General features: G+C 44.5%; 3 protein-coding genes and 1 long non-coding RNA gene across 8 annotated transcripts; 1 reads left to right on the top strand and 3 right to left on the bottom strand.

Moving 5' to 3' along the window:
* Positions 1-1067: 1067 nt before the first annotated feature.
* LOC143843626 (serine/threonine-protein kinase LATS1-like) lies at positions 1068-15115 on the bottom strand. Of its 3 annotated transcripts, none has more exons than XM_077350026.1 (8): positions 14927-15115; positions 13342-13809; positions 12604-12754; positions 10273-11780; positions 6864-7446; positions 4265-4447; positions 3026-3132; positions 1068-2334 (listed from the first exon to the last, which is right to left on the bottom strand). In XM_077350026.1, exons 2-8 carry the CDS (start codon positions 13690-13692, stop codon positions 1828-1830), a joined length of 3390 nt encoding a protein of 1129 aa, XP_077206141.1. In that variant the 5' UTR covers positions 13693-13809; positions 14927-15115; the 3' UTR covers positions 1068-1827. The 3 variants fall into 3 exon arrangements, with proteins under 3 accessions (XP_077206141.1, XP_077206149.1, XP_077206160.1); XM_077350034.1 differs by having other exon boundaries at positions 10273-11777; XM_077350045.1 differs by having other exon boundaries at positions 11551-11780; positions 14927-15114.
* A 2318-nt stretch (positions 15116-17433) lies between these two features.
* Positions 17434-32082, bottom strand: LOC143843654 (uncharacterized). The gene is made up of 3 exons (XR_013233633.1): positions 31944-32082; positions 24188-24310; positions 17434-18284 (listed from the first exon to the last, which is right to left on the bottom strand). It is a non-coding gene; the product is annotated as an uncharacterized LOC143843654 (long non-coding RNA).
* Positions 31752-59134, top strand: PCMT1 (protein-L-isoaspartate (D-aspartate) O-methyltransferase). Of its 3 annotated transcripts, XM_077350090.1 has the most exons (9): positions 31752-32022; positions 37208-37312; positions 42128-42159; positions 46802-46906; positions 48616-48736; positions 50657-50742; positions 51901-52070; positions 55390-55448; positions 58348-59134. In XM_077350090.1, exons 1-8 carry the CDS (start codon positions 31767-31769, stop codon positions 55397-55399), a joined length of 885 nt encoding a protein of 294 aa, XP_077206205.1. In that variant the 5' UTR covers positions 31752-31766; the 3' UTR covers positions 55400-55448; positions 58348-59134. The 3 variants fall into 3 exon arrangements, with proteins under 3 accessions (XP_077206205.1, XP_077206186.1, XP_077206195.1); XM_077350071.1 differs by lacking the exon at positions 55390-55448; XM_077350080.1 differs by lacking the exon at positions 55390-55448 and having other exon boundaries at positions 51901-52123.
* Positions 59135-64442: 5308 nt separating this feature from the next.
* On the bottom strand, positions 64443-89648 carry LRP11 (LDL receptor related protein 11). Its single transcript, XM_077350057.1, has 7 exons — positions 88884-89648; positions 87489-87646; positions 76429-76570; positions 75801-75926; positions 75269-75490; positions 68385-68486; positions 64443-67064 (listed from the first exon to the last, which is right to left on the bottom strand). The coding sequence occupies exons 1-7, from the start codon at positions 89419-89421 to the stop codon at positions 66910-66912; spliced, it is 1443 nt and encodes a 480-aa protein (XP_077206172.1). The 5' UTR covers positions 89422-89648; the 3' UTR covers positions 64443-66909.
* Between the last annotated feature and the right edge of the window lie 32248 nt (positions 89649-121896).

Genomic DNA, 121896 nt, shown 5'->3' with positions numbered 1-121896 from the left:
GAGTGCTTTCTGGTCGCCTTGGTCAGAAGCAGCCCTCGGCTCAACACAAGGCAGCTCCATTTATAGCAACAGGAGCGGATTTCGACAGGAAGTGGGAGAGAAGTTAGGGGGTTGCGTCCTCGCTTGCTATTCTTCTGCCACACTTAGGTTTGCGCTTTTGACCTCTTCTTAATTTCTCCAAAAGGCAAAGCCTCACCCCTTTCCCCTGCGCCCCCACCCCAGTGGATGCAAGTCGGCCTCCAGCCCCAGTTGGTCTCGAAACCACGGCCATGCCCATGTTCCCCTCCTTGCTCCCCGTGCCAAAGCAGCCGATCGCCCGCTGGGGCGCCAGCGCCCCCCACCCCACGGCCTGGTACCGAGGGCTTCAAGGCCCGGTACCGGTCCGTATACCAGGAGTTGAGGAACACTGCTCTAGAGTCTAGAAACTCTTCTGTATAGACTTCTACAATAGTAGGCCTGCTCGTGGCCCCCTCATGTGGACTGTGCAGAAGATCAATTATGAAATATGTAAACATAGCCTTAAATACTGGTACAAGAGTCAGCTCATATGGCTGATTCTTCAGAAGCAGGAGAAGAAGCTAGTTAATGTAAAGACATGGAAAAGCAAACCAATGAAAATTGGGCCTGATAGGGCAACTTATAGAAAGTCATAACTACTGACAAATGCACAAACTGTTAAGATAATACAAAATACATTATATGGAAACTGCATTTAAAAGCAAGTATCTGAATACTATCGAAAACACTAGCATCTACACTAACACTGGCTATATCTGAAGTGCAGCAAGTTATCATGCAACCAGCCTACAAGTAGGTATCATTAGGTATCAGTTTGTTTCAATCACTAATTGATTCAGAAGAAAGGGGTCAGAAGCACTCATTTTAAAACAAGTCGATCGGTCAGATGGTTACAGCATATGGGAAGCAACAGCAGAAATACAGACATCCTGGAGACGGCTAATCTTGAGACAGGTTAAGAGTCTTCTTATTAACCAAGGGTCTTCAGAACCCAGAGCACTTTTAAACCTTATTTAAAAAAACAAACCTTGAGAATAAGAGCAAACACGAAATTTTTAAAAAACTTTATTTAGGCTGAAAAATTAAGATAGGCCAATATAGTTTTTGAAACAACCCCCAAATCAGCCTGTTTTGCATTATTGCATAGCACCATAAATCCAGTTACACTTTGCAAATTGTCAGGCAACATTAAAAGGAATAATTAAGTGTGTATGTTTTCATCATCATTTCTAGGCAGAAGAAAAAGAGACCCGGTTTCAGAGTCACAAACCTGGCAGTTACAATTGACTCTGAATTTGAGGAGCATTTACTCTCTCTGGTCTCATCCATAGTTGGACCTTAAGCACTGTGAGTAGCAAAGAAAAGTGCCTGGCAACTTTGTCAGTATAGACAATATACAGAATTTGGTCACAGCAAAAAATGTGAGTGTAAAATTCTAAAAAACATTAACATACATATTCTATGTACAGACACAGATGCACCTTTTGCTTCACACACTCAGACACACACACAAAACACACACACTCTCCTATTCTAAATACTTTACAAAAAGCCTTTTCATAATTTATTTTCCTAACATCATTGTTTTTTATAGTTTTTTATAGTTATCATTAAGAATGCTGGAATAAATTAATGCTCGAAAAAGAGATTTAACTGCTCATAAAGGAGAGAAAAGGTGCAGGTAAACCAATGATAGTCCTTTCTCTTCTCCCCGTCCCATGCCTGTAAAAACCAGCCCGCTGATAACACCTCTTGCCGCGTAGTTCTGTGAAATCCCAAACAGGGGTTCAGCTGTGTTTACTTTTTCTCCTAAATATAAACTAGATCACGGTTTTGGGTCTCTTTGCTGGTCCTCTCATCATCTTCATCTGACTGAAATTCCACTTTGTTAGGATTACCATAGTCATATTCAATAGGCTTCGGATAGCTGTAAGGGTAGCCGTTGTCATCAAAAAACCTTCGAAATGTAAACTCATAAAAAGCATGTTCGGGATGTTTACCATTTTTATACCACCCATTAAGTGTGTCATTGACATTCCCTTCCTTGTCCTCACACCACAATTTATCGGGGTCAACCGGATCAAAATTGGACGTGTCTGTGGGATGAGTAATTTTAGGAATGTAACAAGCTGGCTGCTGCCGCAGATCACTTGAAAAATCAATGGACTTAAAAAAAGGATGTGCTTTTATTTCATCCGCCCCATTCTTGCCTAAGCGATCTTCTGGCCCTCGGCAAAGCTTAATGATCAGGTCAGATGCTTCTGGAGTTAGTTTTGCTTGTGGCGGGATGTGCAGCGAAGTTTTCCAATTGATGACCTTTATGCAAAAAAGAGGCACACAACACACACACACATTAGAAGACACGTTTAAGCCATAAGAAGACAACCAACACCGGCTCAATGTCTTTGTTAAATGAGTTCCTCAAGACATATTGGTACCACGCAGCCAAAAGTAAATGCATCCTCTTTGCTCATATTGCTTGACATCGTGTGTGCCTAGAGGTTCTGTGTCTATATTCTGCAGCATTCTTCCTAGCCAACATTCTAGGAAATGTCCAAGACAAATGAATCCATCTGGTCTCCCTTCCCACCCTGGCCAACACATCCGTTCCGTACTGCCAGAAAGTGACTCTCAGCCTGTAGCCAAGGTGAAAGATCACAGCACTATAACTTGTGATTGTATTAATGTTCTTCTCTATCAAGGGGCTTGCGCGGCACATCACCCCCTTGTGAAGAGCGAATCAACTGGGATGAGCCCCAGTCATCTAAAACAATGAGGGGCGGGGTGGGGAAGCCCAGCAACTAGACGAGGCAATTCCAACCTAGTAGCTCATTACGGATCATAACCGGAATGCAAGTAAGCTCTGTTGCAGACAGCATCCTGGAGGGTTTTATCCTATTAAGTGCAACGTAATGCCTGCCGGGTTGGTGCAATTTCATCTGTTTATAGCAGTTATCTTTCAGACTTTTAGTGGAACGTGTCTGAGAGAGGTATGACACCAGGTTACCTTCATCTGTGTTTCCAGCGGCGTGTGAGCCAGGAAGGGAGGCTGTCCCACTAACATTTCAAAGAGAATCACCCCGACACTCCACCAGTCGCACAGCTGCGTGTATCCTAAAGCAAAGCACACTCAAGTAGTCAGCATGCAGCATCATCACTTGTCGCTTTATTCTGTGAAGGCACCAGCTGTTGTGCTCCTCTACATGTAGCATGGCGTATCCTTTCAGCTCTCACCCATCCACCGCTCAAGGCCTCTTCTTCAAATACTAGCCCAAATAACAGGCAACTGCCACTATTCATGAACCCCAATACAAGAGCAGTGCTGCACACTGCACCAATTTCCACGTATCCGTAACACAACACATGGCAAATGATTCAGTTGTGATAAGCCCTTCAGAGATACAAAAACATTAACAGACTAGCTTCAAAGCCTGTTCTTAAGAACGGGCCTTGAAAGGGTACCCTACCCTGGCCCCCAGCCAGGCAGCTTAAGGTGGCTTTGGGCGGGCGGGGGCTGGCCAGCTCGGAACAGAGCTCCTTAGCAGGCAGTCAGCAGGCCAAGATGCCCTCGTTAGCAGGCCCAGCCTAGAAGGCTAAGAGGCCCTCGTTAGCAGGCCCAGCTTAGCAGGCCAAGAGGCCTCGTTAGCAGGCCGTCCATCAAGACCCTTTGCCCAGGGCCCTCTACCCTTACCTGCTGCTGGCTCCAGGCACTGAGGCTCGTCTGAGAGCTAAGTGGCTAGAGTCCAGGGACGGAGGGCGGGAGCTGCAGGGGCAGGGCCAGATGGCTGCACCCGGATTGGCCCTATTCCAACTTGGGCAGCCAGACACATTCCACCCCCCCCCCAGGATGTTTCACAAATATATAGAGGAACCATGGATAAGGATGTTCAACATGCCCATGTGGCTGAACAGGCTGGTGTGATGGTCCCCCGGCTGAAGTTTATGGATGTTCTTGGATGAGCAAGAGCCAGGATTTTCGTTCCAGGTGGCAGCCCTCTTCTGTTAGAATTCTAGAATAACCCGAATTCTACCCCCCACCCCCCAAGATCGCTTTATTAATACGCATTATTTGGCATGACTGTGCCACATACAGAGATGGCCGTTTCAACACTCCTGCACCTGGTTCATGGACATTAGCAGCGCCTCTGTAGTATTACACATTTGAGAACCTGTGCCCTTCCCTTTTCCTTTGGCCTGTTATTTTCAGAAACTAGCAGCCCAGAACCAGAACAAGTGAAAGTGTTACCTGTTCGTAATAATACTTCGGGTGCAATGTAATTGGGTGTCCCAACAAGCGAGTGTGCCAGACAGCGCTGGTGCTGGCGTGCTGCTCTGCGTTCAAGTGGCTTAAGCCTGTCTCCGCACCTACAGTTTGCTGGATCTCCCCATTCGTTACTGAAATCCATGCTGTCCTGACGCGGGTGGTCACCTATAATGCAGAAGCGCTCATTTGAAGCTGCATTTCTTCCTCCAGTCGATCTGCCCTAACAAGCCCCCTCCCCCACTAAAACTGTCTTCGGATATTCACAACCTCTATCTTACGTTTTAGGGAGAAAGCTCTTGGAAATCAATCCACAGACGTGACAACATCAGCTGCCGTATCTGTAACTGGTCATTTCTCGCAAACTGATTCCCTGTCAGCCTTGCAAAAATGAGTTTCTTAGGACTATGCCTTTGAAAACCAGTTATCTGAACACAACATTTCTTATCTGATCTGATTTCTGAATGAACACACACACACACACAGAGGTACTTGGAAACAAAAAGGGGAGGGGGATTTCTGTAATCACTTTAACTTGCTACAACTTCAAAAGAACATACAGCTGCCTAGGAGCTTTTCATTATTTAAGCTTCTTGACAGATTCTTAACTGGCCAAAGGCAAAATAAAATTTTCCTGACCAAGCTGGCACCTGCTCATAGACAAACCTGTGCATGGTTTTGTAGACGACCTTACACATCTCCCCCTCCCACACCTGAGCCTGAACTCCCTTGAAGACAGGCTGAAACTTGGTTTTTATGCTTAACGTCCTAGCGCAAGAACCGGCATTACAGCAACCCTGCAATAGCCATCCAACTTCATATAAAAGCACTTTCCTCTAAAGGCAGCTGCAGGTTCGCACTGCAGATTCGACCAATTCAAAAATGCTTATTACAGTTTGGCCTAAACTTCTCCTGGCATTTAGCCGCAGGGCACGAAAAAGGTAAGAAAAAAGAAAACAAAAGGAGGCAACTGACAAAGCCAGGGCAAGTTCCAGAGGAAGGCTAAAATGCTCAAAACAGTCTCCTGGGACTACACACCATCAAATAAAATGGCACTTGCTTCTGAGTATGCCTACCTCAGTGGCTCCACGCATCTTTATGTTAATTTATTAGGTCTTGACTGAAAAGGATACAGATTTCTGAGGCGTCTCTACAAAGGGGGTTGCGGGAGACTTCTGGTGCTGGAAGTGCCGGTTTGGCAACTGCCAAGAGAGCAATCGATAGTGAAGGGACCCTGATCAAGGCTGCCTTTGGTAAAACTTTTCTAAAAAGCCAGTCATGTGCTGTTGTGCACAGCGGGGCACCCTAGGAGGCAAGTTCTAGCCAGCACCGGTGAGCATGTTCCTAAGAATGACAAGACTGCCCTCTGCTTCTCCAGCACGTGTTCTTATTTCAGAATTATGTGATGATGCCCCACAGGCACAGATCCTGGCAATCCCTCTACTCCCCTTCTTTCCAGATGTCCTCCCGTTTGACATAATATTCCTTTGCTCAACTCCACCTCCTTTCCTGGATGTCCCCCATGCCACCCGGAGGGATTACCTGTTCTTCTTTCTGTCACAAGGACTACCCTTGCCCATCCCAGCACTCCGCCTTCATCATGTTGTCAAAATCTCAAATGATAAGCACATCCAACAACCCATTATGCAAACCAGATAACCAAGTGCCATCAATAGTTTTGGAAAGTGTCAGCCCTTCTTTGGTGTTTCTATGCAAGGAACACTGGTTCCTTAAGCCATCTCTAGGGATCTGCCAGGGAAACTTTCATGAATCGGAAGAGACTTCCTTTCCCCTCTTTCAGCCCGTCAGTGTGCCACAATCGTAGGTCTGTGCACAGTTGACTACAAGACTATGCTCCAGTAATGTTTAAGTAACTGCAGTCAACAGGTTTAGAAAGTGAAAAGGTGTCAGCCCTTCGTCTGTGACTGTATGTAAGGAATCAAGCCACACTTTTTTGTGCTGGAGGTGCAGATCAGTCCTAAAAGAGCTGACATTGAAAGTGGGCATACACATGGAAGAGGTTTCTGGATGAATTTGGTTTTTCTTTAAATAAATGCATTTCTTTTGCGAGCTGCGCTACACCAGCTGGGTCTGCTGTTTTTCTTCCAGGAAGATGAAGGCCATCTCCAACGTATCAGTCGCACAAAAATTGACTGCACTGGCTGGAGAAAATCATCCACAAAAAGCAATCTTTACAAGCTTTTGCACTAAATGCCACAATCTTTCTACCTGTTATTTCCAAACAAATCTTGCCGAGCCAAATGTGCAGGAAACATCCTCTTGTTGAAGGTAATGTCAGCAGTCTACTGTAGTTTGGAAACAACAGAACCGCTTTCAGGGGAAAGCACTGTCTTACGGCAAGAGATGGGAGTTCCAAGAAGTCTTGTGGTTTGGACCCATGCATTAAAAAGGGGACCTAATTGCAAAGCCTGTGTTAGGCACCGGCACCGCGGCAACTATGCCACAGAATGTGCCAAGAAAATGCAGCTTTTGGCCAGTACACCCTAAAAGACAAATCATGACACAATTAAAGGATTTAAACAAAAAAACCTAAAGCTGTTTTTGGACAAAAGTCTTCTCTTACCGCTCTGGTAGTATTTGGAGTCATGCGTCCATCGAAAGCCAGTACAAAGGCCAAAGTCAGTTAACTTGATGTGGCCGTCACGGTCAATCAGAATGTTATCAGGTTTTATGTCTCTGTGAATGAAGCCCATCTTGTGCACACTTTCAACAGCACAGGTCAGTTCTGCTATGTAGAACCGGGCCATGTTCTCTGGGAAAACACCCATCCGAATTAACAGGCTCATCATATCTCCCCCCGGAATGTAGTCCATCACGAAGTACAAATTGTCCTTATCTTGGAATGAATAGTATAAACGAACTACCCACTCATTGTCGGCCTCTGCAAGGATATCCCGTTCAGCTTTAACGTGAGCAACCTGGTTCCGAAGAAGCACGTCCTTTTTGCGCAGTGTTTTTGTTGCATATAAGGCATTTGTGTCCACCTTCCTTGCTAAGCAGACTTCTCCAAATGCCCCGATTCCAAGGGTCTTAATCTTAACAAACATTGATTTGTCCATTTTAGCTCTTTTGAGACGGATGTAGTTGGACTCCTTCTGGCACAGCATCTTCCTCATTTGATCCTGGGCTTCTGGGGACAGGCCAACCTGTGTCACAAAGGTGAAATTCAACAAGTGAACAAATTATCTTCTGTTTGAAGCAACATCTAGAGACAGGTTTCAGATCAGTTGGGGCCTTAGGTATTAAATAAGCAACAATGCTGCCAAACCGTTAAAAACAAAACAGCAATGTGTTAGGAGTCAAGGTTAAAAACAAACCTTCAGAACGACAAAACGACAATGACAAGACACAAAGCGTGACGTCCTTAGGCATAGTTAAAGGAGGATTCTTCCAAAAGCATACATTAAGAGCCATGCACCGAGAGACCCAGGACTGATGAAAAACTGTGTCGACAGGGTGGGTGACAGCAGACAATCTGGAGGCAAGGCCTTCCTGCCCCTCCCTTAAGGCCACCCGCATCTGGGGGAAAGGAAGAGCGTAATTGCTCTCCGTTACGGAAACTCTCCCGTAAGGCCAGCAAAACTAGATCTTCTCATCACTCCTAAGGCAATCTGATTTAATGTGCATGTGATAAACTGAACTGAAACTTCCAACAACGCAAGACTTGACATGAAAAGGAATCTGGCCAGAGAAAGGACATGAGCTTTAAATAACTGGACCGCTTTCAGTATGCAGGATTAAGGGGGGCGGCGGGGAGAAAACAGCACAGTGTAAATGTATCAATGAACCCTTATGCATAGCACAAGCCACGAAGTGCTACAAAATAGGGAAAGGAACGTGACATTAGTGAATTAGTAATCTGATAACAAAACAATGTCCAAGTACGGTAAAAGAAACCATGCTGAACTTGAAATGCAGAGTAAGCATGCAGAGTCTGTAAGAAGGGGTCCATGCTATTTTTTAAATACAATTACTAGGTCTCCAAAATATTACTTGCCTACTCAGTAACGAAGGCTACAGATGTCAGGAAAGCTTCCAACACCTTAATAGTTTAAATCAGCTGTTAGTGAAAGTGAAAAGGAAAGAGACTAAGCGTGAACATTTCAAAAGAGCAAGAATTCTAACCTGCCAGACAGCACGCTTACAGGTTCATGTAAAGACACAGTTTCACGGGAAGAACTTTTGAGAAGGACAACTAGCGGGGAATACAAAACCACTGAAAAGGGTACACTCAAGGGTTCAGCGAGGGTACACTGCAAGCCAGAAATCCGTGAAGAAGAGCAGTTGGTTTGTATACCCCGCTTTTCACGACCCGTTGAAACCCAGAGCGGCCTACCATCGCCTTCCCTTCCTCTCCCCACAACTGACAACCTGTGAGGTAGGTGGGGCTGCCTTGACAGGACTGCTCTGTGAGAACAGCTCTTTGACTAGCCCAAGGACACCCAGCACGTGAGGAGCGGGGAATCAAACCCGGCTCGCCAGATTAGAGGCTGCCGTCCTTAACCACTACACCACGTGGAGCTGAAATACTTCTGTTGGTGCTGGCACTGGAGAAATTAATCAGTCAATTTCACTACTCTGAAAACTCGTGTCTGGATTTGGACGATGCCTAACTGCTCGTGTCGGAGCATCCAAGTTTTACTCTGACAGCGCCCTACCACAGGACAGCAGAACAAAAAATAAGCCAAACAGCACAGCAAACCCAATTGCCTTTCCACCTCTGATGTACCAGATGGCAGCAGGTTCTCCCCTGAGCTTTGTCCATTAGAAGCAAGTTCAGACTTGGAGAGACCAGTTCGGGGGAAATTGAGGCTTAACGACCCTGGCAGAGTACTGCGCACTTTGTCTTCACCTCCTTGTGCTTCTGGACACTTGAGTGCTCTTCCATTCAATGGCCCCCTTCCCACCCCCCTGGCCCGCTTTCCTTTTCTGCATCTTTTTAGCCACAGACTCTTTTTCCAAAGTGCAAGAGACACCTCTAGGAAGAATGGCATGAGAACTCCACCCAGGCGCCATCATTAGGGCACTGTTAACCTTGACTGGAAGGTCTGGAGAACAGCTTTACAATTCTCTTACTACTGACAGGGTAGGATTCCTTTCCCTGGCCCCAGTCCCTCCCTTGGATTCCAACTGCATGTCCGCAGGAGCTGTCAAGAATAAAAACAGCCCACAGAGCAGGTCTCATTATGCCTGCCTGTACTTGGAGAGGATCACAGAGTTTATTTCTTAATAATTTGGGGAGACTGAAAACTCCTCCACCTCAACAGAAAAGCTAATATCAGAATGCATGTTCTCCATCAGAAATTTTCTGATGGCATTTTAAAGAAACACACCTCTGTGGCTTGAGGCCCAGGACGTACCAAACACACTGGAAGGAGTGGGAGAAAGAGGAAAAGAAATAAAGCGCACAACAAAAATCTATATGAAGATTTGTGGTTCTGTCTGTCACCTAACAGACATCAACCATCTACAAACGGAAGCAGAGACTGCACGAGCATTGCCTGGATTAACACTGTAAGACAGTAGCTGATCATAGGAAGCAACTACCATGAAGCCTGGACAAATACATGAAACCGTTCTTTCCTACTGAACCAGACCACCGTTCACACAAGTAAGCCACGCACATGGCAGACACACGTTAGCATCCTACCGTAACTAAGGCAAGGTAGATTAAACAAAGTTAGTTTAATTTGCCACATACGGATGGAGCCCTCTCGATTTTCCTTCAGATGGGCCGATACAAGCCATGGCACCTTCCATACCAAAGGAACGGAAAGCTTGTACATTCGTTTATTTAAGGCCCGAGGGCTGCAGTGACCTGGACACAGACAGGCCCGACTACCCATGCTCAGACACACAGCTACACCTGGCTAAATCACTGCCTGTCAGTTCAACGCGCCTCGCAGAATTGTTGCAAAAACACACTATGCACACTGTGAAGCACAACAGGAAAAATCACTAAAAGGCGTTACCCGCATCATTTCATTTTCCAGCTGTTTCTTACGATGCAGTCGCTGCTGATGAGACTTCAGTATGTTTTCCACATGCTGCTCCATAAAGAATTTAAAAGCCTGAGGAGAGTAACTTTGAATGCGGGACTCCCTCCTTTCTTCGTCTCTCTTGTGTTTCCTGACAGGGACAGGCGAGGTGGTGATTAGCTTCTTCTCTCTGTCTGTTCCTTCGCTGCTCTCATTCCTTTCGCTCTCTTCATCCTTCGGTAAACTAAGCTGATCCTCTTTGCTAGGTTTTCCCACAGATTCGTGGGGAGCGGCGGACGGACTGGGGTGTAGTAGATGTTTTGGGTACGGTGGGGGTGGCCCCTGATAATTTGGAGCCTCTGCTGCAGGTGACATGACAGTCATACTGGTACACGGCCCCTCAGGAAGGGGGACGGGCTGGGCCGCTTGCATGGGTTGTGCCATCCAAGACGGGTGAGTAGGAGCCAGGGCAGTCTGCAGTTCCGGCTTCAACACACGCATGCTTTTTACCGGCTGTTGGATAGGAGCAGGAGTGACAGCAGTTACTGTGGTGGCTGAGGGCTGCGAGCTGGTAGCATGACTCTGTCTGTTTCCAAGGGGATTATTGAAGGAATTCGATCTCACTGGAATATTGGGTTGCCATGCTGGGATGTCATGTCCGTTGCCAGAGGAGGACTGGGGCCAAGGCGTTGGAATGCCGGGCATATTGATGTTGTACAGCTCCATATTGTGGCTGTTTCTATTTGGTACTATGACAGACTGTGGAATGTTCCCATTAGGATAAACTGAAGGGACCACAGACCCTCCTGCTTGCATTTGCAAGGCTGTAGGGCTCTGCCGGTTAGTCGAGGAAACTGGGTAAGGAGGCGGTGCTTGACGATTTGCACTGCTCCCAGGCACAATGTTCGGATGAACAATATAATCGGCCTGACAGTTGCCGTTTTGTAGTCCAGCCCTGCCAGAGGAAAAACTAAGTTTGCTGCTCACTGAATTCTGCATGATTATTGGCTGCCTGCCAACAGGAACAGAACTTATGCCTCTTTGTCCCTGTGCAGAAGGATTCACAGGTGAAGGGTTCACGGGTGGGGGAGGATAGCCATCTTGCCACGCTCCCGGCGGAACTGGAGAAATGCGAGAGATCATATATTCCATGCTACCAGAATAACGTTTGGTTTGAGAATTTGTTTCCCAGGAAGCAGGGGGAGGAGTTGTTCCTCTGGGGGGAGGTGTCTGCCCCCTAGGGGGGGGAGGAGGAGGGGTAACGCTCCTTACTTGAGGTGGAGGCGGCGGATTCACTCTTTGCCCATTGCCAGGATGAGCCTGGCCAAACGCTGCTATTCCAGAACCCGACACGGGTCTTCCTGCGTCAGCCTGAGGCACCGGATTTTCTGAGTGGAAAGTCAGGCCATCTCCCAGTGCAGGACCGTGCCTCTGGGGCACCAAGGATTCCTTGGAACCTTTCCAGCTCTGTCTGCGGCTAACTGATTGCTGAACACCCCCTGCTTTTTTGAAAGAAAGGAGGAAACAGTCACATTACTATGTCATGTGGTATCGGTCCAGCCATTTAAAATAATTAATGGCCCTCACAGGTGGGACAGAAAAAGAGGCGAACTTCAAAACATGTCAGAATACCTGATGCCAAGGATTAACTCCCAAGTTACAAAACTGTAGTCTGAAAGAACTGTATTTCTCGGGAGGCCACCCATCTACCTATGCCCAGAAGATGACAGCATGCTGGGCTCCCAGGAGTTGGCTCTCTTATGAAAGCAAGCCGCCTTTTTGCCTGCGCTTCGGGACATTCGGTAAGACAAACGTGGTTTGGAAACCCATCGGGATTCCATCAAAGAAATGGCGGGTGGGGAAAGGAGTACGTTTTATGTCCTCTTGCCCTGCTCTAGGCACCCCCCCCCAGCTCCCGTCCACTTTTCACTAAATAAAAGATGATGCGTTCTGCTCTCCAGAACTCTGCGTAACATGTATGCTCGACAGAAACAAACAGGACTGAGTTCTGACTATGAATTGGGCTGGAAAAGAGTTCTTTGAACACGTTGAAAAGATCAAATCTTGAGTCCAATGGCACATTTATGGCCAACCAAGCCTTATTCGAGTTGTAAGCTGATGTGCACATAGCACACTTCCTCAGACAATGAAATGCAACACGGCTTCCTGCTTGTATCTAGCTAGAATAGGTGGGCAGCACATACCACTAGACGTCTCCAGTTTCCTCAACATCTCCTTGCCCCTACAAGCTTTTGACTCATACATGTGCAAGCAATACCAAAATTTCTTTTTTCTCTGCTGAGACCAGTCATAGAACAGGCATACCTGGTTGTTTTGAGCCTGCATTAATTGGTCTAGCTGCGGCAGCTGCCATTTGTTCCCGCCGAGGGTCTTGGTAGCTTAGTTTACTGATGAATTCGATTGCTGCTTCTATGCTACGGCTTTTGGTGTGCATTAGAGCTTGTACAACCATATCCTATTTGGGGGGGGAAGCAGAAGACAGGTTTCAGAAGTCAGACAATTCACAACAAAAGAAGAGCCATCAAATCATATTGGGACTGTAAAACCAACAGAAGGAGATCCACAAGCTAACTTTTCTTCAACGTTCAAGCCATACCAGTCACTAAGCTCTTTATGATGATTTTTAAAATATAACTCTGCGAGTACCGTGAAAGGCAGTGCTGATGCGGAGGCTGGAATCTAACATTATTCCTCAAATAGCAGTCAGGTTTTTCTAAATTAGCTTCAGAGGGGCCTGTGGGGGAGGCATTTAAAGACCCCCGCCGGACGGATCAGCTGCTTCCTGGGGTCTTTCTCAGTAAGCCGAATCACAAATCAGCTGAATCAAGCCGGCTGGTTTAAACTGATGGGATATGTGATTCGGCTCGGGTAAGTACTCCGAAAAGTACTCATCAGCCTTGATTTGAGTATTTTCGGGCGTATCCGAGCCGAATCACCCATCCCTAGTCACCGCGTCCACTCCAAACAAAGGGACGTTCCTCGATTACTAAGAGCGGGCCTCTTCCCCACATCACACAGTGAAGAACGGCATCAGGTTCTCACCTCATCGAAGCCAGCAGCCTGTAGATCCTGCAGCATCTGCCGATTAACTTCCGACACTCCTCTTACCGAAGAACTCGTTTCGTTTGCAAAGGGAAGGAGAGAATTTCGGATTTCCTGCAAGGCTTTATGGTAGGTGACAAATTTAGGGGGAGTTCGACCTTGCCGGGCATCTTCACTTGATGTTTTACCCACTCTTTGCTCGGCTTTTGCAGCCTCTGATGGCTTAGGCAAATTCCTAAGGCTCTCTCTTATTTCTTGCAACATTTGCCGGCTGCTGCCAGTATAATTACTGGCAGGAAAAGTTTTCGGCCTCATTTGTCGATATCCTTCTGGCTTCTCACTTCTCTTCATGAAAACACGTAACTGTAGAACCTCTAAGAAACAACCGCCTTCAACACGCCTGTCGGGCGGTTAACCCCACAAATTCACCGTGGATCTCGCTTCTAGCCGTGCAACGCTGATTCCAACCTAAATACAGATTGGGGTGGGAGGGGAGAAACTTTGTTAGGTGATTGGAGCCGGCATGTTCCCTTTTACATTGATCTTTGCTTCCAATATAACCTGAACGGTTTTCTTCGGTACAACCTCACCCTAGGATGAGGGACTGAGGCACAGAGATAAATTCCAAAGCAGTGCTTGCTGACTGATGAAACATATCTGTGCTTCTTTCCCCTGACGTGGAAGGCGCATTCTCGCTGGAAAAAAACCAAGATGATTGTTGCAGATTCCGCAAACAAGCTAGCCCACCAGGCTCTTTTAAGCAAGGGTTCTCGGCCTGTGGATTGAGACCCCCAAATGGGTTGTGGCACTCCCGAAGACCGGCTGTGAGGCCAGAAATGAGACAGGAAGTTTTGGGAAGCTCAGCCGTAAGTTTAGGTCTACCACCGAGTAAGGTTTAAAGTGGTCCTGACACACACGAGAAACCTACTATGTTCAGTGCTGCCTCACTTCCAAACATTTTTACTTTCAAGCATAGTTATTAGTCAACTGCTGTAAGGACTCTCTTGCGGAGACTCAAGCCCGCTGGGGGGCAGTTTTTCATCTCTAGTCCTTTAGGGACGTAGTGAAATGAGAGTGCCAGCAGGCGGCTTGGCGCATGGTTGCACAGACGTAAACCTCAGAGAGCGAAACTGTTCCTGTTTGTTTCCCTGGAAAGTGACACCCTGCGCCCCTCACAGGCAGGGCTTCTGCTAGTGACACCAAGCAGAAAGCGGGAGAATCCCCTTGTGCCCTTCCCAGGCTTAAAGTAACTATTCCCAGGAGCGCTGCCTCCTGTGAAGGGTGGACAGCGCCCCCTCCCCTCCCCTGCCCCGCCTCGGGCTGCTCAGGCGCGGCCTCTGCAAGATGCCCGGACCCCACGGGGGCGGGGGGCGAGGCGGGGGCCCCCGGGAGCGGGGCCGGGGGGACGGAGGCTGCTTTGCCAGCAGCAGCAGCAGCAGCAGCAGCAGCAGCAGCAGGGCGGCCCGTTATCCCGGCCGGAGCCAGGCGTGCCCGGAGCAGGGCCTTGGCCGGGGCGAGCCCCGCGCTTCCTTCCCTCCCTCCCTCCCTCCCTGAGGCGGGGCGGGGGCCCAGCTGTCCGACCCACCTGCCGGAGGGAGGGCGCGGGGAGGGGCGGCAGCGGCGCGGGCACTGCGGCTGGCCCCGGAGAGAACGGCGCAAACGGGCCGGGCGGCGGCGCTCGTTCCTCTCCCCCGCAGACTCTTCCTCCCCCCGTTTAGTTCCGGGCCGCCATTTTGTCCGTGGGCTTGTCGCCCATGATTCCCGGATGTGATCCTGTTTCCCGGCCTCCTGTGCGCTGCCCGCCCGTGGGCTCTCTCCGCGGGCCTCTCTATGGTTCGCTCGCCGGGCGGGGAAGGAGCCCCGGGCGGCCCTTTCCTCTCGGGGCGGGGGCGGGGAAGGAGGGGCGCTTCTGAACGCCTCTGGGGGTCCCGGCCCTGCCAGCCTGAAGCGGCGGCGGCACCCAGTGCGAGCCCAGCGGTTCGTTTCGGACCGACAGAGGGCTGTTCCTCAGGTGCAATGCCAGGGGAGTTAGGCCAATTCACGCGCTAAGCTGGTGGTCTCCGCCTGGTTCTGGAACCGGCGGGACATTTCCATTCGGCTGTGCACACCAGCCCTTGCACCTGGCTGGAACTTACCCGTCTCAAACTTTGCTCTGCTGCTTGCGACCAACACGCCTCCCCTCAGGAGTCGACCTGCGGAATGAAGTGTGAGGCACTTGCCCCGGGCGTGGAAGGATTGTCCCCAGAGCGCAGTGGAGGCTACTGGGACTGGTTTTACTGGAGCGTTAGCTCCCACAAGGGAATGATGGCTCCCGACGTAGACTGGGTGTGCTGGGTCCGGGATGGGGCATTTGAGTGTGAAACGAGTGGCCCAGATCTGGACCGGTGCACCTTGGAGCAAAAGTAGCGTTCTGCATCTGGATTGACCGTTCTTGGGAGTGGAAGAACAGCTCCTTGAGGCAGATGGAGTGCCGTGACTATTCTGGGAGCAGAATTATTTTGTGTATACTTCATTTATATCCTGCTTTTCTCCCCAACGGGGACCCAAATTGAATCACATCATTGTCCCGTCCTCAATGTTATCCTTGCAACAACTCTCTAGGCTAGCGTAGGGTGAGTGTGCGACTGGCCTAAGGTCATCAAGCAAGCTTTCATGGCGGGCTGAGGATTTGAACCTGGGTCTCCCAGGGCCAAGTCTGAACCACTCTATTACCATAAGTGGTCTTGGTCCTTGAGAACAGAACAGTCTGCTGCACTGCCAAGCACCACAGCTTGAGATACAGACCCACAGACAGACTAAAATCTGTTTCCTTCCATTCCAGACCTAGATCCATCAGTGTTGTCCCAGGGGGCTGTTGTTCTAGAACCAGAGTACCGCAGTTAGGATGCCTGACTGTGTCCATGATCTCTTTCCTTGTTTTAGTAGCACTTTGGCAGCATTTCAGTGTGTCTCGTTAGAGCCCAGCCGAGGCACTTGGAATCCCTCCCTCCCAGGGCATCAGAAGGCATATCAGATCCCCATATGCCTTTGGTTTAGTACGTTCCCAAGCTGCAACAAGAGCCTGCACAGCACGAGGCATACCATAAGAGGCAAGTGTCAGGTTTGGCCTTTTCTTCCTTAAAGTTGGGGCCTTTGTGGAGAGCACACCAGGATTCAAGTATTGCAGAAACAGCTATGAGCCACACAGTTCAGTTGACAAATATGAAAAAGCAACACAGTGTGCCTTCACTAGGAAAGCAAAAACACAGAAATTACTGCAAGGAAGATCAGTTGTGTTGGCAGTCTGGTATGCTCCCTCTCACAAATTCTGAAGTAGCTAACATGGGATACCCCTGAAGTACACAGGAAGGAACTAAGGGAATACAGACTTTGTATTTTCTACCTTTCAATTTCTAGGCAAAGCAATTGACAATACTGGGTTAGAATCCTTTGTAGAGGAAGAAATGTTTACTGAAGAAATAGAAACAGGCATCCTAATTGCTTTAGCAGTACACTACAGGGAGTGCAGACTGAGAGGGCAGTCTTATGGCTCTTGGGGTGCGCCCAGTGAGCCCATACAGTATTGTGTTACACAGGCACTGAATCCAAGCTGAACTACTGTTCCAGAAATAGCACTGCTCCACTAGACTAGCAATTGCAGGGACAGCGAGTGGGTAGCATGTAGACCCTTGTGTTTCTGGACACAAGTCTTCAATCACTTGGGCTAATATAATGTATTAAAATAAAATAAACCACTTTAGTTTATTATCAGAATTATATTCTGTCCTTTGAAGGTTCTGGGCTGATCATATCATTTAAAACATACAATTTAATTTGTAAGCATTAGAAATTTTAAAATTTCTAGTTTTCTAAAGAATTAAAATACAGAACAACTCCATTTTGCAAGGCCTGTGAAACTGCTGAAGGTCCCACAGAGCCCTGATCTCTTTGGGCACAGTGTTCTACATGACTGGGGCCAAAGCTACAAAAGCCTGCCCTCATTGCGGTCAGTGAAATTTCTACCCACTTGCTGTCCCTGTTTGTGGACCCTTATGTGTCTGCACAAAATTCTTCAAGCACTTGGGCTAATATAATTTAACAAGATAAAACAACTAATTTTTAATGATACTTTAATAAAAACAATTTGTAAAAATCCTGAAACTCACTTTACAAAATATTTTACCTTCGGCAAACTTAAGCATAAAGAAGGTCAAGGAAATGGTGTCTAATGGTGCCAGTGCAAATGGGATCCATCGTACATTAGCAGTCTTATGAAGCTGCTCTTAAATAAATTTCACAATTTGTTCTTAACAAATAATAACTTTAGACAGTAGATTATTGCTCTTCTTCCTAATAATACTTATAATTTTTTTGAATAATATAGGGTATGGTGAAAACAGGCTATATTACTGTATACCAAAAAAATTTTCAGGAAATTTCCAGGCACAGAAATGTGAAAGGTATAAGTTTTCCCACGCTTTCATTTCGTTCTCCAGTGACTGAAGGATTGTTAATGTGGTTGATCGGTTTTGTATTTGTGACCATTATATAAGTTGCTGGAAACACAGCAACCTCTTTTGCACAATAATGAAATTTCTTTATGACAGTTGACATGTGTGCACACTTCAAGATTGAATTGTATTTCATCTCATTCCAAGTCACGTTTCTACAATTAATAATGGCTGTGGCTAAAGTACTGTAGAGCTCAGATCTAAATCACTAACCAAATTCTGTTTAGTGAAATAAAAATCATGCAAAGAGGTTTTTTTTCACATAAATAGATTCTGCATCAGTTCCATATACAAGACATGATCTTAAAACATCTAAACTATTAATAGATAGTGTTGGACTTGAAATTAAGTTGGTAGTCTCTATGCGGTCTTTAGCAGGATCATTGCTTAGCCATGGGGTCATTATTGACTGGTTCACTGGATTGTGAGACAGAAATGTACTGCTTCTCCCTCCTGTAATCAAAGCAAATCAAGGAAAGTCAAGTTTGATCTTTAGAATCAAGAAATTGCATATTGTTCTGCATATTAAATCAGTAAGGTTGCAAAACGTTTGACATCATCATCCCCCACATTATATGCTATACATACAGAAGGTTTTACTTTCTTACCTCGTGGTTCAAAACTAAATGGGCACAGCAGCACTGTGGAGAAAGTTGTCGTGCTTGGGGCACTAAATGTTCTACGTTTGGCGGTTCTGCGCATGCGGTAGAAGGAAGAGGTCGCCTTTTTCCCCGCTCCGACAACAGAAGAGATTATAACCCAACAAATTAACAAAACAGCTTTTTGGGAAATAAATTTGTTATCTTCGGAAGCCTCATCTGGACGGCTGCCAAGGAAAACTTCAGAATCTGTAAGTGAAGACTAAAAAGCCTGCTAATTAGCTTCTCTTGCTCTCAAGGCTGCTGGTAACAAGCGTGGAAATGGCCACACCTGCACAATTCAATCCACCGAAAAACCTAAAGGAAGTGGGAGAAATGCTGTTTAAAATGGAACAGAATATAAGAGGGGACCTTAGTAACCTGCAGGCTGAAGTGAATTCTGTCGGTGCAGAGATGGCAGAGGCAAAAAAGGTGGCGGCGGAAGCAAAGAGGAAAGCAGATAACAATGACCGAAGGATAAATCAACTTACTGCCCAGATGGGGCGACTGAGTGATAGAACAAGAAGATCAAACTTGAGATTTACGGGCTTCTCAGAAGATATCCCACGGCAAGAGGTGGAGAAAGAGCTGTTAAAATGGCTGCAAAACCAAGGTTTGGAACTGCAGGAGAACGATATAGAAAGAGCCTATCGGGCGAGAGAAAGGAGAGCTTCTGGGACTCCAAGGGAAATTATAGTGAGGTTTGCACGGGAGAAGCAAGCAGCATCAATTTTCAAGGAACTTAAAAAGAAAAAGGAGCCTCAGTATAAAGACCGGAAAGTGATTGTACGTCAAGATTTCTCTCCAGAGACACTCCAGGAAAGGAAGAGGCTACAGCCATGGACTCAAAAACTTTTGGAAAAAGGCATTCTCTTTTCCTGGGGATATCCGGCTACTATGATAGTGTTCAGAGACGGACAAAGATACATGGCAAGAAACGAGAAGGAAGCGTCAAAAATGTTAGCTGATTTGGGGGTTCAGCCCCCTGACGAAGAAGAAGAGGAAGAAGAGGAGGGAATGATAGAAGAAGAGAGCAGCAGCTCTCCCATTTCAGGAGGGAGGGGTAAAAAACGTCGAGTGCAAACTAGTCCAAAGCTGTAATACTAATTTTGGGGGAGAAAGTGTTGGGTTTCAATAGTAAAAATAAATAAAAATAGATAAGTAGGGATGGGGGAGAGGGAAAGGACCAGTGGAACCTAGAAGAGTGGAAAGGGAACAGGAAGGTTCTTTCTGTGTGTACGAACTCTTTGCACAGGGTGGGGATTACTGCTGTTACTTTGTTCAACTATAAAAGGCACAGTTCGGGTCATGGTCAAACTTTTGTCTCTGAATGTGAACGGTCTGACCTCAAACGTGAAAAGATATAGACTCATAGCTCTGGCTAGGAAACTAAAGGTAGGATTAATATACCTTCAAGAGACTCATAAGGCCAGAAAAGATACTAAACCAATTCTGTCCTCTCCACTTTGGGAAGTAGTGGCAGAGGCAAGGGGAACGGCAAAGGCAAGGGGGGTAGCCATCTTGGCAAAAAGGGATATGAATCTGGAGGTACTGGAGCGTAAAGTGGATAAGGAAGGCAGATATATTTTCTTGAAGTGCAAGATAGATAAAAAAATATTTACTTTGGTTAATGTGTATGCACCAAATGTGGGATCAAAGAGTTTCATGCGGGGAATCCTGCAAAGAATACAGGCTTATAGCGAAGGAGAAATAGTCATGGCAGGGGACTTTAATATGGATCTCTCGGCATTGAAGGTCAGGAAATGGGGCCTAATCGAAGTGTTTGAAGCAATGGGCAAAAAATCGGGACCAACCTTTTTTTCCGCGAGACATAAAAAATATACTTGCATTGATTATGTCTTGATCTCAGATTCACAGGAACTGAAGATTAATGACGCAGGAGTACAGCCAATATTGATCTCGGATCATGCTCCAATTATTGTGGACTTGACGATACAAAAGGAAAAATCGGAAGGGAGGTGGAGATACAAAAACATAGTTCTAAGTAAAAAAGAAAACAGGGAAAATATAGTGAAACAGCTAAAATATTATTTTAAAGAAAATATAGGATCGGCGGAGCCCCATATTGTGTGGGACGCAGCGAAGGCCGTTATGAGGGGACACCTAATCTGGACGGAAAAGTTATTAAAACGTCAGAGAGATGAAGAAATTGAAAGTAAATTGGGGCAGATAAAAATTCTGCAAGCACACCAGCAAAATAAATTTGACACACAACGGCAAAGACAAATCCAGATCTTAAAAAATGATCTAGACTCCCAAGATTTAGTATTAGTGTGGAAAAGGGAAACCCTAATTAAAAGCGAATGGCATAGAACAAATATAAACTCACAAAAGAAATTAGCCAAATATTTAAAGAGGAAAAAAGACAAACAGAGAATAAAAAGCATAAGACAGGGCCAGAAGGAGCTGGTGGATTCGCACCTAATAAGAGAAGCATTTGTCAAATATTACCAAAGTTTATATGAGTCCTCAGGAAAAGGGCAACTCAAGGAGAAGTGGTACACAAAAATAACTAAAGAAGATCAGGAATCCCTTAATAAGGATATAAGTGCATCCGAAATAGAAGGGGTAATTAGACAATTAAAAATAGGAAAATCCCCGGGGACAGATGGATATACGGCCGAATATTATAAAGAAATGAGTGGAATATTAATATCAGAAATGGCATATTTGTTTAACGATATAATGACAGGCGGAAACATCCCCAATACATGGAAACAGGTAGAGATGGTGGTGATACTAAAGCAGTCTAAGGATCCCAAAGATGTTGGCTCATATAGGCCTATTAGTTTGATGAATCAAGATTACAAAATATTCGCCAAGGTCTTAGCTAACAGATTAGAAAAAATATTACCAAAAATAATAGGGGAGGACCAGTATGGATTTATTAAAAACAGACAAATTTTTCACCCAATAAGGAATATTTTAAATGTACTAGCACATAAACAGCAACATAAAGAAAAGAAATTGGCACTATTGAAACTAGATATATTCAAAGCCTTCGATACCGTCGAACATAATTTTCTCTGGGAAACACTAAGGGATAGTGGAATAGAAGGGAGCTTCTTGGAAGCTGTAAAAGAGCTTTATAAACAAGGAATCGCAACACTATGGATAAATGGAGGCAGATCAAAAGAATTTCCAATCTCAAGGGGGGTAAAGCAGGGTTGCCCATTGTCACCCCTATTATTTGTAATGGCTATAGAAATCTTGGCAGATAGAATAAGGAACTCCCCTAGAATAGAAGGATATAAGGTGGGTCAGGAAGAGGTCAAACTTAATCTTTTTGCAGACGATATTCTTCTGGTACTTAAAGATCCACTAACAGCAGCCAAGGAAATTAAGATAATATTAAAGGACTTTGAACAATATTCAGGGTTAGGAGTCAATATGGGGAAATCCGAAATTATATATTTTAACATACCTAAGGGGGATCAGATATTAGTGGAGAAAGAAACAGATATACCAAAGGGATGTAAAATGTTAAAATACTTAGGCATAAAAATTTTTAAAAGAATAAACAAAATAGGAAAAAATAACTACCAGGAAATATGGAAGAAGATACGCAGAAACATGAAGGCTTGGAAGTCTAAAACAATGAATATATTAACTAAAATTAGAGCAATTAAAATGTTTTTAATTCCAAAGCTTAGCTATTTATACCAGGTACTCCCATCAGAAATACCAAGAATACAAGCTAAGGAATGGAATAGACAGCTGAGGGATTGGACTTTTGGAAGCAAAATAGCTAGGTTTAAACAAAAATTAATTTATATTCCACAAGAGGAGTTGGGATGGGGCCTAATAAATTTAGAGAGATACTTTGAGGCATTTCAAATTAAACATTTATTGGATGCGGAGATAAACAGAGAAAGAAAATGGGTAAGGATAGAAAACGAAGTAAATAAGGGGAAAGGAAAATGGGGGGTGTTTACAAAGAATTTAACATTAGAAACTAAAGAAACAACAGGGCCGAGGGCGATTGCCCTCAGAGCCTGGAAAAGATGGGAAGGAGTATGGTCAGCAGACTTCGTGAAATGGATACCAGTAGAATTATTACAAGAACTAGATGACCCTATATGGTGGGAAAATTTAAAAAAGAAAGGGTTGAATAGAGTAAAGGATTTATTAGACCAATCGGGAGTAATGATATCAAAAGAAAAATGTATGGAATTGTTGGGGGAAAGGAATTGGTTGAGGGTCCACGGACTATACGAGGCTATGAGTAAACTCTCACGCTTAGGGATATTATCTAAGGATAGTCGGATGAAGGGGATTATGCAAAGAATGGAAACTGCAAAAAAAGGAGTAGTGGGGGTGTTATATAAGCTAATGGTAAGCGATGAGGATTATATAGGACGTGTGATTCAAATAAAATGGCAGAGGGACATCCAATTGCCTGATCAAGTAGTACATAAAATTATAAAGGGAAATAAACAGATAAAATTAGACAAATATAAGGAAATGACTAGAAAGTTAATTTGGAAATGGTATAGAACGCCGGCCCAGTTGGCGTATATGATAAAAGGGCTGACCCCAAAATGTTGGCACTGTGGAAAGGATAAGGGATATTATATACATATGTGGTGGGAGTGTACCGAAGTTTCTGGATATTGGAGAAATATAATTCAGGAAATGGAAAATATTCTAGGAATTACAATAGTGAAAGAAGCAAATATGTTGTTTGCAGGTATTTTGGGATACGATTTAAAGGAAAAAAAGGATCTCAAATTATATAAAGCCATGGTACTTGCAATACAAGCCGCTGTTGCTAGGGGATGGAAAGATAAATCAAAGTGGACATGGGAAAGCTGGTTTCAGTATCTCTATGAGGATGTTAGCTCTGAAATTGTGATCTGTTTAAGAGGGGAGGCCTTATGGGAAGAGAAAAAGGAAAGGATAAATAGTAATTGGACAAAGTATTTCCATTGGTTGAGGTCGACTGGGAACAGGGAGAGTAAGAATAAAGCCTTGAGCGGGATCAAGAAGCTGTGTACATGGTTGAAAGAGTTATAAGGAAACGGCAGGTAGGGTGGAGGGTGGGGGTGGAGTGAGGGAGGGAGAAAATGAGAAATGTAATTATAACATGAACAACTATTGTCAATAATCAAAGATTGAATAAAAAAAATTTATTTTGTCAAAAAAAAAATGTTCTACGTTTAATTCTGGAGAAATGGTCATAAGAACTTGAAGATGGAATTCCCTTTTATTACTGAATTGCTGAATATGATCTGGTCTGTTGCTTTACTGATATAATGAATATATCACAAATTTTGGAGGAGCAGTGGCTGATACATATTATTTATCATATTTTGGCATGAAAAACTCTGACAAGATTTATCCATTGCTTTCTATTAAACTCTGGTGTTTTTCTATGTTATTTTAAAAAACAGAATGAGGATTTTCTTAGATGATGTCTAGAAAGGTGTACAGAAAAAGATGACCGTTTGAAGTGTAATGCCAATGTATCACGTTCTATAATTATTCTTGTTGTTACTATCTAGTATTTCAGAGTTGTTTCTGTGGTGATTTGCCAGAAGGAAGAAAAATATAATTGATAGATAATTAACAATGCAGTGTACATGATTAGAATATTTAAACAACAATTGCTTAATATGAAAAATAAGCTGCTTGGCATTAAGGAGCTGAAATACAGCATGTCTAGTCCTTCAGGATAGTACAAAACTTGAATTTTACCTGTATGCAGCAGAGATTTTTTCCCAGAAACAGTGATTGATGCATCCCAATGCCACAAAGAGCCATCTTCTGAACAAGTGAACAGATGGTCAGGACTGGAAGGATGGAAGTGTACTTCCCACACTGAATGAGCAAACATGAATATTTATTGCACAGAAAATAAGTCTACATATAAGCACATTGTACAGAATGCAAACACAGAACACTATTATAATTGGCTGTTATTAATACAACATGAGGTGGCCAAATATCTTGGCCAAATACTTTGGCCACCTCATGAGAAGGAAGGACTCCCTGGAGAAGAGCCTAATGCTGGGAGCGATTGAGGGCAAAAGAAGAAGGGGACGACAGAGAATGAGGTGGCTGGATGGAGTCACTGAAGCAGTCGGTGCAAACTTAAATGGACTTAGAGGAATGGTAGAGGACAGAAAGGCCTGGAGGATCATTGTCTATGGGGTCGCGATGGGTCGGACACGACTTCACAACTAACAACAATACAACATGCCAGGAGCTGAAGGTAAACCCAAAGAAAGAATAAAAGTTTGATTCTTTAAAAAATGTGATTATAGTTCTACATTATAAAAGGTTTTGTAACTCATGGAATACAGTGGATTTGAAAAAAGTTATTACTCATGGAATACAATGCATGGCAAAAAGTTACTTTATTATTTTGGTAACCATTGACTAATAAAAGATGTCTAATGGATAACCTTGAGAGAGCTTAAGAAGTTTTTTTAAGTGTAATTTCTTCTTCACAGTTGAAATTTTATTTGTTTTTATTCTCCCATTTGCCCAGTAATGTAGCCTGATGTTGGGCGGGGGGGGGGGGGGAAGTATGGTTGTTGTTTTGTCTCTGCTTGACGAAATCTAGCAAAAAAAGTACCAGGGGGGCGTGGGGAATTCATTCCACTTTTGAACTGCTCTTACCATTCCAAAATGTCTCTTAACAATTGAACTCTACCATCCAACTTATCTCTAACTTTAATTCATTACAGTCACTCTTGTGCTCTAGAACAGCAGAAAATAATCCTTTAATCTTGTACCACAAAAATGCAAAACACTTCAACAGATATTCAAACCCAATCCAGTTTTCAATGCATAAATGTAATTATTGCACAACAACAAGAAATGAAGAGTACACGGCAAACAAAACTCTTGTAATACAAGTATCACTTGTGGTACTTTGACAAGGGCAAGATTATGCCACATCCCCTTTGTTCTGGAGAGTTAAGGACATATGGCAGCTTGCAGCAAAGGGTGAACACAGCTAATCTGATGGAAAGACACAAGCCTACAGCCTCCTAATTTTTCCATCTATGAACTCTTAAGCAAGACTAGCCAGCAGCCTGTACCTTTTTCATACTTGTTGCTTATTCCAATTTGGACTAGGGGAACAGCCAAACTACAAAAGTGGCAACAACACCAACAACTATAATTCTTGAAAACATCAAATATCATTGGCCATCTATTTATGGTGTAGAAGAGCACCAAATAGTATGTACTCCACCACAGAAATGCAGTGAAATTTTATCTTAGCAGTTAACAAAGAATCCACTTTGTAAGGTTTGAAGGTGGCACCTATTCGTGGCAGCAAATTCTACCAATCAGATCTACTTTCTCTCTTTACATAGCTCACTTTAGGCCATCCATCCTTCAACATTGTTTTTGGAAGAAGGCAAGTTAGGAACCATTTAGAAGCCATTTATAGCAGAAAGAAATAAAATATGACAGTGAACAAATATAACTGGGGTGAAGAAATGTTAGCAGACTTAACTAAATTTAGCTGGAGTAACTTCATGTTCCAACACTCAGCATTGGTAACTGGAGAGAAAACGAAAGAAGAGGTGATATGCCAGCCATTAAGTACTTAAATGGATATCATATAGACCAGTGCTCCCCAACCACGGGGCCGTGGAGGTCGTGGTACCGGGCCGCAGCAGGGAGGGAGAGGCCAGTGCGCCAGCAGGCACACCTCCCTACCCCCAGTGGCGCGCGTGGCACTGGGAGCGATTGGCTGCCTCCCGGCGCGAGCGCTGTGCTGTGTGGGGGGAGGAGCGGGTGTCGGCGGACCACAAACATGCAGGTGCAGCAGGTCCATGCCCGCGCGTTTGCGCCCACCAGCATGCCGGCGCCCGCAAATACACAGGCGCGGATTTGCCGCGGCTGCACATTTGCGCCTCCCCCCTTTGCAACACGCTCCCAGTGCAGTGAGCATTTGGGAGAGGTACTCCTGCCTCAGGGGCCTCACGGGGAGGGACCCAATCTTCCTCAACCCAGGGCCCTCAGCTCTTCTGAGTACTCATTGTACCAGGTTGTAGCCAGGACCATGAAAGCCCTAGCCCTGGTTGAGGCCAGGTGCACCTCCCAGGGACCACCAACAGATTCAAGTATTGCAGAAACAGCTATGAGCCACACAGTTCAGTTGACAAATATGAAAAAGCAACACAGTGTGCATTCATTAGGAAAGCAAAAACACAGAAATTAGTGTAAGGAAGATCAGTTGTGTTGGCAGTCTGGTATGCTCCCTCTCACAAATTCTAAAGTAGCTAAATTGGGGTACCCCTGAAGTATACAGGAAGGAACTAAGGAATACAGACTTTATATTTTCTACATTTCAAATTTTAGGCATAAGCTACAATCTTAGCTTTCATAAACATGTATGTATGGTCTATGGTTGAGACCTCAGGTGTTTGAATCTTTACTCGCCTACCTCCACCTCCTCTTTCTATTTTTCCCCTACCTATTTATTAATTAGGCCATTTCCAGTATGGGTAGCTGGCAGAAGAAATTAAATGGGTGGGGGAATATGGTTTTTAATTGTATTTTAGCATTGTATTTTTATTATTGTATTTTATTGTGAATACATTTTTATTCTTGTGAGCTGCCTCAAGCCCCTTATGGGGAGGGGTGGTGCAGAAATTATTATAATAAGGTATGAATAAATGGTGGCAGTGTATGAATAAATCAGTGTTTAATCCCCAGCTCCAATAATTCTGTGCAATATCTGAGTGAATGGTGATTAATAAAAGGGTAGAGTTACCTTCTCTGATGATGCCTGTGAATGAGAAGACATGGGAGAAGACATGGGAAATGGTAATGGGCCTCTATATTGTTTCTTAAAAAGAGGCTAGACAGGTGGTAACATGTGACTGCTGTTTAACTCTAAAACTGTGAGAATAGAGATTGTGGAAGATAGTAGGGACTCTTAAGTGAGTGGGAATCACACCATTCCTCTCATTTTTGACATTTGAGGATATATAAGAAGCTTTGGCAGGTGTCTTCTGAAAAATAGTTTTTTTTCATAAACTATTCTGCCACCTAGTGCTAGGTGGGTTTTTCTTCTCATGTTGACTTTGGTATTGTACGAACTTATATGTACAAAGTCCAGAAAATCCTTGGAGGACAACTTGGTTAAGTTGTGGGGATCAAGGGGCCAGAGACTGCAGGCTTCACTCATCCCCAGCAGCGAATCTGTTACAACAGGCAACTGACCTTGCTGTAGACTCCTAAGTGGGTGCAGCTCTCTCTGCCTGCAGTGCTATCTGCTATAGTAGTTCCTTGAAAGTGGTGGAATCCATCCCAGCAAGAGGGAGTAGGGTAGCTGCCACATGATGGCCAGTAGCACATTCCACACTTCGCCCAAGTACTTCATAACTTTAGCTACTACAGGGGATCATTCCACAAGATTGTGGAAGCATAGTAGAGTTGCTTTACATACTATAGGAGGTGATCTGACTGGGGCCAGTGAGGCCAAGATTATGAATACTGAGCTACCTGAGTAAACAATTTTTTATATTTATTTATTTATAATTAAATTTATGGCGTAGCATTTCCTCGCCAGGTTGCCTGACTGGGTACCGATCATTGATGCCTGGAGTGGGTGTCCTTCACCTCAGTAGTCATAGGGGAGCTGCCTCATGTGGGAACTAAGTGAACCTGTCTTAAATTTTCTTCTCTGAATTGGATGGGCCCCCCGACCAACAGGGAATGGAGAGGCATGTTCACTGGCCCAGTCCCTTCCTTCTGCCAGAAAGTTCTCTCACAGGAAGGTGAGTGGGGTTGGGGAAGGGCTTTGTCTTTGGGGGGTATCGGGGGGGGGGAAGGGGAATGCAGCCAGTTGCAGGAGTCTGGGTCAGACTGCTGACAAACTGGACCCATGGCTACTTACCGGAAAGTTTCTTATAGAGAACTGAACATACCTAAACCTATTTAAATAACTAGATTTTACGCAGCGGCATATTGAAATCAGTGGTCTTAGGTATGCATCTAGGAATGGACAGAGTTGTCCTAGGTATGCATCCTCTATTTACCCAACATCACTTTGGAGTGTACGCTACTCCCCTATCCTTTCCTTTCCTCTTCACCTCTTAATAATTGGGGGAGGGATGGGATTTTTAGCCGCCATGTTAGTAGATTGATATTTTAATGGGAATTTAAATGGGATTAGTTGTTGTGACCCGCCTCGAACCTATCAGGAGAGGCGGGAAATAAATATAATAATAATGATAATGATGATGATGATGATGATGATGATGATGATGATGATGATGATTCTGTGGTGTTCAGTGAACCTTATTTCCAGGTAAGTGCGCAAACAACTGTCCCCCTAAAGTATACTGTATTAACGTAATGGTAGAATTGCTAATCTTGCAGGTGAACTATCAGACAACAGGAAGAAAAGACTAAATATGTACAGGTTAGCAAAGCTTTCCTTTAAAGTCCAGGGGTAGTCAACCTTTGGTCCTCCAGATGTTCATGGACTACAATTCCCATGAGCCCCTGCACACCTTCCTTTTTTCCTGTACATTTTGTTCTAGAACTTGGGTAATGTTTTGATTACAAGAAATCTTGTCATATAGGGAAAAAAGGATAGATAACCTCTCAATAGTAAAGAACTCTGTGATAAACCAAAGAGTGAAATCACAAATGTTCATGTTACCACAATGAAAGAGCTCACTAGTTTTAATTTGCATTCAAGTGACAAATTTCAGTTCTCAAGGCATATGTAAAAACAGGTTGGTATGGCAACAGATGTTACATTAGTGTTTTATTTTGCCTAAAACATTGTAACAAATTTGGGGTTTTAGGAGGTAAGACTCAACAAGATGAAAGTGATACATTATGTTCACCAATTATTTATGTAGCTATTGGAATCAGAAATAAAATATTACCAAGAGGAAGAGGATCATATCCATGTCCTCATATACAAAACTATTTTGGATGGCCGCCCCAAGCTTGGCTAGTTGATGACATCATAGAGAGTAACATTGTCTCAGATTAATGTCCAACTGCCAGGTAATCTTTCCCTTCAACTTGGTCCTCCATCTTCCGAAGTCTAGTATCTTAGCACAATCGTAATAAAACTGTTCAGTCTCCATACTCTGTTGCCCACAGCTACAACCTTGTAAGACATTTAGATCTGCTCATGCTTCCTGGGTGCTGATTCTACCTCTCCCAGTCCTACAGTTTAGTCTCTTTATCTTGTGGTTTGTGCACATTGATCCATGTTCCTTCATCTAGCAGCTGCTTCAATCAGACATCTCTGGAGATGCATATTGTTATCCCTATTATTTCCCCTTGGGCCTTTTGTGGGGCCTTTCTAGTTCTTTCACAATTGCTCATCTTGTCATTACTCTTCAGCTCTGACACAGAGTTACAAAGGTTAAACGTTCACGCCATAATTCATTTAGGGTGCTTCTAGGTTATATTGTTTGTATGTTGATCACAATATTGGCACATATTTTGACAGATCTATGTAAAAAGTTTGAAACGTTTTTTTTATTGGCTTGGTTAAAACACAAAGATCAAGGACTTTTAAATGTGATTTTTTGGCATTGCTAGTGCCAATTCAGCAGCAATCATATAACTGGCTGGTGATCCCTGGACCCAAAGAAGCATGTCTGACCTCAACCAGGGTCAGAGCCTTCTCTGTTCTGGCCCCCACCTAGTGGAATGAGCTCCCAGAAGAGATCAGGGCTCTGTTGTTGCTAGCACAGTTCTACAAGGCCTGCAAAATGTAGCTCTTCCGCCAAGCATTTGGTTGAGATTAACGGAACTGGGAACATTCACCCCCGGCCCCTAAACCCCTCCCCATGAACTGACCAACTGATGGGACAATAGTTAATCAGATTACATTTGGAATTTTGTTGAAACCACCATTGTTATTGTTTTACTTGATGTTACAGAAATGTACTAACATGTTCCCTCATGTTCTATGTAAGCTTATCTATTCTCATGTTCTATGTAAACCACCCTGAGCTGCAAGGGAGGACAGTATCCTTAACACGCCTGCGGTGCGGGCGCCGCGGGCTAAATAAAGCGCTAAGCTCTTTGGGGGAGGAGTTAGGGTGGGCTTTGTCCGTGATGAGGAAGGGGCCTGATTGGCTCCTTCCTCTGGACAGACCATTGGCCGGGGCAATCCCCGTCCTTCCACAAGGAAGCAACTGCGAGCCGCACAGAGCGCGGCTCGCAGTTCCTTCCTTGCTGGCGCCCTGACGCGTCGGGAGGCGCGAAGCACCTCCGATGCGTCAGGCCGCCGGCAAAGGGAGCCCCCGGCAGTCGCGCTCCGCGCAGCTGCCAGGGGCTCCCTGCCCGGCTGCCTGACGTGGCGAGAGGCGCTTTGCGCCTCTTGCCGCGTCAGGCTGCCGGCCGAGGCAGCCCCTGGCAGCCGCGCTCTGCACGACTGCCGGGGGCTGCATGCCCTAGCGCCCGCTGCATTAGTCGCAGCGGGCTTGATTACTAGTATATAAATATAACAATGAAAACAAATAAATAATAGCCTCCAGCCAGTGGAAGCAAGAGTGCTGTCTTCCAAAAATCAGAAACTTAGGCATTCCACCTCTGACAAACGTTAAGTAAATAGTGAGGCACTGCTGTAGCCAGGAGACATGGAAAGACTTTTCAGCTATCTTTAAAAAAAAATGAAGACTATATGAACTAGAGTTGCCAACTCCAGGTTGATAAATTATTGGGAGATTTGGGAGTGGATCCTGGGGAAGGCGTGGTTTTGAGGAGGGACCGCAGCCAAGAATAAAGCCATAATGTCTATCTTTAAGAGTGACAAAATAGCATATTCTGAGGCCAGCCGATGCTTACAGGACAACAGCACCCTTGCTGGGGGGCAGGAGAGAGAGCAAGGGTTTGCGGGGGGGGGGGGGAACCAGGAATGCTTCTGTGGTTTTGAGAAGGGACCGCAGCCAAGAATAAAGCCATAATGTCTATCTTTAAGAGTGACAAAATAGCATATTCTGAGGCCAGCCGATGCTTACAGGACAACAGCACCCTTGCTGGGGGACACGAGAGAGAGCAAGGGTTCGCGGGGGGGGGGGGAACCGGGAATGCTTCCTGGGGGATGGGTTGGGAGAAAGTGCTTGGTCTGTTGTCAGTGCTTGGCACCCACTTTTCAGCGTGCAAAAGAGCGAGGGACTCTCCCGCGCGCAGAGCTCCGTCCCGCTTTTCCCTCGGCCAGCCTCTCCTCCTCCGAGTATGACCCCCCCCCCTCGGCCTGTCCCCTTTGTTCGGTGGAGCGCGCCTGCGCACAGCGGCCACGGTTGCCCGGCGGCGGCGGCGGCGGTTGAGAATGTCGAGGGCGCAGGGGGGTGGCCGAGCAGTCCCTCCCTCCGGCGGACGCGCGTCGGCAGCGGCAGCTGCTGCGGGAGGGGGGGAGGAGGAGGCGGCGCCTGTGTCGGCGCTGGAGGTTGTGTCCTTCCTGGGGAAGCTCCTGTGCGCAGTCGCGGCGCTGAAGGCGGCTCTTTACCTGCTCCGCAGAGTCTGTCTAGCGATGGCCTGGAAGTCAGGAGGCGCCAGCCACTCCGAGCTCATCCACAACCTCCGCAGTGAGTGAGGGGAGGGCGGGAGGAAGGGACCAGGCGCGCGCAGCCCATTCACATGCTCCACTCTCCCTCTTTGGCGCGCGAGGCCCCCTGCCTGGGAGGGACCGTTGCCCGTCGCGCGCTGGGCAGCCGCCAACTGTCCCCGGCGGGCGGGCGGGCGGGCGGGCGGGCGGGCGGGGTGGGGATTTCTTCCCCGGGGAGGGGGGTGTGCCTCCCCATGCGCGAGCCGGGAACAGGGCGGGCCCCTCCGCCGTCGCTGCTGGAGGAGGCGCGGCCGCGGCACGGCAGGAGTTCCAGCGAGGGGCCCACCTGCCCTCCGGGGCCCCCTCCCTGCCTCCCCTCCCGCCCTCCCTCGGGCGAAGGCGCTGCCCGGCAGACGGGCCGGCGTCCTCCGGGGGCGGAGGCGGGGAGAGCCCTCTCTCGGCCTGGCTGTCCGCGCAGAGGCCCTTCGTCGGGCGGGCCCCGTTCCCGGTGGGCTGGAAAGAGCCGGGGGGGCGGCGGCGGCGGCGGCGCTGAGCATCCTGGAGCTGGTCGCGGCGGGAGGGAAACGCGCAGGGAGCGGGAAGGCCATGGTCGCCCCGGCTCTGCTCCGGATCGCCGCCTCAAAGGGGTGGCCCAGTCAGGCCGGCACCGGGGTGGGAGAGTTCAGTGTGCTGCGGTGCGGCCGATCCCGTGGGAGATGGTGTTGGGAAGACCGCTGTGTTTGCACAGCCTTCTGGAGGCATTTTAAGCACTTTTGTCGCTGAAATTTAGGCACACAGGATAGGAGGAGTGCAATGACATCATCCTTTGAAGTATCTCGAAGGCAGGGACACATATGTATATGGGCGCGCGCGCGCGCGTGTTTGTGAGTATAGATGGATAGATAGCATGTCATTTTACTTGACTTTTTTGATACAGACTTCTATGTCTTAGATTCGGGGATGCTTTAGGCTGATCCTGCATTGAGCAGGGAGTTCATGCCCCCTTCCAACTCTATGATTTTGTTTTGTTTAAAGATTTGAAGGAAAGGGGAAATGTTGGGCATATAAACAGGATAACAAAAATAAGAGTCCAATAGCACCTTTAAGACCAACAAAGATTTCTTCAAGGCATGAGCTTTTGAGTGCATGCACTCTTCCTCAAACTAAATGAACAACTATCATAACTGTGGAGATATAAAGCAAAAACAAATTATGGCAAATGAGTAAACTGTCACAATATCAAAATTAAGCCATATGGTAATTCTTTGCCAAAACAGGCAATCAGCCCTTTTGATTTCAGCTGCATTGGAGAAATAAAACTATCCATGTTAGTAATTAATGACAGACAGGTTCCCAGTTGTTGCTGGCCCCATGCATCTCCACCCAAGAGTGGAAGCATCCCCGCAAGTGACAAGCTGTGCTGGCAACTATCTTGTCCTGAGACCAGAGAGTTAAATTCAAAATTACATTACCTATTACTAACATCACCTTACAGTCACATTGTCCCAAATAAAATAAATTAAAAAGAAGAGAGGATTGTAAGGAATGTGAATATAAAAACTGCTCAAGGTTAGCATGCATAGTGAGATAAAGAAAACAATATCCTTATTGAGTCCAGGATATGTCATTGTTTTGAATGTTGTAATAACTTGCATTTCTGCAATCTCCCTTTCTAGTCTGTTCTTGAAGTTCCTTTGTAATAAAGCAGCCACTTATTGAATGTCCTGGAAGCTTGAAGTGTTCCCCTACAGATTTTTCAGTCCTGTGGTGTTTGATGTCAGACTTTTGTCCATTAATTCTTTGGCGGAACAAAACAAAAAAACCTGTTTGCCAGAGGAGCATTGTTAGAATATTCAGTGTTAGAAGATGAGCAAGTGAATAATGTTGTTAGGTCCAGTGATTGTGTCATTGGAGTGTATGTGGCAGCACAGTTGGCATCTGGGTTTGTTGTAAGCAGGTTGGTTGTGATTAAACCTTTGCCTAGTTCAGGTCCTTTAATAAGGCAGTGGCACCCTGACCTAGATGGTCCATGCTAGCTCGATTACTCAGATTTTGAAAGCTAATCAGGACCATCCCTGATTACTGCTTGGATGGGAGACCACCAAGGAAGTCCAGAGTTGCTACATAGAGGCAGGCAATGTCAAAATACTGCTCAACATCTCTTGCTTTAAAAGCCTTACAGGACACTTTCTGTCACCAGTCAAGTAGGACTATAGGGTGCTACCCAAAGAAGTAACAGCTTACAATCAACACTGTAGTGTGTTTTTGAACCATGGCATGATGTGCCTTGAATTTTGGTACTTTTATCATATTTTTAATTAATGGATGAATATGAATCTCAGTGTAAAAAATCAGAAAGTGTTACATAAATCCTAGTACTGCTTTGCTAGTTTTGAGTAACAGGTTCAACATATGGAATATATTTCTCATGGCCTACATGTAAGATAATGAGATGATAAATATCCCGAAATATGAATGCTCTTGATGGATTTATTAATGACATAAATCTTCAACTGAAGTAATTAGAGAATTCTTGAGGTGCCCTGTAGATATGTGGAGGAGCATTCTGAGAATTCATTCTAGGAAATAGGTTTCAAGCCCTCTCAAATTTTACACCTCAAAAGATATGGTTAGTGATAATAAGATTTATCTTTTAAATTAGGCAAAATAAATTCCAAAAAAAGGGAGACAAAAAGAAAACATTTATACTATCTTGAGTGTTTTGAGGCGATGACAAAAAGCAGTAGTGCTGCTTGTTTAGAGAGTTTTGATGCCATCTCCAGAAAAGCCCGGATGTAGCTATAATCACAATAGTACAACAGTCTCATTGCTCATGTGTCAGCATTAAAACTTACTATAGACCATGCTTGCTATTAGGCCATGTTAGATAACTTCTTAAATATTTTTATGTAGGCAAGCCTTCTTAACAGGTTGCTACAGTTTTTGTATTGATTTTATGAAAATACACTTTGTCTTGAGTATGGCCTGTGCACAGCTAATGCTATGCTTAGGCAGGAGGCTTGTCAGTTCAAAGGAGAAACAAAAGTTTGACTGATCATCATTAATTTCTGGATGAAAATACAACAAACCCTGATTGGACTAATTCCTTTATCTTGGCTGTGCCATATGTGCTGTTGTCTACAATGGCTGCTAACATTTGGCCAGATCTACCTCCACTTCTGGAGGTGGGATTGAGACAGGCCAAGTCCTTGGTCAATCAATGCTTCATTGATATTGAAATCTAGAGTGAGTTGGCAGTTCTACCAAAGCCATACTTTTCCTTAAAATCATGGACAGGAATTTCAGTGGCCCCTTATTTGTCTACCATCACTTTTGCTAAAGTGGACCATTTTCAGAGTTCGCTTTGATGCCTTCCAATCTGCTGTACTTTATGAACGATCCTATGGAACTACATGTAGTGCTATTGTTATTGGGACAATTTCCCACATATTGGGACAATTTCCCACATATTACTCCATTGTGAATTTTATACAGATGACAGGAGGAGTGTAATTACTGCCCTTCTAGCACGATTTAAGGATTTGAACAACTTGGAATGTACAAAGCTGTTCTTGACCAAATTCTTACTAGAAGACAAAAAGGCTACTATGCTGTGTTAAAATGTTAACTTACTTATAGGAAACAGAGTACCTTGAGTAAGGAAATAGGTTGATGAGTTACCCTTAAGTTTAAATGATCAAATTTTTACAGAAAGTGACATAAATAGCTGGTCAACAAAATTTGAGTCCTTTAAGCCCAACAAAGATTTATTCAAGGCGTGAACTTTCACTGCATGCATATACTTCCTCAGCTGGTGTTTATGATTAATGGCTTTCATTTTACCATTTGTTACTAGTAATCACTAACATAGACAGTTTGATTTCTCCTATGTTTTTGTGAACTACAACTGAATTTGAGGGGACTGATTGGCTGTTTTAGCAAAGAATGATCATATGGCTGTAATTGGATGTTGTGACACAGTTTACTAATTTATCAGAATTAACTTTTGCTTTATATTCCAATGGTAGTTCATAGTCTGTGGAAGAGTGCTTGCACTCGAAAGCTCACGCCTTGAATAAATCTTTGTTGGGCTTAAAGGTGCTACTGGACTCTGATTTTGTTGTGTTCTACTTCAGACCAAACACGGCTACCCATTTGAATCAATAACAAACAGGCTAGTCTTTAAGGTGCCTCAAAATATCTTTTGTCTGTAACAAACTAACAGTACCTCCTTTTGGGAATTCATATCTTGAAGTTGCCTTTTTAGAAGTGGACGGACAGCAGCATGATTTCGACTTGTTGGTTTCCTCTTTGTAGGAGATACTGGTACCTCATGTCAGCAGAAGCACCACTATGTTGTACATGTCAATTTCTGTTGTACAATGACTTGTGCATAACAAATATCAAAGAGGGAACCTCAGGCCAGTTCCACTTAGAATTCACCTATTTGTGTAAAAGGTCAAACTAGATCTGCTAAGAAGCCATAGTTGAGAGCAACTCTCTCCACAGCTACTTTACCAATGAGGCTGCTGAAGTCCATTGAATTGCTTGGTGATAAATATTACAAAGAATATTCTGTTGATATAGGGCATTGATGCATACTCCATAAAGCAGTTGCATGGATGAGTATGCTTACAAAGCAGCATTGTGTTGTCCAAGATGCAAAATTCTGTGCTTGTTATAAATTTTCAACGGAAGTTCATCTTTGTGGGAATTCATATGGATGTATACAATAGATTGATGGACAAAAAACTAGTCAAGTAAAATAGAATTAAGCCATGACTTGAATGACCCAAGCTATCCTGATCTCAGAAGCCAAGCACGGTTGGTCCTGATTAGTATTTATTTATATATTTATATTATTTAAAGTGTGCCTTTTTCACTGGGGCTGAACACAGAGACCAGAGGTCTTTTGATTGATCCTGACAGTGGGTTTTTTAATTAGATTGAAGTAATGTAGATTGAAATAAAGTAGATTGAAGTTCACATCTGTGTTCAATGAATGAACTTCTCTAAGAATTGTGACTATGGTTGCAACAGGCTATATTTTCTAACAGCTTGGTTACGCATGTTCTAAAAATGCCTTTTCCTTCTAATACTGAATTCAGGACAAATTCGTCAAATCAAAGATTATATTTAGCACCACTTTTTGTGTTATCTTTTGTCAGTTCTAAAGAATGGTACTGCACTAAAACACTGTTTAACATTTTGACTTCCCCTCCCAGAAAATGGAATAATCAAGTCAGATAAAGTATTTGAAGTAATGCTTGCCACAGATCGTTGCCATTATGCAAAATGCAACCCCTATATGGACTCTCCACAATCAATAGGTATGAGAGCATTTATCTAAAGACTTTATGTATATTCATAGCATTATGAATTAAAAACTTGTATGTACAAGCTTTATCTTGCTGAAGATTTGGAGTATGTTCATTATAATGCTGTGTCTTTGCCCAGGGTCCTCCTGGTAACCCTCATATCCTCTTCCCTTCTTGCTTCTCTCCTTCCCACATACCAACTGACCTTTGTTTTTTATTTGATTGCTACTTTCAGCTGCATTTATTATTTAGCTACTTCAATTAAAGTCCAACTTTCTTCATAATTAAAACCAAGAACATTTTACATCATTCTCCTTTCCTCTATTTTATCCCCACAAAAACTCTGTGAGGTAGAGTAGGCTGACAGAAGGTGAGTAGCCCAAGGTCACCCAACATGTTTCCATGCCAGAGTGGGAATTTGAACCTGAGTCTCCCACACTTTACTCTTATCACTACACTGCACAGGCTTTCACCTTTCCCTCCTTCCCTACGCCAGCAGTCTCTCCCTGGGAAATACCTGGCCCAGTTGCAAAAGTTACATGGAACCAAATCACTCAGGTGAGTTGTGCAACTTGCCAAGGAAGTAGCCACCACACAAGTTGTGTTGAGGCTGCCACTGAGCCTAGGTAAGTTGTATGGCCTCTAGACATCCAGTAATGAATGTCTGAATGGATGAATGGATGAATTCTGAAAACTGCATGATAACAAACTGCCCATTAGTTGCCGCTGGGCCTGGCCTCCTTCCAGGAGAAAGGGGAGCAGGGGTGGACTAAGATACCAAAATAATCATGGAAAAGATTTTCCATTTTATTAACAGTGTAATACCTTTATTTAGTTATTATTGGATTTCTTTCCCACTGCTATTGGCAAGCCATCTCATGGCAGGTTACAACAATAAAACCCCACCATAAAATAGTAAATAATTCCAAACCTACCCCACCCTACGCCCACCCACCCAGCACCTTGGGTATGGGGAATCCTACTGTTCTGGTCAAAAATACGGAGGAGCCCCTGATCTTCATTGCTCTGGCCTCAACCAAAGACCTGTTGGAAGAGTTCCATCTTGCAAGCCCTGCGGAACTGAGAAAATTCCTGCAGGGCCCTCAGCTATTCCAGGACCTCATTCCAACAGGTCGGGGCCTGGACCAAAAAGGTCCTGGCCCCGGCCGAGGCCAGGTGTACCTCTTGTGGGCTGGGAACCACCAGCAAATTTGTACTCACAGAGCACAAGGCCCTGTGGGGGGCATAAGGTGATAGCGGTCCCTCAGATATGTGGGCCTAGTGAAAGGCCTTAAAGGTTAAAGCCAAAACCTTAAATTTGATCCAGGCCACAAGTGGCAATGAATGCAGCTCCCTCAGCACAGGGCCCTCCAAGGTGTACCAGTGAGGACCTTAGCAGCTGCATTTTGTACCAGCTGCAATGTCCAGGTCAAGGGCAATGAAAGGCCTGCATAGAGTGAGTTACAGAAGTCAATCCTAGAGGTGACAGTTGCATGGATCACCATGGCTAGGTGCTCAGGGAGACCGGTAGGGCACCAGTAGCCTCGCCTGACATAAGTGGAAAACGCCAGGCAGGTTACTCTCATGGTCAGCACCTCCATTGAAAGGGAGACGTTGAGGATCACGCCCAGATTCCTGGCAGAGGGCAAGATGTTAAGCTGCACCCTGGCCAGGCTGGGCAAACACACTTCCTGTTATGCCACCTTCCTCCCCAGCCGAAAGGAGAATCGAAAGTGGCAGTCCAAATAAAGTATTGTTCAAAATAAACTTGATGTCTATTTCATTGTTTGTCTTGCACAGTGATCATGTGAATTATGCACCAAATAAGTATCTAGGTTCCATACCATATTTTTGGATATTTTTCTTTTTCAATGGTGCCCCTGTATAATAATACATATGTCAAAATTTCAAATATTTGTCATAATCTAGGTGGTATGATGTAATTTGTTGGATTATATTCATATTATTTTATATTTGTATGTTATATTTACTACAGGAAAAATGATTAATTACTCAGGTTTGGAACATATGATTTTCTAGTCATAGATTGAAATATTTGTTTTGTATCAACTTGCTATATATATATTATTATACAGGAGCACCATTGAAAAAGGAAAATATCCATAAGCGTGGTATTAAACCTAAGTACCCATCTTTAACCACTCCTGCGGAGCGGATTAAATAAAGCCCTAAGGGCTATTGGGGAGGAGTTAGGGCGGGCTTTGTCCGTGATAAAAACTCGAAGGGGCGAATCAGGAGCTGCAAAGCGGCTCCTGATTCGGCCCTACGAGTGTCACTCTTGGACCACGCTGCCAATGGGGAGCCGCGTGAAATGCGCCTTCCCATTGCCTGCTTTCCCCGGCCTTGCCCGCCATAGAACTCCTTTCCCGCCACCCACCAACAACACGCTGGCGGCTACGTCTGACTACCCCCCCATCCCCAGCTCCCTTCCTGCCCCGCGCTGCTGCCTCCGACACAAACAACCCCCCCACACACACACACACACCACCACCCACCTCCCGCCCGCTCACACCCCCAACCCTCCCCAGACCCCTTCCTGACACGCCACTTCTTCAAGCTACACGCAAACCCACCCAGCCACATGTTCCCCCAGCCACCCGCCGCCCGCTAACCCCCCACCCTCCCAAGACCCTTTCGCAACCCGCCACGGCGCCCCGACGCCCACCCGTCACCTCTCCCCCACCCCCTGTCCCCGCGCTTCCCACACACACACCAACTCACCCCCCGCCAGAGTCCCGCTCCCAGACCGCACTCACCTTCCGCCGGCCCTCCTGCTCCCTGTCCCTCTCTTCACTTTCGCCTCGCACACATGAACCAGGCATACGCGGACTCACGCGCATGCCTGGTTACTCATGCCGACGCCCCCCCAACACCCCGCTCCAGCACGCATGCCCAGACTCCCGAGCATGCGTCCTTCCCTTCCCCAACGCCCCCCCCTCCAAGCCGCGCGCCTTAACTGTCTGCCCCCAGCAGCTTCCCGCCAACCTCGCAGGTAGGATGCACTCGCCCTATGCCCCTTTTTAAGCCCATTTTTATAAATGGGCTTTTCTCCTAGTTTGATGCATAATTCACATGATCATTGTGCAAGACAGACTGCTTTATTTGGATAGCCACTTTCGATTATACTTTGGGCTTACATTCTCTTTGAATCGTCAGCCTCTCGCTATCTCTGCCTTCCTTTCCAGCTATAAGACCTTTGTCTTGGAGGGGTTGAGTTTTAGGCAACTCTATTCAAGCATTCCAGCTATGGCTTCCAAACATCTGGCAAATGTTTCCCAGGGTGAGCTGGAGTTCAGGCAGCCATCCATCAGGAGATAGAGCTGAGTGTCATCTTCATCTGCATACTGATGACAACTCATTCCAGACCAGCTTGGCCAGAGGACACGTAAAGATGTTAAAAAGCATGGGAGAGAGAACTGCCCCCTGCGGAACTCCACATGGGATTGGAAGGGGCGTGATAACACTTCCCCCACTGTGACCCTCTACATCCAGTTATGAAGGATGGAGATCAGCTATGGAAGGGCTGTCCCACATATCCTAGCCCTGGCGAGGCGATGGGCTAAGAGCTCGGAGTTTGCCAACAGGTCTAACATCATGAGAATAGCTGAACTACCCCATCCAGCTATGCCAGAGATCATCCGTTAGCACAATCAACACTATCTTCATTTTGTGGCCAGGATGAAAACCTGACTGGTATCGATCAAGCGCTGAAGCTTCCTCCAAGTAATGCCAGGAGCTGATCTGTGGTGACCCTTTCAACCATCTTGCCCAGAAATGCAAGATGCGAGACAGGTTGGTAGTTGGCTGGGTCCTGCAGATCAAGCGATTATTTCTTCAGCAAAGGACAAACCACTGCCCGCTTCAGTGCCTCTGAGAACTCCCCAGATGATTGGGAGAGGCTGATAATATCCCTGAGGGGGCCTCCTATCCACTGGTCGCTTGATTGGAGCAGCCAAAATGGACAGGGATCAAGGGGGCAAGTGGTCACCCTCATTGACCCTGGCAGTTTGTCCATTTCAGTTAACGAGAGCTGCCTGAAGCCATCAAACATCCCTCAAGATGGCCAAGGGTCCTTCAGGTCCTTTGCCTTATCAAGCCTGGCAGGTAGGTCCCAGTAGAGCGACAAGAGTTTTTCAGCGAAAATGCTCGCTGATGCCTCACAGCTAGGATATCAGTTGATATTCAGTGCTTAAAACCTTCTCTCCCTTTACTTCTGCCTCTAATTCTTTGATACCCAATTTTACCCTAAGATTTCTAGGTAGCATCAGTGGTTCAAGGTGCTTCATCATCTGTATTATATAGCTAATAACAGCTCTTTTTGTAGGAGTGGTACAGCTATTATCATGCATGCCTTTGTAATATTTAGGATTGACCTTTGCAGTTTACATGGAGCTGCACTTTGTCAGGTGTGTTTAATATTACATAGGTATGCTTTCATATAGGTGCAAGTCTTTTTTCAGATAATTGCACTGGTGGTTTGTCTGCTTCTGGATATCATTCTAAGTACTGCTGCTTATCGGTATATCATTAAATGTTCAGAGATATGAGCTAAGGAGTGCATCTCCCCATCTGATAATTCTGCAGCTGAAATTTGTAGGGGGAACCCCCAAAACAAGTTTCATAATTTTTCCTTAAATCAGTGACAGCATGAATTGAGTCTTTTATCTGAAGCCACAAGTGATTGTTTGGAAAATATTTCTTCAGACATAGCTGTATAGAAATTAGTTCCTGCTCATGTATGTGCCACAGCAAAGTTACAAATATTTCAGTGTTTGGTAACTCAGGTGTTTCTGTTGTGCCTTATAGGATTCCAAGCAACAATCAGTGCTCCACATATGGTAAGTTTTAAGCTTGGCTACTAGATGCCAGCCATTTTTTGGCAACTATTTTAATACTTTATTTAGTATTATTTACTTTGGGAGATGGGAGATGGAAATTTCCACAGTACAAGTATCAGTATTTCAGGAGACTTATGTAAACTCTGAATGTCATTGTAATGGAACCTACAGTGCACAGGGTGGTCTTGATAGTATTTGAATTTTAATACAGAATATAGAAACCTGGCATGTTGAAGTGGTAAGGTACTTTCATACTCAACTTTTTGTCTGCTGTTGAGAGTATTCATTCAGTGTTTATTCTAGAAAATCCAAACATTGTTTCTTGTAAGCCATAGCATTTTCATGTCCTCATGTTTTTTCAAGAACTGGTTTATCCATTTTTTAAAAAAAGCTTCAAGTGCAGGTGTAGCAAAAATATTCAGAACTTTAGTCCTAAATTTGGAAACCGTTTTATAAGCCATCTGTCCCAGCCCTTGTTTAATACTTGTAATAGAAACTCTTCTGATAGATGAAGACCTCCATTGGTTCCAGTGTCATACTGTTGTTACCATTATTTATTTTCTCTGGGATTCTGACTTGAAATCTACCCTCTTGTAATGCAAAATAATCACATGTGGTCTTATCTTGGAAGAGGAAAGAATTAATCTTTGTCCTCTTTCACATGCCCTATTTAACTCTTTCCCTTTGATGTTTGAAGCCTTATATCATTGTAGTGTGATACTGTTTTCTTACTTGGCTTCACGACAACGTTTTTTGACTTAGTTAGAGAAGTTGTGGAACCCCCTTCCTTCCTGCTACCTGCCTGTTTCACTACTTTTTCTTTCATAAATGAAAGTAACTAGGTACAAGGATAGCAGTTTCACCAATATCTTCTTACTTTCTTTATTGCATTAAAGTATTTCTGTGCAAAATTTATAGATTACTATATTGAACCTCCCTTTCAAGGATTGTTGCCTTATCATGGCAAAGGGGCTTGCGTAGCTCAGTGAAGCTATGAGCTATGCCGTGCAGGGCCACCCAAGACGGACAGGTCATAGCAGAGAGCTCTGACAAAAGTTGATCCACTGAAGAAGGAAATGGCAAACCACTCCAGTATCTTTGCCATGAAAACTCTATGGACAGTACCAAAAGGCAAAATGATATGATGCCGTAAGATGAGCCCAGGTCGGAAGTTGTCCAATATGCTACTGGGGCTAGTACGAGTAGCACCAGAAAGAATGAAGCGACTGGGCCAAAGCCGAAAGGACACTTAGTTGTGGAGGTAACTGGAGGTGAAAAGACTTTTATTCCATAGGAACCTGGAACGTCAGATCTATGAATCAAAGCAAGCTGGACGTGGTCAAACAAGAAATGACAAAACTGAACATCGACATTTTAGTAGTCAGTGAACTAAAATGGACAGGAATGGGTGAATTTAATTCAGATGACCATCAGGTATACTACTCTCTCAGTATACTAATCTCACAGAAGAAATGGAGTAGCCTTCATCATCATAATCAATAAAAGAGTAGGAAAGCAGTCTTGGCATACAATCCCCAAAATGACAGAATGATCTCAGTTCGAATCCAAGTCAAACCATTCAACATCACAGTAATCCAGGAATATGCCCCAACCATTGCTGCTGAAGAGGATGAAGTTGACCAGTTCTTTGAAGCCCTACAACACCTTCTAGAAGCAATGCCAAAAATGATGTGCTTATCATCATGGGGGATTGGAATACTAAAATAGGAAGCCAAAAGATTACCGGGATAACAGGCACGTTTGGCCTTGGAGTACAAAATGAGTGCCTGAAGAACTATGGACGGAGGTTTGCAACATTGTACAAGAGGTAGCAACTAAAACCATCCCAAAGAAAAAGAAATGCAAGAAAGCAAAATGGCTGTCTGAGGAAGCTTTACAAATAGCTGAGGAGAGAAGGGAAGTGAAAGGCAAGGGAGAAAGAGAAAGGTACACCCAATTGAATGCTGAATTCCAGAGAATAGCTAGAAGAGATAAGAATGCCTTCTTAAATGAACAGTGCAAATAAATATAAGAAAACAATAGAATAGGGAGGACCAGAGATCTCTTCAAGAAAATTGGAGATTTGAAGAGAACATTTCATGCAAAGATGGGTATGATAAAGGACCCAAATGGTAAGGACCGAACAGAAGCAGAAGAGATTTTAAAAAGGTGGAAATATTATACAGAGGAGCTATACAAGAGCGAGCTTAACATCCCTAATAACCACGATGGGGTAGTCACTGACCTGGAGCCAGACATCCTGGAATGTGAAGTCAAATGGGCCTTAGGAAGTCTGAGCAACAATAAAGCTAGTGGAGGTGACATCATTCCACTGAACTATTCAAAATCTTAAAAGACGATGCAGTAAAAGCACTACACAATATGCCAGCAAATTTGGAAAACTCAACAGTGGCCACAGGATTGGAAAAAGTCAGTTTACATTCCAATCCCAAAGAAAGGCAATGCCAAAGAATGTTCAAACTACCGCACCATTGCACTCATTTCTCATGCTAGCAAAGTTATGCTCAAAATCCTACAAGCTAGGCTCCAGCAATACGTGAACCGAGAACTTCCAGAAGTACAGGCAGGATTTGAAAGAGACAGAGGAACTAGGGATCAAATTGACAACATACGCTGGATCATGGAGAAAGCTAGGGAGTTCCAGAAGAACATCTACTGCTTCATTGACTATGCTTCATTGACTTTGATTGTGTGGAGCACAACAAATTGTGGCAAGTTCTTAAAGAGATGGGAATAGCAGAACATCTTATCTGTCTCTTGAGAAACCTTTATGCAGGTCAAGCAACAGTGAGAACCGGGCATGGAATCACTGATTGGTTCAAAATTGAGAAAGGAGTTCGGCAAGGCTGTATCCTGTCGCCTTGCCTATTTAACTTGTATGCACAGCACATCATGAGAAAGGCAGGGTTAGATGAGTCACAAATTGGGATTAAGATTGCAGGGAGAAATATCAACAACCTCAGATATGCAGATGATACCACTCTAATGGCAGAAAGCGAAGAGGAACTAAAGAGTCTCTTGATGTGGGTGAAGGAGGAGAGTGCAAAAGCTGGCTTGAAACTCAACATCAAGAAAACAAAGATCATGGCATCCAGCCCTCTCAATTCCTGGCAAATAGATGGGGAAGAAATGGAGGTAGTGACAGATTTTATTTTCCTGGGCTCCAAGATCACTGCAGATGGGGATTGCAACAAAGAAATTAAAACACACTTGCTCCTGGGGTGGAAAGCTATGGCAAATCTAGACAGCATCCTAAAAAGCAGAGACATCACCCTGCCAACAAAAGTGCGTCTACTCAAGGCTATGGTCTTCCCGGTTGCAATGTATGGCTGCGAAAGTTGGACCATAAGGAAGGCCAAGCACTCAGGCTTTTGAACTCTGGTGCTGGAGAAGACTCCTGCGAGTCCCTTGGACTGCAAGGCGAACAAACCGGTCAATCCTAGAGGAGATCAGCCCTGACTGCTCCTTAGAAGGCCAGATCCTGAAGATGAAACTCAAATACTTTGGCCATGTCATGAGAAGGAAGGACTCCCTGGAGAAGGGCCTAATGCTGGGAGAGGTTGAGGGCAAAAGATGAAGGGGACGACAGAGAATGAGGTGGCTGGATGGAGTAACTGAAGCAGTAGGTGCAAACTTAAATGGACTCCGGGGAATGGTAGAGGACAGGAAGGCCTGGAGGATCGTTGTCCATGGGGTCGCGATGGGCCGGACATGACTTCGCACCTAACAATAACAATATTGAACCTGAAAAGTTTTGTTGAGCAAATAAAAGAGTTGGGGCAAGAGACAGGGAGGAGGATGACAAACATGAGGATGAATAAAAGCATTATCAAAATTCAGGAAGGAGAAAAAACAAAGTCAAATGATGGTACTATTCAATCGAGGAAGAGGCTACCAGAGGACAACTGAGTGAAAAGACATCTTTGCATGGCAGCTGCCTCCTCCTCTTTAGTAAACAGTTTCTGCACTGTAGCAAGTTGCATGGAAAACGACCCTCTCACCTTTCTCCTGCTGTGGCTAGCCTCCCTGATATGTTGTTCTTAGGTGATTGGGGAGCCCCAGGAACAGTAACAGCAGGAGGTAAATAAAGAGAGTTGCACAGTTGATAGATATTCATTTACATAGTGAATCCTAGCCTAAGTCTTTTCCTTCATTTTTGATTTCCTTCTAGTTTCTAAGATTCTAAGGTTAGCAAAGAGTAACTATTCTCTTTAGTTTAGAAGGGGGGACTTCTTTTATTTCAGCACAAACTATTTTAAGACATTTTAATTATATTACTTGTTTCATTGTGTAGCAAGAATGAATTTCAAGGTATTTCACCAGCGAATTAACTGACACGAAGGGGGAGATCTTAATATTCTTAACAAGGGGAATGGAGACCCCTGAACTTAAATCTGGATGATAAGTAAGTGGGGCAGGTAGAATCTTGTGCCCAATCAAAATTATTTTCTAATTTTTAACTATCCTGTTTTGGAAATATAAAACATTACTGAAATTATTTGCTTTTGCACCAACATTTCTCTCTGGTTTGAATTATATATGGACGTCTTCATAGAAAAGCCCATATTGTGGGCAAAACAAGTGTACCTATTAAAAAAATTTTTTTATTTCTTTTGGATAGCATGCATATGCTCTAGAACTCCTGTATGACCAGTTATATGACGGTGCCAAAGCCCTTGATGTAGGTTCTGGAAGTGGAATTCTAACTGCCTGCTTTGCACGTATGGTGAGAATATTTGTTCTTCTTACTTTTGGGAAATTTTATAAAACTCATTGTGCTATTGATTTCTGCTTGGACGGTCCTCTGCTTTCATGTTATAGTGGTCAAACTTAGAATCATAGAGTTGGAAGGGGCCATATAGAGCCCATCTTGTCCAGCCTCCTGCTCAATGCAGGACCAGCCTAAAGCATCTGGGATAGTTATCTGTCCAGCTGCTGCTTGAAGATTGTCAGTGAGGGAGAGCTCACCAACTTCTTAGGCAGTCAATTCCACTGCTGAAATACTCTGTGAAAAAATCTCTGCCCCCCTCAAAGTAACAAAGTTCAAATACTTAAAAAGAGCAAACACGTTCCCTCTCAACTGCCTCTTTTCCAGGCTGAACATTCTCAGATTCCTCAGTTTGGGCCCCAGGCCCCCAGATCATTCTCATCACTCTCCTCTGCACTTGCTCAATTTTGTCCACGTCCTTTTTGAAGTGCAGCCCTCAGAACTGCATACAGTACTCAGTACTCCAGGTGCAGTCTGACCAATACAGCGGGACTATGACATCTTGCGATTTTGATGTGATGCCTCTGCTGATATAGCCCAAGACTCATGTATTGTAGTAAAGTCCCCTGAAAATCAGCAAACTCAGAACTTAAGCAAAAAAATCTGAAGCTTTATTTACAGGACAGGAACATGCAGCATACACAGCATCACAGTAATCAAAGATACTTTATGGAGATAAATCCCCTCCCCCCATAATAGAATATGCATGTCTTAGAGTTCACACAGGAAAAGTTTTATCTTCAAATAAAAATGCAAATCGCAGTTCTCACCTAGGAGTGAGAACATTAGCCCAAACATCATTTGATTTTGAGTCCTTCAGGCCTAGGAACACAGTAGCACAGGAAAGGCACAGGAATATTCCAGTGAAGGGGCTTATGAGACTTTGGTTAAGCAAAATGGAAAAATCATGGAAGGGAGCCATGTGGAGCCTGTCAAGGGAGCCTGTCAAGGACTGTATTTGCCATCTTTACTGCAGCATCACACTGTCTGCTCATATTTAGCTTACAGTTCACGAAATTTTGTTCATATACACTGCTATCAAGATCTGTATTTCCCATCCAGTATGCATGCTTCTCATTTTTGTGACCTAGATGTAGAACTCTGCACTTATCCTTGTTGAATTGCACCTTGTTATCATTTGCCCACTTTTCCAACACATTCAGATCTCATTAAACTCTATCTTCTGGGGTGCTTGCTACTCCTCCCAATTTTGTGTCTTCCTTCCATCCCCTCAACTACATCATTGATAAAAATGTTGAAAAGTACCAAACCCAGTACAGAGCTCTTCAGTTCAATGAAACACCATTGACAACTACTCCTTGAGTGCAGTTTTCTAACCAGTTGTCAACCCATCTTTAAATCCTGAACAGTTGAACAGTATTTTATATATTGTTTTAAATTTTGTGTGCTACACATCCATTATATTAGTAAAATTTATAATAAAGTTCTCTCTATATATGCACACATATATATTTTTTTGTCCTGGAGAGCCAGTTGTTATTTACCGGCAGATCATCACTGGGTATAATGCTCACACTAGTTACATATGGGAAACAGGCTAATAGATCCCCCACCTCTGCATTAAGTTAGGCCTCCTTGTAACTCTATCCTTATAAATAGCTACACAAAGTTTGGTAGCTCAGTACATCGATTGATTTTTATTATAGGTTGGTCCCAAAGGACAAGTTGTAGGAATTGATCATATCAAAGAGTTGGTAGATGACTCGGTAAATAATGTCAGAAAAGATGATCCTTCGTTGCAGTCTTCCGGAAGAGTGAAGCTGGTTGGTGAGTACTAAAGTATATTTAAAAGTTTAAAATTATGGTTGCTTGATGCAGACTTTTAATTATTTTGTGGTATGGACAACTTGAAGCCATAAGACTAAATGTCAAGTGTACAAATTCCAGAGGGGTAGCCATGTTGTTAATATAGTGTAGCAAAAATAATACAGAATGCACTCTCACCTTAAAAGACTGAGAGAACCAGCTGTGGTGTAATGGTTAGAGTGTGAGACTAGGATCCAGAAGACCCAGGTTCAGATCTTCACTGTACTGTGGAAACTTCCTAGGTGACCTTGAGCCATTGACTTTTGCTTGGCCTAATCCACCTCACAAGGAGGTTGTGAGGAAAAAATAGAAAAGGCAAGAATAATGTCGCCTTCCCACTGGAGAGAAAGCAGGATAGAAGTATTTAAATAAAAATTAAAAATGGTGTGAGCTTTTGTGAATCAGCGCCCACTTTCTCAGATGCACAAATATTGCATATATGCCAGTTGAACAAAGCACTTCATGGCTCATGAAAGCTTGTAGCACAGTTTTATTGCTTGGGGGACCGAAAATAGCTTACAACAATTTCCCTTTCTACATTTTATCCTTACAAGAACTCTGTGAGATAGGTTAGGATGAGAATATGCGAATAGCCTAAGGGCCACTCTGTAAGCTGCTATGGTTAGAATGGGGATTTAAATCTGGATCTTCCAGATCCTAGTTCAGATCTCACACTGCAACACTGTGAATGGCTCTCAATAACTGTATTAGTCTTTAACGTTTTGTTGTTTTGTTCAGTTTGCAGAAGAACATGCTTAGCCCCATTACAGCAGAATTTTCAGTTAAATTTGCTCAGGTTTGTAGCCTTATGTCCTGATTCTACAGTTCATTTCCCTCAGTAAGGAGTTCATTGGATTTGGTGGAAAGATATTGACAGGAGTAATATAATCCTCCCACATTTAGCCTTAGCCTTATTCACTGGTATGGGTCCTTTTCATTATGGCATCTGAATGGCAAAGTTTTTTCATATACAGTCTGTTGTATAACTCTGGCAACTACAAGGACACAGAAATTTAGAATCTGTCCACATGTATGACTGTGTAGTTGGGGTTGCAGAGCTGGGATAGCTGGCTTAAATGTGTACCAGTCAAAACTGATAGTATAGAAGCGCAGAGATTTTTGGTTGTGAAGAAGAAACAGTCAACCTTTTAGTCTCTTGCTTCCCCCTTCTATGTGAATTGACTTCATTTGTGTTGTAGTGGCATGAATCATGATTAGCACTGCAGTCGTTGAAATCAATGAGACTTTCATCCACATAAGTACTAGGATCTAGGATCTAATTGTTGGTTGCCTAGCAATAACGAGTTCTTAATTCAGATTCAGGATTAACAATATTTCCTGAAATATGAAAATTCTTGGAAAATAGTTTACATTGTACATTATATAAAGCTAATGCCCTCAGTGGCTAAAATTCCATTGTGACTTGACTGGCTGTGAAAATATTAGAAACTTGTCAGTTGCATACGTTGAAAGCAAGTGTAGCTTATTTCATATTGAACAACTGTAGAATATCTCATCATTTTTAATATTCCAAAAATATTGTGATAGTAGCATCCCAGTCTTTACAGGTGTGCAGTCCTGCATATTGGGTAAGGCAATACTGGAAGTACCTTTCCTTTTCTAAAACAGCACCCATTCATCTAACTTAGAAAGGTACTTCTGGCTATTCATTGACCATCCATGTCTTTGAATCCAGGTTACTCATTCCTGGTCAGAATCCCTGGTGAGGATATCATTACAATGTAGTTGGATAGTTGTGTCATTTCCAACAATGTGCAAAATGATACATTTAGAATTTCAGCTATGAATTCAGTCCTTAATCAAACTACCAATAATATTTTTAAGACAATTCATTCCTGTCTGTAATTGTTGTTCTTTCAGTGGGGGATGGAAGAATGGGATATCCAGAAGAAGCACCATATGATGCTATTCATGTAGGAGCTGCTGCACCAGTTGTACCCCAAGCAGTAAGTTACTTTTGTTTATATATGATGCATTTTTAATTGAAATACATTTTAAAATTATATTGGCAGGCAGGATAGCCTAAACCTGCTGTGAATGGTGGGTTCTCTAACTGGATTTATATTAATAGAATTTTATTTAATCCATTGAAGTACTTGATTTGGTAGGTATGCTACATTTATGCCAGTTTGAGCTCATGTTTCCAAGAATTGTAGGAATTAGAAATATAGAGCTTGCCTGCATACTGAATTAGGAAAGGTTGGATATCCGTGACTGAGAGATTATGTAGATGATGATCAACAAGAATCCCACATTGTCCATTGAGACCATATTGTATTTTTGTGGTAAGATGAAAAAATTATAAATATTAAACTGCTACTGAAACTGTCCCTTTCCTCCCTCACATTGTTACCTTGGCGATGAAAACAGGAACAGAATATGCTATGATCTGAACTTACTATATTAAATCAAGATCTGCAGATGTGTCTGTTGTAGTTTTATATAATGGGTTAGATACAAGCTCCCATGAATGGAGCTGACAGAAGGAGATTGTCCCCATCTTTTCTCATCATTTTCTGCTACCAATAAGGTGACCATCAGAAACAGTATAGTGTGTAGCACAGGAGGCTGAAGCAAGAAGGAGGAATTAGCAGAAGTTCATATTCCACATATCACAAGTTGAGGAAACTCCATGAACAGAACACAAATGCTAGATATGGGAAGGGCATGAATTTTGACCTATTTCATTTTTAGTGTCAACCCCCAATGTCATGTGGCATATGGTTCTTGAGAGTTCCCTGACCCTTAGCAGCAGCAGCTTTGTGGAGGTGATGGAAACAAAGGGCAGTTCAGGGAGTAAGAAGTTAATAACTGCAACTCTGCAGCCATGTTATTTGCATGTGCCCAAGTTTATTTCCACATGGGGATCTCCCTTGATGGATCAGAGCTTCTCCCTTTATTATGTTGTGTGGTTAAAAATAACTGAAAGCTTTCTGATTTTGCTCATAGCTGAGTGCTTGAACATTGGTATTTACTAATACTCAATTTGACTCATTGTTTATTATGACCAATAATAAAATGTTGTCAGAAGCGACACTGAACAAACCTCTCATGAAAATACATATACTGAATAATTCACTTTCTTTCTTTTTTTAAAATTACAGCTTATAGATCAGTTGAAGCCTGGTGGAAGACTAATATTACCCGTTGGACCTGCTGGAGGAAATCAGATGCTGGAACAGTACGATAAGCTAGAAGATGGCAGTGTCAAAATGAAGCCTCTGATGGGAGTGATATATGTGCCTTTAACAGATAAGGAGAAGCAGTGGTCAAGGTGGAAGTGATTTTCTGTTCGACTTTCTTCTTCCACACACTTACACATACAAGGTGAAAGGGTCTTGATTGTTACGAGGGCAGCATTTAAGGCTGCATTTGCTATTGCTGCTTTCTGCTTTGCTGTACCACCAAAAGCAACCTGTTACATTTCACCATAAGGAAGTTCTCAAGTAAATGCTTAAAATGCATGGATTGCACTTTAATTATTTATGGCTTCTTGAAGTTTTGTAGTAGTATTTAAAAATATTGCCTCCATTTAGAGGCTGTGGTGTATCCTTGATTTAAATCTCTATCACTATTTTTTGGTTAGATTTTGGTAGGTATGCAAGGTAGGTGAAATACTATGGAAGAGAACCTTGTTTCACCTCACTATTACTTTAATTAAAGTAATGCACTGCTGATAGGAGTTCAAGTCAGTAGAAAGTTAGAAACCATTATAGAACACAACATAATGGTTAAGAAAGCGACACAAGCCAAATGCTTGTTTGCATTTTTCAAAAGATTCTTCCTTTGTGTTCTACAGTGAATTTTTTTCAAGATGACTCTTTCCCTAGTTCAGTAATCCACCAATTCTCGGCTAAACTGAATAATTTACTGTGAGCGAAATCAAAGCTTGCAGGATGTTGATGATTTGCAGTTCAAAGCAAACGCAATGGTCAGCTCTAAAAATACACAGATCATTAGCAAGCAGATCTGTTAAGCCACCAGTCCCACTATGCTGTTTGAATAAAAGTATGTACTTGGCTTCATTGATGAGCGTGCACATGTACTCAGTGTACTCTTCTAATGCCATTTCACTTTAATATGTTATACAATTGTGTTCAACTTGAAGTTTTAACAGTTACAATTGTAGAGACATCTGTAAAAAAATAAACTGATTAATTGTGTTTGACAGCCTTCTGCTGTAGCCCCATTATATTCGGAGAGTGCTATTGAACTGCCATGTAGAATGCAAACGTCTTATGAATTAATTACCTCCTACCAAAGCTGTACAGAAAGCTTGCTTCTGTTCAGAGACCAAAGTCTACAGACCAAGTTGCTATGTAATTGCATAATAAATATATCAAATTCTCAGTGTTGACCCAATTGTGGATCCTTAAATCCAGAGACTAGAGCTGAGAACATATACAACAGATCTTTCTACAAATCTGTGAAAAGCCCCAGGTTTATGGGGAAAAAAATCTGAACTCCCTCCTAAATAATAATAGCAGGGCCAATAACTTTAAGCTATGAGATCTCAGTTGTTATTGTGGGAGTTGCTAAGCAACCACAATAGTATTGCCTCCTTCAAGCATTGATTCCTGTTCATAAAAAGCAGGAGGGGGAGGTTGGTTTTGGAGGGCAATTTTTTTAGGGCAGGGCCTGCCAGTAACCACTGGGCTTACTTGCCACAATCTGGTTTACATGTGACCTAGGCTTTGCTGCTTGCTACTGTTCAGCATCAGCCACCATATGAAAGCCAGTGTGGTGCAGTGATTATAGAGTTGCAGACTAGAATATAGAACATAATGGGTTCAAATCATCATTCTACCACAGTGCTTACTGGGTGAACTAGGACCAGTCACTCTCTCAGCCTAACCTATATCACAGGGTTCTTGTGAGGATAAAATGGAAGAGAGAAAAATTATGCAGGCTGCTTTGGGTCCATATTGTTGAGAAAGGCAGGTTATACTATAAATGAAGCACAAAATAAATGCAGCTGAAGATGAGGTGCAGCTAAAAGGTTGGTTTATGGGTGTGATGGAAAAAAGGATGTAGGGAAAGGTAAAGCTATGGGGGCTGCCAGGAGTAGTTAAAGAAATAGTTGGGGAGGGGTTACAGGGGAAAGTGAGGTACCCCCCCCCCCAAAAAAAAAACCTTGCAGGTTCTCCATTGCACAACTGTACCTTGCCCAGTAGCTGGAATCACACAGAACTTTCCCCAGGAGAGGCTGCCAGGGGAATGGAAGGTGGGAAAGCTTGAAGACAGGATACATAAAGGCAGGTCAGCTGGTGGATGCAAAGGAGAAGAGGAAGCAGGAAAATGAGAAGCTACAGAAAGATCAGTTAATGGGGGAAGGTTTAAATTCCCACTATGCCATTGAAACCTCTTGGGTGACTTTGGCTTCACAAACTAATTTACCTCACAAGGTTGTTGTGAGGATAACATGGAGGAAAGAATTACATAAGCTGCTTTGGGTGCCTTTGGTGAAGAGAAGTGGAATATAAATGAAAATAAAGCTGAAGACTGGGGGATGGGGCAGAGAAAAGAAAAGATAATGGCTCACTGTAAATGAGGAGGGAAAGGATATTGGGGGCTGCTGGGAGGAGATAAAGAGGAAATGGTGTGAAGAAGATGATGCAGCAGAAAATAAGTGACTTCTTACCATAATGATTTATAGTGCTGATAGTAGTCATATAGCTACATATAAAGCTGCCATAAATTTGGTCTGTTAGTGTTTAGAAATTATATGCAATGGACACATGGTGCTATCATCTCCTCTAGTCTTAGTGATACTTTGAAGCTAGAAGGGAGAATTTGATAGGCTTGTGTGAGGACTACAGCATTGCTGTATATCTGTACAGTGTAGTGTGGATGAAGCTGAACATGTGGTAGTATCCATATGGCTGGTCTTGGGAAGGAGCTGGCATCCTTGTACAGGAATGCAACTATTGGTTGTAATAATAGTAAGAAGGAAGAATTTACATGAAAGAAGATATGATACTCTTGGTTATTTGTGAGGCTGCTTTGGTATGTTTTTCTCTGCTTTCATTACAGATGAAAGAATTGCATCAGTTTAACTTATACAATCAAGGAAAGTGGTGTAATATAATAGAAGTCTTGTTTCCTTAAAAACCTAATTATTAAGCTAATTTTTTGTGTTTAGATTGCAGTCTTGTAATTAGCCTTGTGGTAGAATTTAAAACAGTCTTACTGAAAGACTTCAAATAGTAGTTCAGTCTAAAAAATGATTAATTAATGGATTTTCCTGAAGATGGCTAAATCATGCAATTTCTGTAAATTCAGTTACTGATGAAAAAATGTAGAATGATCAGAAGCCTGGGAGAGAGCTAGTTATGAAAATGTCAGCTAACACTTTTGGGGAAAACAAACTAATTCCTATTGTAGAGAAGAATATTTGATAGCTCTAATAAAGAATGATAGCATATAATACTGCTCATTAGTTTTCCTGTTTATGCTTCAGTTAATTGTATGTGGTCCTTCTCATGCTTGTAGGGATCAAACAATGTCTCCACAGACAGGCATCTTATCATGAGAGAAGTTGGATGTGGGCAAATTCACGACTGCTTTCTCTTAATACATTGTAATTTTTGCAGCACTTTATGATGGAGATAGATAATGGCTGTCACAAGAATGATTGCAAATATCAAGCCATGTAAGCATCAATAATCAGATGTCTAATATCAAAATGAACCCTTCAAAATAAAATGTAACTCTATTTACCATAATGTATGTGAAACTTAAACTGTTAGGAAGTAAGCAAAACAAGCCTACTGGTGATGAAACAAAGTCATATTATGTTAATGTTTCCTGGTTTCTGTAACATACTGGTTATGCAAAGCAGTGCTTTTGAAATATGTTACAAAAGGAACAGCAAAAGTTTTCTAAATGACAAACCCACAAGCCTACAGGACAATGATCATTATGTCTCAACTATCCATGCTGGTACTACTTTACCCTACATAGCATCCTGAGTTATGTTTCCTTCGTGTTTCTTCCTTCCTTTGCAGCAATTCTCTCTTATTTGGGGTGCAAATCCCCCAATTCATGACAGCTACCTCTTCTCTTTATGATCTCCATAGCAGTTCTGTATTGTCCTATAATCATCATATGTTTGGTAGGAATGTCTGTTCCACCATTAGTTGTTTAGGGGGCATAATGCTTGGTTCGCTGAACGTAAGCTGTGTAATAAACAGAATATTCCTATAGCATGCTGGGGCACTTGACAAGGCATCTTGCATTGTTTTGTGGCATATCTGCCCTATATATTGCAAAACTGTGATGTGTAGTTTTCCATACAAAGTCCCACGGACTTTAATGACAGTCATTCATTACATTTTGATGTGGAACACATCTTCTGGCTTGCTTGGTGAAACTAAGGTATTCATGGATGTCCCACCCACCCCAAGTGTGCCAGAAGACCCCAGGACATGGCCAGCAGTGGTGGCGGCTGCCAAGGAGGCCAGCCCAGCCCAGCCCTGGCAGCGTTGCCTGCCAAGTCCAGGGCAGCTGCGGGGGTGCCGCCCACTATATCTGGGGCAGCTGCAGCAACAGCACAGGCTGGGCCAGCTGCGGAGGTTGGGGCAGCTGCGGTAGCGCCACTTGTGAAGGACATTCCAGCCATGGCACTGCAAGAGCCCCAAAGGAGCCCCCACAGCAGCCAGCTGCTGGTCGCCCAGCTGGGCCAGCAGAGGACCAACAAATACTGTGGCCCTCCTGTAGCAAGAGGAAAGGAGTGGGGGGAGGTGTCTGGGTATATGTGTGTGTATGTGTGTCTGACGGGAGGAGGGACCTGGGACAAGGTCGGGGAAACAATAGGTAAGGGAGGAGAGGGCCGGGGAGAGTGGGGAGGGGGGGGGGGAGTCCGTGTCTCCATGTTTGTGCATGTGTCTGAGACATGGAGGGAGGAACCAGGAATGACGTCAAGGAAGTGAGAGGTAGGAGAAGAGAGGCAAGGGAGGAGTGGTGGGGAAATGTGTCTTTGCCAGCCCCCCCCCCTTATGTGGATGTGTTCCACATAAGGGGTGAGAATCCTTGTTGGTAGTTATTTTTTTGGTAGCTGCACTTAGAATTGTGAGCCTTCCAACAGCTTGCTTGAATTTTGCTGTTGTGTATGTGTGTGTGTGTTTGTATTGGGGGGGTCAAAATGCTAACTGCAGCATACCTACATGGAAGTCCTACTATGAACAGCGCATTGTTCTTTTATCAAATCACTGCAGGCATTTCTTTTCTTTTACTTATTGGCAGTGTTGTCAGCAGACCAGCTCAACAATTTCTCAAATATCAGATATCAGACATCCACATCTTAGAGTACATCTGCACAGGATTCAGGAAGGGGAAAACTGACATGTTTCAGTGTATTTGATTCCTGCAAACCATAAAACCTTGAAGCAGAGAATGAACTGATCATGTAGTCATGGACTTGAATACGAATCTAGGTAGTGCACAGCTCCTGCATAATATCTTCTTGGGTGGTCTTTCTCTGCATTCTGGCTTTCCCCTGAATTCCAAATGCAGAAAGTTTCTGTGTACGTATGCCTTTTAGAAGAGTTATGTTGTGTATGCTGCCATTCCATGCTGTAATGCTGTGAATGCAAGTGCTTTGGGTCTGGCTGTTTTGCATCTATTTCTACTGTGACTAACCATAACATATCTGACAAAACACAATATGAATTCTGTGTGGCTAATTGCTCTGGCTATAGAAGCAGGTACCTGCATCCAGTATATCAATCTTTGTCCTTGGCTTCAAACCTGATATAACTAATATATAGTCCTCCTGAGTTAATATCTGTTATGAAAGCTGAAGCAATCAGCAAATCTAGCAAGTATTTTTATAATTTACATAGTGCATCTATTGGGCCAAATGCTTTGGAGTCTGCCTAAGAGCAGACCATTTCCAATTTCTGGTTAGATGAAATATATTGCTTCAACCTGCTATGCAAATTTGATTTAACAGTGATTTCCTCTGCTCTGAGTTTACCTCTTTGTTCACCTTCTTAGTTGAACTGAATGTGTCCATCACCTTGATTAGCCCCTCCCCCATAGAAAGACAATAAGCAGCTACTGAGTCTGGTAGGCATTTAACCCTTCCCTGCCCACTTTCTCCTCTTCCTGTTGCTTTCAATACATTTAGTGTCTAGTAGTGTCACACAGATACTTGCACAAACAAAATCAATGGAAAAGGCAGAGCTATAGACTGGTACTACACATTAACTAAAATCAAATGTTGAAATTGACTTTTGCTATATGCATTGTTTTGTGGCAGCATTGAGAACTGGACAATAATAGTAAATGACCTACACAGACTACTCCTTTTTTCAAACAAAGCCATATATTTATTCAGTTAATAACTTTTTAACTGACACATCATTGCAACCAAATCTAATGTAGGGGTAGGACCCCCTGTTTCATAAAACCTATTTTGTTTTAATGTATATGATTCCTTTTAGCTTAATATCTTGAACAAACTGTTGTAATTTTGTTGGGCATCTGAAGATCAGTTTTAAGCAGTGGACTGGAAGACTGGGCTTTATAATTCTGTTTTCTTTTTGCAGGGATGAATTGTAAACGCTACGTCACCTGACCCAAACATAGTGTTAACAGTGGACTGCTCATCTCCAATTCTTAAAAAGCTTTTTCAAAACCAACAGCATTGCAGCTTGTTCTGGACTTTGTTACACTGTTATCCGCATGGAAAAGTGTGTTGTTTAATTTTATTTTGTAGTGGTTTAATGCAACTTTGGTAAACAACTGATGGAAAGTTAAATTGGGGTAATGTTTCATTTCAACATGCCCTTATTTTCACCTGTTTAAAGAAATGAAGGATATCTGCAAATAGACCTGCAATTGGCTACCTTTTATTTTTGATTGGGAAGCATTTTTGAACACTTGTTTCAGCTCCAGTGCGCCTCCATCCAACTGCTTATCTGCACTTTCTGGCACTACATGCACACTCAGAGATTCTTTGTGTTCAGCTGTCTCTTAGATGCTACTAAAGTGAGATGAACTTCCTCTCCAAAGCTTTCAATGTGGTGTCATAGAATAGCATGTAGTATACACAATCAGCTGCATTTCCCTTTAAGTACCGGACATGTATATAAACAGGCCAACAGAAGTGACAGCCCTTGATGTATAGTTTCCTGTTCAGGATGGACATAACTGACATAGTTCCCTCTCCCTTTACTTTTAGACTAATTTAGAGATTCAGAGTCCAGTATAGTTTTCTAGCTGACTTGCAGAATTGATGTACCTGATATAGCAAATACTGTGTAAGCTATGTCCTAATCATTGAACAGATTATGCAGTGCTGCTTTGCCAAATAAAATTACAAACAAAGAAAAAGGAGTTCCAAGTATTGCTTCACTGCGGAAATTCAGATGATTATCTTTCAGAGAAGTGGAAGCACTCACTGTCCACAGTGGTACAAAATTTTTTCCTTCTATTGTGTTTTTATAATGTCTTTAGAGGCACTAAAATCCAAAAACATCTACTGAATGAGTACTGTTTGTTTTATAGAGTCTTATTTATGTATAGACACCTTCCTTGCCCTCCTTGCCCTCCAGCTGCTTTACAGCCCTGTAACAATTTCTCAAGGGCTTGATGCATTATAGTTCAATAAATGTAAGTTCAATAAAAGGTGATTGCATAACAACTTCTACCATAGGAACAAGAGAATTCACGTAGCCTTTTAAAAAGAAACAAAAATAGTGTGAGACTATACCTTTATCACAACAATAATTACCTTTTTGAAACATTTCTTTAAACATGATTTGTCAAATCATGCCCACCAAAAGCATTGCTACTGTAGCACATTTTTCCAAGAATGAAAAAATTCAGTTCATGTGGCTCTGTTTTATCATTTTTAAACCTGTTTGAAAGTATCTGAATATAGAGATGAGCTGGTTTTGTGTACCCTGCTTTTTACTACCCAAAGGAGTCTTAAAGCGGCTTCCTTTCCCCACAACAGATAACCTGTGAGGTAGGTGAGCCTGAGAGCTCTGAGAAAACTGGGACTAGTCCAAGGTCACCCAGCTGGCTGCATGTGGAGGAATGGAGAATCAAACATGGTTCTCCTGATTAGAGGTTGCTGCTCTTAACCAGGTTTAAAATACAAATGCTGTTAGTTCAGATAAAAACTGCACTGATAGAATTTGTATGGTACTTTAAAATATTCAAAATTTTATTAATTCAGATTTTTGTTATACTTAACAAAATGCAATGTACATAAATGAATGAGGCTTATGAGCATGAGAGATGGCAGCTCCAGGAGCTTCTGGCTTCCTCCCAAGACCTACCCTGGCCATTTATTTAAGCTAGTAGTTTAATTTCTAACATCCTTTCTCCATTTCTTGGAGAAAGTAATCATAAAAGTTTAAATTAATAAATACTTTGTTCTTCCTTGCCACAAGAAGGTAATCTAAATAGAATTGTTATGCTGTTTCTGGAAGGCACATAAGTCATTTAGGGAAAGGCTCATGGTTTAAAGCAGGAGTCACCAGCCTTGTCAAGTCTGCAGACACTTTTGGAATTTTAAGAAATGGTGGTAGATGACAACTATCTGTAACTCGCTCTATGCAATAACTGCAACTTGCTGTATGCGGGCCTGACCCGGAAACTGCAACGGGTCCAGAATTCAGCTGCATGAGTCCACAGTAGAACACCTTGGAGAGGGCCCTTATTTGGCCAGTCCTTAAGCAAGTACAGTAGATTTTTGTATTAACCTTTAACGCCATTCACTGTTTGGGGCTGACCTATCTGAGGGACTGTCTGACTCTGCACACACATACACCCAGAGTGCGCTGTGTTGCCATTTCCAACATGCTGGTGAGCCCTGGCCCAAGAGGGGTACATCTGGCCTCAACCAGGGCCAGGGACATTTTTGTCCTAGCCCCTACCTGGTGGAATGAGCTCCCAGAAGGGCTGAGGGCCCTGTCAGAGTTAGCTCAGTTCCATAGGGCTTGCAAAATGGATGTGTTAACATTTTACAAAAGATAGAGCTCTTCTGCCAGGTATTTGGCTGGGACCTATGAGGATTTAACATCTTGGCTTCCCTCCATATAACCCCCCCCCCATGTGAGAATTGATTACTGGGCAGGAAGCCAGAAGCAACAACAGACGCTAACTGGATGATCACCATGTTTTTTTATATTGATGGTTTTATTAGTTTACTAGTAAAAAAGCCCATTGTATGAAGAATACAATGGGCGCTAGCAGGCGGGGGCCAGAGCGAGGGGCAGGCGAGGGACAGAGCGAGGGACAGGCTACCTGAAAGAGGAGGCGGGCGGCGGCTCCTCGGCGGGTTGTGTTTGTCAGCGGCCATTAGGCGTCAGGCTGCCGCCCAGGGAGCCTCTGCCAGACGTGGGGCGCTGGGCTGCGGCGGCTCCTCGGCGGCACCTCTGGGGCTCCTGACGGCTGCTCCTCGACGGCTTTTCTTTCTCCTGCGGCTTCTCGGCGGTTCCTCAGCGGTTCTTGTTCTGCGGCCATGAGGGTAGGGAGCCCCCGGCAGCCACATTGTGCGCAGCTGCCGGGGGCTCCCTTGCGGGCGGCCTGATGCATCAGAGGCGCTTCACGTCTCCGACGTGTCAGGCCACCTGCAAAGGAGCAACTGCGAACCGCGCTGCGCGCGGCTCGCAGTTGCGCGGGGCTGGGAATCGGAGGGACCAATCGGCAGGCGCAAAGCGCCTGCTGATTGGTCCCTCCGATTGTCTGTCCGGATTGTCTGTCCTTCCTCATCCCGGACACATCCCCGCCTCAGAACGCCTTACAGTTTTATTTAGTCCGTGCCGCCCGCGGCGCCACGGGCGGTGTTAATATTGTCATTTGCTTATTCTGAATTTGTATGTTTTTAAGTATGAACTGCCATGAGCTTGGGTATGCAGGGAGGGGTGGTCATATAAATCCAATAAATAAATAAATGATGTCCAGCAAAATATTGGAAGATTCTAAGACAATATCATATAATTGAAGCAGCTACTTCCAAATGGATGCTGTTAGTAAACATAAAAATGATGACTTCTGGATTCTTTTGAGAGAACTTCCAAGGAGACTGAACATATGAGATGCATGTTGGGGTCATGCATCCCAAGAATGGGGGGGGGGTTTGCTTCCTGTGTGGTCAGGGAAAGGTTGCCAAGATAGGAACTACAATTAGCGTTGTATGTGGTGGTGTCCAAATCGTCTATTCCAGGCTCCCCCCCCCCTGCATGGTGCGGCACTGGCTGCATTGGCCTGGAACGGCCTATTGGGATGCCATCGCATACAACCCTGGCCACAATCATGGCTTTAAATTATATTTAGAATGGTACTGGCTAGATATCAGGGGGGAAAATTCACAGAGTAGTTCAGCTGTGGAATCAACTGCCTAAGGAGGTGGTGAGCTCCCCTCCACTGAGAGTTTTCAAGCAGCGGCTGGACAGATAATTTATCAAGGATGCTTTAGGCTGATACTTGTGTCGGGCAGGGAGTTGGACTAGATGGCTTGTATGGTCCCTTCCAGCTCTATGATTCTAGGTTCAGAGATAAGAAAATCTGTATGTATGGCCAAGCTGAGGGTATTTAGCTGTGGCATACACAGCTATGATGAGCTCAATGTTTTGTTAGCTGGTATGAAGTGTCACAAAGCTTCTTACTTTTATCCCTGTATGCTTTCTTTGGTTCTTTGAGAGCCAGTTTGGTATGGTTAAGAGCAGCAGCCTCTTAAGCTGGAGAACCAGATTTGATTCCCCACTCCTCCACATGCAGCCAACTGGGTGACCTTGGACTAGTCACAGTTGTTAGAGCCACAACAGTTTTCCTCAGAACTCTCAACCTCACAGGGTGTCTGTTGTAGGGAGAGGAAGGGAAGGCAATTGTAAGTCGCTTTGAGACTCCTTTGTAGTAAAAAGCGGGGTACAAAAAACAGCTCTTCTATTCTCATGGCTCAAGCAGGAAGTAACTGCCAAGTATCATATTGGTGGGCACTCTCACAGCTGCAGGACTCATGTTAAAGAGCCTTAAAGTGATGATATGAATTGCTACTGTTTGTGTGGATTCTGATAGGAATCTCAGGGAAATACTTCTTTCCTGGGAAATAAAGCAACAAACCTCTGAAGATTGCAGGTTAAGTGGAGATTAGTTATCTTTATGGAGACAAATAGGTAGGATAGAGGTGAGCATTTGGCCACCTGCCAGGAAGGGGCAAGATAGATGGCTGTTTGGATATTCTGTTTTGGATCATAAAGATTTTTACACATGCACCTTGATTTGTTGGAGAAAAGGTACAGAGCGGTATACACTTGACCTCCTGGAAAAGACAATGTCTTGTGTACAAAGAAGAAAAGAAGATCCTGAAGGGGGCAGCAAGAAAATAAGTAGATTGGATAGTGAGGGCAGCACCTTCTCTCGCCTGTTAAGTGTCCCACCTAATCTGTCTCTAGCAATTTCCTGCTTCTTGGAAATTCTTCACCTTCCCTTCCTGTGTATCAGCTAAAGATTCAGTTAGGGATCTGTCTCTCCTGTTTCCTATCAAGTGTGTTAGTTCCGAAATAAACCTTCATCTACTCTTTAATCAGGTTGTGCACATTGCTGCGTTAATTACTCTACCAACCAGATCCACTGCCAGTTGCATGACAGATTAAAGTGAAACCCTCCCAACTGAGTCAGGAAGGGGGAAGAGGTCTGGGCACCCTGTCAGAGGAGTACAAGCCAAGGACCATGGGACAATGTAGGAAGTCTATCTTGAACAGTCTCTGTTTTCAAAGTTCCTGCAGGATTGCATCAATTCCAGGGAAGGGAATGCCAAGGTTTACTAGTGACTGTATAACTTAGTCTCATATTTATTATTTCTTAGTTCTGTTACATGTTAAATTGTGTTGGTCTTAAAGGTGCCCCTGGGCTTCAACTTCATTCTGCATTATCACTGGTTACTGCCCAGCTCTCAGAGAAGAATATAAAATTAACACATGAGGGTTGAATTTGTAGCAAAAATCTCCCTCCGCAACAAAACAAAACACACAAGGAAATACATTTTAAAGCTTGATCCGCATCTATTTTGGCTTTTGTCTGAAGATTGCTCCTCTTCTACAGTGAATTGTGTGTCATTGTTTGAAGTAGATGGGTACACTGCACTTTGGGAAATGGAAGAAAAGACAAGCGCACAGTCATAAGCCACATGTAGTTGTAAGCGTACCCTGTAAATTGTCATAATCGCTTTATTGCACTCTACTATAGTATTAGAGAACATTAAAAAAACAAATACAAAGTTGTAAGCAATATATAACTTTCAGACCACATAAAAATCTAGTTTTCACTGAAGCACTAAACTTTAGCATGGAAAGCAGCACCTCCGATAAGAGGAATCATCTAAATTACTGTTTCTCCATTTAAATATGTACACAGGAATCAAATGTTAGGAAGAAGTGTTTGAGCCTAGCCTTCTCTCTGACATGCTACTTTTTTACATGGAACATTTTTTTGGAGTGGGGAATAGTCTATCACGGGAGCCCTCACCTGCAATCTGAAGTGAAATAGCTCATGTCAAGTTTACCATCTCAGTGAGCAAGGCTCCATGTAATGGCTGATTTTGCTACAGTGCTGAGCTCTGTTCCTTCTTATTTCCTGATGATCACTGTGTGGATTGTTAGTTTTACTGAAAATAGACACTGCAAGTTACTAAGAATAAAATAAGTTTATTATCTCTTATTTTACATAATCAGGCAGGGACATTAGTAATGTGAGTTGTCTGTGATAGGATTTTGATAAGAAAGACATCAAAAATTGTATGCCTTTGCTGCACTGATTGGTAGCAGGTCTGTAACATATGCACAGTTGGTTAAAGAGGAGAGTTCACATACTTTAACGAAGACAACAGGACGCCACTTTACAGTATAACACATCTTATGGTTCAATTGTACGTTGAATTTTAATTGGCACCACTACTGAAGCTCAGGAAGCTTGCAAAATCAAGTGAAAGTTAAGTTAGCAAGAAACACTGGAACTCTGTGGAAATAGGCAGTGTTTTTCTCAGTGTTCTATGGAAAACCCATGGGCAGAAGCAACAGTTAGCAGTATTAGGGCTAAGTTGTCAGAATTAATTTTGCAACTTGGTTAAGATTGACACTTCAATGGGTTTACATATATATATATATATATATATATATATATATATATATATATATATATATATATATATATATATATATATATATCTCCTTATCCATGGTTCCTCTATATATTTGTGAAACAGCCTAGGGTGTGGAATTTGTCCAGCTGTCCAAGTTGGAATAGGGCCAATCAGGGTGCAGCTAGCAAAGCTGACTGCACCCTGATTGGCCCTGCACCCTGATTGGCCCTGCCCCTGCAGCTCCTGCCTTCCATCCCTGGACTCTAGCCTCTTTGCTCTCTGACACCTCAGTGCCTGGAGCCAGCAGCAGGTAAGGGGAGATGCCCCTTGGCAAAGGGTCGTGGTGGAGGGCCTGCTAACGAGGGCCTCTTGGCCTGCTAGGCTGGACCTGCTAATGAGGGCCTCCCGGCCTGCTGACTGCCTGCTAAGGAGCTTTATCCCAGGCCTGCTAATGAGCTGGCCAGCCCCACCTGCCCCACTTGATCCGGCTGCAGCCCAAAGCCACCTTAAACTGCCTGGCCAGGACCAGGGAATGGAACCTTTTCAAGGCCCGTTCTTAGGAAAGGGCTTTGAAGCTAGGGTTTTTTCCCCCCCCTCTTTCATGCTGCTGATGTTCCATAAATAACTTGTGTAGATCGTTGAACTAGGAAAAAAAATGTGTAGATCGTTGAACTAGGAAAAAAATCCGAACCAGGGAGTTCTGTGGACTTTTACAAGGGTAAATTCAGTCCCTAATGACGGCTAGCTTCTAACATCTGCTACTGCTGTGTCATGAAAAATATAGGGATGGGAGAAAAATAAGGGGGCTGGAACTCCAGACAAGGCTGCCAATGAATCTGGAGAACAATGCCCTGTCCCTTTAATAAAGGCTTAATATGTGGGAATGGACAGCTGCATTTTTTCATGGCATGAGGATAAATAACACTGCTCAGTAACTGCTACTCCATTAAGCTTCTCTTAAAGGGATAGGATACCTTTTTCTGCAGGGAGTGGACAACCCTAGCCTTAGATGGGAGCATATCCAGCACAAGCTCTTGGGTAGGTCCAAGGTAGTCTGCTAAGTACAGCACACTGTCCAGAGCAGGATGATGGAACTGTCACCTTTTGTTAAAGTGAGAATGAGAAGATGTTTTTAGAACATGGACATGAAGCCCTGTTATGCAATGAGGCCACTGAGAATCACATGACAGGCCTTGTAACACAACTACACAATTGTGTCTCATTCCTATTCCTAATTCACTATAACTCTGGATTACTTTTGGGTGTATAGTGTACGGCAGGGCGACAAGGGAGCTCCAAGCCTGAAGTGTCTGCTGTGTCTCTCAAGTGCAACAAAACTCAAGGGAAACATGTTTATAATTGAACCTATTCAGATTCAGAAATGGTGATTTGTTAAAAAATTACATAGAACTGATTTACATAAGATACCTTTTCTATGAGCTAACTTTGTCATTCCTCACATAACTGATCCTGTAAGGAAATACTCCGAAATAGGAATAATTAGGATCTGGTATGATTTCTGCATCACTGCAAAATGTCCTGACCTGTGGCATCACATTGGCATCACGTGAGAATTCAGGCTACCATAAAAATGGTTCAGCCATGCCCTGCCAGTAAGGAATGCTGTAACCAGAAGTGGTGCAGCAAGGTTGCTGTCTCATACCTCCAAGCTGGTCTGAGAGCAACATATTTGTAACCAGTCCTACAGGCACATCACCACAAAGCTGGCTCCATCAGTGCCACATGGCACACCTGAAATATGGCAGTAAAGTGTTTCTCTGGGATTGCAACCAACACAGAACATAGCATGACAGACTTGCCTCCTTCATCAAGCATAAGATAGCTCTACAGCTATGGCAGAGGAAGCTCTGCTGTACCCATCTATTCTACCATAGTTCTTAAAATCACTGTTTTGACGGTGGTAGCTTTTAAACATGAGGTTGTTTGTTTTTTAATGCAAGAGGCACACTGTTTGGGGAAAGCTTGAGGAAGGAAAGGAAGCAATCGGAATCCTGCTTTAGAGATACATCCCATTTATGAGGTAATCTGATTCCTCGGACATGATGGGCCGAGCTTTCTTCAGTTTCTGTCTCACCAAGTGCAATCGGCAAGCGACCATGAACAGCAGCAAAGCGGTGATGGCTAACCCTAAGGCCAGCGGGAGAACAGCACCTAGAAAAAGAGGCCAAAGGGCTGTCAATAGCGGAACTACACAAGAAAACGAGAAAGCAAAGCTAACCACATTCAAACAATGGGCTCTCCAGTCCTCTCCGATATGAAATGTTGCCCCAAATGTTGTTGCAAAGAACAGCAGGTTATCAGAGGAAGATGCTCACTTTGCAGAAAGCAGTTCCACATCTTGTCAAATGCCTTCCAGGTAAGGAGGCCTGTTTTCATGTTACAAAGTCCACAGAGTGGGTGGATAGACGTGTTCTGAGAATTCTGTGCAGAGAACTAAATCCCCAGGCAAATCTGATTTGGATTCAGACATAAGGGTCTTAAGCTTCCACCCAGTGCCATTTTTCCAGTTTGAAATGGGCTGGGGGGAGGGCACAAACAAGGCAGGTTTTTTTAATGCACACAAAAGAGCCAAGGCATTTTTGTATAATCTATTGTCATAATTCTTACAACAGTTCAAAATATCTGAACCTTAGGTAAACTGCATCACTCATCTCACATCACCTCCACTAGTTAGACCTCGGGATTTTAGTAACAGAAAGGTAGCTTTTCCAATGCCCTGTTTAATTAAGGGGATTTCCGCACAGAGGTCAAAATGGTGAGATGCCTCCTACCTGCAATAGCATGATATTAAATCATGCTATTTTTCCTCTCCATACTTTAAAACCTTCCTGCTGCCTTGTCTCGTGTTTTTCCCTTCTCACATACTATGCAAAAAGCAAGACAGAGAGCAACACACTCTTTCACTCACCGCTCCTTGGCCTGCCAATCAATGGGGCCAATTGGAGGTTTGATGGTCTAGCCCTTTTAAAACTTGAAACTTACATGTAGCAGTGCATATTCGGACCTATGTAAATACATTGCCATGTTTGTTAAAGCCCCACCTACAGCCAACCAGCAGACGGCATGGTGAGGGAGGCAGATTCCGCCCTGTCATTTCAAACAGCATTAAGTCTCTCTTTAGTGGTTTTTAACTAAGTGCATCATTCCCTTCCTCCTTGGTTCTCAGACCCCTGTCCCTTCTTCTCTATTTCCCCCCCAAGCCCTGCTGCTCAGACATTCCATGCCATTCCACAGCCATCCTGGACTCCTTCCCTCCCCAAGCACCTCTTAAGCCAAGTGCAGCCTCCACACCGCCAACGCAGCCTGCCGCGGCAGTGCCCGGAGTCAACACCCAGTGGTATGGAGCCATGTGCAGGGGCTGGAATATGCCGCCTGCATTCAGGGGGTCTCCGGCTACATTTTTCAGTTGCGGAAAGTCTCGTTCATCAATCCAACTCTGTGTAAGTGGTTAAAAAAACACAACACCCTTACCTGTTTCTGGAGCCGGGTGGCTCTTTCCAGTTTGAGTGCCCTTTAGGACCACAATGTCATTTTCATTCTTAGCATCTGTACCTTTCCCTGAGGTTCTAGAGACTGAAAAACAAATCACCCATATTGATTATCTTAGCTCAATAACTTGAAAATAATTTTCACTGCATCAAATCTTTTCATTTTCTGCGTGATATCAGTAATGAAAGTACACATTACATTCAAAGCTAGATACTTTTCCAAAAAGCAATTAGAGGAAGAGTTGGTCTATAATATCCTGCTTGGAGGAGTCCCAAAGGAGTCACTACTTGAAGGAGTCCCAAAGCAGCTTACAACCACTTTCCCTTCCTCTTCTCAAAACAGACCCCCTCTGTGGTAGGTGGGTTGAGAGAAGGACTCTGTGAGAACAGCTCTAAGAGAACTGTGACTAGCCCAAGGTCACCCAGCTGGATGCATATGGAGAAGGAGTGGGGAATCAAACTCAGTTTTCCAGATTAGAGCCTGCCACCTCTTAACCACTATACCATGCTGGCTCTCCAGAAAAAAAGAAACTGGTCTTGAAGCCCACTGTATTTTAGAAAGGGAGTGGTGGTGAAAGAAATTCTGGAATTGGGTTTATATTAGTGGTCTAACTGTGACATAACAAAGTAATTAGACAATTAGACATGTTAGCCATAAAACAAGACAAAGCAAAAACAAAGTTAATGAACAAAACCTGGGAATGCCAACATGTTAAAGAACACAGCTGGAAAAATAAGATGACCCCAAGGCCAGATAGGACCAGGCAAAGGAGTTCCTGCCCATTCCTAAAGACAGTTATACCACTCTAAGCCCATTCACATGCACAAACTTCTCAAAAGCAAAATATGATAGTGTGTTTGTCCTGTTTATATTTTTTCAACTAAAAGGTAATTTCAATGCAGCACCAGCTGAAGGTACCTACAAATGCAGTGGTTTATAAGATTCCTTTTAAGAAGAAAATCTGTTTTTTTGTGTGTTTGCCTTGCTTTTTACTACCTGAAGGTGTGTCAGAGCACCTTACAGTCGCCTTCCCATCGTCTCCCCACAAAAGACATCCTGTGAGTAGGTGAGGCTGAGAGAGCTCTGAGAATTTGAACTGGTCCAAGGTCCCTCAGCCGGTGGCATGTAGATGGGAGAATCAACCCTATTTCTCTAGATTAGATGCTTCCCCTTTTAACCACTACACCAAGCTGGCTCTGCTCACTGGCAGAGATCTTGGCTGCAAGAAACAGATTGCCATTGCTGGGGCGTCAACAACAGCTACTGCTGCACTGTTTGCCAGTTAATTTGTGGAGCCAACAAAATGCTGTAAACAAACTGTTACAATGCAATAGAGTTCGCAGACAGATCTGAGTGTAAAATTATCACAATTGGTAGTTAAAATTAAGGGTATGTGTGTTCACATTTAGATGGCATGATTATGGGAAAGCTCAGTTCTTTTCTCAGTTGTTGTACAGAAATACTTTAGGTGGAGACATTCCTATCAGAAATTACATGATTATATCCCTGCAGATGCTGTATGCCAATAAAGGTTTTCTGAGTCTGAGTCCCTGCAGATGGCTTAATTTAGGCAAGTTTCCATTTAGAAGCACCCAAGCTTCACTTGACACGTATGGACAGAATGAACACAGCAAAATGTTTACTGCCGAATTACCTCAGAAGCCACTTCCATTTCAAAAAGTGTGTATTGTCTTGGATGTTGGATGAAAGATAGCACAACTATAATATGCATCTATATGCATAAAATATTTCCTTACTAGATTAAAAGCCTGTTCGTCAGAATGGGCTTTCAAAGCCCCCCCCCCCGCGGCTTCCCCCCGGGCCATGAAGCACAGCCATCTGCTTGGTGGCCCGGGGAGCCCCCCTCCCTCCAGTCACCTGCACGGCCTTTCCCCGGGCCACGAAGCACAGCCGCGGCTTCAGCAAGACTGCAGGTATGTTGTGCGGCCCGGGGGAAGGCTTCCTCGCCCCCTCCCCCTTCTCCCCTTCCTTCCTGCCCACCCCAGGCAGCTCTGTGGCTTCTTCAGCAGCCGGCGGGAAGCCATCCTTCCCCCACCCCAGGGAGGTGTCGTGTGTGCTCCACGGGGCTGGGGAAGCCATTCCGGGGCTGGGGAAGCTTCTCCGGGGCTCACAGAACGCACACGCTCCATGGGCTTACAGGGAAGGGAACCCCCTCTCTTTCCCCCCCCCCCCAGGGCACTTACATGTGTCCTGGGGAGCGTCTGTGGTAAACTGCTGTCAATGGCGGCAGAGAGCTCCTGGCCGACTGGGTGGGTGGAAAGTGGGTGTGGCCAGTCCAGGTGAGGGCCCAATTGAGACGTGTTTTGCACGTCCCAATTGGGCCCTCACCCGGACTGGCCACGCACACTCTCTGGCCACTTAGCCCTTAACCATATATGCATACCACTCCCTGAGTGGTTTAAAGATTCCAGAAAGCTTTTAAAATTGATATAACATTCCTCTAAACATTCACACTAATAGTGAACAACACCAAACAGGTCCTGCTTCACAAGCAGTCTATGCTATGTTCTCAGTCTCTACCTCTATAATAGCGACTCAAAAGAAAGCAAAGTATCACAGGCTGCTTTAAGGCTAAAACTACAGGCTTCATCTGACTCACAACTCCCACCAAAAATGACTTCCCTGTGCCAAGCTTTCCTCCTCTTCTGTTACCTCCCCAACATAGGTAATTACTTACTTTGCTCTCACATCACCTCATTGTCCACTGGCAGCAAGAACGCAAAATGGGATGATGTTAGGACATGGGATAAGTAGTGTACCTAGGGATGAGTCTGAACCAGCACACAAATGAAAGTTCATGATGAATTCTGGATGGTTTGGCCTTTGTGAAGTCAAGTTTATGGCAGGTCACCAGGCATGAACTTCCCAGCTTTCCTGGAGGTTTGTGCTGGTTTGTGAACAGAGACATTTCCAGACAGACTGTCTTTGCTCAATTAAAATGTTTACAGAACTTCAAAGCAACAATTTGGAAGGTATGTAGAGGGGCATCTTGGGGAGGTGTCCTGTGACTTTGACATCTCTAGCTTGCACAGGATCAATTCTATACATACCTGAACCTGTCAAAACAACAGTTGCAGACATTCTGACAAACAAGTTCAGGAGTATATAAGATGAATTCTGTGTAAGCTAGAGACACCAAACTCACAAGGGATGTCTGGCTGACTCTTCTCTACCTGCCCTCTATGTTTAGGGAAGACTGTATTTACAGGGCCCAATCTGCAGTGGTCTCAAAGAAGGTGCTCCCATGAAAATATTTTCTGGGGAAATGAGAGGTTGCCATTTCCCTAGAAAGCACTTTCCTTGGGGCATCTCCTCACCAAATTTGGAGGGTAGGGAAAGGAGAGTCAGCCAAAAATCTCCAGCAAGTTTGATGCTTCTAGCATAGCGGGGGTGGGGGAAGGGATCCTATCACTTCACAAGCCAAATCCATTCATGAGGCAGCTAAAAGTGTGTGAAGGTCTGTAGGTCACAAACAGGACATGCCATGAACCTCGAACCAAACTGAATTTTTCTAGTTCATGCCCATTCTTATGTGTAACAGGTTAGAAAAAGATGAGGAACTTGACACATGTACAACTATGGCAGCAGTCCTGTGCTGAACACATCATGCAATTCCATCCTCAAATGCACATGTGTTAAGGAACATTTTACAAAAAATATTATGACAATAAAACCAAAGAGGGAGCCAGCTTGGTGTAGTGGTTAGGAGTGTGGACTTCTAATCAGGTGAGCCAGGTTTGATTCTGCACTCCCCCACATACAACCAGCTGGGTGACCTTGTCTCGCTACTGCACTGATAAAGCTGTTCTTCTGAGCGAGCAGTGATATCAGGGCTCTGTCGGCTTCACCCACCTCACAGGGTGTCTGTTGTGGGGGAAGGGAAGGGAAGGTGAATGTAAGCCACTTTGAGACTCCTTCGGGTAGAGAAAAGTGGCATATAAGAACCATCTGTTCTTCTTGTTGGCTTGGACAGTCATCACTGGAGATCAGTCCATTCCACATGAAAATAGGAGTGATAAATGTGTCTCAGTGATTATAAATATCCTACCTATGGACAGATATGTCCAGGTTTTTCCAGTAGTGAGTATGTGTAGTGCATCTACCCCCAAACAACTCCCACTTGGTAACATAATCCCAGTCAAGAGATTCTGGTGTACAAGTACTGGATGTGCCCCAAATATAAGTAAAGCACATTGGAGGTTTTACTCCAAGCTAATTGTCTTTTGTCAGCAATTCTTCACAATGCCCTGGTTTCCTAACTTAATTGTAGTGGAACTACAGATCAAACTTTTTGTTGTTTAAAATCTCAGGTGGTCTGCACCCTGGGTCAGGCAAGATGCATTTGGCGTGTGCCACATGTAGGACACTCATGCTTTAAGAAAATGACTATCTGTAAAAAGAGAGCATGCTAGGACAGTGGTTCTCAACCTTCCTAATGTCGCAATCCTTTAATACAGTTCCTCATGTTGTGGTGACCCCCAACCATAATATTATGCAAGTCTTTTTTCACAGAAATTAAACCGAAACTGACCGATGGTGTGAAGATCCAGGGCCATTTCGCACGGCTTCAAAATAGCACAATGGTTGCTAATTGGAAACGCTACTAATTTGCCATAACCCACGACGTCGTAGACAATCTGCAACAATCCTGAAACCGACCCGCAAAAAGCGCTTCGTTGTAGCGCTTTCAGGGGAATCCAGAAAAGTGGATTCACCCTCCGGATAGCGATACACTCCTGCAACCAATCTGCAACAATAGCGCTAAAGACCTGTGCATTACCATTGTTGCGGGTTCTTCAAAGTCCCTCCTCCCGAGCCTCTCCTCCAAACTTCCGGCAAAGCGATCGCCATTTTTTTTTCTCCGAGCGAGCGGGGATAAACGCACCAGCGAGCCTCTTTCTGTTTAGAGGCTTCCCTGGCTTCAGTCCTTCACCTTTAGTCACTAAGCACAAACCACATAAAAGCCCGTTTGCTGAAATAAAGTCCCTTTATTTTTTACACATTAATTCAGCCGAAAATCGGGCCCGTGAGAGGGGGGGGGGGATTTTTTTTTTATCACTCGAGGCAGCGTGCCAACGATCATACAATCAAACGACAGCTCACATTAGGCAGCTGGATGGGTCTCTCCGTTGCAACGAATCTACCTAGATTCGTTGCTATGGGTCTGTTTTTTTTTTAAAAAACCTTTCTTAAAGGGAAAGGGGCTGTTTGGGAGCATGCTAACGGCTGCCCATTGGCTGCTTGACGGCCAGGGGCGGGACGAGCTTGGCAATAGCGCTTCCTTTCTAGCGATTTCTGCCGAGACCGGAAGCCTGTGGGAAACGCTAAAAAACGCAACTGATTCCACTACAAAGGCAGGTATGCATAACGACGAATTCCACTATTTTAAATGGCGATTTTTCATTCCGCAAACAATTTGCAACAAAGATCCCCGTGCGAAAAGGCCCCCATTGTTCATGATTGGATATAAATTGGTTTCCCCCCCCTGGTTTCTCAGTTCAGTTCTGCCCCTTGTCCTGTTGAGCTGCCACCTGGAGCACCTGGCAGGAGACTGCACCGCGCTGGAGGCACTGCTGGAGCGGCTGGCGGCCAAGCGCGAGCACCTGCAGAAGAAGCAGCAACAGTGGCAAGTGCCCCCCCCCCCGGCCAAGCTGCTCACCCTGCCGCAACCCCTGTGAAAGGGTCACTCGACCCCCACAGGGGTCCTGACCCCCAGGTTAAGAAAACACTGTGCTAGGAGGACAGAGTGGGTGTTGGGGCATGATGCTTTGGCCTTTGGGCAAAACTCTATGGTTTATGCTGATTTTTTTTACCATAGACCTTTCCAAAAAGCCAGAGCATCATCCCAATGTCTCCAACATGCCAACATCACTTCTGGGTGATATCATCATGGTGGACACTTATTTCAGTTTGGTTAACTGCAGGGAGAGCTCCCGGGGAGGACCTCGCCACCTCTGCTGACAGTATGTCAGTGCCTGGCAACCCTACTCATGAGATTTTCCCCTGTAACTCTTGAGAGCATGAATCTGCCTTATAAAGGTGCTTGGCTCATTGAGGTTGGTATTGTTTACTCAGACTGGCAGCAGCTTTCCAGGTTCTTGGGCAGAAGTCATTCAACATCACCTATGGCCCTTTTAATGGGAGGTGCTGGGGATTGAACTTTGAACTTTCTGCATGTGAAGCAGGTGCTCTAGCACTGGGCCACAGCCCCCTCCCCTAGCTGTTTTTCTAGTCTGCTTTCTGTCCTGAGGACTGTTTTATGAATATCCTTCTATGCTAATGAGTGGGAGGTTGTGAGTTTTGTCTTGTTTTTATAGCTAGTTTTACTAGTGGTAATTTTAATTTTGCTGATTTTATGATGTTATTGCATTGTTTTTTATTTGATGAGTTACCAAGCAGCTCTCTGGAGAAGAGGCATATAGATATTCACAATTTTCTGAATTCACTTCCTTTGCCTTGTGTGCCTTGAAATTAGTTTGTCAGAGCATGAACATTACTGCAGATGGTCCTTTGGCTGCTCATTTGTTACAGGGAGCAATTTAGGGTATCAACTATAATGTACAGAACCCTTCAAGGCCTTGGTCCGTGTTATGTATGACCACCATCCATCCATCCATCTAGCGCTAGCTAAGGGAGAGAACCAGCAGGGGGAGGGTAGGGAGGCTCAAATGCAATAAAGGTGCCTGCCTTGTCCTGCCGTCGCACCCACTACAATAATTAGCAAAGTCGCATCTTAACATTGCAGCGGTTTAATGGCAATGCTGCAGTCTATGTCAAGATTGATAATCTAGGTTCTAGTCTAAGGACAATGGATGATTCAAGTCTTCTCAAGTGATCAGTCTTACCTGGCAAAACCCCAGCAGGTTTTGCTCCCTTTGTTCCCTGAGAAGGTGATTGGTTCGTCTGGTCTGCATCAGATATGTGATGGCTTACAGGAGTTTTCTGGGTGATTTCTAGTGAGAGTTCCTTGTCAGCATCTTTAATTAGTCCCTTGGAATGTTGCTGGCTAGAGCTCATGGCTGTGTGAGTTATCGACTTTTGTCCAGAATTCACTAAATAGCTGGAAACTGAAGCAAACACACAATATCATTAGTTTAGAAAAAACGGGATTTTTACTAACAATAGAAAACCGTACATGCTTTAGTCTAACCAGGAGGCACTGCATGAAGAAACTTCATATAGATAAACAAACAGCTCTACCTTTCTATCAGCACAAATGGTGCTGTGGAGTAGAGGTTGGGGCACCTTGCTTTCACCACCAGGGAGGAAAACCCATTTTCGGCATGGCATACTATGGGTGAGCAATTTCTTTCTGGCTCAGGTCTATTGGACCTGGAAAAAATTCAGGATTCTCCCAAAAGCTAAATCTAAACTCACGTTTCTGACAAAAAACCTCATCAGACCCATCAGGACACTGCTCCTCTCCATCGCAGGCGTATGTGATGTCAATGCAGCAGCCATCATCGCAGAGGAACTGGTAGCGGGAACAAACCCCCATACAACCTAGGATGGACAAATTGACAAGAGAACTGAAACAGCAAACTGACATTTAGATTAATTCATGCCTTTTAGAGCATTTTTATCCAGTCTTTCCTAAAAAATTCAAGGGAGTTCACAGCCAACCGTAATAAGACATGATAACACACGCACAACAGTGACAATTAACATGGGAAGCTATTTAAATATACTCTCTTCTGACCTCGTCATGAGTGACAGAGCCTCTTTCTAGACCATAATTATTTTTGCTGTAAGAATAATGCAACATTGATGAGTGAGTCATATTTCTGTAAAAAGGAAGCAAAATCTGTACAAGTGAAAACTGAACTTTGTACTCTGTAAAAAAGAAAAAGCAAATTCAGCCGAATAACATGGCATGATCTCTGCTTATGGCCCACTTGGTGGGTTCACAAACAAATAATGTCCACAATAAGAGGCTGTCTTATCCCCATCAACCCTTTAGAGCAATTGACAGATACCATGCTTTTGCAAAATTATATTTTCTTACCTATTGAAGAGGGCACCATTGGAATCACTGTCACTGAGACATTATCTGAGCTCCTCTGGCCCACAGTGTCAGTCACAGTCAGCTGCAAAATGTAGGTTCCTTCTTGCAAATGAAAGAGCTTCAAGGTTCCTGGTTGAGGTTCCTGATCCAAAGAAACCAGAATATTCATTGCTCAAATTCATCTCTGAGACTGTTTCCACATGTAGAATCTGCTCCTGGACAACCTCTGGTTGCTGGTGGGTTTTAGAGCCCCCTCCACATGACGTCACCTGCATCCCATGACTGTCTCAGGACTGGCTCGAGTTTTGCCCAGATTTGCCTCTGAATGAGGGAAATCGCAAAAAGTGAATTTACCACGTTTTATGTTGCATCCTATTGGTGAGCAACCAGTGAGCAACCAGAAGCAAACCCATATGGAAGGGAAAAGGCATGATAGTCTCTGCACCCTCCACTCTCCATTTGCTACTCCAAGTAATTTTTTTAAATGGCATGATCCACATTACAGCACGACCGCAAAGCTACATTGTCAAAGGTCAAATAAAATCTTCTGCAAAGTGTCCATGGTATTTTTGGCATCAGGCAGACAAAACACAGCCCCATTTCTGTTTTCTGGGGGGTAGGGAATGAGCTGGGAAAGGGGGGGGGTGCAGGTAATCAAGCAACCTTTTCCCCATCATACAGGGGTGTGAGCACTTTGTTTTTAAGCCAACCATTTACAAAAAAAATGACTTTTTGGGCTCCAGTTACCATATTCAGCATCTCAGAAATCCATTCAGACATAAAGTCCAAAAGAACACAAATGCCAAAGGGGGAGGGGAATGCTGTATTATTCTGGCATTTCTCCATAGCAACGTGACAGTGTTGATTTTTATTTAAAATGCATCTGTGTTGTGGTATTACCGCACAGCAGCACAGAAATGCCTTTAAAAAAAAAATTAATTTCGGGGCTCAGGGGAGAAGAAAATTTCAGTCCACGAGAGAACTGCTGTGCTGTGATTGGTGGCTTGCAGTCATTGACTTGCCTAGGAGCAGAGGGAAAAGTTCATCTTGTTTTCCCTTGCAGCCATGTTGGGAGGCAAAAAGCTACCATGGGGTAGAGGAAAAACATGGGAGGAGTCTCCCATATGGAGGGCTGCAAACACAAGGTTTACCATCTTACGTTTGCAAGCAGGAGGCCACACCTGTTTTACCCCTCCATGTGGAAACTGTCTGAGGCACTGACATACCAGCCCAACCTCGCAACAAAATAATAATATGTTTGTGTGAAGAAAAACACCTAATAAAATAAAATGTATAATGCTAGTAATCCATTTTCTTATCTGCCAGGAATGCATTTGCAGGAATGAGCTGGACATTCGTAATTTGCTAGGCAGAGCTACACCCTTTGTATGGACCCAAAAGATCACCAAGTGGCTGAGAAACAAAATGGTAAGAAGGCAGCTCTATAGGCAAGAGAAGGGAAAAGCCAGACCCAGGTGGTAGGGGTGAGGGTGGAAGCCTAATTCATAGCAATGCTTTTGGACAGTGTTCTGCTATAGGCAGGACTCCTGTGGCAAGCAACACAGCCATAGAACAGGAATATTTCAGAAATACCACGAGCTCCTAACATACTATATACCCCACTGGACCACAGTCACACTGTTCAGAAACAGTCTCTGTGTCTTGTAGAGATGATACCCTTTCAGCATGCAACAGCATTAAACTATAAAACCAGTTGAAAAGGGAAGTTTAAAGCAGCAACTTGGTGTCAGAAATAGTTCAAAGAAAAATCCCAAGGCAATCAGATCACCCTACTCCAAACAAGCCAGCCCTAAAACCTTGGGGGAGGGGAAGAGTTTTGCTAGATATGTGGCACCTTAAAGACTAACATTTATTCCAGTAAATGTTTGTGTGAGTCATTTCCTCAAAGGCATCAGGCAACTGTTAAGAGAGCACCTGCTGAACATACCCAGGGAGGGAATTCTATGTGCAACTGGCTCATTTAAACTTATTCTTTCTTGACTGAGAATGTGTATCAGTAGTAGCCAAGTACAAAAAAAAAAAAACAGTGAGGTCTCATATCCAATCATAATAATCACTGATTGCTCATTTTTTAAAAAAAATACCTTTGCAACTAATGGCAACTTTTCTGTCTCCTTCACATTTGCCTATAATGATGTTTTTATTTGATCTATTTAAAACATTTATACCCAGCATTATCTGAGCAAACTCAAGGCAATTATCAAAAGTGCAAGAGCTCAAGGACAAAACATCCAGCAAGTTAAAACCAATGTATGCATACAGTTAAAAAGCATACAGTGATAGGAAGGGCAATTGTAATCTAAAGTGTGATATAAAGGGTAAATTGTAGTCTGAATACCATACTGTTGTGCTATTGAAGTAGAATCATAGAATCATAGAGTTGGAAGGGGCCATACAGGCCATCTAGTCCAACCCCCTGCTCAACATAGGATCAGCCCAAAGCATCCTAAACCATCCAAGAAAAGTGTGTATCCAACCTTTGCTTGAAGACTGCCAGTGAGGGGGAGCTCACCACCTCCTTAGGCAGCCTATTCCACTGCTGAACTACTCTGACTGTGAAAATTTTTTTCCTGATATCTAGCCTATATCGTTGTACTTGTAGTTTAAACCCATTACCGCATGTCCTTTCCTCTGCAGCCAACGGGAACAGCATCCTGCCCTCCTCCAAGTGACAACCTTTCAAATACTTAAAGAGGGCTATCATGTCCCCTCTCAACCTCCTTTTCTCCAGGCTGAACATTCCCAAGTCCCTCAACCTATCTTCATAGGGGCTTAATCCCTTGGCCCCAGATCATCCTCGTCACTCTCCTCTGTACCCTTTCAATTTTATCTACATCTTTCTTGAAGTGAGGCCTCCAGAACTGCACACAGTACTCCAGGTGTGGTCTGACCTGTGCCGTATACAATGGGACTATGACATCTTGTGATTTTGATGTGATGCCCCTGTTGATACAGCCCAAAATGGCATTTGCCTTTTTTACGCTGCATCACACTGCCTGCTCATGTTTAGTTTACAATCCACAAGTACCCCAAGGTCTCGTTCACACACAGGGCCATTTCGCATGGCTTCAAAATAGCACAATGGTTGCTAATTGAAAACGCTACTAATTTGGAATAACCCACGACGTCGTAGACAATCTGCAACACTCCTGAAACCGACCCGCAAAAAGCGCTTTGTTGTAGCGCTTTCAGGGGAATCCCAAAAAGTGGATTCACCCTCCAGAAAGCGATACACTCCTGCAACCAATCTGCAACAATAGCGATAAAGACCTGTGCGTTAACATTGTTGCGGTTTCTTCAAAGTCCCTCCTCCTGAGCCTGTCCTCCAAACTTCCGGCGAAGCGATCGCCATTTTTTTCCCCCCGAGCGAGTGGAGATCAACACACCGGCGAGCCTCCGTTTAGCCAGTGAGGCTTCCCAGGCTGCAGTCCCTCCTCAGAGCTGTTTACAGTCACTAAGCACAAGAAGCCCGCAGAAGCCCGTTTGCTGAAGTATTTTCCCTTTATTTTTCACACTGTTTCGCGCCCATGAGGGGGGGGGGAGGGGGATTTTTTTTTCCTACTCGGAGGCAGCGTGGCCACGATCAAATGACAGCTCAAACAGAGGCTTCCCGGCTTCAGTCCCTCCCCTTCAATCACTAAGCACACACATTTCACACATTCCATTCAGCCGAAAATCGGGCCCGTGAGAGGGGGGGGGATTTTTTTTTTTCACTCTGAGGCAGCGTGTTAACGATCAAACGACAGCTCAAACACCCCAGGCAGCTGGATGGGTCTCTCCGTTGCAACGAATCTACCCAGATTCGTTACAATGGGTCTGTTTTTTTTTTTTTTTAAAAAACCTTCCTTAAAGGGAAAGGGGCTGTTTGGGAGCATGCTAACGGCTGCCCATTGGCTGCTTGACGGCCAGGGGCGGGACGAGCTTGGCAATAGCGCTTCCTTTCTAGCGATTTCTGCCGAGACCGGAAGCCTGTGGGAAACGCTAAAAAACGCAACTGATTCCACTACAAAGGCAGGTATGCATAACGACGAATTCCACTATTTTAAATGGCGATTTTTCATTCAGTGACCAATTTGCAACAAAGATCCCCGTGCAAAAAGGCCCACACTGTTACCTAGATGCCCCATCCAGTAGGCATGCTTTTCATTTTTCTGATCCAGGTGCAGAACTTTACACATATCTTTATTCAATTACATCTTGTTCTCATTTGCCCATTTTTCCATTGTGTTCAGATTTCGTTGAACTCTGTATCTTCTGGAGTATTTGCCAGTCCTCCCAATTTGGTGTCATTTGCAAACTTGATGAGTAGTCCCTCCACCCTCTCATCTAGATCATTAATAAATATGTTAAAAAATACCGGGCCGAGCACCGAACCCTGAGGTACCCCGCTACTCACCTCTCTCCAGTCTGCTGAAACACCATTGACAACAACTCTGAGTGCGGTTCTCTAACCAATTCCCTATCCACCTAACTATCTGAAAGTCCAGATTGCAGTCCTTCAATTTATCCATCAGAACATCATGGGGAACCTTATCAAAAGCTTTACTAAAATCCAAGTAAACGACATCAACCGAATTTCCACGATCCAGCAAACCTGTTACTTGGTCAAAAAAGGAAACCAGGTTGGTCTGACAGGACCTGTTGGAGACAAATCCATGCTGACTTCCTTGGATCACCAAATTGTTCTCCAGATGTTTGCAGATCACTCTCTTTAATATCTCCTCCATTATCTTCCCAACAACAGAGGTCAGACTCACTGGTCTGTAGTTTCCCGGGTCATCCTTCCTCCCTTTTTTGAAGATCGGAATAACGTTTGCTCTCTCTCAAAGCTCACTCTCAGCTTTGGCCTTTCTGATGACTGATCTACAGTAACCTGTAGGTACTCTTCTTTAGAGCTCTGTCCTTCCCTCCATTTCCTGAACATTTTCCTTTTCTTTCTTAGTTCCTCTTGAAGTTCTCTGTTCATCCAAATAGGCTTCTTAGAGCTCCTGCAGTGTTTTAGTCTTTCTGGGATAGTCATGGATTGAGCATGCAATAGCTCTTGTTTGAGTAGCGCCCACCCTTCACATGCTTCCTTCCCTTCCAGCATTCTCGTCCATGGTATGACACTCATCATGTCTCTGAGTTTATTAAAGTTTGCCCTACAAAAATCCAACATCCGCATCTGGCTACAAGCTTCCTTGCCCCCCACCTCAAAAGGAATTCTATGAGGGCATGGTCACTTCCCCCTAGGGTAACCACCTCCTTCACCTCATCCACCAACTCTTGCCTGTTGGTCAGTATTAAGTCCAATATGGCTGAACCTCTTGTGGGTTCATCTACCATTTGATAAATGAAATTGTCAGCCAGGCAGGTCAGAAAGTTGCATGACTGAGGATTTCAAACATTCATTTGGACATTTTGTGCATGTATTAAGGATGTGTTGCAGTTTCTCCCTCTTATCCATATGAAAGAGTACAATCAAATTATGTACCCTTGCTTTTAGAAATGGGAGAAAATCATACAAGGTGTCCCTGACATAACCAGGTGCTCACCAAAACAGCCTAGCACCCAAGCGTCAGTCCTCCCAAATGCTGTTTCATCACTAACCCGGTGGAATACATGAGCCAGGCCTCATTCTTTTGCTGCCTGGCTTGTTTTTTTCTCTGCTAATGACTGCAGTCTAAGGGCACACCTCCACCTTTGGGTAACCAAACTCCCATGCTGTATTGTTAAATTTGCTTCTGTTCCTTAGGCAGATCTAGTCTGAAGTTGCTGCACAAATCCCCTGCGGCTTTTGATCTGTCCTTGTTTTGGCCACAGGAGGAGAAGTAGAGGAGGAAGACAGGAGGGCTTGTACCATTCAGATGGAGCCAAAATTCTATGGAGTGCATTTATATGCCTGCATTTTAATAAGGACAACTATATTACCAAATAAGATAGCCCACAGAATTTTGATCTATGAATCTCAGGTGAGATTCTCTCTACATAGTTTTATGCAGAAAAATTACATTTTTTTTGCAAATAATTTTATTTTTTGAATATTATTCAATTAGTTTTGCTCATTTTCACTTTTCAATTAAAAACATAACAATGGGCGTTTTCACACAGGCTAAATAATTCAGTTTCAATCCACATAAGCAGCCATTGGATGTTGCCATTTCGCACAGTAAACCCCAGTTGCAAAGTGCTTTGAAAGTGAATTGTTTAGTGTGTGTGAGAGGACCCACTGTATTTCCACCTTCCGTACTGAATTGGGAACCTTGTGGCTACAAGGCAACAAAGAAATAACAGTGGGCATAACTTTCAATGAATGGACTTCTGAGCAGTCCTGTTATGCATTGCACTGCTTCACTTTTTCCTGCTCGGGTTGCAAATAGGTTGTGGAACTATTTTGTTTGTTCTGCTGTTGGATCAAACTGGACAACGAATTTCCCGAGTAACAAAATACCACTTGCCACAGAGTTCAATTACTTCATGGTCATGCAGCTCATTCAGCAAGCAATGTCACATTCAGCTAAGTTTCACTTGGCCTCAATAAGCACGACCTTTTCTTTCCACAGAGTAGCAGGGGCACTCTGATAAGGCACACTTCTTCACTGCGCTTTGCCGTCTTTTGAAATAAGTTGACGCAAGAAATATGGCAGCTGACTTTTATCTTGTTCAAACAATACAGCTTTATTAACAAGGGAACCAGCAACAAAAAGTCCGTAACTGCTTAAAATGCAGCAGGTGAGCCAGTAATATTACCGTGGCTCAATATAAGAGTAATTAACTGGGTTCTAGCAAATGAAATTGGCTGAAGCGAACAAAACAACAAGAACAATCTGTAGCTTTGTGGCTGGCTTCATGACTTTCTCCTTCTATGAAGCATGCCATTGGTTATGATTGCATAAAATAATGAAACATATCAAGCTTTCTTATTATGGAAAGAAGTCCCAGAAGTCCTCTCAAGCTTAAATCCCTGCCCTGTACAGCTCAGCAACCACAGGCCGGGAACGCTTCAACCAAAACATAGACTGACATTGGATTAAACAAACAGAACAATTATATCTGACAGCTTTGATTCTTAAAAGCTTAAATCCCAAAAATCTTGTTTGCCTCTAAGGTACTCTGGGTTTTAATCTAGTTTTTGTACTGAAGATCAACACAGCTACCCTCCTACAACAAATATAGTTGGGTTTTTTTTTTATGGTCACAGGATTCTAAACCAAGAGCATTTGGTTAAATGTAGCATCATGCCAGTTGATTGCAAGCTGAATATTCAAGCACATGACATCGCCCACATCCAGCTGAAAGCTCATTACATCCTCCATTTAAAGCGCTTCTTTGGGAATCGCAAAAAGTGGATTCACCATCCCAAAGAGCGCTAGCTACCGGAGAGCAACCTGCAGGCAACCAGCAGAAGGAAGATATGGAGGTTCAAATGCACTAAAGTCGCTTGCTTCATCCCACCCTCACACCTGTCTCTCTCTCCTTTGTTTCTGGGCACAGAAATTTCTTTTTATAAATGGCGATGTGCTTGGAGCAACAAATTGGCAGGCAGATGTGTAGGCAATGCCAGAAATAAAAAAATATTTTATTCAACAAAGTGTGCTTCTTGAAAGTTTTCTCCCCCCCTCCCAATCAGGAACTATATTAATTTTTTTAATTTATCAAAAGACTTGTGATCCCATAAGGGGCTGCGTCCCAAAAGCACGATGCATCTATGATTCCAAGCACAGGCATTGCAATAGAGAAGTATGAATTAAAAAAAAAATTATTGGGCATTGCGAAGAAAGGGGATTGGGTACCTGAATTGATTGACAGGGGGAAGTGCGACGCTTATAAGGCGCGTTGCTCTCTTCCAGTTCTTCCAGCAGCAGATGAGGGTAAGATGTATGAAAAGAAGGCAAACAAAGGCGAGACAGCAAAAAGGTAGGGAGGGCTTGATGCTATTATTACTAATGTGTGGAAATTCCTCAAGATTAGATGTCCATTTGAAATCCTAATTTGCAGGCAAGCAAAATAATTGTAGTTTATTGTTTCATCCACTTTAAATGAAACAACATATTTTAGTTTGTTGGGAATGTAGAAGTCTTCCGTTAAGCAATGCTGGAAATGGGAAAGGGCACATGTAAGTCCAGCCATCTTCTATGGCTCATTCCCATAATTAAAAACCCTGATTTGATTTTGCATTTGAATGTAAACAAGATGCACAAGGATAAAAATTATGTGAATAGAATGCTCTGCTGGTCAAAGAAGTAAAACAAAGGAAAAGAAAAAAGGATGCCTAATGTTATGTATCTGTGCATTGCCATTCATTCTTGGTTAGACAGATCTACTTTGTTTAGCTCATTATTATTACATTGTTATTATATTTTACAGATACTAACCTGGGAATTGCTAATGGATGAGACAAGGGCTTTAAACATGAGGCTTCTAGGCTAGTGTGTGAAAATACACACAATGGCATTTTGCTGGCATCACAGACAAAAGTCTAACCAAGAATGTTTGACTAGGTGCTCTCAGTGCAGGGTTTTTGTGTCCTCAGAGCCCAGCATTCTATGCTGCAATGCAAGCAGATGCTTAGAATCCAGTAGGTTTTAAGATCAGCTTGGCTAAGAATCCCCCCCCCCGCTTGCCTATAAGTTTTGGTAAGAAATCCATGTATGTACTACAGAAGTATACAATGAACAGTGAATCTCTGTCTATGTTGAGCAAATAACTAGCTCTTTGGAACTTCTTTCTCTAAATAAATCTATATAGTTTGTATAATTAGACACATAGCAAAATCAATTCGAATCATTTCTTACTGACCTAAGAGATGCAATGGTTTTGAATGAAATATATATAATGGTCACAGAAGCAGAAGAGATTAAACAAAGGTGGCAAAATTATACAGAAGAACTATACAAGAGCGAGCTTAACATCCCTGATTACCACAATGGGGTAGTTACTGACCTGGAGCCAGACATCCTGGAATGTGAAGTCAAATGGGCCTTAGGAAGTCTGAGCAACAATAAAGCTAGTGGTGGTGACAGCATTCCAGTTGAACTATTCAAAATCTTAAAGGACGATGCAGTAAAAGTGCTACACTCAATATGCCAGCAAATTTGGAAAACTCAACAATGGCCACAGGATTGGAAAAGGTCAGTTTATATTCCAATCCCAAAGAAGGACAATGCCAAGAATGTTCAAACTACCGCACCATTGCACTCATTTTTCATGCTAGCAAAGTTATGCTCAAAATCCTACAAGCTAGGCTCCAGCAATATGTGGACCGAGAACTTCCAGAAGTACAGGCAGGATTTCAAAGAGGCAGAGGAACTAGAGATCAAATTGCCAACATACGCTGGATCATGGAGAAAGCTAGGGAGTTCCAGAAGAACATCAACTTCTGCTTCATTGACTATGCTAAAGCCTTTGATTGTGTGGAGAACAACAAATTGTGAAAAGTTCTTAAAGAGATGGGAATACCAGAGCATCTTATTTGTCTCTTGAGAAACCTATATGCAGGTCAAGAAGCAACAGTGAGAACTGAACATGGAATCACTGATTGGTTCAAAATTGAGAAAGGAGTTCGGCAAGGCTGTATACCAGGGGTAGTCAAACTGCGGCCCTCCAGATGTCCATGGACTACAATTCCCAGGAGCCCCTGCCATCATTCGCTGGCAGGGGCTCCTGGGAATTATAGTCCATGGACATCTGGAGGGCCGCAGTTTGACTACCCCTGCTGTATACTGTCGCCTTGCCTATTTAACTTGTATGCGGAGCACATCATGAGAAATGCGGGATTAGAGGAGTCACAAATTGGGATCAAGATTGCAGGGAGAAATATCAACAACCTCAGATATGCAGATGATGCCATTCTAATGGCAGAAAGTGAAGAGGAACTAAAGAGCCTGTTGATGCGGGTGAAGGAGGAGAGTGCAAAAGTTGGCTTGAAACTCAACATCAAGAAAACAAAGATCATGGCATCCAGCCCTCTCAATTCCTGGCAAATAGATGGGGAAGAAATGGAGATAGTGACAGATTTTATTTTCCTGGGCTCCAAGATCACTGCAGATGGGGACTGCAGCAAAGAAATTAAAAGACGCTTCCTCCTGGGGAGGAAAGCTATGGCAAATCTAGAGAGCATCCTAAAAAGCAGAGACATCACCCTGCCAACAAAAGTGCGTTTTGTCAAGGCTATGGTATTCCCAGTTGCAATGTATGGCTGCGAAAGTTGGACCATAAGGAAGGCCGAGCGTCAAAGAATTGAGGCTTTTGAACTCTGGTGCTGGAGAAGACTCTTGCGAGTCCCTTGGACTGCAAGGCGAACAGTCCTAGAGGAGATCAGCCCTGACTGCTCTTTAGAAGGCCAGATCCTGAAGATGAAACTCAAATACTTTGGCCACCTCATGAGAAGGAAGGACTCCCTGGAGAAGAGCCTAATGCTGGGAGCGATCGAGGGCAAAAGAAGAAGGGGACGACAGAGAATGAGGTGGCTGCATGGAGTCACTGAAGCAGTAGGTGCAAACTTAAATGGACTCTGGGGAATGGTAGAGGACAGGAAGGCCTGGAGGATCATGGTCCATGGGATCGCGATGGGTCGGACACGACTTCGCACATAACAACAACAACAACATATATAATGGAGCCCTTGAGTTAAGTCTCTAACCCACAAATCTTCCCTCTCTTTAAGAAGTGTGAATTTTCCTGACACGCATGGTCTGTTTTTAATTTTATGCATAAAATAAATACTTTTCAGGAAGATGAGTTTCAAGAATTTAGCATCCAACCATTTCAAATATCCCTGCTACGCAAGTTGAAGACAGGAGCATGAAAATATTAAATATGTTCTTGGAACTTTTAACTTAGAACAGTAGTTCTAATACATTATAATTGATTTCTTTGGAATATGTTGTACATTATATATTATTTTATACCACTCCCAGTCTTTTCTGGTTTCCAGAGGTAAATATCTGGCCACAGTGCCTTCTCATTTGCCTGTCATCTGATTGCGCTATCATATCTATTTCTGTGATATCAATACCAATATAAGTTGACTTGAACTTGAAATGAAAAACTTTATTTACCTTCATAACAATGGAAGGGGCACCTTGCAGCAAAGTCCACTCATACTGAATGATTCCGTGGTCATCAAAACTTTCTCGGCCATCCAGAATCACCCAGTCAACAGGCAACTGAAGCACAATGTCTTTCCCTGCTTTGCTGACAGGAGGATCATCATTTTCTAAATAAAGTAAGATTATTTCATTATCAAAAGAAAGCAGAATATGTATTTGTTCATAGCAAAGAGTTTTTGTTCCTGATAGACTTTTATGGCTTTCCTCATGCATCTGAAGTGAAGAAAGCCAACTCCCCAGTAACAAAACACTTTAACAATCCCTTGTAATGAATGTATCAGCCTGGCGAAGGAACATCTCAGAGAGACAACTGCCTTTAGTATTGTTCCGGTGGCTTGCTGCTCTACAGGAACAGCCTGGCAGCAAAATGAACCAGTATGTCCTTCCAGAATGTTGGAAGGAAAGCTGCAGCCTGGAAATTGTTTTTATATTACATCTGTATTCTAGACGATTACAGATATTATTCTCCAGAGAAATCCTTTTGTGAGCATTGAAGGTGCAGCACACTGGAGGAGAGAATTTGCCCATGACCTGTGAGACATATTTTCCCACTTTCTCCAAAAACAGCACAAGAGGTTCAAACTAGGGTTGGGTGCTCGCCCCCGAACCAGCCAGCACCATGGCGTGGGGCGGGGCGGCTGCAGCTTTTAAAGTCATAGTCTGTTAATTGTGCCATAAACAAAATTGCTACCTTGCAGAAGTAAGAATCCTATTCATAGCTAAATTCAGGCACTTTCACAGCTCCTAGTCTTGCAGTCCCCTCAGGGGTAGTCAAACTGCGGCTCTCCAGATGTCCACAGAATACAATTCCCATGAGCATCCACAGACTACAATTCCCATGAGCGTTTGCTGGCAGGGGCTCATGGGAATTGTAGTCCATGGACATCTGGAGGGCTGCAGTTTGACAATCCCTGTCAGGTCTGAGGCTTATCAGCAGAGTTTGGATATACCTTAGTGGTTGAAAGTGCCATCAAGTCGCAGCCAACTTGTGGCAACCCTGCAGGGTTTTGAAGGCAAGAGATAGTAGATTGCTATTGCCTTCCTCTGGATTTCCTGTTATCCAAGTACCGACAAGGACAAATCGAGTTCAGCTTGTGTGTTCCGATAATATTGGGCCTGGCACATTACAAGCACTTCCCCATCTTCCTTCAAAAGGGCATTGGAGGGCGCCTGGTCAGCAAAAGCCACAGGTCCAGTGAAGTTACCTAGGCCAAGGGTGCCAAAAGCATCACCTACAACTAAACACAGGACCATAAAGCAAGGCAGGAGGAAATCGTGCCCCCGCAAAGCACCCTCCCCTCTCTCATGAAGTAACAGGGCGGCTGGACGGCAGGGCCTTCTTACCGAGGCCTGGAGGGCTGCTGCTTGGCTCCAGAGAGTAGCTGTGGTAGCCACGCTGCGGGGAGAAGAGGCAGACGGAGCGGCCGCGGTACGTGCAGTTGAAGAGGTAGCAGCGGAGCGACGGCGGCGGCTGCTGCAGGACGGCCAGGGTGCAGCGCGGTTCGGCGCAGCAGGCGTCCAGGCACTGCCTCAGGCCGCCCACGGAGCCCGGGGAGCCCAGGAAGGTGGCGCCGGCGGCGATGGAGTCCTTGGTGCGGATGATGGCGTCGGGCCTGGTCGAGAAGAAGCTCCCGCCGCTGCCCGCAAGGTCGCCGGCCCCGCGGCAGCGTCCCGCCGCCTCCGCCCGCTCGCGGCCGCGCCCGCCGCCCAGCGGGTCCTGCTCCTGCTGCAGCTGGCGGCGGAACTCCTCCAGCAGCGACTCCACGCCGGAGCCCGCCGGCGGCCTCAGCTCGGCAGACCGCGATCCCGGCGGCGGCGGCAGCAGCAGCTGCAGCAGCAGCAGGAGGCGAACGGGGAACCCGGCGGGGGCCCGCGCAGCCATGGCGCCAGGCCCAGGCCGGGGGAAGGGAGCCACAGGAGGGCGGCGGCGAGCAGAGGGCGGCGAGCGCGGGCGGAAGGCGCCGCCGCTACAAGCGCCGTCGCAGGGGAGGCGGCGGTGGGCGCGCCATGGCTCCTCCCGCGCCAGCTGGGGCGCCGCACGAATAAGCCGGCTTCGATCAGCACCACCGGCAGCCGGACAGCTCCCACCCCCGGCCACGCCCCCGCGCTTCCGCCCCCACGCGGAAGGGGCGCGCCCTCGAGGAGGCCCCGCCCGGCCGCCCGAATGCCCGCCTCCGAGCGCGGCGCTGCGCTGCGCTGCGCGGGGCGTTGCTGCTGCCGCTGACTCCTTTGGGAGTCCGAGGGCGGGGAGGAGGCGAGGGCCGCCCGTGGGAGCCTGGCCAGGCAAGCGGGTGAGACCCACGATGGCTGTTGGCCGGAGCAAAGCAAGCGCCGGGAATAGAGAAACTTCCGCAGTGGGATTTGTTGATCCGTCCATCACGAGCACAACACAGTTTGAGTCCGGTGGCACCTTTAAGACCCACAGGGATTTATTCAGCGCGTGAACACTCGAAAGCTCACGCCTTGAATAAATCTCTGTGGGTCTTAAAGGTGCCACTGGACTCAAACTGTGTTGCACTACTTCAGACTTACACGGCTACCCACTTGAATCTGTCCGTCACTAGAGTTCAGAGCTGAAACACAAGAACACCTGAGCCACGAGGGAGAGTGGGATATAGATCTTTAAATGAACGTATAAAGAACTGTTTCCACCTGCTTGATCACTGATAAGGCTGGGAATTAAATCTGAGGTGGTAATTGTTGTGTATTGTTGTTGTTATGTGCGAAGTCGTGTCCGACCCATTGCGACCCCATGGACAATGATCCTCCAGGCCTTCCTGTCCTCTACCATTCCCCGGAGTCCATTTAAGTTTGCACCTACTGCTTCAGTGACTCCATCCAGCCACCTCATTCTCTGTCGTCCCCTTCTTCTTTTGCCCTCGATCGCTCCCAGCATTAGGCTCTTCTCCAGGGAGTCCTTCCTTCCCATGAGGTGGCCAAAGTATTTGAGTTTCATCTTCAGGATCTGGCCTTCTAAAGAGCAGTCAGGGTTGATCTCCTCTAGGACTGACCGGTTTGTTCGCCTTGAAGTCCAAGGGACTCGCAGGAGTCTTCTCCAGCACCAGAGTTCAAAAGCCTCAATTCTTTGACGCTCGGCCTTCCTTATGGTCCAACTTTCACAGCCATACATTGCAACTGGGAATACCATAGCCTTGACAAAACGCACTTTTGTTGGCAGGGTGATGTCTCTGCTTTTTAGGATGCTGTCCAGATTTGCCATAGCTTTCCTCCCCAGGAGCGTCTTTTAATTTCTTTGCTGCAGTCCCCATCTGCAGTGATCTTGGAGCCCAGGAAAATAAAATCTGTCACTATCTCCATTTCTTCCCCATCTATTTGCCAGGAATTGTTGTGTATGCGGTCCCACAAAAAAATGGTTATTTGTATGCCCACCTTCTGTTACACCATTTATTGAATATATATATATATATATGTGGTGATTGAATATGCTACTAAGAAGGCAAGCCACAAAGGACGTGTCTCATATCATACTTCCATTATTTCAGTCTTTCTTTTAGGTTTGCACACAAAACCCTGAGGCTTTTTTTGCCTTTTTGTGCTGCAAAATGCTTCACAAGAGTAGCAAATAATGAGCAGAGAGAGTGGGAAAATAGCAGTCATAGCTATGCTGTTCCTATTTCAGCCCCCTCTGTGCCTGTTGTAAAACACTGCTTGTAGATCTGTAAGGCTATTTTGTCCTTATGTTCCATAATATCCCTGTTTGATGACTGTTCTGTGGGAGTAGCTGTGGCATGATCCCACTCTGTCCCTCCTCAGAACCATATGAGACAGCAAAAGCAGAGGAAAAGGATTTGTGCAGTGTATTTTTATCCCACCCTGACTCCAAGGAGGATCGCATGTCCTGGTTCTCTGCTGCTCCATTTTATCCTCGCAGGTTAGGCAGACAGTGAAAACTTGGTGCTAGGTCACCCAGTCAGTTTCATGCAAGTGGTAATTTGAACTCAGGTTTCCTCACCTAGTCTTCCATGCTAACCATTACAGCACAGTGACCCTTATGGACCAAGCATGGATCTAAACCCAAGTTCAACAGTTCTCTGTCCCTGATGTTCCCATCATAGCAACCTTTGTTTCCAGAATGCATATGGAAATAGTTCATACCTATTATCTTTGAGCTTAAAGCAACCTTGCAAGAACCTGGCGATCCTGCGGAAGGGGCCAAGCAACCCTATTTGGGGCTCAGGACCCCAAGGTTGAAAACCACTGGACTAGGACTTGGCTTGACTCACTCCCCACCCTGCGTTCCTGTGAATTCTGACCTCCTGGACTGGACTTTGGACTTTGGGGTGAGCTCTCTGCTCTCGCACAACTACCCAGCCATGCAGAGAGCCAGTTTGGTGTAGTGGTTAGGAGTGCGGACTTCTAATCTGGCAAGCCAGGTTCGATTCTGTGCTCCCCCACATGCAGCCAGCTGGGTGACCTTGGGCTCGCCACGGCACTGATAAAAAACTGTTCTGACCGGGCAGTGATATCAGGGCTCTCTCAGCCTCACCCACCTCACAGGGTGTCTGTTGTGGGGGGAGGAATGGGAAGGCGACTGTAAGCCGCTTTGAGCCACCTTCGGGTAGGGAAAAGCGGCATATAAGAACCAACTCTTCTTCTTCTTCTTCTTCTTCTTCAGGCGAAGCCTGACAGGGCAGCACAACTGCCATGAACTCTTTGGATAAAGGACAGGATAAAATATATGAAACAGAATTAATAATCTATGGAGTCCTGCTAACTACCGTATTTGCCGGTGTATAAGACGACTGGGCGTATAAGACGACCCCCCAACATTTCCATTCAAAATACAGTACTATGGGCCACTATGGGCAGCTATGTCTATCCCACCTGAAGTGCACCCGGCGTATAGGACGACCCACCCACCCCCATTTGGAGGCATGCTTTTCAGGGGGGGAAAGTAGTCTTATACGCCAGCAAATACTGTACTTGGATTTATTTCAGTTAAGAGAGCCAGCTTGGTGTAGTGGTTAAGGGTGGTGGCCTCTAACCTGGAGAGCTGATTTTGATTCCCTGCTCCTCCACATGCAGCCAGCTGGATGACCTTGTGCTACTCACAGTCCTGATAGAGCTGTTCTCACAGCAGTTCTGTCAAGGCTTGATCAGTCCAACCTACCTCACAGGGTGTCTGTTATGGGAAGAGGATGACAATTGTAAGCCACTTTGAGATTCCTTCGGGCAGTGAAAAGTGGAGTATAAAAGGTAAAGGTATCCCCTGTGCACGCACCGAGTCATGTCTGACCCTCTAGCGTTTTCATGGCAGACTCAATACGGGGTGGTTTGCCAGTGCCTTCCCCAGTCATTACCGTTTACCCCCCAGCAAGCTGGGTACTCATTTTAACGACCCCGGAAGGATGGAAGGCTGAGTCAACCTTGAGCCGGCTGCTGGGATCGAACTCCCAACCTCATGGGAGACAGCTTCAGACAGCATGTCACTGCCTTACCACTCTGCGCCACAAGAGGCTCATAAAGTGGAGTATAAAAACCAGCTTTTCTTAACACTGCAATTGATGATAGTAATAATAAGCATTTAGAAAGCCTGCAGGAGTATTCAAGACACTATATATTATTCCAGCAGTCCTTACAATACTACTGTAAGATGTCATTAGTACTGTGTTTCAGATGGGATCTTACTACTGAGGAATTATAGTGTACCAAATTCACTCATGGTAGAGGTCTGATTTGATCTAAGTTACTACTGTAAGCCAATATAACCTGATTTCAAAAGAGGGAACTTTGCTAAAAGACAGAAAGTTATTAAAAAGGAAGAACTAAGACAGTCAGATCCCTCCAGGATGTGAAATGACACTGAGGACCAGACAGAATGCCTCAAATCAGGAAAGATATTACTAAAATTGAAAATATGCCTACATGCTTCATAAGCCATATCAAAGGGGCCACAGTTTGTAGTAAAACCAATCTAAGTAGGCAATCAGGCAAGCAAGAAGAGAATTTGAGCAAGAAGAGAATTTGAGGAGTGGATGGCAAGAAACATTAAAAAAAACAATAGAGACTTGTTGAAATAGACTAGGAGCAGGAAACCAGCTATGGAGGAGGCTGAGTGTTTGGATGACAAAGGAATCAATGAATTCAATGAAGACCTCTGGAAAGGTGGGGATATGGCTGAGAACCTGAAGCAATTCTTTATATCTGTTTTCACTGTGGAAAATATGGATTACATATTCAATCTGGAGCCACTGTTTGTGGGAAGGGTGCCTGGAAAAAATAGTAAATTTAGGCAGTGATAAATGTTCTAAGACTATTAGGCAAACTGATGATGAAAAAAGTCTGCAGGCCCAGATAGCAAACAACTGAGTGCTCTTAAAGAAGGCCCATATGAAATGGTTGCTATACTAATAATTACATTGTGCCTCACAAAGGGAGTGTTGAGTCTCAAAAGCTTGTACCCTCCAAAATCTTGTTGGTCTCTAAAGTGCTACGGGATTTGAATCTAATTATACTTGTTACTAAAATTAGCCTCTGTGCCAGTCAGAAAAGTAGAAAATGTCATTCCGGTTTTGACCAGATGTTCCTGAAGGGTTCCAGGGAATTCCTAGACAGTTAGCCTGACATCTGTTCCGGGTAAATTAGTAGAAACCCTTATTAAAGAGAGAATATTCAGCACATTAAGGAACATAGCTTGTTGAGAGAAAATCAGGATGTTTTATGTAAAGGGAAGTCCTTCCTCACCAATATTTGGAGTTATTGAGCAGGTTAACAAGCATATGGTTGATCCAGAAGTCATCAGATACTGGACTTTCACAAGGTGTTTGACAAGGTATATCACTAGGAACTGCTGACAATTTCAAGCTTTGCAATCATGGGATAAGAGGATGGTCCTCTTACAGTTTAAACATTTGTTAAATGAAAGGCAGCATAATAAAGTAGGAATAAATGGACAGTTCTTGCAATTGAGGAAAGTGGGCAGTAGGATCCCACAAGGACTGGTATCGGAACCTGTGATCTTTAATTTATTATTTATTTATTTAATTTATTTATTGGACATAGCCTGCTGCTCCCGCAAGGCTCGCGACAGGTCACATACAATAAAATCACATAAAACCCCCTAATACAATAAAATCCTTCTAAAAAGCTAAACAAGCCCAATCAACCCAACCGATCCAAGTGGCAGTGGCAATCTTTAATTTGTTAACAAATTTTTTGGAATTGGAATATAGTAACCAAATTTGCAGACAATACCAAATTATTCAGCATGGTGAATTGTGAAGAGCTACAGGAAGATCTCTCTAAATTTGGTGACTGGGTAGGCAACAATGGCAAATGCAGTTCAATGTGGGTAAAATAAGATTATGTACACAAAAAATCCTGATTTAATTTTTTTCCTGATGGGGTCTGAATTAATAGATTGAAAAAGATCTTGGGGATGTAGTGGAAAGCTTGATGAAAACCCAGTTATTGAACACTCAAACTCCCTTCTAGGAATTACTAGGAAATATACTGAAAATAAAGGGTCCAATATAAGGCTTCATTTGGAATTTTATGTGCAGTTCTGGTTTGAATTTATATCCAGCAGTGCTGGGAAAAGCACAAGCGGAAAACCAAGATGATTCAGAGTTTGGAGCACCTTTCTTCATGAGGAAAAGCTGGAGAACTGAGACTTTTCTGTTTAAAGGAAAGGATGTCAAGGGAAGAGATGCTAGAAATTTATAAAATTATTCATGGGGTACAGAAACTGGCTCAAGGTTACCCAGGAGTGGGGACTCAAAACTGGCTCTCTGGAATTGTCTGCCTTTCTCTCCCACCCCCTGGCTCCCACTCCCATCCAATTCTGATGGCATGGCAAAGCTCACACTTTGTAATTAACAGTGTAATCATTGAGCAGGGAGAGAGTAAGCTCAGGTGGAAGACCAGCCGCTATGCCACCATATCTAGAAGTGATGCTGGTGTAATGTCCTGTTCCAGCTGTGCTGTGTTCAGGCACAACATTGAAATAAGATTAAATTCTTGTGCCTGGGACTCCAGTCTCTGATTGTAATCAGCACAAATGCTGAATATTCTGGCTCACTCCCACAAAACATGAACTCTAAATATTTGGAACACTGGTGCATTAGAAAATTCTTACCTGCTATAGCAACTCATTTCAGTTGTGTGCTCTTCTGATGAAGAAATTTCAAACAAGATACAAGACCGGATTCCTGTCACAAGTTCACACATTCCCCGGTAGATTATATATTGTTCTCTGTCTTGTGCTCTATTGTGCTATGATTTTGTAATGCACTCATATGCATCACTTTTTACTACACGTTCTATTGTTTAAAGTATATATCACCTACATTTTGCACACTCTCTGATATATATGTAGTTCATTATAATAGTGTATACAGTGTGGGGGTCTTTAGTATTTTGGACCTTCATGTTCTTACATAGTGCGTCTCTCCTGCATGATTTTCTACATCTTGTTTGCATAGTTATTGTGTGCAAGGGGGCTATCCCAACAAACGGATCCCCTGTGGGAGGAGAACCACAGACTCTCCTGGAGATCCACCAGCATGGCTGTTGTGACCACTGTTGTGACCACTGTGCTGTTTGTCATCTTTGCATATTTCTCTCTTTGGTGTCTGTGCAGGGAGGACAGCCAGGAGGATGAGTGTCCCTGAGCAATATGAAGTAGCTGCTGGGACAAGTACAGATCTGCCATTGGGCTGCCATCTCACTCGTTCCAGCCGAGCCATCAGGCTGAAAAGCTCAGCCATTACTTACAGGCATGCTGTTTTTTTAAAGGGAAAAAGATAAAATTTAACAAAAACTAATACAAGGTGAGAAAAGAAAAATGAAAAAAGAGAGGAAAATGGCCAAGGGTACAGAAGGGAAGGATAAAAAGAAAAAGTAAAGAAAATTTGGATTTTTCTCTATGAAAAATACATGTAAAATTACAAAACTTATCACTTACTCTATAGTTACAGAAAAGGCTCTCTTTTCGATCTACTGTTTTTTCCCTTACTCGTCAAATCCACAAATCATCAGTTCATTTCCCCTCATTGTGTGCAAAAATGTCTGTAACGAAATGCCTCCATTGCTATTTCAACAGGACATTTCTTTTTCTGGGTTGGGGAGAGGGAAGGGGCTGCTAAGCCTCTGTCCACCTTCCCTTTCACATGTTAATTGACTTGGCCAGGAAGCAGGTACTAGGAGCGGAGAAAGGGAGAGCTGCTTCTTCCCAGAATGCCTAGGTTAGGGGTTTCCTGTGGGAGGGGACAGAAAAGTATAAATGATGCTGATCCCAGGAAGGAAGGGGGCTTTTTTGGTATTTGGTTCTTGGTCTTTCACCTGATGGACATCAAGGAAGGATCCTGCTCTTGGGAGAAGAGGTGAGCAGCCATCTTGGACATGGGGCTGAGGATGAGCTGATAATACAACCTCTTAAGCAAAGGCACCTACCCTATATAAACATCAGATAGGGTATTTAGAGCCTCTTGTGGCTCAGGGTGGTAAGGCAGCCAACATGTTGTCTGAAGCTCTGACCATGGGGCTGGGAGTTCGATCCCAGCAGCCGGCTCAAGGTTGACTCAGCCTTCCATCCTTCCAAGGTCAGTAAAATGAGTACCCAGCTTGCTGGGGGGTAACATGTTGTCTGAAGCTCTGACCATGGGGCTGGGAGTTCGATCCCAGCAGCCGGCTCAAGGTTGACTCAGCCTTCCATCCTTCCAAGGTCAGTAAAATGAGTACCCAGCTTGCTGGGGGGTAAACGGTAATGACTGGGGAAGGTACTGGCAAACCACCCCGTATTGAGTCTGCCATGAAAACGCTGGAGGGCAGCACCCCAAGGGTCAGACATGACTTGGTGCTTGCACAGGGGATACCTTTACCTTTAGGGTATGTTTTATCAGAGGGACAGAAAGGTCACGCTTCAACCAGTTTCTTTTGGTATCTTTTGCTTAACTCTATGCTGTGCTAAAGATTTGCTTTTAAAATCTTGTTCTTTTACTATATATATTTTTTATAAATTAGAAGTGGGCCAGGGATCTCTGGAGGGTGAGAAACGTGAAAAGACGGCAGAAATGAGTGAGGCAGCAAAAAGGTGAGGAGGGATTGAGTGGCACGATAATGTTTAGCGCTATGCCATTCAGCTGGCATAACACTATTTTTGCCGATGTGTGGAAATGCCCCAGAGAGTTCCTTTTGCCACCTGCCTGGAGTTGGCACCCAGCCAGAATGGGGGTGGGCAGGGATGAAACTGAGCCTGCAAGGGAGAAGTGGGCTGTTTCCCTATAGTGCTTCCCAAAATGATCTCTTTTCACACGTTTGAGGAAGTAAGCTGTGACACAGGGAAGCTCATGCTGGGGTCAGTGTTATCTTTCACTATGGGCCCACTGGACCACTGCTTTATTTAGCTACAAAGGGTAACACAGGCAACACTACTGTGCAGTGTTACCTGCCTGGCTCCATATGCCTGGTGGTGACATCTAGGGGTGGGCATCAACTGGGACAATATGATTCAGTTTGTGGTTTGTGACCTGCCTATTTCGCAAACTATGAACCATTCTGGAATTTTAGCTGCCAAATGAACTGGTTCTGTTTGTCAGGTTCACTACCTGGTAGACTCTCCAGTATGCTAGAGGCACCAAATTCACAGGGAATCTCAGTCTGACTCTCTGCCCTAGAGTTGGTGAGAATTGGATTTATGGGGCTTGAGTTATGCCCCCACCCCCCAAGAAGGTGCTTCCAGGGAAATGCTTTCTGGAAATGATAGGGGCTCTGGAGTGCATAGAACAGACCCTTTGCAAGCTAGAGACATCAAATTTGCTAGGAATCATAGAATCGTAAGAGTTGGAAGGGGCTTTACAGGCCATCTAGTTCAACCCCCTGCTCAATGAAAGATCAGCCTAAAGAAGCCATGAAAAATATCTGTCCAGCTGCTGCTTAAAGATGGCTAGTGAGGGGGAGCTCACCCCCTCCTTAGTCCACTGATTTCACTGCTGAACTACTCTGATGGTGATTATTTTCCTGATGCAATTCTACATACCTCCCAAGTCTGGTGATGATTGGACTTAGGGGGCCAAAATGCCTGCAGAAAAATGATTTGGGAGGAAATACCAAGCACAGGTTCAAAAATGCAATCCCACATATCCAAAGCACAGGGAACCTACTGGTGTTTCTAAGGATGGAGAATTCAGCCCCCTTGTTGTTTCATAAACATTTTGTTTGAGGGGAGGCAGTTTGTCTGGAAATGTATCTATTCACAAACGAGCACAAACCCACACAAACTGCTTGAAGTTTATGAAAAGTTCATGCTGGTTGACCTGCCATGAATGTCAGTTCACAAACTGCTAGCCAGCCAAAACTTTAGCTCATGCTTTCTGCCCATCGCTTATGACATGGTTGCAGTGGGGTGCCTAACATCTGGTCTTAGCCCTCCTTCACACCTGCATTTTTGGCAAGAGGTTATGGTTCTAGGCTTGGCTATGAGGGCTGTGAATCTGAGTCTGGTGTTTTTCTGCCACCTCCATTTATTCTTTCTTAGGGAAATGGGTTTTTGACTTCTGCTTGGTTATGCTTGCATGGTTTTTTTTACTTGTGCATGGTTATGCTTGGACAGCACATTTGCTGCTATTCAGATCTTTGTCAGGGGGGACAGATGGATGTGCTGTCCGCCAAATGGATGTCCTTCCTCTGTAGGCAGTGGGGGATCATTAAGACTATGTGCTGTTGTTAGGGTTGCACTATTGCTATGTTTTTCCTCCTTGACCTCTGGCAATGTGTGTGTGTGTGAGGCAGTGATTGGCTGCACTTGTGTGTGCCACTCAGGAGACCATCATCAGGTGCCACTGCCTGATTGGTTGTTGTTGTCAAGGTTGCTATGGGCTCTCCCATGCTCGCTATGTGGTCTGTGCCTTGCAGACAGGCATGTGAGGGATATCCATAGTGATGCGAATACTGGGTTGCCATCAAGCAGCATAAGTCCAGGACTGTTGTCAAACAAGACAGCTTCTCCATTAGAGCTTGGCATTTAATAATACATAATCAAATCAACCATTTAATCCTCAAGAAAAAGGCTTTGTTATCCAGATTTAATTTTAATTACATGCTATTAAACTGCAAGCAGGGAATTTTCTATAAAGAGTAATTTTAGGCTCTGCTCAGAAGGTGGCAGCAGTTCATTGCTTGTTGACAGACTTATGCTTGTACTTAATATCAGATAAATGTTGATGTCTGTCTAATTTTTCCATATTAATCAATTGCTGTGTGATGTAATAGAATGACAGATGTGGCTTCGACATCTGATTGATCATTAGCTTAGAGCAGTGGTCCTCAACCTTTCTAATGCTGTGACCCTTTAATACAGTTCCTCCTGTTGTGGTGACCCCCAGCCATAAAATTATGCAAGGGTTCTTTCACAGAAATTAAACCAAAACTGACCAATGACATGAAGATCCATTGTTCATAATTGGATATAAATTGGTTTTTTTTGGGGGGGGGGATTCTCAGATCCGTTCTGCCTCTTGTTCCGCTGAGCTGTGCCGCCCCCTGGAGCGCCTGGCGGGAGACTATGCTGCACTGGAGGCACTGCTGTAGCGGCTGGCAGCCGAGCATGGGCACCTGCTAAATTCACTTGGCACTGGAAACCAAAGGTTGGATCCAGACTAAACTGCAGCTTGTTCTAGTACTGCCCTCTCACTGGAGATTTCTCTTCATGGTGTTCATCAAGGTCCTCCTGTCTCCTAGGGGCAGCATTTTGTGGAGTTCATTTGGCAGGAAAGCCCAGATCTAATGATGGAAAAATTTAGTCTGGATCCAACCCGTAAACTCTGGTTGCTGCACAATCCTAAAATCTGACTATTTTGTAAGATTCCCTTCTTTCTACCACGCCACCCCCCTCCTGGGCTGGAAATATTCCTTGAGGTTTGGAGGTGGGGCTTCAAATGGGTACCATGCCTCAAAATCCACCCACCAAAGCTGCCATTTCTTCCTGGGGAGCTGATCTTCATAGTCTGGAGATGAGCAGCAATGGCAGAGATGTAGGCTGAGGTGGGGGCAGAGTGGTGTGGGCGAGTCCTACCTGGGCAATGGCCTCTGGACAGCCCTTATCAACAACAGATTTGTAGAGCTCATTGTATTTCCTCAACGGGTTCGATCGCTAGTGTACTGATATAAGAAGAAACAGAAGACAAGCAACAGCCCAAGATGCTTAGCATATAGGCAAGAAGAGGGTGAGGCCAACAGCCAAGAGTACACGGAGTGAAAGAGAATTCTCTTAACCCTTTCCCTCTCAAATCCTCTTGTGTTCACAGTTACAATATCCAATAAAATGTGTGTCTGGAGTCTGGGGTGATGAGTGTAGCTTGGTTGAGTGGGTACAGTTTAGAAACTGCTTTTAAGGCTTGCTGGCAAGAGACTCATAGAAAACATTCATAAGTTGGTGACGGAGCAGGGCACACTGCTGCTCTCTAGGCATGAGACACACCTATAAGAGCCCTGAGCCTTCTAGAAGGGCTGAGAAAGTACAGGTCACAGTAATGCCTGTTCAGGTCTCACTGGTTTTTCTTTATCAGGTTGTTTCATTCATTTACTGAAATTAAATTATCAAAGAGCTATGCCTCCTGGCTTGGCTGTGTCATATGCAATAAGTTTTGGATGAAAAGCAGCATGTGAAGGAATGATTAAGCACCTGCTGCTTCTCCACCATCACTTCACCCCTTTCCAGGCAGGAGAGGAAAGCACAGCTCCATCTCGGTGAGGAGGCTCCATTGCCACGGAGAATTCTTTTGCATTCTCAGCAACAAACAGAGTGGAACCATGAATTCCCCTGCAATGAAGCAATCTGCAGAAAAGGCCTTTTTCTGTGTGCACCATGATCTGCACAGGGGTGAGGTAGATGGTGACCAGTCATAAGGTTGTGCCACCCTGAACCTTTACCCCCTCAAAAGTCTTTCAGGCCCTGGTAGCTGTTAGTTGGTTATTTATGTCATCAGAGATTATTGCTGAATTTATACTTTGAAGATGATTATTTTTAGCCTGCTGTTTAAAATATTTTATGGGCTCTATTTATTAGTGATCTTTGGTCTTATTCTTGGTCAAAATTCTAGTTTGATAGTATACTGGAGGTCACTTTGAGAACCTCGGAGGGGGGATAGGTTTTTAAAAATAAATAAATAGAACACTGCTTAGCATCAAAGAAGTGGGTGGCCGAGCTTCCCATTCCTCCCTAATGAAGGCCCTGAAGAGCCCAAAGGCAGTGTTTTTGGGGAGGGGAGCAAACAGAGGACTGCTGCAGAGGAAGGCAGGCAGAAGAGTTGTATTCAGCGGAACAAGTTCTGCTCTTGACACTTCGGATCAAAGGCAGAGGAATTTCAGTATCCGAGAGTGGTCTCTGTCTGTATTTGTTTGTTTAATTAAAGTGTGGTTGACATTATGATAAATTCATTCAACCCATGGTTCTGTTGTTCCTGTCACAAGAGATTTCACTCGTATGAACGAACCTAATAATCTTTATCCCAAGTGATGTATTTGTTTACAATTTTAAGGCATATTTACATCCATGCCCCCTGCCCCCCTGTCATCTGGGGAGGGCGGTATATAAATATAATAAATAAATAAGTCTTTTCTGACCCATGTCCCTCTGATGCTATATAGCAGTGGTCCCCAACCTTTTTATCACCGGGGACCGGTCAACGCTTGACAATTTTACTCAGGCCCGGGGGGGGGGTAGTCTTTTGCCGAGGGACATCGCTGCCACTACCTGAGCTCCTGCTCCACTTGCTCTGCTTGCTTTCCCACCAGTGCCCCTGACTTCCCGCTGCCCACTAGGGGGCACTACCAGCAGTAGCTGCGCAGTACCACGCCGAGGGAGAGCCCCAGCCATGGTGGCCGCCGGAGAGCACCAAAGGTGAGCCGGTGGCAGAGTGGCAGGGCAGCCCCTGAGGAGGATGAGGAGGAGCCATGACTGATCCACAGACCAGTCCCGGTCCCTGGACCGGGGGTTGGGGACCACTGCTATATAGGATGCCGGGTTGAAGGTCTAAGATCTACTAGAAGGACTCTCAAAGCAATTGACAATCACTTTTCCTTCCTCTCCCCACAACAAACACCCTGTGGGGTAGGTGGGGCTGAGGGAGCTCTGACAGAACTGCTCTATGAGAACAGCTCCAATAGGACTGTGACTAGCCCAAACTCACCCAGCTGGCTGCATGTGGAGAAGCAGAGAATTGAATCCATCTTGCCAGATTAGAAGCTGCCTTTCTGAACTACTACACCAAGCTGGCTCAGTGATATTCTCACATGTGCCAGTTCTCACAAAAACCCTATGGTCCATGCAATCATCATTATGTACCAAAACCATATATACAGTAATTGACAAATTGTATATTTGCAAGAGAACTGGATTTCTCCTCTCTGAGTTTCTGCCCCTAGGCAGGGTCCTCCATAGTTTACTTCTACAAATTAACTGACATCATCCAGTTTATAATACAATGTAAATATAGAAAAGAAAGTATTTCATATAAGAAAGCACAGAACCGTTCAGGCAAGCTTAACTGTACAAGCAAGTCTGGCTTGCTAGCTTGGTGTAGTGGTTAAGAGCAGCAGTCTCTAATCTGGAGAGCCAGGTTTGATTCCCCACTCCTCCTCCACACGCAACCAGATGGATGACAGTTCTGTCAGAGCTATTTCAGCCTCACCTACCTCATAGAGTGTCTGTTGTGGGGAGAGGAAGGGAAGGCAATCGTAAAGTGCTTTGTGACTCCTCTAGATAGTAAAAAGTGGGGTACAAAGCCCCATCTCTTCTTCTTGGAAGCTTGTTGTGCATAGGGCTGGTGGCAATGCACAGCAGAACTTGGTGAACTTCATAGCCTCACTCATTAGCCAGGAATGGCCTCTGCAGCAGGCTGTCCCCGGGATTCTGGGAACCACTGCTGTCCCACTTCCTGGCAGAGTCTGTGAGGAGTAACTAACTGGGGAAGGTTTAGCCTAAACTGTAGAAGGGACATATGTAGGACAGTGGTTAGAGGGCTGGCCTAGTACCAGGGAGTCATGGGTTCAAATCCCCAATTGCCATGAAATTTGCTGGGTGCCCTTGGGCAGGCATTCCCTTTCGGCTAATTCCTCCTCACATGGTTTGGAGGCTGAGAGCCATGCATACATCCTTAGGATGAAAGGTAGGATATATAACAACTGAGCCAACTTCTCTATCACACATGATGGAGGAAAGCTCGGAGCAATATGACACAAGGCCACTCTTCCTTCAGCTTACTGGTTCTGCCTTGTATATCACTGCATCAGCTGTGCTGCAATTCACTACAAAGAAGAGCTCAACCTTGAAAGAAACTAGGCAGCCCTAAACACCAGGGCTTCACTTGAGCCAAACACATCAACCGAAAAAAGAACTACATGCACTCCTTGCAATGATGAAAATGCCAGCTCCTGTGTAGGGAGTGTCTTTGTAAACCACACTAAACTGTTGTGCATGCACAGGATTCATTTATATAAAACACTGACAGGGTTAAGTGTCCTTTTACCTCTTTGGATTACCCCTCCAGCTTCCTTTGGCCTTGAGAGCAAATTGAATTTGTAGGAAGCCCCTCCCCACCAAATTCTATATCCTTCTGTACAGACTGGATTAAAACAGGGAGAGACTTTGAGCTGTTGCTTTGGTGGGGGTGGGGTGCTCTTTTAGAAGTGGCATTTAAAAAGGAATTCATGAATGTATATTATTTCAACATATTGTTTTTGGGCATGTGTGCATGCACGTTTGAAGGGGGGGGGGCAGAGAAGCTGGCTGGGTATGGCAATTGCTTCCCTGCCCAGAGACTGCATAATTGACTGCATAACATTAGGTAGACACCACGTGGTATAAGAGATGACTGCACTGAAGAATTGGTGCCAGGAGAAATCCTTCACATTTTGTATAAAAAGCAAAGAACTGTGTGTGTGTGTGTGTGTGGGAATTACTTGAAGGGTTTATCTTTTAATTTGTCAGTTGCTTTAGGCAGAAATAGAATTCAATGACAGGGAAGTGCCGCCAAAGAACAGTAGGCACCTGCCGAAATGGAGAACGTTGACATTGCAAAGTAAGTGGTAGCACAGGAGGAAGGAACCAATATGTAACAACTCATTCACAGCAAATAAAATAAAATAAAATAAAAATCCACCAATGAAAATCTTGATAGTGGGGTAGAATGCAAGAGAGTTACTTTTGAAAGCCAAGTGCAAATTCTCTTCACTATAGATTTTACGGGTGAACTACCAATGGCGGAAACAATACAATCCCAATTGTAAATCAGAGGGGAGTGTTCCATGTGGTACAGTAGATCAGGACTTGGAAGATCTGAGATCCAAGCAGCAAAGATCATTGGGTGACCTTGGGCCAGCCTTACCTTGCAGGGTTGTTGTAATGAGCAAATGGATTATATCAATTAAGCTAAGCTTGTTGGGTGCAAAGATGGCATGTGCTAAGAAGCAACCAATTCTAGTCATTCTGTAGTGGCACCACTCCAAATGTTCGTTCTCAACCATGCAGGAGTCAGATGCCACTGCAACTTTGATGCTGCAAGATGGCGTTTTATAAAACCCTGCATGGATACTGCAATATGCCTGGAAACCATACACACACTCACACACACTCTAAAGGTGAAATCTTTTTGATGTTATTAGAAAGGAATGCCAAACTGACAGCCTGAAAATGAGGAGGGCATCTTTCATATGGAAAACTCTGTTCAGCATGATTTAGAAAACAGCAGACGATGCTTTAGGCTTCCAAAAACACAAAGACTCAGTCTCTACCTGTGGGTGAGTGGGGAATAGTTCAGCTCCATCTCAATTACATGCAGCAGGGAGTCCTGGCTGAAACCAGCCTTCAGAAGCAACTCAACCGCTGGCAAATGTGACACGAGACGGGGTCTGATGAAGATCAATAGAGGGAAGGATTTCAGAAAATGCAACTGCTGCAGCCAAAGCGGCTGGCAAAACAGACGTCACTGTCAGGTCTAACAAGGCAGAGGCCCCATTCCCCCCTCCCCCAGCCCCGATCCATTATAGAGAGCAACACCTGACCCTCACCCAACACTTAATCCAGTTCATTAGCACAAAGTATCCAGTTTTCATAGCCTTGAGAGTATCTGAGAGCGATAGTATCTGAGAGCATCTGCTTCCCGCGAGAACTCTCCCACGAAGGCAAGGAAACCACTTCGCAGCTTTCCCCCAGCATGTTAGGGGAAGATGGGGGGGGAGCAGCCCCTCCCTTGTAAGAATCAACAGCAGGGAGGGCTGCTGGGTCAATCCGTGTTCAGAATGCGATAAGGGAATCTGGGGGCACAAAGGACTCCTGATCTGGATTCTGAAGGGGAAACCTATTATTAATTAAATTAGAGAATTATTTCAATCCCATGTTTCCCAAGCATTGTGTTTGCCATAAGAGGATTTTAATGATCCTTTCAGCATAATCCTAAACATGTTTACTCATAAATCCCATTGAATTCCATGGAATTTATTCCCTGGTCAGGGTATCTGGGACCGCAGCCGAACAGTGCAGTCCTATGCATAGATACTGCAGTCCTGGCCTATTGATTTCAATGGACTTGCAGCTCTGCTTATAATGGCACTGGAACAGTGCAGCTCTATTGCAAGTGCTCCAGGCTAGTGCCCATTAGGGTGTCACATGGCTTAGTGTCACACCATTAATGGCCTAGAACCTTCCCCAGCCTTTGGAATGTGAGGTCAATTAGAGCTCTGGGGAGGCAGAAACAAGGTTGCAATCTGAATTCAACCCCAGACAGAGAAAACAGGAGGGAATTGTGAGCTGGCTAAAAGTGGAGCACCTCAGGGCACAGTTGTTCCTTTTGACGCAGGATCCACTGTGCTATCCCCCACTTCTTACTACCCCAAAGAGTCTCAAAGTGGCATGCTAACATCTTTCCCTTCCTCTCCCCACCACAAAACCCTGTAAGTGGTGCTAAAAGAGCTCCAAGAGAGAACTGCTTTGTGAGAACAGCTCTAAGAGAACTGTGAGTGGCTCAAGGTCACCCAGCTGGCTGCATGTGGAAGAGTGGGGAATCAAACCAGGTTTTTTAGGTTAGAGTCTGCCACCGTTTAACCACTACACTACCCTGGCTCTTTAACCATTACCCTACTCTGGTATAGACTTATCATTCAACAGATCCTGTGAAGCTACGATTGATTGATTGATTGATTGATTGATTGATTTCTAGGTTGTCCTTCCCTGCAAGTGGGCTCAGGGTGGCTCACAACACATAGTAACATTAAAATTATCATAAAATACAAAACAATTTAAAATTCATATCTATACCACTTTCTCTTTCACATCTTCCCATGACTTCTTGATCAACTCATTACAGGCATTATGGAACTTCTTAGGTGTGTGTGTGTTTGGGGGGGGGGTCTGACATGGGAGGTGGGAAAGAGAAGGGGGCATGTGGAGAAAGGGGGGAGTCAGGGAGGGAGGCCCATAGTTGTTCTTCATATCCCCCTGTCCTCAAGCGTAAGCCTGGCCTTCCAGAACTTTGTCACTTCCGTCAGGGCCTGAGTCTCTACTGGCAGCTCATTCTACCAGGCCCTGGCTCTGGTCAGGGCTGGTTGGATTCCTCTGAGCCAGAGATCTCCAACGTTGTCGGAGACCATGGGGTTCTCCATTCTTTCCACTTTATCCCTTACTAGTAATCAAGCCCGCTGCAACTAATACAGCGGGCGCTAGGTTAGGGAGCCCCCGGCAGAGTGTGGCTGCCGGGGGCACCCTGGGCCGTCGGCCTGAAGCGGCGAGAGGTGCTTTGCGCCTCTCGCCATGTCAGGCCGCCGGGCAGGGAGCTCCCGGCAGCCGCGCTCCCTGGATTGGCGGCCTGACGCTCTGCGCGGCTCGCAGTTGCTTCCTTGTTGGAAGGGCGGGAATCGGCCGGGCCAATCAGCAGGCTTCGCGCCTGCCGATTGGCCCGGCCGATGGTCTGTCCAGAGGAAGGGGCCAATCAGGCCCCTTCCTCATCACGGACTAATCCCGCCCTAACTCCTCCCACAAAGCGCTTAGTGCTTTATTTAGTCCGCGGTGCCTGGGGCGTGTTAAGGATGGTATTCACTGCTACAAACACCAAAGCAGTGTGCTGCCTGCAAGATGACAAGTCTTAGTTACAACAGGACTGAAGTTCTAAGTTACCCATCTAGGGACCATCTAGGCACCATCCTTTGAAAATATTAAAAAACAACAACAACCAGAAGTAAGAAAATGGAAACTCAATGCTATTTATTGCTGAAAATGAAATTGACCACTTGGGTACAGTAAGTCAAGGCAACAGCAACAACAAATCCCATGAGATCTCCATTGCTGAGCATCACTTTGAAGGAACGAATCCTCCCCCACCTGCTGTTCCAGTGCTATTTGTCCATGGCAAACCACTTTAAGAATGAACTCTTCATTGTCCATCTTCAGACTTGGCCACATGGCACAGTTTTCACAGACAGGCACTTTTCAGGCAGATTCCCAAGAGCTAATGGAGGTGTGCTTATAGGCTTGCAGGACTTTTGGCCTTTGAATGACAGACCTCCATCGCAAACTGCTCTGGAAAACATCCTAATACTACAAAGCAATTTTCTAAAATCCTTGGAAAATGAATTTAAAATATGCATACATCTAAAACCTTTCTGGGCCTGTGGAATTAGTTCCATATTTCTCTGGTCTGTGAGAAGAAAATGTTGCTAAATAAAGGGGATTCTGGTAATGTTCCAATTTATTCTTATGAGTCTATGAGAAGGAGCAGTAATTACTGCACATTTCCAAATGTTATATCAGTCAGATTAATTTGGGAGGAAAGGAATTTCTCTAGGCTTATCTCCTGAAAACATGCCTACATCTCCGCATGAAGAAAGAATGACTCAGTGGTCTTACCCTTGCTAAACAGCTACCTGATTCCAATTTAATCTGTGGAGAAAATGGTGTCACTGAGGCAATAAAAATGAAATGGCTATCTTCAGGGCTAGGGAATTTGGTGTTTGTCATCATCATTCAACTGAAGTCATCTTTGTTCTGTGTTGATCTGATGCCTTATTTGCTTAAATTGACTGGCTTGCAAATACACTCCTGGACACATTCCGGAATGCCAGCTTCACTTTTGCAGCCCATCCTGTCACATGGCCATCCTCTGTTCATTTCTCCTACTGGCTGATGGAGATAATGGCATGTAATTTTTTCTTAATAAATAAGGGCACTGATTTCCCCCCCTGGGATTTCTTCTGTTCTGTTTCCTGTGACAGATTTAGTTACTTTCTCTATTTTCAAGTCTGTTTCAGGCCTTTTGAAATCAACAGCACTGAACTGTGGGAGCGAGGGGGCACAGCAGCAGACTGCCCTGCGAGGTTTGTGCAAAGGCATCCTCAGCCATTCCTTACCAACTGGCCTCCTGCCAGCCTGTCAAGAGCTTACGGCCTTCCGCAGGGCCTGTCAAACGGAGCTCTTCCGCCAGGTTTATGGTTGAGGCTGGGTTGGCGAGGTAGATCCACGCCCTTCCAGGTATGAGTATCCATCTTACCTCCTTCCCACCCCCCCATAGCGTGGGGTGGAGAGGGGTTTTCCGCCATGTTGGGGATTATGTTTTAACTGGGGGTTTTAGTGGGGGTTTTATGATATGTAACCCACCATGAGCCAATTCGAGAGTGGTGGGAAATAAATCTATAATAATAATAATAATAATAATAATAATAATAATAATAATAATAATAATAATATAGAGACAGGGAAGAGGGGGCTTGACCAGACTAGTTTTGTGGTGCCAGCCATTGGGCTGGGACAGGACAAGTTTGGTACTGAGGATCTCACAAGTACCTGGCTGGGCATCCCCTGAACCCCCCTCCCCATGCTACTGTCATGTCCCCTGAAATGCTAACCCATCTTGGTGTAGTGGTTAAGACCGGCAGCCTCTAATTTCAAGAACCTGGCTTGATTCCCCACTCCTTCACATGCAGCCAGCTGGGTGACCTTGGTCTAGTCACAATCCTGTTCAAGCTGTTCACACAGAGTAGTTTTCTTAAGGCTCTTTCAGCTCCTATCTACCTCACAGGGTGTCTATTGTGGGTAAAGGAAGGGAAGGCAATTTTAAGCTGCTTTGAGTCTTCAGGGAAAAGTGGAATACAAAACCAATTCTTCTTCATCATCATCATCATCTTCTTCTTCTAGCCCTCCTCCTCCACCACTCTGGCTGTTTTGGAGTGGCTGCTGTTGAACTGTACCAAGCAGCCCAGCCTGAGTGAATCATGTAAGCTGGGTGGTAACAGATCACACAGTGGTTGCTGGCAGGTGTAGCCTCAATTAATCCCCCTTAAGTACCAAGATAGATTGATGTATTCTGTTTTGTGTTCTGTTTTGCACATTTTTAGTTGTTGCTTCATCAAACGGTTTGCTGCTCCAGCCTATAACTGAAACGAAATGAGACACAAGGAAATCCATAATGGCTTCTCTGTGTAGACTCTTCTGGTCAAAGCCTACTGGGTGGGAGGGGGAGAAGTTTTGGAGCTACAGCACTGCTAAGAGGGCGGAGGGAGTTTTTAACTCTTTCCTTCATGCCATTTTAGGCCACTGATGCTGAAGCTACCATCTGTCCTGCTAGTGAAAATTGTACAGTGCACAATACTGTTCACAGGCACAGTATCATGAAAGTACAGCATTGTATCCAAAGGTGGGTATAGTTCTCCTTGGGGGCAAAAAGGGATAGGAACTTCCACTCTGTTATATACAAATGAAGCAGCTGTCCTGAATCAGACCATCGATCTACTCAGACTGGCAGTGGCTGTCCAGGGTCTCGGTCAAAGGGTTTTCACATCACCCAGGATTGTATGTTCTGATGTTGTATGTTATCAAGGGTGGATGTAAGAAAGTTGGGACTCATTGAATGGTGGCCATGTGCAGGGATAACTGGGTGTGTGGCACACACAAAGAATGATGCTTACTGTGAATTTCAGCAATTCAGTTTGAGCCAGAATTAGGCCATGAAACTTATTTTCACTTAGAATCATAGAATCATAGAGTTGGAAGGGGCCATACAGGCCATCTAGTCCAACCTCTGCTCAACGCAGGATCAGCCCTAAGCATCCTAAAGCATCCAAGAAAAGTGTGTATCCAACCTTTGCTTGAAGACTGCTAGTGAGGGGGAGCTCACCACCTCCTTAGGCAGCCTATTCCACTGCTGAACTACTCTGACTGTGATTTTTTCCCCCTGATATCTAGCCTATATTGTTGTACTTGTAGTTTAAACCCATTACTGCGTGTCCTGTCCTCTGCAGCCAAGGGAAACAGCAACGGAAACCCTAATTAAAGAGGGCAATCATGTCCCCTCTCAACCTCCTTTTCTCCAGGCTGAACATTCCCAAGTCCCTCAACCTATCTTCATAGGGCTTGGTCCCTTGGCTCCAGATCATCTTCGTCGCTCTCCTCTGTACCCTTTCAATTTTATCTACGTCCTTCTTGAAGTGAGGCCTCCAGAACTGCACACAGTACTCCAGGTGTGGTCTGACCTGTGCCGTATACAATGGGACTATGACATCTTGTGATTTTGATGTGATGCTCCTGTTGATACAGCCCAAAACGGCATTTGCCTTTTTTACTGCTGCATCACACTACCTGCTCATGTTTAGTTTACAATCCACAAGTACCCCAAGGTCTCGTCCACACACAGTGTTACCTAGAAGTATCCCCCATCCAGTAGGCATGCTTTTCATTTTTCTGACCCAGATGCAGAACTTTACACTTACCTTTATTAAATTGCATCTTGTTCTCATTTGCCCATTTTTCCATTGTGTTCAGATCTCGTTGAACTCCTTCCAGAGTATTTTCCAGTCCTCCCAATTTGGTGTCATCTGCAAACTTGATGAGTAGTCCCTCCACCCCCTCATTAGATCATTAATAAATATGTTAAAAAGTACCAGGCCGAGCACCGAGCCCTGAGGTACCCTGCTACTCATCTCTCTCCAGTCTGATGAAACACCATTGACAACAATTCTTTGAGTGGGGTTCTCTAACCAATTCCCTGTCCACCAAGTAAATGACATCAATCGAATTTCCACGATCCAGCAAACCTGTTGATTGGTCAAAAAAGGAAACCAGGTTGGTCTGACAGGACGTGTTGGAGACAAATCCATGCTGACTTCCTTGGATCACCAAATTGTCCTCCAGATGTTTGCAGATTGCTCCCTTTAATATCTGCTCCATTATCTTCCCCACAACAGAGGTCAGACTCACTGGTCTGTAGTTTCCCGGGTCATCCTTCCTCCCTTTTTTGAAGATTGGAATAACGTTTACTCTCTTCCAGTCCTTGAGCATGATAGCTCCAGAACTCAACCCAACCAGGACTGAATCAGGAGAGATAGCAAAGAGAAGAAGACTGACCACTGACCAACAGGCCCTTGAGCTCTTGCAAGCAGCATCCTTGCTTCCAGAAAGCACACATTTTAGGACAAGAGACCCTACTTTTCCCCACACCAACTGAATGGCTGGACTGCAGCCAAAAGCAGTAGACTCTGGTAATTCCTGCTGAGAGTCAACTGTAAAAGTCCCTAACTATCCTCCTGTGATAAGGGAGATGATTACTGTTGGACTTTGTCTTTTAGCAAGAGCCGGCCGCAGACTGTCAGTCAAAGGGTTAAATTGTTTGTTTACACTTGTTGCTAGTGGGACAGGCAGAGTGGGTCAAATGGTATGTTTTCAAATGTAAATTTCCTAGCTTCAACCATCTTCAAGTATTTAAAAGGGTGCCATATGGAGGATGGAGCAGAATTGTTCTCTCTTTCCCCAGAGGGATAGACCAGAACGAATGGGATGAAATTAATTCAAAAGAAATTCCATCTAAACATCCGGAAGAAGTTTCTGACAGCTAGAGCGATTTCTCAGTGGAACAGGCTTCCTCGGGAGGTGGTGGGTTCTCCATCTTTGGAAATTTTCAAACAGAGGCTAGATAGCCATCTGATGGAGAGGGAAAATGAGAGAGAGAGAGAAAGAAAATGAGTTTCATTTTTTACCCTTTCTTATGGTTCTGTTCTGTGTATCCTTCCTAGGGCTCATGGAGTCAGAGAAAAGCACCTCCTGCTGTTTCCACTGGCAAAAGTGAGGCAGGAAGGCAACCAGAAGCTCCTTCTGCCCCCTGGCAGCACTGAGTGAACAAGCCATGTTTCATGTGTGTCCCACCAAAGTGAGTCTGGTCATGCCTCCGGGACCCAGCATGTGTAAGATACATTTTGTACAAGAGCTCAAAAAGACAGAGTAACTGAGAGGGAGTGGGTGGGTGGAGACAGAGAACAAGAGAGAAGGATTTTGAAGTGTGGCTTCCAGCAGAGCCTTCAGCAACATTTAACTTGGAGTAATTTGTTTCTAATATCAGCATGTGCTACTATGACATTTGAAACTATTTTAGACAAAGAAGTGTGTTATTCAGTGATTCACTCAGTGGTTTGGGTGCCACGTGTAACTCTTTGACCTGCTACCCATGGCTCTTCCAAGCTCTGTTCTTCAATGTGTCACTTGCCCTCTGTTTTGAGGAAAGTGATCAAGGCCCTTGCCCGATGGCTGGCTGGTGTTTTCCCCCTTGAAACAGCCACCCCCAGAGAGAAGGGTAAACTGTGAGGCTACAAAGGTGCTGGTGCCTTGCTGAGGATGGAGGTAAATGTGGCTCTTTTGGTTGATGGCAATTGTGAATCCTCAAGCCATGAGGTGATCACCAGGATAATGTGATGGTTCCCAGAGGCTAGAAACTACCCCAAAAAGATTTTTCCATTACATTTCCTGCTTTCCCCTGCTTCCTAGGGAAATGACCAGTGAGAATAAAGGATTGTCTTCTCCCAGATGTACCTGCCCAGGATTTAAGGTCACAGGGAGAGGTCCTCCTGCTTGTTTGGTGGGTACACAAAAAAGGGCCTTTTCAGTGGCAGCCCCACAATTTATTTATTTATATATTGCCCTGTCTTCAGAAACTTAGGGTGAATAATTGAACAACCTGCCAAGGTTGGTGCACTTGAACCCCTCTTTGTCCATCTTCTGAAGGCAGTTGAAGCCAGTTTATTTAGGGCTGCATTTTGGTTGATTTTGCTTTTATTACAGGCCATCTGACCTGTAGTTTTTAACTTGCTGACTACTATGGTTTTCATAATTGTTCCTTTTGTTGTATTTATATAATGCTTTAATTATATTGTAAAACAGAGAGATAGGTGGCTAATAAACGTTTTTAGTAATAGTAACTATAATAATAATAAAAATAGGAAATAGTCCCACCCATTCTTGGGCTGATAACTGACAAATAAGATAAAATAACGTGGACAGGATAGCTTACTTTTCAAAGGAAGAATTACCGTATTTGCTGGCGTATAAGGCGACTGGGCGTATAAGACGACCCCCCAACATTTTCACTCAAAATATGGAGTTTGCCGCCGCCGTGAGCCCAGTGGGGAGGGGAGCTGCCGCCGCTCGCCGCCGCTGTGAGCCCAGTGAGGGGGAGCTGGCGCTGCCCGCCGCCCGCCGCCCGCCGCCCGCCGCCCGCAGCCTGCCGTGAGCCCAGTGGGGGGGAGCTGCTCGCCGCCGCTCGCCACCCACCGCTCGCCGCTCGCCGCCACTGTGAGCCCAGTGGGGGAGAGCTGCCGCCGCCCGCCACCGCCGTGAGCTCAGTGTCGGGGGGGGGGAGCCGCCTGCCGCCCGCCGCCCAACGCCCGCCGCCCGCCACCGCATCCAGACTGAAGTGCACTCGGCGTATAAGACGGCCCCCCCCAATTGGAGGCATTTTTTTGAGAGGGAAAAAGCCGTCTTATACGCCGGCAAAGACGGTATGTTTACTCAGGAAAAAAACAACACAGATTGGGGTAGATTTTAAGAAGAAGAAGAGTTGGTTCTTATACACCGCTTTTCCCTACCCAAAGGAGGCTCAAAGTGGCTTACAGTCGCCTTCCCTTTCCTCCCTTCACAACAGACACCCTGTGGGGTGGGTGAGGCTGAGAGAGCCCTGATATCACTGCCCGGTCAGAACAGTTTTATCAATGCTGTGGCGAGCCCAAGGTCACCCAGCTGGCTGCATGTGGGGGGGGTGCAGAATCAAACCTGGCATGGCAGATTAGAACTCCGCACTCCTAACCATTACACTAAATTGGCTTAACAATTAGAAAGCAGATGTAAGATTTAAATTGTGTCAAGGGGAAAATATCCTTCTTAGGCAGGTGTTTATTTAGTGATGATTATCCCTTTACCCCCTTAATGAGCATCCAATGTGGCTCACACAAAATACCAACATAATTTTCAACACACCATGTAAATAAACAAAATACAATGTAAATAAGTTATGTCATTTCTCCATTGTCTAACATATCATGCTAATGCTTATGCTTTGTTTCAACTCTGTGTCAGATTTCCGCTTGGTTTCAGATGTTTGAAATCCAAGCCCTCCTGCATAGTTTATTGGATGTCCCATCCTAATGATTGCATTGATTTACACTGTGTAAATGAAAGGTCCTGTGAAGGTTGTATAATCATTGTTACCAGTGGGGAGTGCTGTTGCACATTGGTGAGTTTGGGCTCATTCGATATGAGTTCTAGCTGTTTTTTTGGTGTTCCACGGAAACTGACCATTTGACAGTTCTGAGATCTTTGCTGGAGACAACTTGGAAACCCTTCATTGAAGCTGGTTCTTCAAACAAGTGGCTTATAAGCCACTGAATATCCAGGCTTGCTCTGGCACCCACTACAGCAGTCTATCAAGGCCATGGATTGTGAGCGATGGGCCAAGTGCCAATGCCCTTTTGGCTGCCCCTGGCCATGCTGGGCAGTTGTGCCTGCAACAGGAGGGAAGAACAATCTCTGCCTCCAGATAAAACAGGGGGCAGCCATCTTCCCCAGTTCCCCTCCCCTTTTACTCGTTACTTTTTACTTGTTACTTCTTTGACTTAAAGCCTTGCTGGTGTACTGTAGCAGCTCCTGATACTTACATAGATCTTTAATCCACAATCTCCCTGCTAGGGAAGTCCTAGAGATTCGGGGGGCAGAGCTTAAAAAGGGCAGAGTCTGGGGAGGGAAGGGAACTCAGCAGGGATGTGAGGCCATAAAGCAGGCTTTCTCAGCCAGGATTTAATGAAACCCCGGGGTTTCTTGAATTGGTGAGAGTTAATTTTTAAAATATATCTTAAAACTGTGTTCAATATTCATCAAGTGATATGACCATGTATGTTCAATGTTGATCTCCTCCCCACTCCAAAAATTGCCAATGATGGGCCTGGAGGGGGGGAAGGGAGGGGGGGGGAAAGGGAGGGGCGGGCCTCAGGTGGGCATGTACACAGCTAGGCTTCCCAAGCATATTCTGCATGAGAACACCACTTCTGGGGTTTCTTGGTAAAAAAGGTGAGAAAGGCTGCTATAGAGCCAACCTTCTGAAACTGGGGACCAGATCTCAGTTGTCTGGAGATTAGTTGTAATTCCAGGAAACCCCCAAACCCCACCTGGAAGTTGACAAAACTAATAGTCTGGTGCCATAAAACTCCAAGGGTCACATTTTAACACTGGTTCCCACCACACAACTTGTACCGGTTGGTTCAGAGTGTTGCTCTCATTGGTTCTTATGTTGCAGGAGTTCTTTTCCTTGCTGTACCTGTTACCATACTGTACTACAGAGAGCCATATTTTGCTTTGGAAAACGTGCCCTATGGCTACCTCTTCTGACAGTCAGCTACCTCTTCAGGGGTTAAACTGTGTCTTGAAAATTATGTCAAACTTTCTCTGTTGTGTCTTCCAGCTATAAAAACAAGTCTTTTGGACTGGGAAAATTCAAACCAGAGAGAAGATATGCTGACCACACCGTTGCCTTGTAGACCAAGGCTTTGTGATCAGATGGTAGCTCACAAAAATTCAAATTTAATACATCCCCTTTCTAACAGCATCATTATACTAAACTCTCAGTGGCATCTAGGGACAACTAGAAAAAATCTTTTATTTTCAGTATTCTGATACCACCCTGAGCCACTGTCAGCTTTATCCAAATGAATGCACACAAACCAAAAAAAAACCCAGTACCACCACCATCAAATCCACATAACAAAACCTGAAAGATAGGAAAGGGAAAAGGAGTGGGTCAGCAAAAATGTAAAGTATATGTATGTTGAACTATCAGCAGAGCACTCTGATGTTGCTACCAAAGAAGATTGCACCGATAGCTTTCTTTGCATTTCATTTCTACCTATTATTGCACTATTGATGAGGGCTTTTTACATCCCATTTAAGCAGAGCATTTTTTCCATTGAGAGACTATTTTTGAGTTCCTCTAAAGATTGCTTTGCTATTACAGCAGCTGCTGTGTGTATGCAAGAGTGTTTATCTTGGGTGTCCCAAGTGCTATTTCTGCCCACTCTGTTTTGCTTGCTTCCTTGCCAGCAAATACAAGTCCCAGTGTTTCCCTTAAAAATGCCTCCTTAGCCCCACGCTGCAAGGCTGAATGCTCTCGTAGGCTGCCAAATACCCTTCCTTTCTTCCTGGTTCAGTCCTGCTGTCCACTCTTTGCCTGTTCTGTTCATCGCCTATAATCCCAGGAACCCTTCTCCTATGTGTCTGGTATCTGGAAGCCAGACTCTTTTAGGTAAGAGGTACAATCTTAGCAATTTCGTTGTGATTGGTTGTGGATAACGTAAAAAGTTATAATGAGAAACATGTTTCCCATTGCAACTCAGAAGCAAGTGAAGAACAAAAGACAATGAGCACACATAATGACAAAAGAACAAATGCCATTTTAAGTGAAAAAATTAACTGACAAAGAATACAAATGACATTTTGGTGTGGACCACTAGTTCACGGCAAGTAGTGTACCTTCACCACATTATGTTACATTTAAGGTTGTTAAGGCTTTGCGCCTGCCGATTGGTCTCTCCGATTGTCTGTTGTGAGGAAGGGTCCAACCCGGACCTTTCCTCATCACGGACAAAGCCCACCTCTAGGGGGCTTAACGAATTATTTAGTCCGTGGCGCCCGTGGCGCCACGGGCTGTTTAAAGATATGTAACTCAGCCTGAATGTGTAGTACCAGGTTTTGTACCTTGTTTTCAGAAAAAAACCTTCCTCAATGGCTATCTTCTTGCAATGTGTTACTTATTGTATTCAAAGTTTTTCAAAAATGGTCCAAGCCAAAAACTCTTAAAGTATCACCTGGGCTGTCTGCTCCCAACTTCACAGATTCCACCCCTCTGTAATGCAGTCTCTCCCAGGTGGTGGCTGGACATGTCCCAGAAGTACAACTGAACTACAGGCTATGGAGATCAGTTTCCCTGGAGAAAATGGCTGCTTTGGAGGGTGGACAGTAGGACATTATATCCTGCTATAAGGGAAGGAAGGGAATGGTTTAGAATGCGGAGAGCCCTGGATATGTTCGCCATCCCATGGTCCATGGACACTGCTGGTGCTACACAGAAAATAAGCAATCGTTGTCATTGAAAGCTCACTGGCCCTTCTCCATTTGCAGCAGCTAGGGCAGAATGCCATGAGCGATGGTGGAGATGGGCATTTGTAGTTGCTTAGTTGCTCCAAAACAAGCATTTGTTGCTTGCATTCTTTTTGTGTGGAGATGCTGCTGAAGTTATTGTTTTCTGTGGGGTGGTGGGAGCAGCAAATGAGACAGAAGATCAGGTTGCCCGCCTTGTTTTGTACATAACTTGAATTAGCTTGCTTTAGATTCATTTTCTAACTATATGTGGTCTAACAGGCAAACTTTACGTTCCTTACGAAAGGGGAACTAATTGCAGGACTTGCTAAATGAGAATCATTGCTGCTGTTTTTCATCCACCTGCATCTAAGATCAAGAACAGTTTCTTTGGCAGCTTACATTTCCTAGACCCTTGTATTTTTGTTTTCAGACTTTCACTGCTTTACACACCACCTTGTTCTGTTCCATTGCCTGTGTCTTCAGGCAAGAGCAAGTCTTCTGATAGGCTGCTTTTGTTGCTGGGTGCTAAATCTTCCAGATTTTTCAGCTGCTAGAAGAATCTGCCAAACACAAGCAAATCGGGAGGGGGGGCAATTCTACATAACAAGAGTTTATAGCCATAGCGAGGCATCTAGTTTCCTTTGGTAGTAATTGCATTCTTGGTAATGTCTCTCTAGTATATTTGTAGACTTGTTGAGACTGCTTAATGGCTTAGTTGTTAATAATCATAGAGGTTAAAAGCAAAACAATAAAATGAAGAGGTAACTAAAAGGAAATGCTGCCTGCTGAGGCTCCCTCCCCCCCTCCCTCCAGGGGTGTACAGGGACTTGCTCAGCAAGGGAAACACACATACACAAACACAATTATTCTGGTTTGTTAATTGGATTAGGGCTACAAACTTGAATGGATTAATAGGTACAATCAATTAATTAAAGTTTTAATTGTAGATTAAAGAAAACATTAAAGGCAGTCACCTTGTGAAATGGGCTGCTTGTACTTCAAAACTGGGAAATTCCAGCTGGTACAGAATGCCACAGTCAGGTTGTTGCTGGGTGCTGGGTGGAACAGGCATGTCACACCCAATCTGTTGTTGGCTAACAATCAGTTACCAGGTTCAGTAGAAGGCTTTGGTTGTTACCTACAAGGCCCTTAATGGCCGGGGACATGCATACCTGCAGAACTGCCTCCCCTGGAATGCTCTGCCACAACAGCTTTTTTCTGGTCATAAAACAAGGTATACCATCCAACCAGATCTACTATTCATGTAACTGTATGTTCTCTGCCAGTGAAACACCGCATTCCAGACAAGAACGTACATGTTGTCCAATGACTTTTCCAGAATCCTGATTATGCCTGTACTAATTGGCTGGGTTCACATTAATCTGCCAGGGAATGCTGACACAAATGTTTTCCAGTGGCAAAGAATCCATTGCAGGAGGTTCTTCTAACATTTCAGATCCAGGTAAGGGCAGCATGTCCAGCAATGGACATGAATGCCAGGCCACAGCCTAGAAAACCCTGGGGCCTCTTTGACGGCTGTGACAGAGGATGCCACCATGATTTCTTCCATCCAGCGTCTAGTCTCATGGTCTACTGTTGCATCTCTACCTGCTTGCTCCAGCACAGTGACATTTAAAGACCAGTGGGCAAGGGAACTGAAATAACAGACAAAGCACACAGAATGAACTGAAATAATGTATACCTGTTGTGCTCCTGTACTGGATCCTGGGAGAGCAGCCATGTTGCTAACTGCTGAGCAACTAGTCTGCACAGCATGGATCCTGGGTTGAAAAGGCATAACAGAGCAGAGAGTTAATGGTTTGGGGTAAAGGCCATGCTTTCTGGGAGGGGGGCGCTTTTCCTGCAGTAGCAAGTGGCCCAGGATTGCTTGCCATTGCCTCCTTAGTGCACAACTTTCTCTTGCTCTGGAGGAGGAGCACAAGGATAACCAAAGATCTGGTACTATCGAAAAAGCAAGGGAAAATGGCAGAGACATCCTGTGAAAAAGTGGTCAGTTCTGATCAGACCACAAAACTTTATGAGAATTACTCAGAAAAAGAAAGAACAGGTTGTTTAGTGCAGGAATTCTAGGATTCAATGGGCAACGTGTGTGAACAACACTTCATGGCTACAATATATCTAAGCACATGAGAAAGAGACATTACAGATCTAACAAGAGGAGCAGCTGTTTTTTTTACCCTGCTTTTCACTACCCCAAAGAGTCCCAGTGTGACTTACAAACACTTTTCCTTCCTCTCTCCACAACTGATACCCTGTCAGGTAGGTAGGGATGAGAGAGCTCTGACAGAACTGCTCTGTGAGAACAGTCCTAAGAGAACTCCAGATTAGAGGCTGCTACACTGTGCAAACACAAACACAATATTTTCCAACGATGTCAGCTGATAAATTGAACTGATTATCATCAAGCCTTGAGCAACCAAGGAACAAATGTGTCAGTTTCGTTTGTTCGAATTAAAACTCATTCACACATGGGTATTTGATGACAGGAACATCAAGTGATGACTGACACGTGACTTGGTCATCACAGATATAACACCATACAGAAAATGTGCTGTGATCAAATGCTGAGCATATGTCAGACAAGTTCTAATACGGTTTGTGTTGTGCTTAGGTTAAGGTTCCTAAGACTGGAAAAGGATTTCTGTGCTGAGCTTAAATGGCTTCTTTTATGACCATGAAGTTTTGCAGGAATACATCAGAAGGGTACAGTCCAGAACATGGCTGAGCATGAACCTTAGACTTTAATGTTTTTAAAAACCAATATGTACAAGAAGTATATTTACAACCAATGATTCAATTGTATTACATTTATTTCAAAGATGTTACGGTGAGAAATTTGGTGCATGAAGGAATGGTACACTGGTATGCACGAGAAAGAGAGGCAAGGAGCATTATTGTGAAATGTGCTGCCAGCTGAAAATGATTCTGGGATTCTCTTGTTTCTGAAGTGGTCCTCCTATATATCTCTACAACCCTGCCCACTGCAACCATGAAAGAAAAATCCAGTATCCTTGCAGGTAACCAAATATACTTTGTTCCTATTATAAGGACGGGGAAATCTTTTCTTTTTACAGGGAGAAGGTGAAAAATCAATAATGCAGAAAGGTTTTTCAAAACAGCACAGCAGTGCTGGACAATTAGAATATGAAAGGCTCTGGTCATATTGATTTTTGGTGTGTCCTTGAGCCTTGCTGTCTTCACAGAGAAGCGAGTTAACCCTTGGATTTAATGAGCAAATAGGAACCTTCAGCATTGATACCTGCACAACAATTAATACGGCATTCTCTCGAGAATGCTGGCGGGTGATAAGTGCAATGACAGCAAGCTGGGATCCTGAGCAAAGCAGATCAAGCCTCAAGGAAAGGAAGCCAGGAGGGAGTGTGCTCTTTCACTTGGCACTGCTGTTGTCTGGATCAGCATGCCAGTCTAGAGATCTTTGGCTCGTCCGCCTTCCTCTCCCCATTGCATCGAGAAAAAGCTGCTATTCTTCACAGTAAATCCACTTGCGTCCCACAGGAGGAGCCAGTAATTAGCCCTGATGGCTAAATGGAACATCCATGTTCAGAGCACTGTACTTCAGAATACTAAATGCTGTAGTGGCTAATAACTGGCAGGGCTGGCCAGAGGGTCTTGTAGGAGCCGAGGACGTAGGAGAACTATGGCATTCCCTCCCAATTTGGAGCAAAAACACTTCTGCAGCCCTTTGGCCCAGCTGCAGACCCAAATAACACCCACTCCTCCCAAGAGCCTCACTTTCTGCATAAAGGAGAACCAGTTTTCTGCCCCCCCACCCCCTGCAATAATACAGAGACCATTGGTTGCCTCCTAATAAGCATAGCTATTCATGGGGGGGGGCACCACACTGGGCCAGAATATAGCATTTGGTAGGGGTGTGGACAGTTATGACTTTTTTCCTTTTTTATAAATAATAAAACGTTTGAGCTA

Source organism: Paroedura picta, chromosome 1, assembly GCF_049243985.1.
Source record: "Paroedura picta isolate Pp20150507F chromosome 1, Ppicta_v3.0, whole genome shotgun sequence".
NCBI lineage: Eukaryota > Metazoa > Chordata > Lepidosauria > Squamata > Gekkonidae > Paroedura > Paroedura picta.
The sequence above is the reverse complement of the archived record's forward strand: the minus strand, read 5'-3'. Positions and strand labels throughout refer to the sequence as shown.

Excerpts from the sequence above, each read along its gene's own strand:
- LOC143843626 (XM_077350026.1), bottom strand. The coding sequence starts at position 13,692 with ATGAAGAGAAGTGAGAAGCCAGAAGGATATCGACAAATGAGGCCGAAA. Across the intron at positions 12,755-13,341 it reads AGGCTGCTGGCTTCGATGAG|GATATGGTTGTACAAGCTCT; the intron begins GTGAGAACCTGA and ends CCCCCCAAATAG. Across the intron at positions 7,447-10,272 it reads TGGAAAATGAAATGATGCGG|GTTGGCCTGTCCCCAGAAGC; the intron begins GTAACGCCTTTT and ends TTTGTGACACAG.
- PCMT1 (XM_077350071.1), top strand. The coding sequence starts at position 31,767 with ATGTCGAGGGCGCAGGGGGGTGGCCGAGCAGTCCCTCCCTCCGGCGGA. Across the intron at positions 37,313-42,127 it reads GGACTCTCCACAATCAATAG|GATTCCAAGCAACAATCAGT; the intron begins GTATGAGAGCAT and ends TGTGCCTTATAG. Across the intron at positions 42,160-46,801 it reads CAATCAGTGCTCCACATATG|CATGCATATGCTCTAGAACT; the intron begins GTAAGTTTTAAG and ends TCTTTTGGATAG.
- LRP11 (XM_077350057.1), bottom strand. The coding sequence starts at position 89,421 with ATGGCTGCGCGGGCCCCCGCCGGGTTCCCCGTTCGCCTCCTGCTGCTG. Across the intron at positions 76,571-87,488 it reads CCCCTTCCATTGTTATGAAG|GAACCTCAACCAGGAACCTT; the intron begins GTAAATAAAGTT and ends TCTTTGGATCAG. Across the intron at positions 67,065-68,384 it reads CCACCCGGCTCCAGAAACAG|GTGCTGTTCTCCCGCTGGCC; the intron begins GTAAGGGTGTTG and ends CTCTTTTTCTAG.